The sequence below is a fragment of the Sus scrofa genome, chromosome 6 (genome assembly GCF_000003025.6).
Source record: "Sus scrofa isolate TJ Tabasco breed Duroc chromosome 6, Sscrofa11.1, whole genome shotgun sequence".
In the NCBI taxonomy this organism is placed as follows: domain Eukaryota; kingdom Metazoa; phylum Chordata; class Mammalia; order Artiodactyla; family Suidae; genus Sus; species Sus scrofa.
In genome coordinates this window covers 128,731,616-128,844,425 of record NC_010448.4, presented here as the reverse complement: position 1 = coordinate 128,844,425, position 112,810 = coordinate 128,731,616, and the positions used below count along the sequence as shown (strand labels likewise).

At 43.7% G+C, this 112,810-nt stretch overlaps 1 protein-coding gene across 7 annotated transcripts; it reads right to left on the bottom strand.

Moving 5' to 3' along the window:
• MCOLN2 (mucolipin 2) lies at positions 7,468 to 71,522 on the bottom strand. 7 transcript variants are annotated; one of them, XR_002345108.1, is made up of 15 exons: positions 67,840 to 71,517; positions 52,268 to 52,427; positions 43,934 to 44,107; positions 40,639 to 40,792; positions 33,337 to 33,421; positions 32,369 to 32,465; positions 31,898 to 31,997; positions 26,105 to 26,217; positions 24,548 to 24,697; positions 22,006 to 22,107; positions 21,777 to 21,899; positions 12,830 to 13,036; positions 11,683 to 11,866; positions 11,484 to 11,605; positions 7,468 to 8,809 (listed from the first exon to the last, which is right to left on the bottom strand). XR_002345108.1 is itself a non-coding variant. In XM_003127906.4 (14 exons), exons 1-14 carry the CDS (start codon positions 67,914 to 67,916, stop codon positions 8,773 to 8,775), a joined length of 1,701 nt encoding a protein of 566 aa, XP_003127954.1. In that variant the 5' UTR covers positions 67,917 to 71,513; the 3' UTR covers positions 7,468 to 8,772. The 7 variants fall into 7 exon arrangements, 4 of the variants coding, with proteins under 4 accessions (XP_003127954.1, XP_013844291.1, XP_020951999.1 ...); XR_002345109.1 differs by lacking the exon at positions 43,934 to 44,107 and having other exon boundaries at positions 67,840 to 71,522; XR_002345107.1 differs by having other exon boundaries at positions 11,484 to 11,866.

Here is a 112,810-nt window from a genome sequence, read left to right as displayed (position 1 = left end):
TGAAGCCAAGCCCTGCAACCTAATCTGTTCTCAGTTTTCTCTTTAATAAAATGGAAATCCTGATATGTAAGCAGTAAGTCCGTTGGGATGAGTAGCAATAACATGTATACAGGAGTTCCTATCGTGGCTCAGCAGAAATGAATCTGACTAGCATTCATGAGGACACAAGTTTGATCCCTGGCCTTGCTCAGTGGGTTAATGATCCAGTATTACCGTGAGCTCTGGTGTAGGTTGCAGATGCAGCTCAGATCCCTCGTTGCTGTGGCTGTGGCGTAGGCCAGCAGCTACAGCTCCAATTTGACCCCTAGCCTGGGAACGTCCTTTCTTTGTAGTAAATCTATCTGATTTTTCTTTTATGATTTATTTGCAGCTTTAAATTCAGGAAGCCCTTCTCTACTTCTTGGGTCAGATCAGTATTCATCTAGATTTCTCTAGTTCTTTTAACAGGCTTAATTTTTCACATTTAAATCTTTAATCCATTGGAATTTATTTGGCACATGGTTGCAAAGAATTATCTTTTTAAGAAATATTCCTGACGATGCTGGTGGATAAGACTAACTCATTCATCTTGTACCCATTTCTATCTCCACAACTTACCCTCTAAGCTGCCTGCTGTGAACACGAACAGCTATTCTTTGAAATGCCGCATGGGGAAGAAATACATATATATCTATCTATGGGTTTTTATTCCATGGAGTTTCTTCATTTTTAATGCAGAATAATAAATGTCAACACCTCTGTCTCAAATGTGGAAACTTGGACAGAATATTTTGCATAAGGGCTACAGGTTAGGTCCTCCCTAACCCCAGAGAAAAGTGGGAGAGAGGTCAGGTCCCATCATCACCCATTAGTCACAACTACACCTGCACCCAAATGTCCCTCATCTGTCTGTCATCTCTTCCCATGTTATCGTCTTTTTCCAGGTGGACTATGGAGGCATTTATGCAAAGGAGAGAAAAGTCTAATAGAAGTGCTTGTTGTGGCTCAGTGGTAACAAACCCGACTAGTGTCCAGGAAGATGCAGGTGGATCCCTGGCCTCGCTCAGTGGGTTAAGGATCTGGCATTGCTGTGAGCTCTGGTGTAGTTCACAGATGTGTCTTGGGTCTGGCATTGTTGTGGCTGTGATGTAGGCTGGCAGCTGCAGCTCCGATTGGACCCCTAGCCTGGGAACTTCCAAATGCTGCAAGTCTTGCCCTAAAAAAAAAAAAAAAAAAAAAAAGTCCAGTGGAAGAGTCATCCCTGATCCACCCATCCTTTCCTCAGTCCACTACTACAGTTCCTTAAATACTGTTCCAGGAGCTTGACTTCTCAAGAAAAAACATGGAGAGCGGTCTCCATGTGAGTGTGGCTGGAAACTCCAATGCATTTTCCCCAGAGATTAGGCTTGGGGTGGGTGGCCTCACCTCCAGGAACACTTGTGGACATGGTTGTTCACCCACCTAGTATCTTGCTATTCATCCAGCACCTCAAGGTTATGATTTGGCTCTCTGAGCATGCTGAAAGAGTGACTCTCTAGGGGCCTGAGCCAGGCTGCCCACTGTGCCCCTCAGGGTGGTCAGTCTGCAAGTCTTCCAGAGTTCTCTCTCACCACCCAGCCTAACTCCCCTGACCTCCTGCTGTAAGAGGTAAGGAAACCCCAACAGTGTTCCTGCCCCGAGACCTTCTCCTTGTTCCATGAATTAAGGAAAGGTTGAGTTTTCCATCTCTGGTCCTCACAAGCTGAGTTTGCTGGAGGAGGTAGACCTTGGAAGAAGGCATGACTGTCAGTGGCCTTGGCATAAACCACTGACCTTCTCTGTGGGGGTCTGGAAGGAAATAGTTCACCCAGGCATTTGTATACTCCCTGTTTAACTCATCTGTGACACAGAAGCCATGCCACCCTCTCTACCCTGGTCCCCCTTCCCAGTCTCAGGCTGTCTGGGCCCAGGAATATTCCTCCATCATGACTACGTTGAGCACAAACCTCTAAATCAAGGCAGTGGGGGGGAACACCATGCAGTCCCTCCTCAGAGCCCCTTAGGCAGTTCACTCCTGTTCCCTAAGTTCAGCCTCCCTGCGCACCCCACACATACAGCCCCAGCATCCAGGCAAACACCTCCCAGCACTTACCTGTGACACCTCCCTTTCCCAGGGGGCCACACTCCCTCTGACTTTTGTGATCCCACATCCAAGTCTTGAAGGTAGTCATGGGGAGGGGGGAAGGAATATGGAAACTTCAGAAAGTCTGTGCAACGTAACCTGAAGAGTATGGACACTGCTGACAGAGCTGTCAGATTGGCTCTGTGAGTGGTCACACACACAAGTCTTGCCACCTTTGCAGGCACAAACTGTGTCTGGCCAAGGTCAGTGTGTGTGTGTGTGTGTGTGTGTGTGTGTGTGTGTGTGTGTGTGTGTAGGGTAAGTGGGAAGGGATGAATGCAGAAACAAAGCCTTAGATAAGCTTCTTTTAAATATGTGGGAAGGAGAAATACCATGTGATTAGAAATGTGCATTCAACCTACTCATCCTAATTAATATACTTATCAATAATAGAAGTTATGAAAAGAGATCCTCCTTCTAAATGCATAGTCTAAAAGCACAAACTCCTGTGAAAATGACAGGATATTTAGCAGATAAATCTTTTAATAAAGAAAAAATATACATATGGATAGATAAAACATACATATGAGAGCTGGTATCATCCTTAGAGATCGTTTTTAGGCAAATTTCTCACTGTGGGTATTTGGGTTTTTTTGAGTTTAACTATGAGGTAATAGCATTAATTTTGGCGGGGGGGAACTGTAGTAGCTTTGTAACCGATTTCCCTGCTTATCTGAGACAGCACCCCAATCCATTTTTCACAGCCGTGTAGCTCCCAGATCTAAAGCCCTCCCTAGGTCTTTGTCACTTCTCCAGTCTTGTCTTCTCATTTTCTTCAACATGTGACCTACCTTCTGACCACCTCAAAACAGTTTCCCTGGGTTTTCTGGCTGGGTTCTCTCTCAGATGTCCAAGACTTTGCCACACAATTTCTTTTATCCAGAAAGCCCTCTATCCCCACCCCACACCATGGCCATCTGGTCAAATAACATGTATCTTTCAAGTCTCAGTTCTAGGATTGTCTATTTCTTAAGAGGTCTTCATTTACACTACAGGCAGGCTGGAGCCACTGCCATTCTGCTCTCATAGGGTACCACGCGTGACCTTGTGTCATCCTTGCTTTGCACATGTTTGTCTTTCCCACCAGACACCAAACTTCGCGAGGGCAGGAAACATGTCATTCACTCCTTGCATCCTTAGTACTTAGCACAGTGTTGGAAATCGACAAACATGTATTGAGGTAAAGTCTTTAATAGCATCACCATTTTCCATCTCTATACAAAATTTTCTAACGTTTCTCAAAATTAATGGTTCTTATCACTTCCATTCTTTGTCATCTAGGAAACATTCATGTGTCTTAGCTAAGTCTACCTTTCAAACCCCCAAGCTAGAGAAGATGAAATATTGATAGCAGCTCCCTGATTTTTTTCCCAAGGCAGCCAAGAGCTAAGACCCAACGCACTGTCCTGTTATCGCAGATAACGTATGCAGGATGACACAAATGCATGATGATCGGTCTGAAAGGCATTATAAATACTGTCTCCTTCTGTAGCCCCGATGTGGCAGGCTTGCAAGTGAGGACGTAAATTCATTTTGTCAACGCAAACATTTCTCTTGGGGGACATTGGCCCAACCTCAGGGAGAGAGTAATGACCACGGCCCACCGGCAGCGGGAGATGAGTAATTTACAGCGGCTAGGCAATTAGTATTGCTGGAAAAAAATTGCTTTCATTTAAAATTCTCTTTAAACCATATGCATCATGGCTCACGGGATAATTTATGTATCATTAGAAACTAAGGAACATATATCACACTAACAAATTGTCTTTCCCATCCGCCACAGCCAATAGCTCCCAGGGGTCTTTAAGAAGTCAGAGTTTTGCTGTCCTTGTTACATAAGGTAGTGTGGAAATATTCCTGTGTACACATTTATCTTCTCATTCACTCTCTGATTTCCTGGTAGAGACAGATGGCAAGAGAAACATCGGCCATCATTTTCACCCACTGGTTTGCAGGCATATTTGCTTGTAAATGAGCCCAGCATAGAACAGCCATGAGTTATATTGTTTTCCTCAACAACCTGAGTGTCTATATTGAGATGTGGTTCATCTTGAAGTCTTCCCATTGCTGCTATGTTATTTTCTCCAACAGGTAGCTTGTTAAACAATTCTATGTGTTGCCATTCAAACGTGGCTTGTTAAAAGCAAATGGCTATAAAGAGCTTGGAGAGATTGCTCAACTGTCCAGTGGGTGGAGCAGGTCCCAAAGGACTTTGCCCAGCAAGGTTGGAGGTCGTATGGCCGTTGGGCAAACATGATCAAGTTTAGAAGAACTACCCAAAGTTGATTCTCTGTCAGGGAAAATCATGGAGTGGAAAATTAGAAAATGGGGCTCTTCAATGCAGGTTCAATCCCTGGCCTTGCTTGGTGGATTAAGGATCCGGCATCAGGGCATAGGTTGCAGATGTGGCTTGGATCTGGCATTGCTGTGGCGTGGGCTGGCAGCTGCAGTTCCAATTCGACCCCTACCCCCAGAATTTCCATAGGCTGCAGATGCAGCCCTAAAAAAAAAAAAGACGAGGAAAATGAGTCTCTTCATTGATGAGGGGAAATTGTGAGCAGTGCAGCTCCAGCCTGCCAGTGTGACATAGAAATGACATTGGCCACTATCACCAAGCACAGTTTAATCTGTGAAAAAAACTGTGGGGTAGGAAGCAGCTCCACAGCCACTAATTTGCAAGGACAGAGACTGAGAAAGGTGGTGCATCAAAAAGTCTTTTAAAAAGCCATTCCCACTCCGCTTCACTCTTTCCCTTTGCTAAATTTCAATTTTTTTGAGAAAAAGTACAATGCTGGGATTGTACTTTTTTTTTTTTATTTTTGTAAAGGCCATGCTTTAATCATTGAGTTAATCACTGAGTTATATGGTCCAGTCATCCAAATTTGCTACATCCCTTGTGGGGCCCTTCTTTTAAAAAATATTGTGAATTGCGAGACTGTGAGGAAAGCGCAGTAAACCAAGAGTGTATTCAGATATCTGGAATTGAATAATCGCTAAGCATCACAGCTCTTTATACTGGCAGGAGCATTCTGTGTCCGAGACTATGTTCAGAAATCATATTTTTCCCAGTGACTCTAGGGCCCCTGAACATCAGTGATAGTGCTGGGCTAATTTTACCAGGAGGCCCTCCAGCACTACAGGGTGATGGGCTGTATATCAAAAGCCTGGGCCGCTCAGTTTTCCAGATCTGAAGGGAGGGCGGGAGGGTCAGGCATCTCCCCCCACATTGTTACGATAAGGACCCTCAGCTGGGGTTGGGGGCGGTGACTAGAATCTCTTGAAGACCTTTCCCTAAATTCCCTTTCTCACCTCTACATTTACCACCTCAGATCAGCAATACCTGGCCCATACTTCACACTTAGGGGACAAATTTGGTTAAGGCAGGGAGCTTCTAGCTGAGAATGGAGGGTCTCGCCCGGGTTCAAGGACTGTGGATTTAGGAGGCTTGTACACCTCGGGGACAGTTAACGTCCCATCAGGATTGACAGCCTTGTTCCCCGCCCCCCCCCAGGGCAGGGTGTTTAGACTATTCAGGTCCACGAGCTTCTCCACAACTGTGGGTGAGCATCAGACTTAATTGGTCATTGCCTCCACGACAGGCCTGGATGAGGGTGTCTCCTTGCTTAAAGGCCTAACAAAGTCCACCACAAGTGGGTGGTGAGCATGCTTCAAAGTAAAGATCTTCCTGGCTGGCTCAGGTGATAGATGTGTATCTTTGTAGCCTCTGCAAGAAAGTCTGCTTGAAGGTCTAGTACTCGTCAAACATTTACAAGCCATGGCCTGCTCTATTCAACTCATTTAATCCTTACAATTTCCCTTTACAGATGAGGAAACCAAGGTCACTTTACAGATGACCTTTCCAAGGAAACTCGGGTAGTAGGAGGACAGGCTCTGAGGCAGGCTAAATGTCTTAACATCTTCACTGCTCCATGACCCCATGGGACCCACTTAGGGACATGGCAGAAAATCAGAAGTAAAGAATGGCTCAAGTTTCAGTTCAATGCCAGGCTTTTCATGAGTTCTCCAATTTAAATGCCCATCCCACAGCTTGTTGATCTTTGTCATTATCACTGAGAAGCAGAAATTTACTTGCTCAGGACCCCCAAGGTACCAGGTAAGCTGGGATTTTAACTCTGTCTCCATGTCCCCCACCACCATGCTCTTTTCCACCTGGATCCCAAGTCATCCAGCCTCAGGATGTTACAACTAGCTTTGGGGTAGTCACTGCCAGCTGAGGTATGTTCTATAAGAATTGGGGATCCCCTCATGAAACCAGCAGGCAAAAGGAATAAGTCTCCTAACTTTCACAGTGAGCTCTCCAAGTGGAGGCCTAGGAGAGGAGAGAAAATGGTTTGTCCCAGAGGTGGCTATTAGCAGAGTTACGACAACAACATTGTTCACTAGAGGTCAAAGAGATAATACAGTTGGTAAAGTGACAATTGTTTACAATTATTAAAAAGAGAGAAAACAATGTTTCCACAGGTACAAGGTAACCTTGAAAAAGATTTTTCTTCCTGAAAGTGTTTTTGTCCAGCTGGAGGGAAAAGAAATCAAAGGGAACGTGAAAGCCAGTAAAAGGAAGACATGGGCATGTGGAAACCACCATTCATCTTTGACTCGAATGGTAGTCACAGCTGCAGATTATGTAAAAGGCATGGAGAGCAATTCTGTTCAGAGACAAACTATGTACTGGGGGCACACTCAGAGGTGAAGAAGGGATCTAACTACGTACTGATGCCAGAGTCATGGCAATGACCCTAGAATAACCACAGGTGAAATGGATCTTAATTTAAAAGTTGAATATAATTCTTGACATTTTTTGTCAGTCAAGAAATTTGTAACAAAAAAGAAAATTTTACCAAGGTATTTTTTGTATAGACATGAGTCACTTTTTCAGACTTTCATGGTATTAACTGGAAGATTTTCCTAGCATAGACCAGGGACGAGGCGGTAGGGGTAGGGACACCAGAAAGTCTCTGGTAGGGGATTTAGGGGGCAAAGGGGGCACAGGGAGCCCTGGGATGAAGGTCTTGCTCAATTCAAACCCTATTCTTCACAATACATTTAAGATAGTTGACTCCTAAGAAAGCTCACCTATGAAATAAATCATAGGTGAGCATGAAGTTATCTTAATCTCAAGTCATTATCATAAATAACTTACTGAATAACTTCTATATACTAGGCCCTATTTTCCCCTTTCACTGCTTTTAAGAAAGTGAGAAATCCCCTTTGGAGACCAGATAGTTGATAGAGATGTGATCTGAATTTTTTCACTAGGTAGATGTTAAGAGAGAGTACATTTAAAAAAACAGTAGTAGCTCCAGATGTTATGATAAAATACATTTGATTTATTTGGGAAAAAAATACCATCTTTCCTTGCTTGACAAGGGTAAATCCCCACCACAGAGGACTTAAATGTTAAAATGAATGACCACTACTGCAGTGTAACGTCCTCATGTCATGTGTGTACAGTCAACAATTAGCATAAGTGATAAGGTGTCCAAATGACTCTGTTTCCACTGACTTTGCCAACATGTTTTCATATCGTGAAGAAGAACACAGGAAAACAGGCCAAGAAATGTTCATTGGAAGAGGTCCTTTATTGATTTAAGTGTAATCTTTAAGTGGCTTAATAGTTCTTCAGCTTTGAGTATCTAAATTGGTATTGCAACCAATTTCATTTTTGTGTAGACCGTGAATCCACACATGCCTTTTAACCCAAGAATCACTTTTTTTTTTTTTTAAGAATCACTTTTAAGACAAACCCTTATTTGGTGATAAACCCACATCTTTTTTTTTTTTTTTTTTTTTTTTTTTTTTTTTTTTTTTTTTTAATGGCAGCACACTTGGCATGTGCAAGTTCTCAAGCCAGGGATTGAATTTGAGCTGCACCTGAAACTGGCACTACAGCTGCATCTTTAACCTATCATGCCAGGCTGGGGATTCCTCACCTCTGTAGTGACCTGAGCTGCTGCAGTTGGATTCTTAATTCACTGTGCCACAGTGGGAACTCCAAAACTCATGTCTTTATTTATTTTTTTTGTTTTTTTGTTTGTTTGATTTTGTCTTTTTAGGGCCACACCCTTGGCATATGGAAGTTCCCAGGCTAGTGGTTGAATTGGAGCTGCGGATGTTGGCCTACACCACAGCCAGAGCAACTCCAGATCTGAGCCGCATCTGCAACCTACACCACAGCTCATGGCAACACCAAATCCTTAACCCACCGAACAGGGCCAGGAATCAAACCCACATCCTCATGGACAGTAGTCGGGTTCATTACTGCTGAGCCAACATAGGGAACTCCTAAACTCACATTTTTAAATGCCGTTGTTTCGCACACTCTGAAATGTGATTTTTTTTTTCATCCCAATATTGTGATGTCATAAATTATAAGACTAGGACAAAATTTCATTGTCACTGCTCTATGAGTAGTTAAGTGTGGTCTATTCTTCATCATCCAAATTTATAAAAAGGAACTTTGGAACTTTAGGTCTATTCAGCCAGCTGACAGTCCTCTTTCCCACTCCACGATCAGTATTTTTGGAAGTGCTGGTCCACACAAATCGGGGTCCCTCTGCATTTTCAGTCAACGTGAGGAGACCTGAAGCTTGATTATCTTCAGCAGAAGAATTTTAGTTAACAAGTATCAAGTGGTCATCACTTCCATTCCTATAACAGAAAGGGGGAGAAAGAGGAGAAAAGAGAAGAATGACTTAAAAATCTTGGAGATGGACTAGGAATACATATACTCTACCATTTAGGCATACGTAGGCTATTGACATGCTGAGTGTAACATATAAGAGGAATAAAAACTTAAGAAGAATAATTGACATTAGTTCCCTTTTAACGAGATGCTTTCAAAATTTTGAGGAGCCATCTCTCCTCTGCCTGCCTTCGACAAAGCCTCAGTGGCTAGAAGAGCAGATTTTCCTCTTCTGCTCTGGTAGACAGGAGGGAGGTTAACCCTGCATCTGTTCCACCATGCACATCTTTTCAAAGAACCACATCACACTAGAACTAGAAGAGGCTGCAGAGGCCATCGGTTCCTCTCTGACGTCAGAGGAACCAAGAGGTGTAGGAAAGGTCATGGGACACATTTGATAACTTCAGGGTCCCAGTAAAAATCCAGGTGTTCCGACTGCCAGGCCAGAGGCTCTGCCAACTATTCGAGGGATAATCAATCTGTGGTGGTTGCTGGATGGCTTGGTTGAAAAAGAACAGCCCATCCACGCTCCATGGAGTGCAGAGCTGTGAGAGCTGAACATCACAGGCACTGGGGAAGGGCCCAGATGCTGATACCACGGATGTCCTTACTCCCCAGGTTCCCCCAGTGAGGTCTTTCTCTAATGCATACTCTCTGTTCATCACCTTTCTCAATTTTATTCTGTTCTTGGGGCTCTAGCTGTATCCAAGCTAGTACGTCCAAGCGTATTTAAGTTTTTGATGATTTCAAAGCCATCGCTTGTTCCAAGACCCCAGTACAAAGCGTTTCCTCCATCAGGGCCTAAAAGCCTCACTTACTCTCTGCAGGGTCCATTTAGAATCCCCCTCGGTTCCAGGCTTTGATTTGATTATTGGGCTAAAACTGATCTAGCTGGCTTCCCCATGACCATCTTGGGTAACAGACACTTCTGCTTTTCTTTTTGATATCCTCTCCCCCCAAAAAAATTTTTTCAACATCCTAGTTCCTCTTCACTTGATTTTCTCTGGTGGACTCTCCTGTTTCATTTAATTCTTTCATTTCTCACAATGGGACATCATCCTTTGCATCAGGCCTTTTCTCACCAGCCTTTAGCACGTCTTAGAAAAAATTGTCTGCTGATGTTGCTTTATTCTTCTCACCACTCAGACCCAATCTTATCAATTTGTCTTCCAGTCCACTCCTTAGAGCTTTCACTCCCTCCATATGGCTGCCCAAGAAAACATTTGACAGCCTCCTAGGGCTTTTTGTGGCACAAACTGAGGTCTAAAAATCAAACACCAAAAACCTATCAGTTACTTTTCAGAATTCACAACTATATTCTCGAATTTTATACATATATATATATATTTTTTTTTTCTTTACAGTTAACTACACCTTAGAGAAGCAACTTTGACTTTCCCTATATAAGGTGCCTCTTAGGAGACAGCTGCCTATTAAGAAAATTAATTTCCCTTTATCCTGGCTTCCATGGCAACAATTTAAGGCTCTGAGAGGATAAAATGTGATTTTAAAAACTTAACTCTTCTCAGAAGACCTCATTTCATATTTATCAAACATTCTTTGGAAATGCTCAGTCATACCAATTCAAATCCCAAGGTTTGGTATGAACTAATTAACAGAAAATACATCCTGTGATTTTAAGTAGCAATTACGTTCTCCATCTTCCTTTAGGATTATGGTTTAGAGAATTCTTCTCTTGCAGTTAACAACTCCCACCCCTGACTTCAGATGAAAACAGTTAAGAAAATGATCCTCATCTGACCCCCACTCCAGTCCCCAAGCTACCACGTGGAGGCTTTGCCACTGAGGTCCAGACCATTTCTTTATTTTTTTTTTTTTGGCATTTTTTTGGGCCGCTCCAGGGAACTCCAAATGAATTCTTTTTTTTTTTTTTGTCTTTTTGCTATTTCTTGGGCCGCTCCCGCGGCATATGGAGGTTCCCAGGCTAGGGGTCTAATCGGAGCTGTAGCCACCAGCCTACGCCAGAGCCACAGCAACGCAGGATCCGAGCCGCATCTGCGACCTACACCACAGCTCATGGCAACGCCGGATCATTAACCCACTGAGCAAGGGCAGGGATCGAACCCGCAACCTCATGGTTCCTAGTCGGATTCGTTAACCACTGCGCCACGACGGGAACTCCCAGACCATTTCTGTAGGTGCACTGATGAATGGCGAGCAAAGAGCAGTTGGTCAATGAGGACCTACGGACTTGTGCTTCTAGCCAAGGACACATAAAGCATCCTCTCAAAAAGGCTTCCTGCTCTGCTCAAGAAAGGTTATTTGTACCAGGACTGTGAAAAGGGGAAAACACCTTTGGTGTTCCCAGAGCTCCATTTCTGAACAGAAGGGCTTGGACTTCTTCCTTTGACCAACTCACCCTCTTGACTTCAGGGACATAGTTCATGCCTTCTCATAACAGACTTCTAACGGTCCCAAGAGATTTCAACCATGCCATGTAGCTTTCCACCTTATTTCATGAGAGACAATTGCAGTGGGAAGAAAGCAAGGAGGGCTTCATGATTTCTCACAGTCAGCTGGTTTCTGAGGGTAGCGTTCCACTCTTGGGAACACTCTTTGTTAAGGCAGCAGAGCCTCTCATTCTGGGAGCACAGAGACCTGACTAAACACAATACTGACCTCCTCAGACAGCAGATGCGGGGCAGGAATGCCGATGACTCTTGCTGACACTTCTCTTTGCTACTACACTCCTTCAGGAATTCCTGAAGATCCGTGGCAGGAAACCCATTCTTTTGGTATTTCTTGAAAAAGTACATGGTGTTGTTACCTTATGCATGCAGCTGAGAAATCGCTCCCTTTGTCAACAAACCAAACCCACCTCCGATAAAAGAAAATGCCCCCACGTAGCGAGCTCAGATCCAAGAACTGATATTAACAATGATCAATCAATTTGTCAGTCCCTTGAAGGTCAAGCCAGGGCCACCATGGAAACAGAGAGCCATCCAGAGGAAAACGCCAGAAAGCAAGCCATGGTGGGGTGGGGAGTGGGGGTGGGAGGGCGCCTGTTAATAAAAGGAGTAAAGGAAATAGTCAGAAGTCTATAGTGAGGTAGAAGACAGTAGGTTCCTCCAAGCAGACACAAAGACCCTGAGAGACCCCTCTCCTCTCGCTTTGTGAGGTTACCCACCAGGTCACCAAGGTTTGGCACACTCACAGGCACACTGCCACATCAAGGACAGGCACCTACGGTGAGGAGCCCTGCTCCTCCTCCCATGCCCAGCCCCGCTGCAGAGCCAATGGCACATTCCCATAGGAACTTGCATCTTCCCCCGAACAAAATGCCCAGGAGTATCGCCAGTGGACTGGCTGCTTCTGAGTTAGTCTGAGCAAGTTTCAAGAAGAGGACAACACCCCCTGGTTGCTCAGACACCTGCCCCCAAACAGGATTTTTCCAAGCCTGACCATCTGCTGTGAAAAGCTCTCCGGGGGGCAACAGAGCTTCCTTCAAGCTAGAGATCAGTTCATGGGATCCAGTCTGAAAGGACACAGGACCCCTAGGTGGCAGGAAGGGAGGAAGACAAACAGCCACAAAAGCTTTCGAAATTTAAAGGACGCCTGCACCACATGAGCGGCACCCAGTGTTTGAGGCGTGCCATTACCTGGGAACAGAATGATGGTGGTCACCTCTTATCACCGAAACTTATTACTCAGAGTCTAAGTTCCGGACAGGCAGGTCCCCTGTCAGTGCTGAAACCGACAGCCCAACTGCCTGATTTACCAACCTCAGCCAGTCCTTTCTCTTCCCCACCTCCAAACCAATCCACCTTGACCTGGATGCCAGGGACAATGTCCTAAATGCGTATTTAACATTAACCTCCAGCATCTCAAAAAGTTTCTTTTCTACACAACCTCAGAATAAGTAAAACCATAGTATTTTAAGTAAGCAACATTATAGTGTTTTCCTATGCTGATCCATACAGAATTTGCCATTATTTTTGAGGCAGGAAATAATGATAACTGCTTACCTTAATGGTGTCATAAGAGTCTGTAATAAGTGCAATGAAAAGACTGAGAATCATATATATAAAGAGGCTGATGAAGGAGTATAAATACAGGCGACTGAACAGCCACACCAAGAGGCTCTTCTGCTGGATGTGGGCAAAGGTTGCATACATGTCATCACCGTTGACCAGGGAGAACAGACACTCAGCAACTGTGTTCAGCTTTTCGAACTACAGGGGGTGGAATGGGGGAGAGACCAAAATTAGTTTTTGAGATCTATTAGCCAAAGAAGCAGGGACATATCTAGCTGGCTGGTTCTTTTGGCGACGTAGTCGCCATTGTCCTTATTACTGACATTCACAAAGGCCACTAGAATGTGGGCAAGTGTTATTCAAGTCTCCTCTGGTGCTTGGGTTGTGGGATGGAAATCCTGTGAAATTGGATTGTGATGATCATTATACAACTACAGATGTGATAAAAAATTAAAATATCAAATAAAAAAACCCCAAAAAACACAAAAGTCTCCTCCATACTCACAAAGATCATCTCTTGACACTTCCCTCAATTTTGTGATCATAAAATCTAACAATTTTGGATCCAGATTTTTCTTTCTATATCCTCTCATGTTATTCATACTTGGAGAGCACTTGTTACACAACAGTGTTAGATTTAACTCTTATCCCAATGATGTTTGCTCTTATAAAGGACAATGCCATGACCGTTTCTCGGCAGAGTGTGTTTTCCTGTTATTGGGTCTAAGTGATTAACTTTTTTTTTCCTTTGTTCTCTTAAGGCTGCATATAGAAGTTCCCAGGCTAGGGGTTGAATTGGAGCTACAGCTGCCAGCCTACCTCACAGCCACAGCAATGCCAGATCTGAGCCACGTCTGTGACCCACACCACAGCTCAGAGCAACGCCAGATCCCTCACCCACTGAGCGAAGCCAGGATCAAACCTGTGTCCTCATGGATACTGGTCAGGTTCGTAACTGCTGAGCCATGACAGAACTCCCTAAGTGATTAGCATTTTTAAGGCTACAGTTTGTCAAACTGCTTTCTAAGGAACTGCACCTTAGAAAGGTGGAAGAGTAAAGATACAGGCTCAAAAAAATTGTGTTAGATGAATGGTCTCCCAGTAGCCTTTCCAACTATGGGTCCGGCTGATTTTAGAGCCTTAAAAACTAAAGATTGCCAGATGTGGGAAAGTGCATTAAGATAAACAATCATGGCTTGTGCCTTCCGAGCCCTCCCCAGTGAACAGTGGACAGGCAATCACCAAGTGACAGAAAAAAGCCCTGTGGTAGAGCTGGGAGGGCTGCCTGTGAAAAATGGTCCTCAGAACTCAGGCCTAAAGGCTGAGGAGTTCACCCGTGAGAGGGTGAGAAGGGATTGGCTCAGTGACGATGGGGGAATCGGGGCTGAGCTGAGGAAGCTGCCAGAGAAGCAAACCTGTGCCATGCTTGTCTGGGCTTCTACACACTTCAAGCTAATCCAGGCCTTTGCTGGAAACTAATGAAAACTTCAGCCAGAGGAGGGACAGGATATGATCCATGTTTCTGAAGGTTGACTGTGGCATGCAAAGATCTCCTAGAATGGGAAAGGCCCAGGGGCTGAGATGCCAGCGAGCATGAACATATGAATGCAGGATCTCAAGGAATCCAGGGGACACAGGAGGAAGGAAGGAAGTCCGGGAAGGGATGAGGGTGAGGGGAGGGGCCTGGAAAGGACTTGGTTCTAGACAAGGCAAGTTTGAGAGGCTGGTGGACATGGGGACAGGAGACAATTAGCTCTGGGCTGACAGAACACCTGGACAGCGCTGGGGGGCGGGAGCTGAGCAGGGGCTGGCATGGAACACCCTGGGATCCTGCAGCGGCCACCCTGACTTCTGAGGTTGACAGCCACATCTACTACATGCAAACAGCAGGTGCTTAGTAAACAAATATTTCTAGGGCCAGAGGCTTAAACATTAGATGGATGTGAAAAGCTTCTATCTAAAGAATGATAATGACTTAATAGGCAAAAAGCAATATAGTTTTCAGAAATGCAGATGGAACGAGTTACTATAGCCTTTTGAACCAGTTCTGCCCTTATCGGTGGGGGCTTGTCTGACCACTAAGTCGGTGAGTGTGGCTTGGGGACAGCCAGGTCTCTGACAAATGTCTCTGGGACATCTCCATCTCTAGTTAGGAGTCATGCTACTAACTACATGCAACACAATCAATAAAACCTCCCACCATTGTAATCCAGAAAATGGGCTTTCCTTCCAAAGCTCCCTATTTCTATTAGTGATTCTGATCTCCTACTGTAGAAACTTTATTCCAAAACCATCAAGTGCCTAAAACTGTCTATTCAGTTGATGTATCTTCCTCGCTCTACAACCAGATATGGTCCATCTGTTACTGACCCCTCTTTCTAATCCACTCTGAACAGTCAACACACTTAACACCTTCAAGGAAGGTGTCTCCACTCCAACTTCTTCAGCCTCCAGTCCAAGCTGAAGCAAAATCTTTAAAATCTTGGATAAGAAAGTCCAAGCTGAAGCTTCAGAGAACAGAGCCTTCAGATCATTTCTCTAGCTTAACAATATACACAAGCTGGCTGCAAAGTAAAAATCCAAATCGAGAAGGTTGGAATAAGTTCCTCCTTCATGTGGCCTCATTCCATCCCTTCAACAGCAGGATTAGTATCCCATGCTTGCCACCTCTCACAACGCCCAGCCCACTCCTCCATCTTTACATCATGGGGTTTATTCTCCTCATCTGGTATGTTTGTCATCTTCTCTGTGTCTGATTAAGCCAACACCAAAGAGCTACTGCAAAGTCTACTTCTATTGCAAAGTCTGCTTCCAGACAGACTGCCCTGGTAGCTCTAGTTTGTTCTCTGTATCAGTAAGAACCACCGAGTAAATGACTGGTTAATCTTCTGATTGTTTTCTACACATTTCTTCATACCCTAGCCAACTAGCAAACACCAGGTCCTACCCTCCCTGCTCCATGCCTGTAACCGAGGGAGAATACAAAATGGTATCCCAAATAAGAAGCATGACTTTGGCTTTGCTGCATCAGCAATACTTCTGAAGAACTGGACTAAAGTCACTCTCCATGGAGCCCTGGAGGGAATATCCATTTGAACAAATCATTTAATAATATGCAGATTATTGAACAGTAAGACAGGCAGTTCCCAGAATAAATATTTTCCATCTCCACCACTAGCCTTAAGACAATGAAGTTCAAGCTGGTTTCTATGAATATCAATTACAACTCTGACAGAACAATTACTAATTCATATTTCTCAGTTTCTTTTAGAATTTGCCAATTTTTTTTCTCTAGTGTCAAGAGCCCTACCAGTCTGTGCTTCAGGTTCCAGAACTTCAAGCTGGTGGAAACACAGCAAATTCATCCCTTAGTTTCCTGTGCAGTTACTTTGAATCAGTATAGACACAATACCTGTCTCAACATTGTATTTCACCTCCCTCTTCTCTATGCACATGAGATTTATTTTGACCCACCAAAAAGTTAAAACAGTGCCCCAGTAAGGCAAGCGATTGGTACATCCTATCATTCTGCACCGCAAGAAATGGCTATCAATCAGTTTCGCCTCATTCCATCCCTTCAACAGCAGGATTAGTATCCCATGCTTGCCACCTCTCACAACGCCCAGCCCACTCCTCCATCTTTACATCATGGGGTTTATTCTCCTCATCTGGTATGTTTGTCATCTTCTCTGTGTCTGATTAAGCCAACACCAAAGAGCTACTGCAAAGTCTACTTCTATTGCAACGTCTACTTCCGACAGACTGCCCTGGTAGCTTCTAGCTATAGTAGAAGTGAACTTTAAAAATACCCAAGGTGGAGAACAGCATGGAGGTTCCTTAAGAAACTAAAAATAGACTACAGAATTACCATATGATCCAGCAATCTCACTCCTGGGCATATACCTGGAAAAGGCAAAAACTCTAACCCAAAAAGATACACGCACCTCAAAGTTCACAGCAATACTGTTTACAATAGCCAAGCCATGGAAGCAACAAAAGTGTCCATCAACAGATGAATGGATAAAGATATGGTATATACATATACAAAGGAATATATACACTACTCAGCCTTAAAAAAGGATGAAATTATGCCATATGTAGTAACATGGATAGACCTAAGTGATGTCAGCCAGATAAAGACAGGTATTATATGATTATCACTTATATGTGGAACTAAAAAAATGGTACAAATGAACTTATTTACAAAACAGAAATAGACTCACTGATGTAGAAAACAAACTTAGAGTTACCAAAGGGAATGAGGAACAAATTTGGAATTAACAGATACACACTAGTATATATAAATTAGATAAATAACAAGGACCTACTATATAGCACAGACAACTCTACTCAGTATATTGTAATAACCTATAATGGAAAATAAATCTGAAAAAGAATATATATGCATATATTTGTGTGTATATATATATACTGAATCCTTTTGCAACATACCTGAAACATTATAAATCAACTATACTTCAATTTTTAAAAAGTAGAGAGAAAAAAAGACCCAAGATAAGGGGAAATAAGATCCAAATGTGTTTCTAGTCTGGAAGGACTGCATTCATAGGAAATTGTTTTGGTCTTACAAGCTTGTAAGTCACTGGACAGAAGGTACAGCTGTCTCTTTGTTTCTCGTTCACTCAGCAAACTTGTTGAGTCCCTGCCATGCTCTATGCACCACACTGGGCATGATAAATGCAAAGAGAAATAATTCATGGTCCCTGCCTTCTGAACTCGAGCTAGAAGAATGGGACAGTGGTGCACAGTAGACATATGATAAATATTAAATGAATATCTCCAGGAGGAGACCCCATAGGTTCCAGGGACACAGTGAGAATGCAAGCATTTGTTCCACCAATGATAATTTTATGATTGAGCCAAAAAGAACTTTCATTTGAGTGAAAACAGAGCCTGCACTGGCTTATGTCAGAGAATGATGTAAGAATTTGCTTCAAGGGCTGGTGCTAAGACTGTCATGCAGCATTCAGGTAAGATGTTTTAGCCAGCCATTAGTTCTTCTGAACAAGAGAGGTGCTTGGCTAAAGCTTGAGGCCCCGAAAGCACAAAGATGTAACATGGATGCTGCTGAACTTGTACCTTTGGCATCAACAAAGTCCAATAGTTTTTCAGTGCTTTGTCTCCTTGTTTGCAAAATGGGGACAATGAATGCAAGACTATGGTTTATGCCTCGCAGTAAAAAGTCCTTAAGAAATGGCAAAGCCACGTTAGAGTAATGTTCTTCTAATCCTTACCTTGAATTATTAAACATCAACAGCGCCCAGCCTGCTGTGCCCAGACATTTTGAAAGAATATTTGTGCCAATGTCCATTAGTGCTGAAATCAAAGTTGACAGACCATTTCTTCAATTTTTCGTCTCTTTCAGTTGAACCATTGCAATCTGACTTCTAACAGGAAAACTAGAAGCTAAAATGTGGAATTCCTGCCATGCAAACAGCAGGGTGAAATTCTGGTTTTCCTGCTATCTCCTCTTTAGAATTTTTGTCTTTTTTTTAAAAGAGTTAGCTTCCACCCCCAAGGTTGCTATGATTCTAGAAATTCTAGAAAATGCTCACTATGGTGCCTAGTTTTTCAAGGCTCCAGGCAAAGAAGCCTAAAAGATCTTCTGATTCAATAGATACTGACTGGCAGAACCTGATAATTCTGACAGTTTGGATTCAGGTGCAGGGAGTAGTAAACCATTTCTAAGTGCAGATCCAAAGAAGAAGCAATGTGGAAAAGAAAAGTACAGAAGTTGAGAACCAGTCTGAAGGTTTTCTCCTCCAACTAACTAGTTTATTCATGGAATTAACTCAACTATACACTTCCCCCATATATCATCCTGACTACAGATGGGAGATAGATGCTATAAACAGACCTGAGATATAACTCTTATCTCTTCCCTCCTCCAGGGGAGAAGTAGAAGGCTGATGATAAGTTAGAGGCACAAGTCAAGAGATGAAACATCCAATATGGCAGCCACTAGCTATATGTGACTATTAAGGATAAGTAGCCAGTCCAAATTGAGAAGTTCTGTCAGGATAAAGTTCACAGCAAATCTCAAAGACTCAGTACCTAAGAAAAGGAATGTAAGCAGTATGGAGGTACCTCAGACAAATAAATATGGAACTACCATATGACCCAGCAATCCCACTTCTGGGCACATATCTGGACAAAACTTTCCTTGGAAAAGATACATGTACCCATATGTTCATTGCAGCACTATTCACAATAGTCAAGACATGGAAACAACCTAAATGTCCATTGACAGATGAATGGATTAAGAAGATGTGGTACATATACACAATGGAATACTACTCAGCCATTAAAAAAGCAAAATAATTTGCAGCAACATGGATGAAACTAGAAACTCTCATACTACGTGAAGTAAGCCAGAAAAAGAAAGACAAAGACCATATGATATCACCTATATTTGGAATCTAAATGAAACTTTCTACAGAAAAAAACAAACTCATGAACATGGAGTGCAGACTTGTGGTTGCCAAGAGGGAGTGGGATGGACTGGGAGTTTAGGGTTCATAGATGCAAACTATTGCATTTGGAGTAGATAAGCAATGAGATCCTTCTGTATAGCACAGAGAACTATATCCAACCACTTGTGATAGAATATGATGGAGGATAATGTGAGAAAAAGAATGTGTGTTTATATATGTATACATAACTAGGTCACTCTGCTGTACAGCAGAAATTGACAGAACAATGTAAATCAACTATAACAAATAAAAACCTAAAAAAAAAAAAGGAAAGGAATGTAAAATATCTCAATGTTTTCTATTGAATACAGGCTTAAGGAATATTTTAGATGCATTGGGTCCACTAAAACATATGATTTATATCAATTTCATCTGTTTCTTAAATTTTTTTTAATGAAGCTACTAGAAAATTTTAAAGTATACCCATGGCTCTAATTTGTAGCTCTGGTTAGATTTGTATTGGACAGTGCTGAGCCAGAATGTCCCCAGCTCACCCAGATTCTTTGAAAGGACACAAGCGATCATAGGAAACTGCAACCAGACTCACAAAGCAAATAACATCATTTTTCACAAGGTAACTTTGACACACATTGAAAGAAACAAGACTGATTACCTGCCCTTCTCTCATGGTTGATTTACCCTTGAATCAGACTAAATGCTCTTTCGCAGTAGTTTGTTTTAGATAATACAAAGAAAAGTCCTGGTCAAAGCGTGGGTATCGGGGTCAGGCAGACCTGAGTGTGCATCCTATCTCTGCCATTCACTAGCTGTACAACCTCAGGAAAATTATCTACATATTAAGATCCCTGTTTTCTGTCAGATGATAACAATATTTCCCCACAGAGCTCCTGGGAGGGTTAACAGTAGCAAAGGGAGTTAAAAAACACGGGCACCGTATCTATCCAGCACTTGAGAATGGTAGCTATTTTAGTCATATTCAAGCAACATTTTCCGAGCACCTTCCAGAATAATGATAGGGTAGGGAAGATGGAGGGCAAAGAAGATAAGGCCACTTGATCAGAGGCCTTGGAGTCAGTGAATTAAAGCTGAAATCCTTAGGCTCAGTATTTATTCCACATGGTGCAACACTGCCCTCCAGTGACAAAAATGTGGAGATGCACTCAGTGCATGAGGCAAGTGAGGGAGAAAAATGTAAATTTTCCCGGATACTAAAGACAGTAAGTTCTCCAGATTAGAAAGATCATATCAAAGAGCAATTTTTACTCATGAGTCACCTTTAAATCAGTGGAGTGGATTGGAAGAACAGTAAGATTATCAAGATTTACTATTAACTCAGAGATTGGCACTTTGTTGATTTTATAGTTTCTCAGATAGAAAAACGGTAATTCTCTTTGGATATATTAAATGTAACACATAAAGAGGAGGCAGCCTGGATATATGCCAAGTTACTAGGATTTATTTTAGTAGGACAGTACCGAAAGTTTGAGTTTTGTGCATTGCTCACTTTTTGTGAATAGTTTGTAAACCAGATTTGATAATGTTTTGTTGAATGCAACTATCGAGGTAAAAAATTAAGCCTGAGCTCTTATACCAGCATCAGTGCAATCCTTTACAGTTTTACTTTCTTTCTTGCAGAGCAGCTAAGCCAAGACAATAGTACCCTGGGCTGTTGAGGAGATTAAATGAGAGAGAAGACAGAAATGCTTGGCAGAACATCAAGTGTTAGCTGCTATTATTTTTATTTTCATTGTTTCCGTTGTTCCAACTGCCTGAGGCCCATGGAATGAAAACTATAAGATGCAGTCATTGCTTTTACTGGTTCTGGTTTGAAAACAAGGCCTACCTAATTTCATTTCCTGCAATATCTATAAAACAAATTTGTCATTTTAAAACAAGAACATCTGAACATAACTTTGATGTCCCTGAGATGCTGATACTGATTGAAGCCCAGTAATGGTTTAGAATTCAGATACTGATCTTTAATTAGGCTAAGATGACACTGTGATCAAAACCACATGCCAAGCCTAGATGTGTTATCATTTTAATCATAAACCAAATATGGTCATTCTGGGCAGTCTTTATCCTCCTCCATTCTCCTCAATTAATGTGGATGAAAACCCTAATACTTTATGATTTAGAAAGATTTTGTATACTTTTCCTCATTTAATTTCATCTTTATTGTAGTGATCTCATGTCCAAACACTTCTTATTTGATGACTGGCTGGGTTCATATGTGACCCCCTTTAGCCAGGCCCAGACAACGGTGAAATGTGCTCTCAAGTTTCTTGCAGTTATTGTTTCAATATCCTGAAGTCACTTCAATATCCGGAAAAGGGAAAGAGAAAGGAAACTGGTGCAAAGACACATGCTGACTGATGTCAAGGGTACTTGCTGGCGAAAAGTGGGATGAAGGGCACTGATGGAAACCCGCTTCTAAGGGTGTCAAGTGCCTTGTGTGGAGAAGGAAGAAGCAGGCTACCTACCTTGTTGTGATAGGGTCCTAAGACAATCCAGCCGCAGAAGGTGTAACCCAGATAGATCATCCCAGCACATGCGCAGAAGCGAAGAACTTTCGGCAGCGAGGCTTGCATGGTTAAAATCAGCACCTGAAAAAAAAAAATCAGCAGAATTGGAGCAATTAAAAGGTCGCTACTTAAACCCAAAGAAATGGACCTCAATCCCAGGGGTGCCACCCAGGAACCGCAGCCTTACGTTATATGCTTGGAAGTAACCCAAGTATCGGATGACGCCAACCCAGACAAGGAGCGTGGACGTTCCAAGCAAAATGCTGCACAGATCATAATTTGTGAGATTCTAGAGAATGAAAAAACAGACATATGGGTAAAATACTTTTCTCTCCTCAGCTTATGAACTTCACTTTAAACTGACTGGAGAAGAATGGGCTGACGGCCTCTCTACAGTGATTTTAAGAGTTCCTAAATTGAAAAAGGAAATAATAATACAATTCCAAATGTGTTTCTCATTTCCTTTTAGTATTTCAATTGGCTGAATGGAATTTTTGCATTTACCACTGACCTAGGCATTAAAGGACACACACGAAGGGGTTTGTTCAATATCAAACAATACCTCCCAGCTATCTTTTTTTTTATTTTTATTTTTTAAAGGGCCTGCACCTGCGGCATATGGAAGTTCCCAGGCTAGTGGTCGAATCAGAGCCACAGCTGCTGGTCTATACCACAGCCACAGCAATGTGGGATCCGAGCCACATCTGCGATCTATACAACGCTCAAGGCAACGCCAAATCCCCAACCCACTGAGTGAGGCCAGGGATCAAACCTGCAACCTCAAGGATACTAGTTGGATTATTTTCCACTGAGCCATGACGGAAACTCCCCTTTCAGCTACTTTTGAAAGAAAACTACCACATGATTTGCTAACAGTTCCTGCCCTCAAGGACTTTCCAGGTCCAACCAAGGAGACACACACACAAGTGCAATTCTCATTCAATATGCTGCGTGCTGTGAGAGACATGGCCCAGCTTGTCCCATAGGACTGTCCACGGCATGACCCCTGATTGGTGCTGGGCCCAGGGGACAGGCTGGGAGAGCACTACGAGGGAATGGACAGAGGCTGAACAAGAGGGCTCAGGGCCTGCAGGGAGGCCCGAGGGAGCAGCACTGATGGGTCAGGGAGCTCTAGGGAGGGACAGGGAGGCAAAGCTAGGTGACAAGGACCCTGGAGGCCATGCTGGAGAAAAGCCACTTCATCCCCAAGAGGGTGTCCCCTGAGACAGAAATGATCATCACAGTAGGGCAGATCCTTCTAGAATAATCATTCTGACAGCTGTGTGGATAGCTCTGAAGGGTGTAAGGCCAAAAGCAGGACAATCTATAAGAAGACTGCTATTGCGGTGCAGGCCAGACAAGGAAGATGGCCTGGGAGCCAGAGCAGTCAGAAGAGGGAGCAGGGAGGTCCGTTAATGGCCAGGAGGAAATGCTGGTTAGACTTGCTCACTGATGGCACAGCACGGAGGGGAGCAGTCAAGACTTAAAACTTAGGGTTACCAAAGGGGAAATGTTTCAGGGAGGGATAAATTTAGGGGGTGGGATTAACATATACCCACTACTATACATAAAATAGGTAAGTGACAAGGACCTACTCTATAGCATGGTGAAATCTACTCAATATTATGTAATCACCTACATGAGAAAAGAATCTGAAAAAGAATGGATATATGTATAAGCATAACTGATTCATTTGGCTGTACACCTGAAACTAACACAACATGGTAAGTCTACTTTACTCCAATGAAATAAAAAAAAAAAAAAAAAAAAGACTTAGTTGTGAGATTAAATCAGCTAAGTTACCCAAGGTGTCAGGCATCTAGCAGTCACTCAAATGTTCCTGCCCTCACTTCCACCCATCAAAGCCACCATCATCACGGATGGGGGGACCTGGCTCTGGACATGATTGGTTCATGAGTCAGCTGATGCTTTTGCAGCTTAAAAAAAATATATATATATATATATATATATATATATATATGAGTTCCCGCTGTGGTGCAGTGCATTAGGAATCTAACTGCAGCAGCTCAGGTCTCTGCAGAGGCACCAGTTTGATCCCTGGCCCAGTTGAGTGGGATAAAGAATCTGGCATTGCCACAGCTGTGGCACAGGTCACAGCTGTGGCTCGGATTCCATCCTTGTTCTGGCAACTTCCTTATGTCTTGAATGCAGCCATAAAATACATAAATGAATAAATAAAGCCCAAACAACCCATCCTCTCAAACTTTGGTTTCTATTCTGAAGATGTTGCCAAGTTTCCTGGAGTGTTTTCCTAGGAATATCATTTTCCATGAAACATCTGCTTCCTCATTTTCACTTCATGAGAAACCAAGTAAGAGGAGGCTTCAATTTTATGGGTGTGAGAAAAGAGGAAATGTGAGAATCACTGTATATCATCTGGTAGGTGAGGCCATCCAAAAAAGAGGGAGAACAAAAGATTTTTTTTTTTTTCCTGCTTTTTAGGGTCACTCCTGCGGCACACGTAAAATTCCAGGCTACGGGTTGAATCAGAGCTACCGCTGCTGGGCTGCACCACAGCCACAGCAGTGCCAATTTGCGGCCTGTCTGTGACCTACACCACAGCTGATGGCAAAGCCGGATCCTTAACCCACTGAGCGAGGCCAGGGATCGAACCCTCAACCTCATGGTTTCTAGTCGGATTCGTCAACCACTGAACCACGACGGGAACTCCTGGAAGAACAACAGATTTTCAATGGGCTGCCCCTCACCTTGACTTTAATTTCCATTTTTAATATGGATCCAACTATAGTCATCAGGTCGCTGATAATCACCAGGACGTACCATCCATTGACGAACTCCCACTGGTCAGTGTTACACACGTGTCGCTTGTACTTCTCCAGGAAGAAATTTAGGAATCTCTGTGGCAAATATTTTAAAAAGCATTTCTTAGAAAACACACTGCCCTCTGGAAGAAGAAAAGCTCAGACTAGTGCTCTCACAGGTGCAACGAGGTGGCACTGCCTTTTCCTCACTGGGAGGGAAGAGATTCTGTCCCCCGCTTTTCCCCACCATCGACACCAGCGGGGGGCGAGCATAGGCCCTAACTAAGCCCATGGGACGCTGCGTGCTGTGCGGACTCCTGCAGACTCCTGTTGAAACAGCTAACACGGAGCGTATTTCATACACTTTACATATTCTCAGCTCTTTCAACCAAACAGCCCTGTGAAGTACCACGGGCCCTACCTCCCAGGGGAGGCACCTGGGAGTTGGGGGGCAGGATGCAAGCTGGGGTTCCAGTCCAGGCAGCCCCATTCCAGAGTGTGGGCTTCCAAGGTCCCCGCCACCCCTGATGATGGCAGAAACCGGACTCTGGCCTTGGATTCAGAGTATCCACGGGTGTGGTGAATGGGTGCGGGTAAGGGAAGTGGACCATCAACAAAATAAACCAACAAAGGTCAAGGACTGGAAAAACATGATGTGGACTCTTCTCTTGCTCCCCAAACGGCACTTTCTACCCCGCTTCTCCACCCCCCCAATCCCAGTCAGTGTTTCCATGATGCCAGACACCAGAATAAGACTGTGGGGAGCTGGGGTGTGTATTCACAAGAGCCTTGAGGCTAAAAAAGGTAAAAAGAAACTTGGGTGAGACGTTTAAAACTAATTTAAATAATAGAAGAAAACGTTTTTTTCTTCTTCTTCTTTTTTTTTTTAATCTTTTTAGGCCTGCACCCACAGCACACCGAGCTAGGGGGTCACATCAGAGCAGCAGCTGCTGGCCTACACCACAGCTCACAGCAATGCTGGATCCTTAACCCACTCAGCAAGGCCAGGGATCGAACCCACCTCCTCATGGATACTACTCAGGTTCCTTACCACTGAGCCACGAGAGGAACTCCCTAGAAGAAAGTATTTTATGCTTCCTTATAACTCCATTCGCCTCCTTGTCAAAATGATCTCTGATTTGCAGACAAAAGGTGAAACCCACACAGGGTATTCCTCTGTTCTTAAGGTCACTCTTGAATGAAAAGGGTCTCGTTTATTGTAGAAACATTCAAAAGCTTGAGAGTTCACCGCTGTGTATCTGTGCTAACCAGCTCAATTTTAAGCGGGATAATTGTCCGGCTCCACCTGACGTGCCATGAGCTTTGACTCACTCTCTGCTCCTCGGGTTGATGAATGCCTTTTAGGGGGGCAGTCACTCAAGGGAATCTAATTTAGTCAGGGTCCCAGAAAGGGCAGGATGACCCAAAGTCAGGGCCCTACCGTTTAGACAAATGATAGGCAGAGGTTGGGAGGGGAGGGGGAAAATTCCAATACACACTTACCTTTCGTAACCTTAGAGCAAGAACAATGGATCTTGTGCACAGAATGAGCGATGCCAAGCAAATCACAATGACAAATGCATCAAACACCAGGACATACTGAATATTTCTCTGAACTAAGAAACAAAAGCAGAATTCAAATGTCAAACACGCCTTACTTGGGAATAATTTCCAGACAAGATGGCAGCTGGAAAATAAGTTCAAATAGTAAATGCTTTGACATCAGAAACAAACCACATTGCATTCATTCAAAAGTTCACAAACAAGGTAATCAAGCCCCGATGTTAAAGAGTTATACATTTAGAAACATACAAATTCTTAATGGGTGTGCTCTAAATGTTTACGATAGAATAGAATTCAATAGAAGGTGGACCCCTTGGGCTCCTTTCAAAAGAGGCAAAACGACTGATAAACTCTTGAGTTCTTTTGCATAAAACCACAAACAGCAAGTTAGCCATTAAGGAGGGAACAATCACTTTAAAATCCCACGACCCAGAATCTCGTTTTCACTGAACCTTGCTATGTCCTTTCCCAGCAAAGAGCTCCAATTCAACAAACTTTTTCTGCATGTGGGAAAAATCACCTCACAGAATGAAAGTCAGGACAGGAGTAATCAGATTTTTGTCTTGGAACACAGTAGCACAGGAAAGGTACTGGAGGAAGATGAAACTGTAATCTTATCTTCTCTCAGGCTTCAGGGTGTTGTCCCAACCGTGGCTCTCCCCCTGCCCAGCCCCCTGCCCACTCCCAAGGTCTTGTCACCTGCTACCTGCTGCTCTCTCCCCACCCCCACCTTCTCTACCGGAACAACTCTCTCTCTCTCTCCTCTCTCTCTCTCAGGGACTTTGCACTGTACATGCTGATCCCTCTGCCTGGAACAGCACCCCCCATCACATGTTTGTATTGTTCTTTTTCAGCCTTGGGTTTCAGATTGAGTATCTTTCTCCCCAGAACAGAATTGCCTACATTCCCATTTCTATTACCTGCACCCCCACCCCCCAAATACCCCATCGCAGGACTGCCTACAAGTATACACACCCATGGCTCCATTTTGCTTGCTGGTCACTGAACTTGCAGCTGCCTCTTCAAAGACAGCACAGCAAGGAGCACAGAGACAGTGTAAAATGGGAAAGGACATGGTCTCTGGCGCCTGAGACCTGGGTCTGAATCTTGGCTCTGCATTCAGAGGCTGTGGAGCCTTGGGGAGGTTGCCTCAGTTTCCTGATCCAAAATATGGGTAGAATAAGAGAAAAAATAAACCTACATCCTAGGGCCGTTGTGAGGATTAAAATAAGTTCATATACAAAAGTACTTGGAAGAGCCCCATGCAAATAATAACACCAAACACTAAGAGCAGTTATTATATCATTCAATGTCCACCTCCCCTGGTACATGATCGGCTCTGGGAGGCAGGGACCAGATGTGTTTTGTTCAACACTATGGTGCCCACGCTTAGCTTCAGGATGCTTACAGCTAAAGGCAGAGACCCCAGCAGAACATAAGAAGACCACTGAACAATCCAGGTTTGAGTGAGGTCAGAGAAGGCTCAGAAGGATAAGGCACGAAGTAGCGAGAGATGAAGAAGAGCGATTCAACCTGGCCATTAATGGGACCTAGGGAGTGAGGAAGGACAGACCCAGAATGACTCCTTTTCTGTCTTGGGTCAGCTGAGCTCAGCTGGGACATTCGTGACAATGGCAGAAGAAACCACAGGTGTGGACTGAGCCACTCAAGAAAGACAACAGGGAGAAATGCAGACAAGGAAGGATGGGGGCAGAGGGCAATGTTTGGGAACCAGGAGAAGAGATGCTCTCAGAAACCAGATGGAGGAAGGCCAGGGGAGAGAGAAGTGCAGCTGGGGACAGGCAAGCTTCAGGAGAGTCTGAGGTTGGGGTGCTCTACAGCGACACCTCTGCGGAGAAGGCATTTGAGAGAAGGGGGCGAGTGTGTCCACAGATTTAGAAACAACAACGGTGTGAGTGAGTCTGGACAAGAGGTTGAGGGCAGCTCATCCATGGGTTACAAGCATGGCCAGCTAGTAAATGTGATTCACCAAGCAAATTATTTATCCTTGCCATAACTTGACCAGAACCCAAGACTTTTTTTTTTGGGGGGGGGACCCATGGGATGAGGCAGAGGGAACAGGGGCTGTTCTTGGGAAGAGGTGAGGGATCCTTAAAAATGCAAGAATAACAACGAGTATCTTTCTATCTGACTTATTACTAGAACAAAATCTCTTAAAACTGCTTGAATTGAACCTTATTGACAGATGAGAAAACAGAGTTCCAGAACTAGAGACATAAACCATCCCTCCTGATAGTGAAACCAGTATTATATTCTGTTTTAATTTGATTTTTTGAGCAGAATAGCTTGACATGCTATAGAGTGTATTTTAGGAGCTCCTATTGTGGCTCAGTAGGTTAAGAACTTGACTAGTATCCATGAGGATGCCAGTTCAGTCCTTGGCCTCATTCAATGGGTTAAGGATCCGGTGTAGCTGCAAGCTGCAGCGCAGATGGCAGATCTAGCTTGGATCTGGTGTTGCCATGGCTGTGGAGTAGACCTGTAATTGCAGCTTCCGTTCCCAACTGGGGAACTTCCTGGGAAGTCCTGGGAACTTCCATATGCTTTAGGTACAGCCCTAAAAAGGGAAAAAAAAGTATTTATAGGGATTTCTCTTGTGGGGCAGTGGGTTAAGAATCTGGCTTTGTCGGCACAGCATCTTGGGTGCCTGCTATGGCGTGAATTCCATCCCTGCATCCCTGGCTCAGGAACTTTCACATGCTTCTGATGCAGCCAGGAAAAAAAGAAAAAAAAGATTATTTTATAAATGTCATCATTGCTTTCTTTCTTTCTTTCCTTTTTTCTTTTTTTGCTTTTTAGGGCTGCACCGGAAGTATCACAGCATATGGAGGTTCCCAGGCTATGGGTGGAATCAGAGATATAGCTACCGGCCTACACCACAGCTCACAGCAACGCTGGATCCTCGACCTACTGAGCGAGGCCGGGGATTGAACCCACATTCTCATGGATACTAGTCGGGTTCATTACCACTGAGCCACCGTGGGAACTCCCATCATTGCTTTTTTATTCTATTGAAACTATGTTATTCCTACAGAAACATTTCCCAACTGGGTTTGTAAAACTAGTCTAGAGAGGTGTCTCTGGTAACCTGGTCAGGGAGATCCTATGTGACCCAGTCCTTCCAGGGCCCCAAGGAGTCTCCCATACACCACCACTGCCAGCTGTGGGACCCTGACCAGGGCTTCCCACACTTATGAAACTCCCTTTCCCTGGGACCTCGGTTTATACCACCCGCCAGTTGGGGGTCCTGTCCATCAGTACCTACCTCCTCCAGCTTCTATGTCCACATGGCCACATTTATAAAGTCAAGTTAAAGTGAGGGTGAGTGGCACACTGGAGATGGGTATTAGAAGTCACAAAGTTGAAACTTGAAGTTTATATGTGAAAATGGACAGTCCCTCACATTTCATCTTGCGATAACATAGGCAATGACAAGAAGGAGAGAGACCCTCAAGGCAGGAGCATGGATGTGAATGAACCTCAGAACGCTTTGCAAATAACTCAAGGACCCACCAGATGTCACCCCTGACTTTGTCTCACTCCCCCAAAGCCAGGCCAATCAATCCACTGGACAGCTTCCTATGCAGAAGAAAAAAAAATTCTGTTTCCCAAGCTGGTTCCCAAACTTCAGCTTTTTAAGACTTGTCACGTCATTTTAAATTTGTGCTCTCCTAGTGATAGAATCTGGTTTCTTAGGGCACAGCTCCGGGAGAACCATGTATAAATGCGGGTGTTTCTAGCAGTGAGACTGTGTTTCTCCTCACTGGCCACAGGAGGGAGCGAGAGCTCCTCTCTTCTGAACACAGACCAGGAAAACTCCGCAGTGCTCCATCTAAGGTGGGGAGGAAGGAGATGGTGTTCTGGCGTTATGGCAATCCTGTTTTCCTGATTTTTTTTTTTTTTTTTTAACCTTAGGGCCACACCTGTGGCATATGGAGGTTCCCAGGCTAGGGGTTGAATTGGAGCTGCAATTACTGGCCAACAGCCACAGCAAGGCCAGATCTGAGCTGCATCTGTGACCTATACCACAGCTCACAGCAAAACGGGATCCTTAACTGACCAACTGAGCAAGGCCAGGGATCAAACCTGCATCCTCATGGATGCTAGTCAGATTCGTTTCCGCAAATGGGAACTCCTGGCACTCCTGTTTGACTGACTTATTTGGTCAAATGACTATTCCAAACCACATTTCATACACAACAAGTGTTAGCTCTGTTCACACAAAATAGCTGCAGCCTCTTCGTGGACTTGGAAAATATGCATCTGATTTGTGCGTTCCCATTGGGGAGAATGTGTCTGCTGAGGAAGAGTCACCACTTTTTAACAGAAACTAAACCTGTGTTTTGTTTTGTTTTGTTTTTTGTTTTTTGGTCTTTTTGTCTTTTTTTTTTTTTTTTTGTCTTTTCTAGGGCCGCACCAGTGGCATATGGAGGTTCCCAGGCTAGGGGTCTAATCGGAGCTGTAGCTACAGGCCAAAGCCACAGCCACAACAACTCGGGATCCGAGCCAAGTCTGTGACCTACACCACAGCTCACAGCAAGGCCAGATCCTTAACCCACTGAGGGAGGTCAGAGATCGAACCTGGAACCTCATGGTTCCTAGTCGGATTCGTTAACCACTGAGCCACAATGGGAACTCCTGTTTTTTGTTTTAATTTTATTGGAGAACAGATGACTTACCATGTTGTGTTAATTTCAGGTGAACAGCAGAGTGATTCAGTTACACATATACATATATATCCATCCCTTTTCAGATTCTTTTGCCATATTTAAACCTGTGTATTCTTTTTGTTTTGGCCGTTGCATGCAGAAGTTCCTGGGCCAGGGATCAAACCTGCACCACTGCTGTAACCAGAGCCACAGCAGTGACAATGCCAGATCCTCAACCCTCTGAGCCACCTGGGGATTCCCTAAACCTGTGCATTCTGACCACAGGTGAGTCAGCTAATGGAACTACAAAGCCAAAACTTCAAAATCATTAAGACATATTATACAACTGAAAAGCAATAGGTTTGCAAAGGCTGCTTTCTGGGCCCTGAAGGCCTTCATCCCTCTCCTCTATTGCAGGCTCAGATCAAGTCGTACCTCTTCCAAGAAGGGTCGCTAGAATATACATCTCACTCTGCCCGCATCAGGATGAATCTTTACTTCCTTGATCCTCATTCCTCCTGGACCTCCACCACTTACTCCCGTGCAGGACATGCTAGAGACTTTATAACCTTGTGAGTGCCCCTTACGAAGGCCTTTTCTTTCTTTTCCAGAGCACCTATAACTGCTGCACATCAACTCTTGTTCTTAGTGCTCTGCTTTACATATTAAACCCATTTACTGCTCAACATCCTCCTGGAAGGTAAGTGCTATAATTACCCTCCTTTGCAGAGAAAGACACTGAGACATAGAGAGGTTAAGTAATTTGTCCAAAATCACAAGCACAGGAAACAGACCCCCAAACCCAAACCTAGGCAGTCTGGCTCCAGAAACAGCTCCTAACCACCAGGCCACACCCACCTCTCCCAGGAGGTCTGTAATTAACATTTGCCCAACTGAACAAAAATGCAAAGCTTTGGGATACACCAGATAGAAGTGGAGCTCAAAATGTGGTTTTCTGGAGCTCTCCCTTCTTAGTATCATCCAGATAAACACCCTCCAATCCCAAAATATGGTATTAAAAACCATCCATAACCCACAATGGGCAAGCAAATAACATACTTACTAGATCCAGATATATTCAAGTCTTTACATTCTTCAATGTTAGCGTCACTGTTAAAATAGATTTTGATTTTGCCACTGTGAGCTTTGTTGTCAAAGGTAATCTGGAGACACAAACGTAGGAAGAGGTTATAGCCCAACAGAAAGTAGGACTTGCTAGATCAATTCTGCTTAAAATATTAATGGCATCCAAACAATGTGCTGATCCAAAAAGAATTCAGAAGAAAAGGTCCTCCTCACGTTCATCCTTCACAGCATCCTGTTGTTAATGAAAAAATATGGTCCAAAAGGTGAAGGTAAGACATTCTACTAACTCCACATTCGGAGTCAGAGAAATCCTAAAGCAGAACAGCCAACCACTGTTTGAAACACTTCTGTGTCACACACATCTGTAGGCTGATGTGCTTTCTACTCTGCACCTTCAGAAGAAGTCGAGAAAAATGATAAAAAGTGGCTTAGTAAAAGAGACACTTGCCATATTCTGAAAGACGTAGCAGTCTGGTAACTCCCGGGAATAAATTGTCTGTAGGTCGATGCCTTTGAGTTGAAAGGAGATTTCAATCTGTAAGAGCCTGATAAAAAATGTTACAAGGTATCCTCTGTCACCTTCTCCCTATCTTATTCTCCTTTCCCCACCCCTGACTCTTGGGAAATGACAATTAAAAACAAACTTCTCTTTTTTAGTTTGATTTTAAAAGGTATTTTTTAATATTCCTTTTCTAATATTTCACTGTTAATATACAGAAATGCAACTTATTTTTTTCTTTTCTTTTTAGGGCCATGCCTGTGGCATATGGAAGTTCCCAGGCTAAGGGTCAAATGGGAGCTGCAGCTGCCAGCCTATACCATAGCGACAGCAATGTAGAATCCAAGTCACATCTGCAACCTATACCACAGCTCATGGAAATGCCAGATTCTTAACCCTCCGAGCAAGGCCAAGGATCAAACCCACAGCTTCATGGATACTAGTTGGATTCGTAATCGGCTGAGCCATAATGGGAACACTGAAACTGGTTTCTGAATGTTAATCTTGTATCCTGCTACTTTGCTGAATTTGTTTATCAGATTGAATAGTTTTTGTGTGGAGTCCCTAAGGTTTTCTATACAGAAGTGTCATGTCATCTGCATATGGTGACAATTTTACCTCTTCCCTTGAAACACAGACACAGAGAACAGACTTGTGGTTGACAAGGGGAGGAGAAGGGAGTGGGATGATCTGGGGGTTAGGGGTTAGTAGATGCAAACTATTACATTTTAGAATGAATAAGCAATGAGGTCCTACTGCACAGCAGAGGGAGCTATATTGTCTCTTAGGATAGACCATGATAGAAAATAACATTAAAAAAGAATATGACTGAGTCACTTTGCTGTACAGCAGAAATTGGTGCAACATTGTAAATCAACTATACTTTAATTAAAAAAAATTAAAAAAAAAAGCCTTACCGATAAAATTCTAGTTTGAAGAATGATGAGTTTTTCCAGTCCTGAGGGTTGTTGGAGAGTGCCTGGAGGCCTAGGTGGATGCAATCTAGGGTCATGAAAGAACCACAGTGACTGCTGAGGCAAGAATCAGATGCTAAACCAGTGGGCTGAAGTGTGATGAGAAGCAGGGAACTCACCAAGCTCCAAAGAAACCCCCAAAGAATTGGTACTAATTACAACAGGAAGAGCAGTAACCTTACAGCAGGGAGCCTGGCAGATACCACCCCAGCCGAGTCATCAAAGTGAACACCACCAGGAATGAAATGCAGAGACATCACGTCCCATCCTGAGATAATGAACCATTTGTGCGGTATTCCTGCCCCAGCTGCAGAACTTCAGTCTAGTCCGAAGAAGCAGAAAAACCCACGTGAAGAGCATTCTATTCTTGAAAAATGTCAAGGTCTGGGAGTATCTACTGTGGCTCTGCAGAGACAAACACAACTAGTATCCGTGAGGATGTGGGTGCGATCCCTGGCCCCTCTCACTGGGTTGAGGATCCAGTGTTGCCGTGAGCTGTGGTGTAGGTCACAGACTCAGCTTGGATGTGGCTGTGGCTGGCATCTATAGCTCTGATTCTACCCCTAGCCTGGGAACTTCCATGTACCACAGGTGCAGCTCCTAAAAAAGCAAAAAAAAAAAAAAAAAAAAAAAAAGAAAGAAAAATGTCAAGGTCATTGAAAAAAAAAAAAAAAAAGCCAAGAACTACTTTGCTCCAGATTATAAGAGATTAATGATACATGACAACTAAATTTAACATGTGATCCTGGACCAGGAAGGGTGGGGCATGGCTTTGGCTGTGAAGAACTTTAGGGCAATTGATGAACTGAGGACAGGCCTGGTGGATTACAGCGCTGTATCCATGTTAACTCACGCTGTAGAGCACTGCACAGCGCTCTGAGGAGGTTGTTCTTGAGATGCACACTGGTGGATGTTCTCGAGATGCACATTTAGAGGTGGAGACCTTGTCTCAGCACCTTATTCTCATATATTGCAGGAGAAATTTTTATATAGAGGAAGAATGCTAAAGCAAATGTGGTAAAACGTTGGCACTTGGGAAAGTCAGATGGAGGAGATACAAGGACATCATTGTGTTGTTTGGTGACTTTTCCCTCTAGTCTTATATGTCTTCGAAATTAAAAAAATAATAAAGAGGAAGGAAAGGAACTTAGGTCATGTTCAAATAAAAACATATGAGCTGTAAACTAGAAAAGGAGGATTCCAAGAGCCTCACATAAAAATTACTCTCATTATTGTGTAGACTAACACCTTAGCAGGAAACGGATGAGGTCTGGCGAGAGTGAACACCTTTCGTGGTCATCACCTTTCAAGGTCACCCAGCGCTGACAGCAGAACTGGTGTGGACCAGCCAGGCTGACTCTCGCCTGGGCTGTGGCTGCCCCTCTAGGCTGCCTTGGAAATGGGGAGTCAGGGCTGCTGCAGTGCCCGACTTTCAGTGGGTACCTGAGAAGCTGAGTGGGGCCACCGCTGGGACTCTGAGAGTCCCCTCCCACAATATGACTCTCTGCTTATTCCCTCAGCTATATAAGGCCCTCAAGATCAAGGACACAGCTGTTGTGTGCTGTGAAACACATACTGCCTAGCATATGGGACACTCAAAATTTGGAGGACCCGCTTACGCTTTATGAAAACCAGGCATGTGGAGCCAAAAACAAGGACACGGAGCTGAATAGACACAGTTCAGCAGCCACAATATTTAAGAAAGGCAGGTATCAGAGGAGTACCTCCTGTGTTTGGCAAATGGACCACTGGTGTCAAGAAACAATTTGATGTTGCTTTCCCTGACTAGGTCTTGGTTCATACAGTGTGGGCAGTTAATCAAAAGAAACTTGTTTTTTGGAGTTCCTATTGTGGCGCAGCAGAAACGAATCCAACTAGTACCCATGAGGATGTGGGTTTGATCCCTTGCCTTGCTCAGTGGGTGGGGGATCTGGCATTGCTGCGAGCTGTAGTGTAGTCACAGACACGGTTCGGATTTGGCGTGGCTGTGGCTGTGGCCGGCAGCTGTGGCTCTGCTTCAACCCCTAGCCTGGGAACCATCTGCCACAGATGTGGCCCTAAAAAGAAAAAAAGAAAAAGAAAAGAAAGAAACTTGTTTTTTAGAGGAAAAGACTGAGGATGATAAAAATAGCAAAACATACAGGCACTGTGCCCAGGACATTATATATTCTCTCATTGAATGCATTATCCTGCTTAACACCCAAAGCAACCTTGGGAAACAGACCTTGCTGCCATTTTACAGATGGACACACCACAGCACAGAGAGGTCAAGAAGGTCGCACAGCTAGCTGGTGGCCAATCAGAATTCAAATCCACATGGGCTTAGTTCCAGAGCCTGAGGTCTTCGCCAGCACAGTCGGTGAGGCTGAGCCTCTGAGCACCTATTTCAGGAGCGCAAAAGACCCAGGTTCCCTACCTGACTCATTCATCTCTGATTCACTCTCTTACTCAATAAATCTATGCTGAAGGCTTTCAGGGGCCAGGCCCTGTACCAGGCACCGAAGGGAGAGCAGTGAACGAGACAGGCAAGGTCTGTATGGAGCTCATCACTGTAGTAGGGGAGATAAACCGAGTGAAAAATACACACAAGACGTTTTCACCGTGTGCACAGCGTTTCAGAGACAGAGTGAAGTGATGGGGCATGACTGAGTGGGAGTGGGCTGGCCCTACCTTTGGAGAACTGGTGGGGAGGGGCCCTGAGGTGCTGAGGATTTTTGAACTGACACCTGAGAGAGGAAAAAGACCTAGATGAGCAGAGATCTGGGGGCAGGTGTGTGTGGGGGTTATCCGGGCAGGGACAGAAGTGGACACTAAATCCCAGGCAAGGAAGAGCTTGACTTGTTTGACAAACAGCAAGGATTCAGGGACAGGGAAGTGGGGGTGGGTATGAGGGTCTTGGAGAGGCAGGTGGGTGACCAGTCCCCTATAGAGACTTGTGGGTTTTATTCTAAATCAAATGGGAAACCACTCATTGTTTTTCAGCCAGGAAGTGATAGGACCCAATTAACCCAATTTTAAAAAAATATCATTCTAGTTGCTGAGAGGCAGGGCAAGGGATGGAGACCAGTCTAGGCCAGGGTGGCAGCAGCTTGGACCACAGAGGTGACAATGGAAAGGAGGAAACCTATTTAGGTTTGGAGTTTGAGCAGTTGGGAATATTGTAGCATGATGTGAAAATATTGGTATCATTTTCTGAAACGGAAAAGAGTAAGAAAGAAACAGCTGGTGTGGGGGGAGGGGGAGGTTTGAGAAGTTGTGTTTTGCATACATCAGGTTTGAAAGCCCTGTTAGAGTCAGAGAGGGGTTGTCCAGTAGACAACTGAGTGGAGTGGGGAGGAACTGAGCTCAGCCATGGGAATCTGGGTGCAGAGAGAAGGGATGTGGCTTCTCAAACTAAAAGAGGTGAACCCCGGTGCTGCAGGAGGCCCTGACAGTGGCCACTCCAGCAAATGCAATAACAACCCTCAGAGACAAGGGAGGCTGGATTCAATATGTTCTTAAAGCAACAGGAAAAATGATGATACGGTTATAAGGATTCACACTAAGAACAGGTGGAAAGGAGAACATAAGAAATTCAAAATCTCTGTTACAGAAAATGAAACACTATATTAGAATGATATCTATCTAAATGTTGTAAAGATAATTTTTAATAGGATTTATAACAGCCCCCCTTCCACCCAGTGAAGCTGAATGCAAAACTGTTGTGGGTCTAGAGGCAGGGACAGAGGGAATGGCCATCATCCAAAAGTCTACAAACAATAAGCGCTGGAGAGGGTGTGGAGAAAAAGGAACCCCATTACACTGTTGGTGGGATTGTAAATTGGTGCAACCACCGTGGAAAGCAGTATGGAGATTCCTCAGAAAACTAAACATAGAACTACCATTGGATCCAGCAATCCCACTCCTGGGCATCTATCCAGAGAAAACCACGACTCGCAAAGACACATGTACTTCGATGTTCATTGCAGCACTCTTTTCAATAGCCAAGACATGAAAACAACCTAAATGTCCATCAACAGAGGAGTGGATCAAGAAGGTGTGGTACATATACACAATGGAATATTACTCAGCCATTAAAAAATGAAATACTGGCATTTTTAGCAACATGGATGGACCTAGAAACTATCATGCTAAGTGAAGTCAGCCATACAATGAGACACCAACATCAAATGCTTTCACTGACATGTGGAATCTGAAAAAAGGACAGACTGAACTTCTTTGCAGAATAGATGCTGACTCACAGACCTTGAAAAATTTATGGTCTCCTGAGGAGACTATTGGGGAGGGTGGGGGGATGTGCTTGGGCTGTGGGATAGAAATCCTGTGAAATCAGATTGTTATGATCATTATACAACTAGAGATGTGATAAATTTATTTGAGTAATAAAAAAAATGTCTACAAACAGTAAGTTCTAGAGAGGGTGTGGAGAAAAAGTAACTCTCTTACACTGTTGGTGGGAATGTAAATTGGTGCAACCGCTGTAGGAAACAGTATGGAGATTCCTCAGAAAACTAAAAATACAACTACCATTTCATCCAGCAATCCCACTCCTGGGCATCTATCCAGAGAAAACCATGACTCGAAAAGACACATGTAGGAGTATCCATCATGGCTCAGCGGTTAACGAATCTGACTAGGAACCATGAGATTGTGGGTTCAGTCCCTGGCCTTGCTCAGTGGGTTAAAGATCTGGCATTGCCATGAGCTGTGGCGTTGGTTGCAGATGCGGCTCAGATCCAGCATTGCTGTGGCCCTGGTGTAGGCCAGCGGCAACAGCTCCGATTCGACCCCTAGCCTGGGCACCTCCATATGCCGCAGAAGCAGCCTTAGGAATGGCAAAAGGACAAAAAAAAAAAAAAAAGACACATGTATTCCAATGTTCACTGCAGCACTATATGCAATAGCAAAGACATGGAAACAATCTAAATGTCCATTGACAGAGGAGTGGATCAAGAAGATGTGGTATGTATACACAATGGACTATTACTCAGACATTAAAAGGAAAGAAATAACAGAATTTGCAGCAACATGGATGGACCTAGAAATTATCATGCTAAGTGAAGTCAGTCAGACAATGAGACACCAACATCAAATGCTTTCACTTACACGTGGAATCTAAAAAAAGGACACAATGAACTTCTTTGCAGAACAGATACTGGCTACAGACTTTGAAAAACTTATGGTTTCCAAATGAGACAGGTTGGGGGGTGGGGGGATGCACTGAGGGTTTGGGATGGAAATGCTGCAAAATTTGGTTGTGATGATTGCTGTACACCTATAAATGTAATAAAATTCATTAGGTAATTTAAAAAATCTAATATCATGTATTTTAAGAATATTTGCTCCCTTAGAATAGATACACCAAAATTTTTCTTTGATGAGTTATATTTTAATCTAATAAGTAGTCTCCCTTAAAATAAAGCCAAATTAATAACCAACTTCTCTCCATTTGGTTAAAAATATCCCATATGATAGAAAGGAAGTGACTGAGGACACCACTGTCCAATCAATGGTTAGGGATCGACCTGCTTTCTGCACATCTATCCCATCAAGCTTTGGCCACATTTCTTTAATCGATTTTCCAAGAAAAATCAATTGAGGAAGACAACCTATGGATCACTGGAAAGCAGTCATATGATTCATCCAATGAAGTCTCTCTTTTTTTCTTGGCCCCAGCAGGAGGCAGCTTGGTGTAAGATCTCAGTTCCCAGACCAGTGATTGAATCCAGGGCTGAAATGGTGAAAGCGCTGAGTCCTAACCACCAGGGACCAGCCAAGTCTCACATTTTTAGGAGGACAAGTGACCAGAGGCTCACTTGAAGCAAAGGATCGCTGGACAAACTGTGAGTTCCATGTACCCAGCTCTCCCATCACAGTTACAGGAACTTCCCACAAAGGGGCGCAAGCAGACAGCTCAGGAGAAAGAGGGTGAAAACTGGAGCAGCCCCTGCAGACTGACTACCGAACAGATCTCAGGATAGAAAAGCCTTCAGGGCAAGACAAGGGACATTTCAAGACTGCTGGCCACAGAACCAAGCCACTGACACCTAGATTGGTATCTGGAAGCAACCTGGGAGCCCTGACAATACTTCTTTATGGGCTGTTTCCTTTACAGTCAAAAGGTTGGGACACATTTACTCATACACAGGGAGCCTGTGGAAACAGAATTAGAACCTTTGTTTTACTGGGAGATTCCTCTATTGTTTCACCAAGGCACCCTAAAATCGGGTTATAGGAAAAATGATCAGATGAACTCTGATGCTCTCTCTCTGATAAAACCACTCTAAATTTACTGTTATTAGGACACTTATTCCTGACCTGCTAGTTACTGGAGGACTGATTAATCTCTGCAACCCTAGTACATAAAACGGGGAGTGCCTTAGGCATGGTCATTGTACACCAGAGGGTTGCAGAATGGATGACAAAACCTCCAGAGCCTCAAGTCAAATACTTTGCATTTGTGAGCAGTATGCTTTTAAGTTCTTAACAGAATGTCACAAAACAATTCTACTTGATTAGATGTTAACTTTTTGTCGAAAAATCTCTAAGCAGAGAAGATTTACTAATCACAATTCACCTTTGAGGAGTATTAATGTATTTAACAAATGATAAAAGCAAGAATACCAAGCATTTTAACCTGCACGATTTCATTTTTTTCAAAAACCCTAATCGCCCCCTCGTGGAGGGCAAAACTTAACAGACAGGAAACACCTGTGTGTTTGTGTTTACCCCACAACCAACCTTCTTTTTTTCTTCTTCTTTTTTTTTTTTCTTTTGTCTTTTTAGGGCCGTATCCACGGCATAAGGAGGTTCCCGGTCTAGGGGTCAAATCGGGAGCTGTAGCCGCCTGCCTATGCCACAGCCACGCCAGCTCCTAGTTGTGCCTACACCACAGCTCACGGCAATGCCGGATCCTTAACCCAAGGATCGAGGTCAGGGATTGAACCCGCAACCCCATGGTTCCTAGTCGGATCTGTTTCTGCTGCGCCACCATGGGAACTCCACAACCAACCTTCTTGAGTTGCACCAAAGAGATCGGCAAATGCTCCTGGTCCTATCACAGCAGACCTGCAGTTTCCTGAGCCAAAGCCCTTTGCAGGCAAATGTAAAAGCCTCAGTCAACTGGGTTAGCTGTCACAAAAGCAAAGTTGTTCCAATGGGTTGCCAGTGCCCGAGGGCGTTTTTTTTCCTCTTACCACAGAAGATGGTGAAGTCATACAATGAATCAAATGGTCACTGCATTACCTATTTCAACGTCGCTGTCAATATTCAGTGTCTCATTAGAAGGAAACATGGTCCCTTTCTTGTAATGTTGCTTGCAGACTTTTAAGCCAATTCTGCTGTCTTCTTTTTCTCCATAACCAAGAGTCCCCAGAGATAAGTTCCCTAGACGATGATACTATGAAAAATAGTTAAAAACACTTATGAGCTTAAAGAGTTTCATCAGAAGTTACAGCATATGGAATATACTTTTAGCTGTTTTTTATTGTTTGTATCATACCCCTCGAGAGAACTCCCCACCATAAAATACCACAAGGTCATTTTCTCTGGTTGAGCAGAAACATCCTGACTCACAATTTACAAAGCTAAACATGCAGGCAGCAGCTCCCACCTACTCAGAGCCAAAGCCAAGGTCCCGCCTAACTCTGACCTCACAGCCCTCTGCTGTTCCTTGGCTCCCCCCACCCCCGCCCCCGTGCCCCACCGAGAGCCACACTGTCCTCCTGGCAGTTCCTGGAGCTCCTGGGCATTCTCCTGCCAGGGGCCCTTGCTGTTCTCCCTGCCTAGAAGCCCAGGTTGTCTATCTTCCAGGTTCACTCCTTCAGGCCTTGACTCAAATATGACCACTTCTGTGAGGCCTTTTCTTACCACTCAGTGAAAATGGCAAACATCCGCCTCCAGTGCACAGGCACCACCAGGCACTCCCAGTCTCCTCCCTTGCTTTATTCCAGTTATCATTTTCCAACATACCACTGAGGACCCAAGCCATCCACACCCACTGCTTACATACCTTGACTTTACCAGCAGCCTATCTGCACCACCAGGGCTCTGCAGGCCCCTATCTTCATTAATATGACTTTATTATTCCAGGAAACTTTTGCCCAGGAACATAAAAGTTACAAACAACTGTACTTGTATGTTTATTCCAGAAATATCCAAAAACTTCATTTACCCAGATGATCAGTTTGAAGATTCATTCTAATAACTCCCAAGACTCTTTGAACACCCCCCCCCCAATACTTACTTTGCTATGTCCACAAATCCTAAACTATTATGGGATGATCTTTACCCAATTCTTATCAAGCTCCCCCCACATTGAAAGACCTGCCTTGGAGTTTCCATCCTGGCTCAGTGGTAATGAATCCAAACAGTATCCATGAGAATGCAGGTTCGATCCCTGGCCTCACTCAGTGAGTTAAGGATCCAGTGTAGGTCACAGACACGGCTCGTATTCTGCATTGCTGTGGCTGTGGTGTAGGCCAGCAGCTATAGCTCTGATTCGACTCTGAGCCCGGGAACGTCCATATGCCTTGGGTGCAGCCCTAAAAACAACAACAACAAATTCAGAAAGACCTTCCTTAAACCAGACTTCAAAAATCTCAACCTGGACTTTGCGCTCTTCACCCTGCTGAATGGTAAGGGGAACATCTCCCCTACCACTGTTAGCAGTGAGCTCGGTTTTGCTTATCAACATGGTTTTTTTTTGTGGTGTTTCCAGAGTCAGCATTCAGTACTGCATATTTCACTTCTTTTCATTTGACTGGCTCTCCCCTCCAGAATTAAGTTCTATAAGGACAGAGGTTTTGTCTGTTTTATCCATACTACTTCCCTGATGTCTAGAACAGTACCTGATACATACTAGGTAGCCAAATGTTTATTGAAGGAATGAATGAATGAATGAATAAACAAGAATGAGTAAGAATTTCTTTCCCGGGAGTTCCCGTCGTGGCGCAGTGGTTAACGAATCCGACTAGGAACCATGAGGTTGCGGGTTCAGACCTTGGCCTTGCTCAGTGGGTTAACAATCCGGCATGGCTGTGAGCTGTGGTGTGGGTTGCAGACGCGGCTCGGATCCCGCGTTTCTGTGGCTCTGGCGTAGGCCGGTGGCTACAGCTCCGATTCAACCCCTAGCCTGGGAACCTCCATATGCCGTGGGAGCGGCCCCAAAGAAATAGCAAAAAGACAAAAAAAAAAAAAAAAAAAAAGAAAAGAAAAGAATTTCTTTCCCTTAAGTACGTTTCTTCAAGCCTACCAATCTAGTTTCTCTATACTGCTTAGATACAAATATATCATATCCTATTCCATATCCTTGAGATTCAGTCAGGGTTATTAAAGATAAGGTATTAAAATTGAGATCCTAGAATCTTAGATTTGGTTTCATTCATCAAAACTTCTGAGATTATAAGTCTATTTTTAGCTATTTGGCTCTTTGATCTGGGGTAATCTCCCAATAGTAGTTGGTGGGAATGGATAAATACAAATTTATTTATTTATTTATTTATTTATTTATTTATTACTTTTTAGGGCCGCACCCATGGCATATGGAGGTTCCCAGGCTAGGGGTCCAATCAGAGTTACAGCTGCCGGCCTACACCACAGCCACAGCAACGCAGGATCGGAGCCATGTCTGCAACCCACACCACAGCTCACAGCAACACTGGATCCTTAACCCAGTGAGTGAGGCCAGGGATCGACCCACAACCTCATGGTTCCTAGTCGGACTTGTCTCCACTTCGCCACGATGGGAACTCCGATAAATACAAATATAAATCTTAAAGAAGGCGTTCCTGTTGTGGCTCATTGGGTTAAGAACCTGACGTAGTGTCTGCGAGGACATGGGTTCGATCTTGATCTCAATCAGTGGGTTAAAGATCTGGCATTTCTATGAGCTGTGGTGTAGGTCACAGATGTGGCTCAGATCCAGTGTGGCTGTGGCTGTGGTGTAGGCCAGCAGCTGAAGCTCTGATTCCACCCCTAGCCTGGGAACTTCCATATGCCGCAGGTACAGCCAATAAAAGACAATATAAAATAAATAAATCTTAAAGAAAAACCTTAAATAGGCAAAATTTATTGTATGGAAATGTAGCTGTAGAAATAGCAATAAACATTTTTTGGCAGACTATGACAAATTTAAATCAGAATATGTTATATGAAGTTCCCGTCGTGGCGCAGTGGTTAACGAATCCGACTAGGAACCATGAGGTTGCGGGTTCGGTCCCTGCCCTTGCTCAGTGGGTTAACAATCCGGCGTTGCCATGAGCTGTGGTGTAGGTTGCAGACGCGGCTCGGATCCTGCGTTGCTGTGGCTCTGGCGTAGGCTGGTGGCTACAGCTCCGATTCAACCCCTAGCCTGGGAACCTCCATATGCCGCGGGAGCGGCCCAAGAAATAGCAACAACAACAACAACAAAAGACAAAAAGACAAAAGACAAAAGACAGAAAAAAAAAAAAAGAATATGTTATATGTATAATTTTTTTGCTAAGACGAGATGACATCAATATGTTCTTAAGGTATAGGAAATTCACAACAAAATACTTGCCTGATTAATAGCAAAAAAGATGCTCTCGTAGGTGTCCTCTTGAGTAAATACACTGCAACTATAGTCATCTTCATCTGTGCCGGAATAGCCTCTCAAAAACAAATGTTTAAAAGCAACAATGTTTTCTTCTTTGAAAGCAACCACCAGCTGGTTACTTAAACCAAAACGAACAAGCTAGGAAAGAAAATCATATTGAAGTATATGAATTTTACATTTATCAGGGGAGGGAACTGCCTTCTTACCAGCATCAACCCTCACCTAATAAACATCCGCAAGAAAAAAAAATCTCACTGCTTTTGTTTTTACTAATCACGTCAATGTCAAAATACATGAATTCGGAGTTCCTGTTGTGGCTCAGCAGTAATGAACCCGACTACTATCCACGAGGATGTGGGTTCGATCCCTGGCCTTGCTCAGTGGGTTAAGGATCTGGCGTTGCCGTGAGCTGTGGTGTAGGCCGTAGTTGCAGCTTGGAGCCCGAGTTGCTGTGGCTGTGGTGTAGGCTAGCAGCTACAACTCTGATTTGACACCCAGCCTGGGAACTTCCATATGCCATGGGTGTGGCCCTAAAAAGACCAAAAAAAACCCCCCACAAACAAACCAAAAAACAACAAAAAAAAACCCAAAACAAACAAAAAAACCCCCCAAAAATTCTTTCCCTCTAGAGTAGCCTCATCAAGCTACATCAGCAATTCAAAATAGCATAAAATTAGAAGAAATGACTACTCCCAATGACTAATAACCTCACTGTCCTTTAATCACAAAGAAGGAGAAGAGGAATCCAAATCAGCTAAGTCTGAATCTGTTTTCCTTATACATGGATTTCAAATTAATTGTTTTCAAAGTTGATGTACATTTGACCCTTGAATGATATGGGAGTTAATCCGAATATAATTTAATTTTTAAATTTTAATTTTATTTACTTTTTTGGCAGCCACAGCAGGCTAGGGGTAGAATCAGAGCTGCACCTACCAGCCTATGCCACAGCCACTGCAACACTGGATCTGAGCCACCTCTGCAAACTTTGCTACAGCTTACTGCCACACCAGATTCCTAACCTACTGAGTGAGGCCAGGGATGGAACCCACATCTTCACAGAGACTTTGGGTCCTTAACCTGCTGAGCCACAGTGGGAACTCCCTGAGTATAATTTATAGTCTGCCCTGCAAATTCAAGGATTTTACCAACCATAGATCATGTAGCACTGTGGTATTTACTACTGAAATATATCCATGTATAAGTAAACCTGCATAGTTCAATCCTGCTATGTTCAAGGGTCAACTGTACTTAGTAAACCACTAATTCATGTGCTTCACCCTTTGGCAGTTAAATCTAAATCATTTAACATTTAGAAATTATAGGTATTTTGGGGGGAGATCCTGTTGTGGCGCCTCGGAAACGAATCCAACTAGTAGCCATGGGATGTGGGTATGATCCCTGGCCTCACTCAGTGAGTTAAGGATTTGGCATTGCCATGAGCCATGGTGTAGGTCACAGAAACAGCTGGGATCCTGCATTGCTGTGGCTCTGGTGTAGGTCGGCTGCTATAGCTCTGATTCAACCCCTAGCCTTGGAACTTTCATGTGTCACGGGTGCAGCCCTAAAAAGAAGAAAAAAAAAAGGAATTATAAGTATTCTTAAAATCATAACTACATTTTTCCTGCGGCTTTTTAAGGATGTTTTTGAAAAGTGGCCTATGCAATACTTACTCCAGCGAAGAGGTAATCATCATCAAAAGAATTTAATTCCTATGGCTCTGCAAGAACTCATACAAGATCTACATGTAAGAGTTCCTGCCTTCAAGATCTACAGCATCAAAGCACCACAAAGAAAAAAAGGCTCGCTCTACATAGATGATGTCACACCCAATCATTGTCACCAAGCACCCACCTTCTCGTGAGAAAACTGCTACTTCTTCCCCCTTTTTACTGTGTCCTGGCATGAGATTAGGTGCAAGGGCTCTCATTACCAGGATTGAATGTATTCTTTCTGCCCTAGACTTTTCTTCTTGGAAGCCAATAAGTAGTGGAAATTAGCAGGCATTAAATGTTTACCCTCCAAATCCAGGAAATCACCTCCCCCCACAAACAGCCTCTCTGTTGCTCCACACACATTCAAATGCACACTCTCTCACACACACTCTTCACACTCATATCCACTGTCTCACACACTCTCTCTCACATGTACTCCCTCACATGTGCTCTGCTCTCTTTCACACACACACACACACTCACACACATATGCACATGCAGAGGCAGAAATCAAACCTTTATAAGCCCTATCCCCATCTGTCCACTGATTTTATCTTCTCATCTGCTTTATAAGACAATGAGGTTCCACAAAATGTGCCCCAAATCTTTACTCTGCCAAGTCACCAAAACAATTTGGGATTCTGCTGTCATGCATGAAATCAGCAAGTTCAATTAGATGATCTTGACATTTGTGTTATGTGCTATCACTCTATAGTTCAACTACTGGACCCTTCAGAGGAAACAAATATTAATTTGCATAAGTAAATGTACATACTTTTTAAAGAGTGATTTATATTTCTTAGCTTTTAAATTTTGTCTGAATTTTTAAAAAGGCTAAATAATAATAGTTACCATTTCTCAGCAATTGTCACACTCCAGGCACTGCACTAACTGCTTTACATGCATTGTTTCATTTACTGACATAACAACCCTACGAAAATGTTACTGCTGTTACCGCCACTTTACCTATTGGAAGCTGAGATTTAGCTTCATTACATGGCCCAAGTCACCAACTGGAATGAAAGCTACATCTAAGTCCAAAGTTATTTTTATTACACTACACAATTTCCATCTGCTGAAAAATGACTTTGGGACTCCTCTTAGAGAAAAGAATTTAGGTGCCAGCCTGTTTGAGAACGTACAAGGTGACACTCTTCAGCATATGAGCCTCACCAGGTTACATTCCTCAAATGCCAAGTCAAAGGATTGAGCAATTGCTAAACCCAGTTATTCTGAGGATAATATCAGATAAGACCCACAGCATCCAATCTGTGCTGAAAATCAAGCAACCCAAGGCTAAAGCTTCTTTCAAGCATGTGATGTGTATCAGTGATGCCTGTAGGAAGTGCAGAAAAGGGAAGGTCATGGTGCTTTTTGAAAGCAAAAAAAGTAAACCAGGGAACAAGTACAAATATGATTATTTGGGGGTTTTACTAAATATTGACACACAAATGAAAAAAGCTGCTACACAAACGAAGTCCTTCAGTAGAAGTTTGCTGCATGCTTATTCTGTGTCAAGTTGGGATACAACATGGGAAAGGTTGATACCACATGGTGCTGAATAACAGCTCTTATGTCCTGGGTGCCAGGCACTGTGCCTAAAATGTATAATTTCTATTTCTCACTTAATTCCCCAACACCCTATGAGAAGACATTACACTGGGCTCCAAGACAACAGGGATTTTTTTCCTTTTTTCCTCACTTCTGTATACTCAGAAACTGGAATAGTGACCGTCACAATATCAGAGTCAAGATCTGAGTCTTTCCATGAAGAAAATTCCATTTTATACACATGCAACACAAGTAAAGTACCTTAGCCAGGTTGGAACAGCTAGACAGCATGAGAGCAGGGATCCAAACCAGGTCTGTTTGACTCATCTGTTGGTTCTCTTGACCACTCGGCCACACTGCCTCTCAAAGTGAAATGCTGCCCACTAAACTCTATGAGTGGGGATATTAGACCCATTTTTATACTCAGAGTTAAACTAAAGAGACCCCCAAATTGAATGGTAAATGAATGACTTGACCAAGAATTTGACATTCGATTTAGATATTTTAAGCTACCACCTTATTTAAACTCAAAGCTCATCAAATAAGGAAGTTCCCATTGGGCTGCAGCAGTGACGGGCCCGATTAGTATACATGAGGAGGCAAGTTCCATCTCTGGCCTAGCTCAGTGGGTTAAGTATCCAGCATTGCCATGAGCTGCAGTGTAGTTTGCAAAAGTGGCTTAGATCCTGCGTTGCTGTGGCTGGCAGTTACAGCCCTGATTTGACCCCTAGCCCGATAACTTCCACATAGTGTGGGTGCAACCCTAAAAAGCAAAAAAACCACGAAAAAACAAAACAAAACAAAAAAAAAACAACAACAAAAAAAAAGGCTTTTCAAGTTAACTCTGGGAATGAGAGAACATGAAGGTATAATCCCTTTTTGGAGCCACCTTCATCTAGCATCAAGAACAAGAATTTTTAAAACAAACAAACAACAACAACAATTCCCCCCTCCAATGGAGTTCCTATTGTGGCTCAGTGGAAATAAATCTGACTAGCATCCATGAGAAGGGAGGTTTGATCCCTGGCCTTGCTCATTGGGTTAAGGATCTGGCATTGCCATGAGCTGTGGTGTAGGTCACATACATGGCTCAGATCTGGCATTTTTGTGGCTGTGGCTTAGCCTGGCAGCTGCAGCTCTGATTAGACCCCTAGCTGAGAACCTCCATATGCCGTGAACGAGGCCCTAAAAATACAAAAAACAACAATAACAAAAGAATTTTCCTCCATCCTATTTTTTTTTTTTTTTTGTCTTTTTGCCATTTCTTGGGCCGCTCCTGCGGCATATGGAGGTTCCCGGGCTAGAGGTCGAATCGGAGCTGTAGCCACCAGCCTACGCCAGAGCCACAGCAACGCAGGATCCGAGCCGCGTCTGTGACCTACACCACAGCTCACGGCAACGCCGGAACCTTGACCCACTGAGCAAGGGCAGGGATCGAACCCGCAACCTCATGGTTCCTAGTCGGATTCGTTAACCACTGCGCCACGACGGGAACTCCTCCATCCTATTTTTCATAGAACAATCTAAGAACAAGCTAAGAATCAGGTCAAGGGTAGGATTTCCCAAGAATCTCTCAGTAGAGGAGAGAAACCCTTGGGTGGCAATTGTGAGGTCCCTTCCTGTGATGGCAGTAAGGAGATGATGATGGGATTAGGTAAATGCTTTTATTTTTAAAAAGTAGCTGACAGAAAGATGCATCCTAGCCCCCAAAACTAGATCTTAAGATTTGCTGAGACTGTGCTATAAGACAGAAAAATAATTACACATTAAGGGCAGCCTGGCCAAGATTGTGAATTTAAGCCCTGAGTATGAAATCAATGGAGGAGAAAATAGTCTGTACCAGGTAAAAACAAGACACCATTCTAATCATACACAGAGAATATGGGAGGGAAAGAGCAGATCTAGCAAAAGAATGTAGACACCTCTCTCAAGATATAAATTACTGCACTTGAGGATGGAGTGCTAAAAGAAATGGAAAAAGGGGAGGAGGGCAAAGTGGGATTTGAAGATCTTTGAGAAAACTGCTCCAATTTGCTATCACCCAAGTAGTGAAATTTATTAGAATGACCCTACAGGCAAACCCATGTTTAATCTCCCCCCAGTTTTGTTAGAGGAGGAAGAGTACACCCACCCTAGAGGTAAATCATTAATTCCTCGAAATATTCTACTAAAAGTGACATTAGTGATGTAGCCAGCAAGGGGGACGAGTGAACCAAGACAAACACGCTGAAGGTCAGGCAAGGCTGGCGGGAAAGGTAGACTTTGGATAGCACCTGCAAGATGAGGGGGCAAAGGAATCCTTCTGGACTTGGAAGGATACACGGGGTGGGGACAAGAAGCATTGGGTGGGTCCATCTAGCTGGGATTTTCGAGGAAACTGGAGATGAAAACCCGTCAGAAAGGCAAATTAAAGAAGACTGGAAATCTGTGAATTCCAAGCCACAATATCAGAATTTTGTTCTGTAGGAAACAGGGTTCTATAGAAGTTTCCAAGCAGTAGAGAGACAATAAAGATATTCTAAGAAAAATTAATCTGGGAGTTTCCATCATGGTACAGCGGAAACAAATCCGACTAGGAACCATGAGGTTGTGGGTTCAATCCCTGGCCTCGCTCAGTGAATCAAGGATCCGGCATTGCCGTGAGCTGTGGTGTAGGTCGCAGAAGCAGCTTGGATCTGGCGTTGCTGTGACTGTGGTGTAGGCTGGTGGCTACAGCTCCGATTCAACCCCTAGCCTGGGAACCTCCATATACCAAAAGTGTGGCCCAAAAGAGAAAGAAAAGAAAAAGAAAAATGAATCTGAGTGAAACAGGGAATGGACTGGTACGGATAGAGATAAGAAAGGGAGATATAAGATGAGTTGCAGGGGCAACCTGATTAACGTATGTGTATTCCTAGAGTGCAAACTCTGAGATAGAAACACTTTGAGAATAAGAGTGCAGACTCCAGGGCTAGACAGACAGGGCTCAAGTCCTGGCTCTGCCACTTACAGATTGGCCATAAGCAAATTACTCAGCTCTCTTTATCCCAGTATCTTCATCCATCCAAAGGGGGTAAAAACTGAACTTACCTCACAGGTTCCAGTGAAGATGAAATAAGCTAACACAAATAAAACATTTATTGTGCCTGGCATATGGAGCCGCTTTGCTATGTGTGGGCTGTCAGCAGTGGTAACACCTTCATAGCTGTATTCCCAAGAGGACAGAGAGGACATGAGGTACTTTGGACATATTTTTAATTAACTAACAAAAATGCCGTGTAGCTTATATCAGTGCTATATATAAGACAGAGAGTATGACAAACCATAAGGAGATGCAGGGTTGTGTTTTGTATGGTTTGTTTTGTTTTTCCTTTTTGGGCTGCACCTGCGGCATATGGAACTTGGTGGAATAGGGGTTGAATCAGAGCTACAGCTTCAGGCTTACACCACAAGCCACGGCAACACTGGATCTCAGCCACATCTGCAAACTTGGCATAGCCTGAGGCAATGCTGGATCCTTTGACCCATTGAATGAGGCTAGGGAATCAAACCCACATCCTCAAGGACACTTTGTCAGGTTCTTAACCCACACTGAGCCACAATGGGAACTCCCAGGGAGACGTAGTTTTAAAGGAAGAATCTGTGGGATTTAGTAGCTATCGGGACAAATAAGGCAAATCAAAGAGGGAGATAAAGTTTTATGCTTAGACTAGTTAAAATTTTAGTGACATTAAGAAATCAAAAAGTTGAGGGAGTTCCCTTGCGGCTCAGTGGATTAAGGACCTAGCATTGTCACTGCTGTGGCTCTGCTTACAGCTGTGGTGCAGGTTCAATCCCCAGTCTGGCAACTTTTACCATGGGCACAGCCCCCCTCCCCCAAAAAAGATCAAAAAGTTGAAATGAAAATAGTTTTAGTAAGAGAAGTAATTGGGAAACAAAATTAACCAAATGGCAAAAGGGGACATTATTTCTCTTCTTTCCAAACAGTACTAACAATAAGCCTACATTATAGGTTGCCAAAATTAAAACTTCAAAACCAAGAATTAAAATGACAAAAATTTTAAAGGAAAAAGCTAAGTCTATATATTTAACAGTGGCCCTGCATCTCATCTTTGTTTCTTTGGAAGCAACTTGCTTATCCTGAAATGTGATGAGCTGGAACAGCATGTCACACAGTGACAAGACCTCTTTAAGAACACAGAATAAAGATGCAACTTCACGTACGGAAGGAGCCCCCTCCCTTCCCTCATTTCTTAGACTGTATGGAGGCATTTTTAGAAAGGTATTTATTTTTGTCTTCCAGAAATCATATCTTGATCAACATTTTTACTTTGGTGACAGATGATTATTTGCCCATAGTTTAATATCCCCAATCAGTACTGTTTTTAAACAGACATGTGTTTCAAATGTAGTTACCTACAGAGAAGTCTTCCTAAGACTGGCTCAGTACCAAAGCCCCCAAACCAGATGACAACTCCAGTGGCTGTTCTAATACTAATAATCAAGTGTTTAACAATATGAATTACAATACCCGGTCCCAACTGTAGCCTTTGAATACTCCTGATAGTGCCAGGTGGGAGGTAAGGGGAGTGTTTACTTAGTTACTCTGCTACTGATGAAAAGGAAACTTAGCATTCCAGAAATCCCAAATCAAAACTGTCCAAAATGCAGATTTCAAAAGGGTGTTTAAACAGGATGTATCTGAATAAAGAGGAGTGATTTCAAGAACATAGATCAGGTTGGACAGGGCGGCCTCACCAGCCAATGTGCCTCATTCAGATACAGAAAGCCCATCCCCCTTGCAGCTCCAGTGTTATCTCTATGTACAGAAGCTGTGAGAGACTTCAAAAATCCCCAACAAAAGCAAAGTCATCATCCAAACCGACCTTCGACCTACCATCCGCTCTCCAGAGTCAATATAATTTTACAGGTTTATGAATGTGAGTGTGGCCTTTTCAGAACACAAGTCAGGTGGCAGGGCCGGGGAAAACAGTTTCATTTTGGGAGAAGGAAAAAAGCAACAACAACAAAATGAACTGATAGTATCATTTACCTGTGAGGTGACCATGACTATCTTCAAAATCTGCAAACCCAGTTTCCACGGAATCTGTTGTCGGGCTCGGAATTTCTCACAAGGGTTCATGAAGTAAAACTTGAGGTCTTCCCGCAGACGCTCTTCCTTCACCTCTGAATCAAGATGAGCCATTGCATCTCTGCCACAGAAGATCGATTTTCACTTTTTAAATTTTTAATTTTTTTTGTTTTTTCTAGGGCTGCACCTGCGGGCATATGGAGGTTCCCAGGCTAGGGGGCCAATTGGAGCTGTAGCTGCTGGCCTACGCCAGTCGCAGCAATGTGGAATCTGAGCCTCATCTGCGACCTACACCACAGCTCACGCCAATGCTGGACGGATCCTTAATCCACTGAGTGAGGCCAGGGATCAAACCCGCAACGTCATGGATGCTAATCGGGTTCGTTAACCACTGTGCCACGACGGGAACTCCTCAATTTTTATTTATTTATATTTATTGTTTTATCTTTTGTCTGTTTATTTTTTTAGGGCCACATCTGTGGCATATGGAAGTTCCCAGGCTTAGGGCTGAATTGGACCTGCAGCTGCTGACCTATGCCACAGCCATAGTAATGCTGGATTGAGCAGCATCTTCGACCTATGCCACAGCTTTTGGCGACGCCAGATTCTTAACTCTCTGATCTAGGCCAGGGATCAAGCCTGCATCATCAGGTTTGTGAGTGATGAGCCACAATAGGAACTCCTGAACATCAATTTTAAAATACACAGGAGTTCCCGTCGTGGTTCAGTGGTTAACGAACCTGACTAGCACCCATGAGGACGAGGGTTTGATCCCTGGCCTTGCTCAGTGGGTCAAGGATCCAGCATTGCCATGAGCTGTGTAGGTCGCAGATGTGGCTTGGATCTGGCATTGCTGTGGCTGTGGTGGTGGTGTAGGCCGGCAGCCATAGCTCCAATTGGACCCCTAGCCTGGGAACCTCCATATGCTGCAGGTGAAGCCCTAAAAAAGATAAATAAATAAATAGATAAATAAATAAATAAATAAATAAAATAAAATACACAGAACAGCCTGTCCATCAGAAAGCATCTCAATAATACTTTCTGTTCACATGCCTTACCCATTCTTACAAGCAAAATTCTCTCCAACCAGTGGATTCCTTTTCACTTACAAATCTGAAAATTACTTGGAACCGTCTATTGCCTACCTTTACACATAGCTACCCATCTGATTCAAAATGGCCATTATCAAAATCAGAAAAATAGGATTTTATTTGCAAGACTTGTCAAATAAATATAGCATTCACCTGTCATTGGACTAGTAAAAAAAAATTAGATGGGATACGTTCATGATACTCTAGGTGTAGAATTGCAGAAATTTGGTATAGACTAATAGAATTAAATTGTTGTGGAAATGGAAGATCTCTTTTCTTATATATGAGTGATAATGGGTTTTTGGTTGTTTTCTTGTGACATCTCTGCCTCCCTTTGCTACCAGATGAATTCTGATTTCCTGGAGTAAGTTGGGAAGTGTTTCCTTCTCCTTTGTTTTCTAGAAGAGTTTTTGAAGGATTAGTGATATTTTTAAAATGCTTGCTGGAATTCCTTAGTGAAAGCATCTGAGCCCAGAATTTTCTTGTGGGGAGATTTTCAATAAAAATTACCTAGTATAGTTCTAAAAAATAAAAAAATAAATAAAGAATCCCTGTTCTATAACTCACACTAAAGAAGAATTATGTCTCCTTTTTTGGATGATTTATCAGTGATTATCTGATTCCAAAATATAAATACCTTAAAAAGGTTAAAATAGCACCTTTCTATGTCTATTCAGATATTTGTTCATTTTATATTAGTAAAATTTTGCTTTTACTATTTCAAGGGCTCCAGACTCAGGAATGGGCACATGATTCAAGTTAGGCCAATAAGAACAATGAGATGGGTTCACAGGACTCTAACTGTGACTGATGGAAGAGGTGTAGTCTTTCCAGCAAGTAGTCCCCAAAGTGGGGAGAGCAGAACAATCCATTGAGAGAAGAGAAAATATTAGCAGTTTTATTTCATTCTTCATCTTAAAACTGAAAAAAATTGAACTCTACTAATAATTAATATAACATGTAGAATAACAGTGTTATATGGTAGCATATAATATACAAATAAATACATACACATTGAGGATATGTGCTTAACTTTTAATGTTGAATGCATAATCAGTAAAGTTTGGGGATCACACACTTAAAAGCATAGCGCATGAATCTAGAGTTCCTAGAAGCCATCATAGGAGAGACTGCCAAAGAGTGGAGCCAACACAGAGGAACAGACAAGACTGCCTAATGACAATGGTTGAATTCCTGGATCCAGCTGTGCCTGAAGTCATCATTCTAAGACTTTCAATTTGAGCCAATAAACACCCTTTGGGGCTTAAGCCAGTTTACGTTAGATTTCTCTTTCTTAAAACAGGAAGCGTCTTAAAGTAGGCTGGGTTATTCAGAAGACTCCTGCTAGAAGGAAGGAAGGAAGGAGGGAGGGAAAGGGAAAGGAAAGGGGAACCATACTGATAAATGATGGCCACAACCCAGCCCTTTGAACTTTGTGCCTGGGTGAGCCAGGGCATATCAAAGGTGGGCTTGCTTGGTTTAAGAGACTCCAGCCTGGGATTGCCCTTCGTTTCCTGTAAACACATGCAGACCTCTCCAGATTTTCATGCTAGCCTATGAGAAAACCAAGGAACATGAAGCGACCAACCTAGAAATAGCAGAAACAGGGCAAAGTGTATCGGAACCAGGCCGAGATTAGAAAACAACCATGCTCACCACATTTAAAAACAAATATAGCTAAAAATATCTTTAAGAGAAAATTAGGAAAAACAAAAAACTTCGAGAAAGCAAAAATCAATGGCTAAAATGAGTCTCATTTCAAAAGAATAGGAAGACTTTTTAAAAGTTTTTCCCCTGCCTCTGCTAGAGTTACCGCTTGATTCAATCCAACCAATTCACTGAAAACTTAGTGTGCTGAGAGACTGCACTGGGTGCTCAGGACACAAAGCTGAATAGGTTCCCAGAACTTCAGATGCTGTGGACAGGGTGGGAGAGACAGACTTGTGTGTGCAAATTCACAAGTCATCAAATAGCTCAGTGGATCTAGAAACGCACATGCAGAAAGTGTGGAAGCAGAAGACACCTCTGGGGAGAGGGGTTCAGAGAGCCAGAGGGAGAATCATGTGACCCTTCTTAATACCCTGTGTGCTGAGGGCTGTGGGGCACTTGAGGAAAAGCACCGAGGGAGGCATTTCTAAGAAGGAGGTGGCTTCTTAACTGAGCCTGAGAACCACATCCTCCAACACAGGCTTTCAAACTCCGGAGAATGTGATGCTTGTTTGAGCAATACCAAATTCAGCGTTAACCACCAGCACTTTAGTGGATCCGTGTTGCTAATGTGTTCATCCTGATGATTCACGTCTCTTCATTTAGTAAAATGAAAACAGTCTCTGAAAAGCTGTGATAGAACCCTGAGAACTGAGAATAAGGCCATGGAAATTCCTCCCTGTACAAACTCCAGCCTCTAGCATGAGAAACACTGTACTGAAGAAAGAGGATGTTGTTTTCTCAAAAAGAGTGGTGTGAGACACAGCACAGCACGTCAAGTGCTCGGTGAACACCTGTCAGCTAAGCTCTGCCAGAGATAAGAGCTCAGAAAGATATGAAGAGATAAAGGTATAATAAAATGTGTTAAGTGCTCTAATTGAAGTATGTTCTGAACGCCCTGACAGAGAGAAGGGTACTGACATCGCCCAACTCTTCCAGAGGTTTTAAGCAACTCCTCTAGCTACTGGTTTCCTCAACTTGTATGACCACTAAGTTTTTTATTTTATTTTATTTTATTGCTTTTTAGGGCCACCCCCATGGCATATGGAGGTTCCCAGGCTAGGGGTCTAATTGGACCTGTAGTCATTGGCCTACGCCACAGCCACAGCAATGCCAAATCCGAGCCACATCTGTGACCTACACCACAGTTCATGGCAACGCTGGATCCTTAACCCACTGAGCGAGGCCAGGGATCAAACCTGCGTCCTCATGGATACTAGTCAGATTCGTTAACCACTGATCGATGATGGGAACCCTATGGCCACTAAATGTTTAAGAAATGATAACTGGAGTTCCCCAGTAGCTCAGTGGGTTAAGGGTCCCATGTTGTCACTGCTGTGGCTCTGGTTAGTGCTGCGGCTGTGGGTTCCATCACTGGCCCAGGAACTTGCACATGTCATGGGTGTGGCAAAAAAAAAAAAAAGAAAGAAAGAATAACCGATGTTAACATTACCCTATGAGATCTTATTAAGAAGATAAGTCTCTGACAAGGGAAAAAAAATGCAAAGTAGCAGATAATGATCTTGGGGATGACTGTTAAATGGTTTATACAGCTGTACCCTTCCCAAAGTTTTTCACTTAGGTATTCAGAAAACAGCTGTAGTACTCCTAGTACTGTGAAGAATAAAAAGAAAAATGAAAAAGCTAGCATGAAAAAATTTCCCCTGAAGCATACAGGAGCCAATAGTTGCAATATAGGATAGTACCAGCCAAATGTGAACACCTGATGATAGAATGATAGAAATACAGAAAAAATATTAACGATAGTTTGGTTCAAAGGTTCTGGCATCTCAAGGAAAATGCACATATGTAAGCTTTCTAAACTTTACTTTTCCTAAGGTTCCCTCTGGCCTTGCTCCTCTCAGTTTGTAGGTTTTCCCTAGTTCCCTGGTAGGTGAAAGGCATTAAACATGCACATACACATGCACACACACAACCTGACATCTTATTGCTATAACAAAAATATGACACTGCCAAAAAATAGTGCTAAGTGAAAAGAGGAAAAACTAAGAAACAAAAGAGAGCCAGGACAATATCCTAAGTCTAAAACATTCCCACATTTGACACACATTTATTTAACACCCTCCAGAGCTGAGCTCTGGGCTGAATGTTTGGTCCAGGAGGCTTGAATGCTGTGATTACAGTCTGGTCAGCAAGAATCGGATCATCAGGAGAAATACTTCAACTTCCATCACAAATGATGAAGAATCACCAACAGGTTTAGAAAAGGATAGAGAGCTGCTAACTGGTAGGAACACCATCAGGGGAAGTGAAAGTGACTACACAATAAAAAGAGTTTAGGAACAGAAATCAATGAAGGTCTAAATTTCACCGATTCATCAATTAACTATAGGGCAGTTGCACAACTGAAGCTGCAGGAAAGAAATAAGAGCAATCATGACTCTTAATGAATGATTTTTGTTCTTACTAAACTACAGGAAATATTTGGCCTAGACTTATAGAAGCTTAATAAATGTCACAAAGATCCAGATATCAAAGGAAAAAAACCCCCCATCATTTGTAAGAATAAATGTAAGACCTGGTACAGAATGGTGAGTCACCTATATGGTGGGCTAAGGAAAAGCTAGAGAAGCTGGAGGGGAAAAGTAAATAAGATTTAGGAAGGAAGCCTGACACTAATACTGTGGGGAGAAGTCAGGAAAGAAACTCATCAGAGATCATTTAAGGCTATATCATTTTAAGACCAAGAGCAATTCCAGCTTTATCATATCAATGACTAAAAGAGTCTTTAGTTTTGAAAAAAGCAAAACAGGACAAATTCCCAGTAATTCTTAACCTCATGAGGGTCATAAACCCCCATGGAACCTGTGTAGGCTTTGACCTTTGCCTCGGAAAAATGTACACAGCAGTTTCAGTGATGGTACCTTGTTCCTGTTATCACAAGCTGCGCAGCAAATAAGGAACCAGCTCAGACAGCTACTGCTTTTCAGCTTGTATGACCCTTATCCTCAAAAAGGGATGTGAAAGTTTGTTTTCTATTGCAGTGGCCTCCAAAGTGGGGTGTGTACATACAAGGTGGGTTTGCAGGACATCCATTGGATGTGAGAAGAAAGGGTTGGGACTTCTAATTGTATTAACTGAGCAAAGAGAATTTAAGATTTTTCAAGTTTCAATGTATGAATTATTACACAGCTAAGATACCCTCACGTAGTCCAAAGGCCAGATGCCTCTATTTCATTTTGGGTTCACAAGGTGATCTGGGGGAAGAGTGAAAGTTCCTAGAAGGTTCCTGGTGTTGAAGTGGTGCCGTCACTGGATTTCAACATATTCCCACCACTTAGGACCTATTTGGGCCCGTTTAAGAATATTTTAGAGTATATTACCCATTTTGGTTAATCCTCACAAAATGCCTAAGGAACATAAAGATTCTTGCAAAACACTGACTGCTTGTAAAATCAATATAAGCCTAAATTAACATCAAGAAAATGGGAGAGCTAACAGTCCCCTAATAAAATCTGTGTTGGCCATGTGTTAAAAGGAGATGAAAAGCAAATCTGATCTGAAAAAAAGGTGGGGAAAAAACCCAGATTTATCAAGAAAGTATTTAAAATGTTGACTAAATCTACTATTGTTAATGACGAACCTGGCCTATGTTGCACACCCAGTCACCTGGGGTGTCTCAAAAGTACTGATGCCCAGTTTCCCCCTCAGAGACTCTGGCTTGTATGATGTGGGTATAGTCTGGGCACCAGGGACTTTAAAAAGCTCCCCAAGTGGTTCTAATGTGCACCTGGTTTGAAAGCCTTACCTGAGAAATTTCCTTTGCTGTTCTCTTCATTTTACAAATGACATAACTACAGTGCCTTGATGTTGCAACTTGCCCAACTATAAGAATCCGATTTAGAGCAAGAACTGGATCCAAGGATCCAGTAAGAATCTTTGTCCATTGTCCCTTCTTGATGTCTGAATTAAGCTTTCTTAAAGAGCCAAGAAAGAGAAAAGTGTGATGTTCAAACAAACTAATGTTTCAAACATAACTTTTAAATTTAAAACAATGTGATGATTTGGCAGGCCACAGCATCCCAGTCCACAAATTCAGGAGACTTCCAAATGGTCATGTTATTGAAATGAGAAGGAAAAAAACAAATAAAGCCATGTGATGGAATGAACCCAACATTGACTTCCTCCTGGTATTTTTGTGCTTCAGATTCTTTAGAGCAAATACTGGATCTCCATTCTAAACCTGCTCAGAAGGAACTATCTCCTGTTGCAAATCCTAACAGCCACCTCTCAGGTCTTGGCTTGATGGCTGGGCAGCACTTGATCCAGCTGACTGCTATGTCCCTGGAACAAGCTCTTCTCTTCACTTCTAGGACATCCCATTTCCCCAGTTTTCTTCCTTCCTCATTGGGATTTTCTGAATCTCTTTCATTGGCTCCTCTTCCATCTGACTTCCAGATGCCAGAGTGCCTCAGGACACAGTCCAGGGCTTGTTTATCCTCTAAACTCCCTTCTGGAAGTGTTCATGGAGTCCTGTGGCTTTAAATACTATCCACATGATGTAGACTTTCACATTTGTATCTCCAGCAAATCTCTCTCTTGAACAGACTCCCTTATCCAACCTCTTCTTTGAAACTCCACCCACATGACTAATAGGTTTCTCATACTAATCCTCCACCCTCTTCACACAGCTGCTCAATGCCCTGATCACACACATTCATCCAGATGTTGCAGCTGCAACCCTTCATTCTGTCAATGCTCCTGAACACTGGATGCTACTGGCTGCCTAGTCATCACCTGGGAATTTTTCAGTGCCTGACTTCTAGCCCCTAGACATTCTGATTTAATTAATGATGCCCAGGTATAAGTTGGGCATTGAGGTTTTGATAAGCTTTACCAGGCAATTTGATGTGCAGCAGAGTACAGGAACTTTTGCTCCAGAGTCATGCCTTGATTTCTCCTTTTCTTCAACCTCCACACCCACTCAATCAAGCCTTCCTTCAGAACACTACATAGAGTGGTCCCCTTCTCTCAGTATCCACTGCAGTCTCCCTGGTCCAGGTATCATCACCTCTCACTGGACAACTATAACAGTTTCCCAATTCTCCACAGAGTAGCCAGAGGGGAAATTCTAAAAGTCTAAGACATATAACTCCCCTGCTGTGAAGTGGCTTCTTCCTGCTCTCAGACTGAAATCCAGTCCTCTAAGTCTCGTGTCTTCTCTTCCCCTTCCTTATCACTTGACACCTTCCAGCACCTCCTTCCTGGCCCTGGGCATGTGCACTTGCTGTTTCATCGACTCTACTTCTAGTCCCCCAATTCTCTGTATGTTCAGAACTTTCTCGCCTTCACTCTCACCTCTTTAGAGTAGGCTCCTTGGAGTCCCCACTGCGCTCAACGGGTTATGAACCCGACTAGTATCCATGAGGATGTGGGTTCGATATCTGGCCTCACTCCGTGGGTTAAGGATTTGGCATTGCCATGAACTGCGGTGTAGGTGGCAGACGTGCCTGGATCCCCAGTTGCTGTGCTGTGGTGTAGGCCAGCTGCTATAGTTTCCATTCGACTCCAAGCCTGGGAACTTCCATATGCTGCAGGCAGGCTTTAAAAAGAAAAAAAATAGAGGAGTCTCCTTGACAATTCTATTAAAAGAGGCCTCTCCCACTGCCTCTTTCATCGATTAATTCTTTTCATAATTGAGATTTTAATCTTTATTGGTCTTCCCTACAAGAGAATTTCATGAAGGCCCAGTCTTGTTTATCCCTACATCCCCCAGCATACAGCAGAGTACCTTGCATGTCATAGGTGTTCAGTATCTTGGAAAAAAGATATAAGTCAGCGAAGGAGATGATAACCCTAACTATATGAACTTTTCCTCTGCCAGTACCCGTTAGGATCAAATAATAATAAAACAATGAAAAATATAATAAAAACAATACACAACAATAGAAAATCTAAAATATTGATGTAAAAAATTGAATTAGAAATATACTGAAAAGGAGTTCCTGTCATGGCTCAGTGGTTAACGAATCCGACTAGAAATCATGAGGTTGTGGGTTTGATCCCTGGCCTTGCTCAGTGGGTTAGGGATCCGTGAGCTGTGGTGTAGGCTGTGGATGTAGCTCAGATCTGGCATTGCTGTGGCCCTGGCATAGGCCGGTGGCTACGGCTTGGATTCGACCCCCAGCCTGGGAACCTCCATATGCTGTGGGAGTGGCCCAAGAAAATGGCAAAAAGAAAAAAAAAGAAAAGAAAAGAAAAAAAGAAGTATACTGAAAAGTCTTGCCTAGCCAAGATACATTAGAAGGTTTTACGGAATTTTGTCCAAGTTTTTTGATAAAAAAAATCTTATTTTGTTTCAATTAATAGTTATTTTATTTTATTTTATTTTCCCACTGTACAGCAAGGGGATCAAGTTATCCTTACATGCATATATTACATTTACATTTTTTTAAAGTCTTTCCAAAGAACAAATTATTCAATGAATTGTTATCATAAAAACTTGCAATCCACTGGGGAAAGAGAAAGTCAGGGTCCTCCGTCAAACCAAATGCAAAAATTAAACTCAGACACATTAAAAAATAAAACTGATAGAAACATGAAATAGGATTATTTATTTATTTATTTATTTGGTCTTTTGTCTTTTTTTTTTTTTTTTTTAGGGCCGTACTCGTGGCAGATGGAGGTTCCCAGGCTAGGGATATAATAGGAGCTGTAGCTGCCAGCCTACGCCACAGCCATAGCAATGCCAGATCTGAGCTGAGGCTACAACCTACACCACAGCTCACGGTAATACCAGATCCTTAACCCATTGAGGCCAGGGATCGAACCTGCAACCTCATAGTTCCTAGTCAGACTTGTTTCTGATGCACCATGACAGGAACTCCCTAGGATTTTTAAAAATATAATTTAACTTGCCTTTCTACATGTGAGAAAATTCAGAAACCAACAAAAATGGCTGACGGATCTTAACGCAAAAATTTAAGACTTCAAAAAATTAAAAGACAAGACTGGGGAAAATGTCTACAATATATTTAAGCAGGCAAAAGTTGACTATCTATTAACTGAAGAGAGCTCCAAATTATTAATAAGAAAAGGTCAACTCAATATAATAACAGGCAAGGGTCTGAACAGGCCAATGAATATTTAATAACAAAAACAACAAAAATTTCCTAAGAGTCATATTGGTAAAAAATCTATCTTAAACTTTATTCATCCATAATGAAAAAAAAAACACACACCCTTCTATTGAAAGGAAATATAAAATTTTCAGGGCACTTGGACAGCATCTAGAAGAGTATCTGATGTAGGAGTAAAAGTTCCGTGGATTTACATGACCAGTGTTTAAATAACCAGTCAAAAAGATGGTTACAAAAATGTTCACTGCAAACCTATTTGTAACTTTGTATTGACTTAAAGATGTCTATGACATATTGTTAAATTTTTCAAAGTTATGAAATAAACATATTGAGGTCTCATTTTTCCAAAAAAGGTGTAGTGGACATTTATTTCTATACAGAGACATTTTAAGAGTCTAGAAGTGCATAAGCCAGAAAAAAAATAAAATGGGTAATCTCTTTGGAGTAGTATCATAGGTAATTTTCATTTGCTTTTTCAAGTTTTCCATATTTACTTTTTCTTTTTATTGGCCATGCCCATAGCATGTGGAAGTTCCCAGGCCTGGGATCAAACCTGAGCCACAGCAGTGACAACACGAGCTCCTTAACCTGCTGAGCAACCAGGGAACTCTGATATTTTCTTGGTTTTTGGTAATCAACATGTGAATTCTTGAGTTACCATTATGAGTTAAAACAAACTATTTCAGGAGTTCCTGTTGTGGTTCAGAGGGTTAAGAATCTGACTAGTATCCATGAGGATGTGGGTTCAATCCCTGGCCTCCCTCAGTGGGTTAAGGATCTGAATCTGGTATAGGTGTGGCTCAGCTCTGGTGTTGCTGTGGCTGTGGTATGGGCTGGGAGCTGCAGTTCTGATTTGACCCCTAGCCCGAGAACTTCCATATGCTGCAGATGTGGCCCCAAAAAGCAAAGCAAAAAAAAAAAAAAAAGCTATTTCTAAGAGCCTATAATACAAATCAGGTAATCAAATATTTCCCTGCCCTTAGTTTGTATGTGGTGGATGGGAGGGAAAGAGTAGGAGAAGTAAATACAGAGACTAAATAAAACTCAACATTTCTACAGCAATAATCATGTTGGCTCCAGGATGAATGGATCATGTTGGCTCCCAGGGCAATCTGGCAGGTGGAAGATTTTTACCCAATCCCAGCAATTTCCACATGGGGTTTTTTTGTTTGTTTGTTTGTTTTCTTTCACTCCAACCCCTACATGAACCGATTTTCTCATGATTTGCTAATCTCAAAAGAGAAAGCAAGAATTGTCCATATAGCTCAAGTTCTGAGGTAGTTCGGCTCCAGTTAAAGGAAGTTAAAGGGGAAAAAAAAAAAAGTCAAAGAAAGAAACCTTAGTTACCACCTTAGTTACCTTTCTGGCACAGCTTTCAGAACATAAGTGACATGGTCATTCAATTCTGAGAAGTACCCAGAAAAAAGACCGCAGGGCCTTTTCCTTTTCCTCTAGAGCCTCCCATAAAAGATGACAACTTTCAGGAATTTCCCTAAAGACAACTGTGCCACCAAGTTCCTATAAAATCATCTCCCATCACCACTTTGCTGCCTCAGGGCCAGCAGGAAAGCAGAACTAGAGGTTGGTTTCTTTTTTCGGTGTCTTTAGGGCCGCACTAGCCCCATATGGAAGTTCCCAGGCTATGACTGGAATCGGAGTTAGAGGATCTGAGCTTCTCTGCAACCTATACCACACTTCACAGCGATGCTGGATCCTTAACCCACTGAGCGAGGCCAGGGATTGAACCCATGTCCTCATGGATATTATTTGGGTTTGTTACTGCTGAGCCACAACAGGAACTCCTTAAAGTGCTTGTTCTGAACAAGCCATACCCCCTATCCTTCATATTAAAGAATCAGCTCCCAGGGTCAGAGAAAAAGTAAAGCAAAACTCCATTTCTCAGCAATACAGCATTCCAAATGACCAGTCAAAACTGGAAAAGATGACTGGTATTATGGCATCCGATACATTTTGCTTTCTTTAACATTTTCAATAAGTTATAAAGTTGTAACTAAACTAAAGTTACCATTTTTTCCTCAAACCACTGGATGAGTTTCCCTTATTGCCAGACAAGCCCACCTCAGTGCCAGTCAGGGAACCCCTAGATTCACACTATCTCTAGCAGTTCCCTCTAGTTCCTACAGGTGCTTGGATTTTCTTAAAGCCCACCCTTTAAATTGTGGGCCTCCTGGAATTACACCAAGGACAATTTTCCAGAATCACTAGCCTCACTAGGGACCAATTATTGTCTAACAGATAGTTTAGACTGAAAACATTAAATGTCTTCAAGGGAAGATAGCAAAAACACAAACTTTCAAAGGAAAAGAAAGGAAGCAGTCCCCCCCCCCCCCCAAAAAAAAGGAAGAAATATCTATTGGCAACATACCCGAAAGCTCTCTTGTCACACCAGGGAAGACGAGGTGGGACCCAAGCTCAAAACAGAGTAGAACTCTCAGCTATAGGCAGGCTGAGGAATGTGGGAAGGAAAAACCCTAGGTAATTGCCAAAGTAAACAAATATGTAAACACACCAAATCATTGCTTTACCCATCTGACACCGAAGAGAATACTTTGGTTTGATAAAGAAAATGAACTCTGAAAACAAAATTACTTTTCTTCATGTGGCCCAGAACATATGATGTAAGAGCTCACTGAAGGGTGACCTCATTCTTGGGAAATGACACTTGGAGACCAGGCCTTGGCTAAAGACAACAGCCAAGCTTCAGAGAAGATTCCACTTTTAGTTTTCATAGTCAAAGTATTTTCTCTAGCTACTATTTTGGCCACTTTGAAGATTGTAGCCACAAGAAGCCACCTGTTTGTCCACTGTTTTATAAATTATCTTATTCTGGGTTTCACTTCACTGATGGAGGCCAAGCCAAAGGGGTTGGCTGTCGCGTACGATCACCCTGAATTTCAGTTCTGTATTTTCTGCCACTCTGTACAGAATGTGTCTCCCTACTCTTCCTACGTGCTTACTTAACATATTTTAGGTGTATTTATCATTACAAACAATGCTTTCGATATACTCCTTCTTAGGAGAAATGAACATGGCCTCCTCAAACACTTCATCAGTTTGTATGTGCAGGAGATTAAATGAAATTGGCATTATTATAATGGCTTCTTCATGGAAATGGTCAGGAGAAGTGTGTAAATGTGATTGTTTGTTTGTTTGTTTTTCTAAAGTGGCCTTGCCTGTGGCATATGGCAGGCTAGATAGGGGTCACATCAGAGCTGCAGCTGCTGACCTTCACCACAGCTACAACCACACCAGATCTGAGCTGCATCTGCAACCTACGCTGCAGCTGGTGGATAAACCGGATCCTTAACCCTCTGAGCGAGGCCAAGGATCAAACCCGTATCCTCACAGAGACAACATCGGGTCCTTAACCTTCTGAGCCACAACGGGAACTCCAAAATGTGCTTGTCTTTAAAGAGTCCAAGACACAGATCCTGTTTTCTGGAAGTTTTGCTAAAGGAAAAGGGAGAGTTCACAGTAATAGAAATTTGCCTTAAAGTATGAAGAGGAAGATCAGCTAAAATCTTGGAATAGCATCTTCCTATTGAAGATAGGAATGCTATTCCAAATTCCCCCAAACTTGTGCTGTGTGGTTCATGTATCACAGAGGCGGTGATCAGGTCCTAAAGTATGAAGTATACCTCCTACCTCTGGGAGAACCATGCAGTTAATTCCCTTCATATAACATCTCATAATTTGTATCCTGACATCATGGAGAGCTTCTCCTACCTCTTTCTTTGGTGGGGAGGGCCCTTACCTGCGGCATATGGAAGTTACCAGGCAAGGGGTCGAATCGGAGCTTCAGCTGCTGGTTTATACCACAGCCACAGCAGATCTGAACCGTGTCTGTGACCTACACTGCAGCTCAAGGCAACGCTGGATCCTTAACCCACTGAGCAAGGCCAGGGATTAAAACCTAGTCCTCATGAATACTAGTTGGGTTCATTACCACAGAGCCATGATGGGAACTCCTTCTCCTACCTCTTTCTTACTGACTCCTTCTTCCATTCTCAGTTTGTGATGAAACACAGTCCTGTTTCCCACTGGTACTGTACAACCAGGCATATGCATAACTTAAAACTGAATCCCCTGAAAACTTATTTACATGTACGCCCAAGTGCCTGCTCTGTACTCTAAGAATGGGAGCTTCTGAAGACACTCACTGGACAGGATAAAACCATTTAAGTCCTGAAGAAAATGTGCTAAGAAAAATATGAAAGTCAAGACTGAAAAAAAAAAAAAAAAAAAAGATGATACACCATACCCACCATAAGTGCAAGGCTGTTTTTCAGTCCAAGTAGAATACAGCAAATGAACCCACAATCAATTTCCCCCCTACCTTTTAGGACTGTGATTTTAGGGCTATGGTTGCACCAAAGTTTCATCTTCTAATTCAAAATTTGTCTTTCAAAAGTCTAAAAAATACATGCCACAGTGGCTTGGAATTAGTTAAATACTTAACTGGACAGCGACCAGAATTCTGGTTTTCCTCATGGCATTAAGTTCATTTATAATATTGAGAGGCCATGAAGGAAAGGCAGGAAAGTCTCCGTACAATTTTTAAAAAGTTTAACGGCCCACCACTGTATTTGTTTTGTAAGCAGAAAACGGGGAGCCAAGGCCTGTTTGTACTCACTATGCCAGCTCAGCTGCAAGGCTGGATGGTTGGAGTTTGACCACGAAGGTGGGGCTGCTTGGCAGCGCCATGGGGCTGAACTGTATGTCTTTTCATAAAAGCAGGGGAATCGGGGTTAACCACACTATAACCCTCCCACCTGAGGAAAAGGCCTGTTTGTTCCGGAAGGCAAAGCCCAGCCTGATTTAACTAACTGCAATCAAGGCAGCAAGAAAGCTCTAGTTTGGAACAGGAAAGCCATCCACTTGAGGATTTTGCCAGAGTCCAACATGCAGAAAGACGCAGCTCAGGTGCCTCACCTGACGGTTAACCTAGAAACACCTGATCCTTTCTCTGGCTCTCCAGCATGGGAAAAAGGATCGGGCTGCGGGGCCATGCCTGTGCCTTCAAAACTGTCCAAGGATCTCGGAGCTCTGAGGAATCCGACCAGGAGGAACCTTTCCATGCACGTATTTTGGCCTTGAGGGGAAAGCCTCCGCTTTAGTTGGATCCCTTCTGGGCAGGCCTCCTGCCTCTTAGTCCTTCTCTCTTACCTTTCCAACCAGCCTCTTGGTGCGAGCAGACCGAGGCCCGAGAGCAGGGGCGGGGTGGCGGGTGTGGCAGGTACTGCTCCAGCGGCCTCCGTGACGGGGCTGCCAGGCTGGTAGGTGCGCGCCGTGGAAGAAGGGGCGCATGGCCAGGCGCTCCCGCCCGGGCTCGAGTCCCCACCTCTGCCCGGTAGCCTCCTGCCCCGACTGGGCGAGCGGGGGAGCCGGCGGAGAGTGTCTCAACTTGGTGCCCTGAGGCATTTTTCCACGCGTCAGCGAGCCGGGCTCTCGGAGTCCCGGGCGGCGGGCGGTGAGAGTTGGGAGACAGAGCGGAGGTGCGAGCTCCGGGAGACCCAAGGAGTAAAGCAGCCCAGAGAGGGGACGGCGGTGGGGCCCCCGAGAAGCGACTGTGGATGGAGGAGTGCCTCACGGCGATCGCCCCCGGGGTACTGACCTGCAGTGGGGACCGTGGGACGGACCTGAGGTTCTGCTCCACACTGGTAGGTCCAGCACCTCCCTGCCGCGAGTCATGGTGCTGCCCAGAGCGGCGGGGTTAAGTTTGCTGGGTGACGGCGGGGCGGTAGTGCTCGGGAGAAGCGCCTTCTAAAGGCGCCCGCGTGGAGGAACGCTGGGCTGCTGGCGCGCCCTCCGCACCGCCCCCGGGCGGCGGGGCCAGGCACTCCCTGCCCTCTGGGGCTCCGGACTTGTTTCATTCCTTCCTTAATTTCTGCATTCTTTTCTGCTTTTCTACATTCATCCCTTTGACCATTTAAAAAGTTATTTGTATTTGATAAATGTAAAGCCCAGGGCTGAGTACTGTACACGCGGGGTTAAGAAAGACACGGTCCTTTCCCTCCAGGACTTCACATTAAATTAACAAGTTCATTGGGGCAAGTTCATTCCTTTTGATGTGTATTTATTCTGAAGTGCAGGACAACAAAGCTAGGTGACACGGGTCAGGTTTTGGAGATGTTAAAAGTGCTACAGGCACGCAAGGGGAAGCAAATGGAATAATCGCCTTTCTCTGGAAATGTCCACGTGGCCCGCGCGGGCACAGAGGAGTGGCGCAAATCTGCAGGACCCGAGCCGAGCAGGGAGACTCTGTAAGCCACAGCTGCTCTTCCTTCCGGAGAGCGAAAGGAAGAAGCCTGTGGGAAACCGGACATGAATCTTAGAGGTGAGGGTCGCAGTCACACCCAAATGCCAAGTCCAGCTGAAGCTGATGTTGATTTGTCAGCTCACAGCGGCCAATAGTCTCTTTTCCAGGGAGCCCTCTTTCTACTGGCTGCAGGAGTTTCAGGTTGTCTGAATAGGCAAGTGTCTAAGAGTTCTCTGAGTTTAACTAGGGCAAAGATATTCTCCCAGGTAATTATTTGAATATGCATTGCCAGGTAGAAGCAGTTGGACAGCGTGTAACAGTACATTACATAGATAAAATCGTGCACAACTGACCCCTGTCCGGTGAAAAAAACATGATTTTAAAGTTGCAAGTTAAGTTTTATTTGAGGAACTTACTGAAGACTATACTCTGTTAGATAGCTCTGAGGAACTGATGCAGAGGTAATTCATACATTCATATATGAATTTTTGGTTGAGAAAGAAAACATGTGCTGGAACATCCAAAAATTACTACTAATGGCAAAGAACAGGCATCTCAAGTTAATGATTTTAGTGTTTTTCTATGAATGGGAAGAATCTGGGGTCAATGAAAATTTTTCCTTAGATGTGTATCTGAACTGTGTGTGTGCCTTCATGCAGATATATGCCTTCCTGAAGATGGTTCAGAATGCCTTCTGTTTTTCTCCATCCTGAATTCCCCAAGGAGTGAACCATCCATGGGCAATTGCAGTGGCTAATAGCTTGATCCTTGTAGAACTGAAATGACAGGCAACACTTTTTTATTTTACACTCCGTAAAGTCATTTCCAGTAGGCTATTATGCAAAAATGCCTTATTTTAGAGGCAGTTTCGTCAGATGTGCCCACTGGGTACATTCAGGCTTGGGAGATCAGGTTTGTGTAGTCACCATCCTTGCAGGTAGGTGCAACAGCAGTGTAGTTGCTTTTTAGAAGAAATGGGGAGGAAATGTTACAGCACTGTTCTTGGGGGGAAGGATGTGGACTTTAATGAAAGCGGTAACTGTGGCTTGATTGGAGAGTGTTGGAAGAAGTATAAGAAATATTATATTTATAAATATGATGAATACATACATATAGATACTAGTTATACATATAGTATGTGTAAATATAATTTTTATGCTAAAGAATTGTAAGCCTTTTCATTCAAAGAAAAGGCACCATGAAGAGATAACCTTTAACTTCAAAATGCTAGGACTCCACTAGGGACCACAGTCCCTTTAGAAGGGGATAGTAAACTGGTATATATTTTTTTGGTATCAGCAGACTTCTCATTATAAGTATTTTCTTAAGCCAGGGCAATTCTATTATAACTTACCAGTGGGTAGTTAAAAGGAAAATCCATTATTAACTTTGCATTTATTAAGAGCATCTTCAAGTACAATGGCCCTGTGCTTCAAAGGGGCCAGAAGTAATCCTGAGCCCTACTAGGTGCCAAAGTTGATTTACATGTTATCTTACCAAATGCTCTGCACTCTGTGTACCATCATCTCCCTAATTGAAATGATTTCATAGAGGTTTAAGTTACTTCTCTGAGGTCACGCACGGAAATATGTAGTAGGTCCAAGATTTCTACTTAGTCCTAAACCTTTATTCTCCCCACACTGCTACACCACTAAGACATGACCAACTTGGAGAAGTTTCTGTTAACAGTTTCACTTCAGTAACAATCTATAAACAGTTTCACAAGGTGGAAGAGATATGTAAATAGCTGTCGCTGGTGATGTGTGCATAATTGAAAGGCATAAAATTATTTTAAAAAGTTAACAGTGATTAAGTTCTTAGAAAACACTGCAGAGGGAGAAATAGTTGCAAATGGCAGCTCCAAGTATCTCAAATTTTAACATGCAAATAGAACTCCAGGGGATCTTATGGAAGTAGACTCTGATTTAGTAGATTTGGAATAGGACCTGAATAATTGCGTTTTTTTTTTTTTTTGGTCTTTTTAGGGCCGCACATTCGGCATATGGACATTCCCAGGCTAGGGGTCGAATCGGAGCTGCAGCTGCCGGCCTACACCACAGCAATGCAGGATCTGAGCCGCATCTGTGACCTATACCACAGCTCATGGCAGCACCAGATCCTTAACCCACCGAGCAAGGCCAGGGATCAAACCCTCATCCTCATGGACGCTAATCAGGTTCGTAACCGCTGAGCCATGAAGCAAACTCCAGAGGGTTTGAATTTTTAACTAGAAGGTGTTGCTAATACTGTTGGTCCATTCGCCACTCTTTAAGTGGCAAGGTTCTGGGAAATATTTAACCCAAGTGTTTGAGGGAACTGGGGAGGTGGAAAAGGGGAGGAGTATGAGAATGGAGGGTAGTTGGGATCAGACAGTTGGCAGTTGTGCATATCACACACACTAAAATATGAATTATAGTTTCTAGGCACTAAATATAACCATTCTAAATTAGTAAATTAATTCATAATAGGCATTAGGTTTTTCGCTTTCAAAAAGTCATTTGTTTATGGTAAAGATCCTAGTTCACTTCTCACCGGGTGGTAACATTCATTGTTTTGTGCTATGCTTTGTTTTTTTTTTTTTTAAATGTCTATGTTCTGTTCTGCATATGATAGCACAAAAGTTTTGTACCCCGATTCAAATTTGTGATGACCATTAACCAAATAGAAGAATATTTCCTTACTAATGTACTAAGATATGGAAGTTTAAATTTACAAGCCTTTTTCTTGAATTTCTCTAGCAGGTTGCCTTCATTTAAAAGTTTCACTGACTTTGAGTTCCCTTGTGGCACAAGAGGTTAAGGATCTGGCATTGTCACTGCAGCAGCAGAGGTTGCTGCTGTGGCACAGGTTCGATCTCTGGCCCAGGAAATTCTACATGCCGCCGGCATGGCCAAATAAAAAAAATGTTCACTGATTTACCATGTTAAAGGGAATTTATTTTATGAAAATAAAAGACAAGCTAATAGTAAAAATGCAACAATTTCCTGGGATAAGCAGACAAGAACAATACTAACAGTGAAGTTTATGTGGAAAAAAAAATAGGGGAAAATTGGTATCTTTTATTTACTTATTGTTGACATCCTTTCCAATTTTTGTTGGTGTGCAATTAGTTTGTGTACATTCTAGACATTTCCTTGCCAGTTTTGGACATTATAATATTTTCTTCTAGTCTTCACTACCTCTTAACTTTGTCCATGGTATTCTTCCTCAGATGGAATTTCTTGATTTAGATCTTATGAAACTAAATTGAAGAATACTAATCCTTATATCTTGTGCTTTTCCAACCATTAAGTCTTTTTCTACCCCTAGATCACAAATATTCTGCATTTCTATAATATTTTAGTTTTATCCTTCATATCTAAGTCCATTTTATTTCAGATTGGCTTATGGTAGGAGAGAAGAAGGCAGCTTGATTTTTCTACACAACTAAGTCAGTTTTTAGCAAGTTATCTTATGAATCAGGGGTTGGTGAGCCTTTTCTATAAGGGGTCAGACAGTAAATATTTGAGGCTTTGTGGGCTTTGTAGCAACTACTCAACTTTGCCCTTGTAACATGAAGGCAGTCAGAGACAACATGTAAACAAAAGAGTAATTGTGTTCTACGTATCATGAAACATTATTATTTTAACTTTTAAAAAGTGGACTTTATGCAGTTTTAGGTTCATAGCAAAATGGAAGAGAAAGTATCAAGATTTCCTATATACTCCTTGCCTCATACATGCACAGCCTTCCCAACCATAAACATTCCAGAGCAGAGTAGAACATTTGTTCCAACAGATGAACCTTCACTGATACACTTTCACCCAAAGCCCATGCTTTACATTTGGGGTCACACTTTTTTTGGGGCAGTCTCTGGGTTTTGACAAATGTATAATTACATGTACCTATCATTACAGATTCATACAGAATAGTTTCTCTACCTGCTCTGAACTGAATGGTTGTGTCCCTCCAAATGTCACATGTTAAAGCCTAATGCCCAATGCAATGGTATTTGGAGGTGAAGCCTTTGGGAGGTGATTAGGTCATAATGGTTGAACTCTCATCAATGGGATTGGTGTCCTTATAAAAGTGAAGCCCCAGAGAGATCCTTGGCTTCCTCTGCCATGTGAGGACCCAGCAAAAAGACAGCTGTCTTTGAACCTGAAAGTAGGCTCTTACCAGAAAGTAGATCTGTCAGCCCCTTGGTCCTGAACTTCCCAGCCTCTAGAATTGTGAGAATCAGTCTCTGTCAGATATAAACCACCCCAGTTAATGGTATTCTGTTATAGCAGACCCCAATATTAAGACACTGCCCTAACAATCCTCTGTGTTCTGCCTATTTATTCTTCTCTTTCCGCCAACTTCTGGCAGCCACTAATATTTTTACCATCTTCATAGTTTTGCCATTTCCAGAATGTCGTATATTTGGACTCACAAAGACTCACACAGGTTGGCTTCTTTCACTTAGTAATATGCATTTAAGATTCCTCCATGTCTTTTCATGACTTGTTAGTTCATTTCTCTTCAGCACTGAATAATATTTTATTATCTGAATGTATCTGTTTATCCATTGACCTACTGAAGGACACTTAGTTGCTTCTAAGTTTTGGCAGTTATGAATAAAGCTGCTGTACACATCTATGTGCAGGTTTTTGGCATACATAGTTTTCAACACCTTTTGATAAACTAAGGAGCACAATTGCTGGGTTTTATAGTAAGAGCATAGTTTTATAAGAAAATGTCAAACTTTTCTTCAAAGTGGCTGTGTTATTTTGCATTCCCACCGGAATCAAATGAGAGTTCATATTGCTACACAACTCATCAGCATTTGGTGTTGTCAGTATTTTAGATTTTGGCCATTCTACTGGTATCTCATTGCTGTTTTAACTTGCAATTCCCAAATGACACATAATGTTGAACAACTTTTCATGTGCTTATTTGCCATCTGCATATCTTTGTTTTTTCTTTTTATGGCTGCACCTACAGCATATGGAAGTTCCTCAGCTAGGGGTCAAATTGGAGCTGCAGCTGCCTGCCTATACCACAGCCACAGCAACATCAGATCTGAGCTGCATGTGCGACCTATGCCACAGCTTGTGGCCACACCAGATTCTTAAACCACTGATTGAGGTCAGGGATCAAACCTGAATCCTCACGGACACTATGTCAGCTTCTTAACCCACTGAGCCACAACAGGAACTACTGCCACCTGTATATCTTATTTAGTGAGATGTCTACTAAGGTTTTGGGCCCATTTTTTGGCCAGGTTGTTTGTCATATTGTTGACTTTGAAGACTTTTAAAAAATATTTTGTATAATGTTCCTTTTCATATGTCTTTTGCAAATATCTTCTCCTGGTTTCTGTGGCTTGTCTTCCCATTCTTTTGATGGTGTCTTTTGCAGAGCACACATTCTTATTTTAATTAACTCTAACTTATCAATATTTTCTTTCATAGACTGTGCCCTTCATCTTGAGTCTAGAAAGTTATTGCCAAACCTAAGGTCATCTAGAATTTCTTCTATGTCATCTTCTAGGAGTCTTATAATTTTGCATTTCTCATATACATCTACAATCCATTATGAATTAATTTTTGTAACTTCTATAAGGTCTATGCCTGGATTCATTTGTTTTGTATGTATATATCTAGTTGTCCCAGCACTATTTGTAGAAAACACTGTCTTTGCTCCCTTATATGCCTTTGCTCCATTTATCAAAGATCAGTTAACTATATTTATGCATGTCTACTTTTGGGCACACAAGAAGAACAATCCAAAAGGCCTATACCTATTAAGGAAAATTAATCAATAATTAATAATCTTTCAAAAGAGAAAGCACCAGACCCATATGAATTCAGTGGTCACTTCTACCAAACAAATAAGGAAGAAATTATACCAATTCTCTATGATCTCTTCCAGAAGACAGAAGCAGAGGTCATACTTTCTAACTCATTTTTTTTTTGTCTTTTTTTTTTTTTTTTTTTTTTGTCTTTTTTTTTTTGCCTTTTCTAGGGCCGCTCCTGTGGCATATGGAGGTTCCCAGGCTAGGGATCGAATCGGAGCTGTAGCCACCGGTCTACACCAGAGCCACAGCAACACGGAATCCAATCCGCGTCTGCAACCTACACCACAGCTCACGGCAATGCCGGATCCTTAACCCACTGAGCAAGGCCAGGGACCGAACCTTCAACCTCATCATTCCTAGTCGGATTCGTTAACCACTGAGCCACGATGGGAACTCCTCTAACTCATTTATGAGGCCAGAATTATCCTAATATCAAAAACAGATAAAGATATTACAAGAAAGCTGCAAACCTATATCTCTCATGAAAATAGAGGCAAAATCCTCAACAAAAATATTAGCAAAATGAATGCAACAATGTATAAAAATAATCATATGGTAATCACATATGCTCAAGGTAATCACAACCAAATGGGATTTTTTTTTTCCTTTTGTCTTTTTAGGGCCACACCTGTGGCCTATGGAGGTTCCAGGCTAGAGGTCTAACTGGAGCTGGAGCTGTTGGTCTGCACCACAGCCACAGCAACATGGGATCGGAGCCACGTTTGTGACCTACACCACAGCTCATGGCAACGCCGGATCCTTAACCCACTGAGCAAGGCCAGAGATGAAGCCGAAACCTCATGGTTCCTAGTCAGATTCGTTAACCACTGCACCACGATGGGAACTCCCAAATGGGATTTATTCCAGGTACACAATGCTAGTTCAACATTTGAAACGCAACTAATGTAACCCATCATATAAATGAGCTCAAGAAAAAAGCATGGTTAGATCAATAGATGCAGATAATGCCTTTGACAAAATCAATACCCACTTGTGATAAAAACTATCAACAAACTAGGAACATCCTCGACTTGATAAAGAACATCTATGAAAAACCTGCAACAAAGATCCTACTTAATGGTGAGAAACTAGAAGCTTTCCAGCTAGAATCATAGGCATCATTACTAAAAATCAGGCTTTGGAACTTACCAGGGATGCCTGCACAGTAAGAAAGCTTAGAGAATTAAGAGAGAGATGTTGAAGGTGCCAAGTCATTGGCTGTAGCTCTGCAGCAGGGACACAAGGACTTCAGAGTAAAGCAAAACCCAGACCCAACACTGGGTCGGGGTCTCATGGTTCCACTGAAGTATTATTACTAATCCCAAAATCTCAGGAGCAAAGACAAGTATTTATCATTTAATAAACACAATTTCAAAATTCACAATACATTCCAGCAAATTCTAAATGATTGTGATGCCAATATTAGGACTAAGCCAAATGAAAAAAACCCAGAGATTTAGGTTTTTTCATTTTTTAAAAGCCACAGGTGCTATAAAAATATCTTATATTCACTGCAAAACTTCACATTTCAACACCTAGAGTCATCATTATAAACGTTAAGTAGTAAGATTTTAGGGTCTCAAGGTAATCTTAATTTAGCTCTTAAAATAAAATAAAAAATTAATAAATCAGATTTCTTTAAAGAAAGGGTTTTCTTTGAGAAAACTTTCATTGCACATTGTTGACTTAATTGCTATCTGAATAAACAGCATACAAAACAAGCTTCATGTTGCGTAAATCCCCAAAGCTTCTAATTAGTGGTTTGCAAGGAGTGGAAACTTTGATGTTGTGTCTTTTTAAGGCATACGTTTCCCCCTTATCTTTAAAATTTGAGCATAGCCATATTCCAAAATATGTTTAATGTGAGTTACAGAACATGTCCCCATGAAATCACAGTTCCTGACCCTAAAGCGCTACTCTTTTCTGCGAGACTGAATGTGCCAAGGAGCATACAGCACACCATGCAGTTTTCGTAAGACTGTGGAAGCAATGATAAAACCATCCTTGAGAGATCCAATCTGCACTTGGTGGGCACTTCAATTTTCATAGATGTTTAGAATACTCTTTCAGCTTTGTCCTTTAACCCTAAAGGAAAAGAGAAAACTTAGGCATGAGTACGAAAAAACCTGATGTTCTCTAGAACTAAAAGCAATATCAAATAACAATGGTCCTTCGGAACCAAATATGGGTCTATTAGCAGGTGATGGTTGTTTCTTTCTTATTCTTCCCTTTAAGAGATTTTAAAATGTGATGATTACTGCATATATTGCAATCATCCTCTCTCTCCTGGACTGCCCCCTGAGAAGGTTCAGGCCAGGGTTAGTGAGTTGTCTGAGGTCAGGCCAGGCATCATTTTCCACTGATGATACTGTCAGGACAATCAGAATAACTGGAAGCAAACTATAAATGTAATAAAATTCATTGAGCAATAAAAAGAAAGAGTAACTGGAAGCAAGAGTAAAGAGGGACATGGAAAACACACTCTAAACCTATGGCCAAAAAAAAAAACAGGACAAGACTCCAATAGTTTCCCTCATCAAAGTTACTTTTTTTAAAAAAATAAACTCATCATAAAGCTGCAAAGACATTAAATATTCTTTTAAAAATATAAGCACAGAATTATAGGCATTAATTTGCTCAAAATCTTTAATCATACTTCAGACACATTACATTTGATCTTAGAGTATCTTGAAACATCCCAATTCAGTTGCATACTATAGTTTCCACCAAGACAGATTAGCCTGAGAACTACTTGTTACTTTTTCCCATGCTTGTCTTGGGCAACCACAAGAGACATAGTTTCCCTGCCAGCATTTAAAAATGACAAATGGTCTCCATAGTGCCATGCACAGGATCCTGCCACCTATGTTGCCCAAAGGTGTGGACAATACCTGGTTACCCCAAAAGCTGTACCCTTGATCAATATATCTCCCTGAGATGACACTCCAAATGCTGTGGAGAGGTCTAGGTGTCTTCCATGGCCTGTATCCATCTCCCCAGTCAATCCAGGTCGTGGTTCCCCTAGGGAATTTCAAGGACACATGCCTACCGGCTTAGGAAAATGCATCCCAGGTCAAAACCATGCATTCTCAAAAAAATCTGCCCCTGGAGTTCCTGTCGTGGCTCAGTGGTTAAAAAATCTGACTAGGAACCATGAGGTTGTGGGTTTGACCCCTGGCCTTGCTCAGTGGGTTAAGGATCCAGCGTTGCCGTGAGCTGTGGTGTAGGTCACAGATGTGGCTTGGATCCTGCATTGCTGGGTCTCTAGTGCAGGCCCGCCGCTAAAGCTCCGATTAGACTCCTAGCCTGGGAACCTCCATATGCTGTGGGTGTGGCCCCAGAAAAGACAAAAAGAAAACAAACAAACAAACAAACAAACCCTGCCTCCAAGAAAACCTCCCGAAAGGAATGTGGACATTATGCTTTAATATTTGAAAGACAGATCTGGAGACTACCCTTAGCGGGTTCCTCCTCACTCCTCTGAACTTTTCGATGTTGCTTTTTGCCATGGCAACAGTAGACTTTTGCCTTTTCCAATGGAAAAAGCTAGAAGCAGTCCAAATAAACAAATACCAGCACCACAAGGAAACAAACCACACCAACCCCAAATCTCACACTTAATCACTCAGAAAATATCCTTCATTAAGTTGACAATGTTCATGGAGCATGGAAGTCGCACCCACAGTCTTCTTGCCTTGGTTTGGCTGTCGGACACTATGAGCGTGGCTTGTTCCTTCTCCTTTTTGTCACCCATGGCTTTGTATCCCAGGGTAGAAGGTCAGAAAGAGGCTCAAGGGAAGGTTCTCCTTTGTCCTTCTGAGCCTGAGGGCCCGGTGAGCTTTTTAGAGTGGCGAGAAGGGCCTGGAAGACTACCTCACTGAGGGATGTTTCCATGCCTCCCACAAGTTCCTCTTCCTGTGAGTCCATTTTCAGGAAAGGGCCTGCACAGAATGTCTGTGTCTGAAGAGAGTTTGTCTAGGAGTCTTGATGAGGCTTGGAGGGCTGATGCTGGTGCTGCAGGTCCAGGAGAGGGCATGTCTCTTAATTTGCATGTGCAGGCTGCAGAATCACCCCTTGCCTGGGCTGTCCCCTGGCAAGGACAGCTTGGGCCCCTGGCCCCACCACTGTGGGGCCTGGGAGGTGCATGGCTGAGCCAGATGCTGCAGAGAGTTGTCAAGGCCAGGCTGAAGGGCATCCTGGAGACTATGTGCTGCCATGGTAGTGTGCAGGTTGTTCTGGCATGCTCCTCCCTGTGATGGGGGCCAGAGAGCTGTGTGAATAGGGTAGAGACCACCTCTGGGAATGGGTCCCATGGAAGAGTGACTCAGGACAGTTCCCAGAGGTAGGGTTTTCTCTTCCCTGCAGAGCCAGCCTGGGCTGGACCAGCATAAACATCAATGGCTGGCCCCACAGCCCCCAGAGGGAACCCAGGCACAAAGAAGGCAAGGGATAAAGGAGGAGCACCTTTGGCAAAGAATGCATGCCCTCAGGTGGATCCGAGGGAGGAAAAGGATGAGAGCCTTGTGGGGAGTGGAAGGAGGCTTTGGTTCAAGGGAGCCGTCAGGGCTGGTCTGGTATCAGGGTCTCCTGTCAGGACATCCACAAGCCTACCTGTGCTCTGCTCTGGGTGCCAAGCTCTTTGGTTCTGAAACCATATATAGGAGGAGTTCTTATTGTGGTGCAGTGGGAATGAATCTGACTAGCATCCATGAGGACACAGGTTAGATCCCTGGCCTTACTCAGTGGGTCGGGGATCCAGCATTGCCGTGAGCTGTGGGGTAGGTCACAGACACAGCTTGGCTCCCTGATTGCTCTGGCTGTGGTGTAGGCCGGCAGCTGCAGCTCCGATTCATCCCCAAGCCTGGGAACTTACATATGGTGTAGGTGTGGCCCTAAAAAAAAAACAAAAAAAAAAACAAATAAGAACCCATATCTAGGGAAGAAAAAGTGAGGAAGTGCCACAATCCAGATGCATTTGCCAGCACCCCTCCACTTGCCCTCCAGATCTGTCAGGCAGATCTCAGGGGAATTTTATTGAGATATGGAGCCTTGGCCCTTGAAGATGAGGGGCAAAGTCAGGACAACACTGGACTCCTGGCTTTGAGGGGACCCCTCATTCCCTCATTGATTTGACCTGGCTACAAGGTCAGGCACCTCACAGGCTGTCCAGCCCCTCCTTTGCCCTCTCCTCTTCTGGAAATGGATACCTTCAGATCATCCATCTCAGCCAACTCCTATGGCCAATAGAAATCCCCCCTCCCCAAAGCCTAGCTCTCTCCAGCCCCCTCCTTTCACAGCCCAGCACCTTTTCCTGGAGGGTAAGTCATGTTCCACTCAACTGAAAACTTACCCGGATTTGGGATTCTGGAATAACTGTCTAAAGAGCCAGCTGTTCCCTGGCAGCAATGCCTGAATATCGATCCCTCTCAAAGGCTTGCACAGGATGCTTGCTTGACAAGGAGAGATGAATGTTCACTTTTGCCTGGCATCTCTCAGGAAGCTTTCTAAAGGAAAACACACAAAGAAGGTCAAGAATTGTGACCAATTGCACACTCAGTGCTGTCAGCCATCTTATTCTTCCCCAGGCCAGGATGTTATGAGAGCACCCAAGAGGAAGACTTGTTACCTAATCCAGTGGGGTCTTGGGCTTGGTCATGGACCTATCTTAAAAGGCATGTTTTGAGATCTGTCTTCTTTGGAGGGTCTGTATTTCCATGGTCCGACATTGGGAATTTTGGGGAAAGCTGTAGCAGAGAGAATTCCGAGAGGCTGGCCTGGGGTCTCTGCCCCTCCCTTCCGCTCCCCTCCACTTGTGAGTGGGAGGAGTCCTGCCCAGGTGGGCTGAGGCAACACGTGACTCCCCAGGTGGGTGTGGCGAGGACCTGGGAGCCCTACATAAGGGGGCTGGACCCTTCCTGGAGGCCCAGGGATCCAGCCTCTGAGGGGACTGCAGCAGAGGGAGCTTCTCTCTGGCTGACTCTTGACTCTGAAGAAGAGAGGACCCAATACTAGAGATTTCTGACCTCCAACTCTAAAGCAGTGAGTTGGCTGGGTTTGTTCAAGGTGCAGAGTTTGTGCCAATGGGTCATCCACTGATAGGAAAGAAATCTCTGGGGGCCACTTTCTTTCCACTGAGGGAGCTGTGGGGGAATGGAGAGTGGGTATGTGGTGCGTATATGGACGTGCGAATGTGTGTGCGTGGGTTTGTGTGTAGAATTTGAACAGCTAGACGGACCCTCCCTCTTCTGAACTTTGTCATTGCAGGTCACTGATCAGACAAGCCCAGGCAGAGCCCCACGTCTGGTCGCAGCATCTCAGGGATGGACAAGGTCAGCAGCATGTAGACCCAGGACCAAGGTCACAACCCAGGCGTGTCAGCTGAGGCACCAGTGGTGGCCTTGAGCCCTGGAACCAGTGGCGACGATGACACAGACAGACTCCTGGTGGACTGATTGGAGGAGCTGATGGGAACCTCTGACCCAGGAGGCCTTGCTCAAAGTGCATGTGAAGAGGCAGAATCCTCCTCATGTCTTCCTGCAGCCAAAAGGCGGAAAAGGGACACCAAGGGCAAGAGACCGAGGAAACCCTGAGTGGACAAAGAGGAAGTTTGGAAAATGTGAACCCTCATGGCTTTCACAAGCCAGGAGCTGCTGGACTGTTATGAAGTGTATCACCAGCCAGCCTTCCCCAGGGCAAACCAAAGACATCTGATCCAGAGTATGGCCGGCTCACTGATAGCCCAGAACATAGTCATTGCCATGTCCTGTGTGGCCAAGATCTTCATCGGGGAGGTAGTCGCAGAGACCCTGGATATGTGTCAGAAGCGGGGGGAAATGCCCTCACTCCAACCCAAGCACCCAAGGGAGGCTGTCCAGAGGTTATGCTCCAAGGGGAGAATGCCCAGCACCATGCACAAGATGATCGTGTTCTTCTAGGCCAAGGCCAGGAAGGGCTTGTCCCCTAGGAAACCATCCCACTGCCAGAGTCCACCACCTAACTTTCTGACTTACTCTCAAGGTACAGTTATACAGGCCATGAGTTATTTTCCAAGGGAGAGACAGGTAAGTCCATGGAACAGAGTCATGTGCCTGGAAATAAACCAGCAACGGGAGAGTCCCTGTGTCACTGACACAAACGCCAAATCAACACGATGCAGCAAATGAACATCCTTTTCACCACTGGTGGTGAAACAACAGGCGATTCACATGCGGAAAGACAGAGAGAAAGGAAGAAAGGAAGCAAAGATGGGCAGCGAGCATGAATCAGGAGCAGGTGCTGTACCAGAAGACATGGGGAAAGGTCCTCAGAAGACAAAGGGGTGGTAGGTTTTGCCACCAAATGAACAGTGGAACTAGGACATGATTAAGCCATCCTGTGGAGCCCAGGGTATGGGGTGCAGCAGCCATGAGGGAGAGCAGCAGGGAGGCGTGTCCCCAGGGGGGAGTATCTCAAGGGGGTCAAAGGCAGTAAGGGGGGGGGCACTAGAGCGCATCCTGGAGTCACGCTAGAGAAGTGGGGCTGCAGGACGTGCAGCCCTGAGGTCTGTGAACAGAGGGCTTTCCTATGTGGGATGAGCCCGTGCAGGCAGACCTCTGGGATGGATGGAGAGGACTCCCCAAGGGCTGGGACTAAGCCCAGGAACGATCCTGGGGAAGAGATAGGGGGTGAGGTCTGCCAAGGGGGAGTTGTTCCCTGGAATCGGGCACTGGGCCATGCCACCGCTGGGGTCTCTGCCTGGGAGGGGTGACCACGGGAGAGAAGCCACCAGGTGCCACGGGAACCTGCGGGGATGGGGCGACAAGAGGAGAGACTCTGAGGAGGACACAGGGGAGGTCTGCAAGGGAGGAGGGGGCCTCCTGGGGGCCGGGCTCTCTGCCTGCAAGGGTTTGGGAAGAGAAGCCGGGTGCCACTGGGGAGTCCCTGAGGGCCAAGAGGCAGCAAGCACATGGGAGACCCTACAGAAGAAACAGGGGAGGCAGCTGGGCGGGCAGACATTTGGAGGGCTATGGCCTGAGTCCTGTGGAATCCTGGGGATTGTGGGAGAGTCGCTGCATTGTGGAGATGTTGCTGCATCCGTTTTGTCAGAAACAGGCACACAGTTGTAGAGCTGCACACAGCTTTCTTACTATCAGTACAAGAATCCCACTCAGAGTTTCCTTGCTTAGTTTGAGGGCAAGCAGGGACTCTACACATGTACAGGACCCATTTCCCATCCACAAGCCACGTGTTACTCAAGGCTACAATCTTGAGTAACATGTTCTGTTATTTCTCTCTAAGAGAGCTTTGCTTGTGCCACTCTTACCTTTCCACACTTGCAACATTGAGCATTTCATGCTGCCACCTCAAGGGAGAATTCATCTTGGGGTGAAGGCATCATCTGTGCACTTAGGAATCTTTTTTTTTTTTTGTCTTTTGTTCTTTTAGGGCCACACCTGCGGCATATGGAGGTTCCAAGGAGAGGGGTCTAATCAGAGCTGTTGCTGCCAGCCTACGCCACAGTCACAGCAATGCCAGATCCGAGCTGCATCTGCAATCTACACCACAGCTCATGGCAGCACAGGATCCTTAACCCACTGATTGAGGCCAGGGATCGAACCCACAACCTCATGGTTCCTAGTTGGGTCCATTTCCACTGCGCCACAACGGGAACTCCCCGCGCTTAGGAATTTTGAAGGCCCAGTGGACATTTGAAGATACCACCAAGCTCATACCCCATGAATGCTCACAGCCCAGGGTATACTTGACTGTCAAGTGATGCACGGAGTGGTGAGGAACCCAGGATAACCAGTGCGTTTGAAGTGTCATTGATCAATGTGTCCTGTGACTCAGAGTAATGCTCCTAGCTAGCTGCATCCTTCACTGACATGAGCACACCGATCCATCACTGAGTCCTAAGAGGATATTTGGTTTGGGCAGAGTTCACTATGGAGGAGGAAGCTCTACCCCAGCACTGCACATACCCAGGAGGAGGTGCATCTGGTCATCCAGGTCAGAACCAGAGCAGAACCCATATTTCATGGCAGGGTATCCAGCATCCACTCATAAGATTGTTTTCACACATCCCACAATCCTCCCAGCATTCCCACTTCCACAGAGACAGCATGCATGAACACATCATGTCCCACAGCTGCACTGTAAACCCCCTCCCAATAGCCACGGTGTGGATTATGCACAGTGTAATGCCCCAGGCTAGGGGCCTGAAATTTGTGGGAAAAAGAAAAAGCTTCCCCATTCCCCTCAGGCCAGATCACCCTGACCCTAAAGCAGGAGGGAAACTCTCCAGGGCATTTAAACCTCCAACCCAGGAAACTTTAGGTACCTGGGATGAGGGAGACAGACAAGGTGCCTGTGAGGCACCCCATGGCCTCCACCTCGTCACTGACCACCACGCTCCTCCATCCACTACCACCCATGGGAAGTAGGTTTCAGTGCTGCAGGCATGTGAGAGTGGCGCAGAGGCACTGGCCAACCACCCGCAAGGCCTGCTGCTGTCTGAAGACACCCCAACCCCCAGCCCTCCCTATACCTCCCCCACCCAAGTCTTGCTACAGAGAACGGGGCTACAGTGGAAAGCAGGCACAAGCACACAGGGAAACAGAGCCAGATAGGACTGGACCCAGGCTTGGAGGATGAGGAGAAATTCAGGATTGGAGGTGATGACCCAGGAACTGGTACAGGATGGGCAGAGGCAGTCAGGGGTGGCCCCATGAGAGTCAAGGCCCTGGGGGACCACAACCACACAGTTTGAGAAGTGCTGAAGTTCCAGAGGGGTGCCTGGGCCAAAGATAAAGGCACAGGTGGATACGTGCCCCAAACCTTCAACCTACCTCCCAGGAATTGGCCTGGTGATCTGGCAGGAGCAACATGTTGAAGGCAAAGTCTACATGGTCACCTCAGATGCTTAAGAAGGGGGGTCAGGGAAAAAGATGGAGACTGTTGGGGGAAGATCCCTGGCCTGTCCCTTCATGACACCCCATCTCTTCCTCCCCTCTTGAAGACCACCTCACAGATGTGCAAGGACACTCCCCTCACCTCTAGATGTTTACCTTCCTCCTCTTTCCAAAACACACTGGCGAGGCTCCCAGGTGGCCTGGTCCATCACCAATGTTGACGTGCTCTTGTTTATGATCTGCTAGTTCACCTAGGGACACCTTGTTAAAACTTTAACTTCCTCTTGATAGTCAACTTCAACTATCTTCTTAGAGCTCTGCCAGGTCCCTGTGCCAAACCCAGCATGACCAACCCAAGGGCCTCACTAAACCTTCCAATCAGTAATTGCAGTGGGTGATATGTACAAGTGACAGGCACATAACACTAGCTTATGACTCACACTTACTGGGAATTCCTCCTTCATGGGGAATAACTGCAATCCCTGATCCTCATCACAAGTAGAATTCAATATGTTACCCATGCCTGCTGGCATAGGGTAGGCACACGCTGAGCCAGTCAGTGTAGCATGAGTGCAGCCTCAGATATGTAAGGGCATCACAGACCTGTTATTGCTCAATCTCGGGTGGCTGAATGGCACTTGTCCCTCCAAGAAGTTGGGGGGATGCCCACCGCTCAGGGGTCACATAACTAGTTAGCATGCCAGAATCTTGTTCATTATCAGAATTAACCTAATCACTACAACTAAGTACGGCCATGTACCACCACCCACAGAATTGAGAAAGAGCTATTAATCTGTCAATACTGTCCATGTCTGGGCTGGGTGAGATTTCCTGTGCTGAGTCAAATTAAGCCAAAGGCTCAACTCCTGGTGGTGCCCTCCCATCAATTCCTTTAAGCTCCAGCTTTGCAATCATACTCCCCCTGGAACCCAAAGACTTGGGTTTACCAGAATTTACCAGTAGGTCTTGGGAATAATGCTGCTGCACCGCCAGTTGTCATCATTTATGGTCAGAACTACAATGACATACGACCATCTTCGAAACTTTGATTTTCATTCTTGATTAATGAAAACATTCTCGGCAAATGCTTTCACTCTGGTCCACCTTGCACCAGTCTAAAAATTTCACCTCTAGTAACACAATACAAATGACCCTGGCCATCCCTCGTAATCATGGCCTCAGTTCAAAACAAAACAACAAAAAGAACCATGGTCCTATTATGTTATTCCTAGCTGCAGTATCCAGGTGGCTTGAGCCTGTTTTGAACGTAATTTTTTTTGTCAAAATAAATGCTTCAGTTCCCATAGGACACTCAGCTAAAAGCATCAAGGGGGTACCAAGAGGCAAGGGGCAGGGATAGGCAGTGGCTCACCTCATGGCAGAGCACCCACCCACTCCCAACATCCAACTTCACCTTTTTAACTGCAGCAACTTTAATATACACTATTGAAGCTGGAATAACCACAGCTGCTGACATCAGACTTGCCTTCCAATGGATCCTTGCTGAAGGATTTAAGGTGGATTCATTTCAATTGCAGGGCTTCAAAAGAGTCCTATATATATATATAAAATGTTTTTTTCCATTATAGCTGGTTTGCAGTGTTCTGTCAATTTTCCACTTACACATACTTTTTTCTCACATATATGCTTTTTTCTCACATTATAATGCTCCTTCATAAGTGACCAGACATAGTTCCCAGTGCTACACAGCAGGATCTCATTGCTAATCCATTCCAAAGGCAATAGTCTGCATCTATTAGCCCCAATTTCCCTATCTATTCCACTCCCTCCTTATCCCCCTCCCCCTTGGCAATCACAAGTCTATTCTCCAAGCCCATGATTTTCTTTTCTGTGGAAAGGCTCATTTGTGCCATATATTAGATTCCAGATATAAGTGATATCATACGGTATTTGTCTTTCTCTTTCAGACTTACTTCACTCAGTATGAGAGTCTCTGGTTCCGTCCATGTTGCTACAAATGGCATTATTTCATTCTTTTTTATGGCTGAGTAGTATTCCATTGTGTATATATACCACATCTTCCTAATCCAATCATCTGTCAATGGACATTTGGGTTGTTGCCATGTCTAGTCAGTGAATAGTGTTGCACTGAACAAATGAGTGCATGTATATTTTTCATGGAAAGTTTTATCCGGATATATACCCAAGAGTGGGGTTGCTGGGTCATACAGTTGTTCTATATTTAGTTTTCTGAGGTACCTCCACACTGTTCTTATAGTGGTTGTACCAGATTACAATACCCACCAACAGTGCAGGAGGGTTTCCTTTTCTCCACACCCTCTTCAGCATTTGTTATTTGTGGACTTATTAATCATGGCCATTCTGACTGGTGTGAAGTGGTATCTCATGGTAGTTTTGATTTGCATTTCTCTTATAATCAGCGATGTTGAGCATTTTTTTCATGTGCTTGTTGCATCTGTATATCTTCCTTGGAGAAATGTATTCAGGTCTTTTGCCTATTTTTCCATTGGGTTGTTGGCTTTTTTGCTGTTGAGCTGCATAGGTTGTTTGTATATTTTAGAGGTTAAGCTGTTGTCAGTTGCATCATTTGAAACTATTTTCTCCCATTCCATTGTTTTTTTTCTTTTTGGTTTCCTTTGCTGTGCAAAATCTTGTCAGTTTGATTAGTTCCCATTGGTTTATTTTTTCTTTTATATCCATTGCTTTGGGAGTCATAAGGTTGATGTCAGAGAATGTTTTGCCTATGTTCTCTTCTAGGAGTTTGATGGTGTCTTGTCTTATATTTAAGTCTCAGCCATTTTGAGTTTATTTTGGTGCATGGTGTGAGGGCGTGTTACAGTTTCACTGATTTGCATGCAGCTGTCCAGGTTTCCCAGCAAGACTTGCTGAAAAGACTATCTTTTTCCAATTATATGCTCTTGCCTCCTTTGTCAAAGGTTAATTGACCATAGGTGTCAGGGTTTATTTCTGGGTTCCCTATTCTGTTCCATTGGTCTGTCTATCTGTTTTGGTACCAGTACCACACTGTCTTGATGAGTGTGGGTTTGTAATGTTGCATGAAGTCTGGAGAGTGATGCCTCCTGCTCGGTTTTTGTCCTTCAGAATTGCTTTGGCAATTCTGGGTCTTTTGTTGTTCCATATAAATTCTTGGATTGTTTGTTCTAGTTCTGTGAAAAATGTCATGGGTAATTTGATAGGGATTGCATTGAATCTGTAGATTGCTTTGGATAGTATGGCCATTTTTATAATATTAAGAGTCCTGTATTCTTATATTTTGTCACTGCCTCCCTCAGTCAGTAGTGGTTAATTTGTTCCCCTGCTGCCTTCTTTGGAAGTGGTAGCCATTTCTCATGTTCCTTCTCTGGAATCAAACTATGATCCTGCATCTTTTGTGGTCACCATGTGAGGCACAGTAACTGCATTCAAAAGTTGATAGGGCAGGAGTTCCCGTCGTGGCTCAGTGGTTAACGAATCTGACTAGGAACCATGAGATTGAGGGTTCGATTCCCGGCCTTGCACAGTGGGTTAAGGATCCAGCATTGCCGTGAGCTGTGGTGTAGGTCACAGACATGGCTTGGATCTGGCGTTGCTGTGGCTCTGGCGAAGGCCGGCAGCTACAGCTCTGATTAGACCCCTAGCCTGGGAACCTCCATATGCTGTGAGTGCAGCCCTAAAAAATACAAAAACACACAAAAAAATTGATAAGGCAGACTTTGAATGGGTCACTGATACCGCAGGGGTGTGTGTGATCAGCCCAAGGTGGTCCTGAGTCACCAAAGCCACTGCTGCCCACATACCTGACATGGCCAGGGGGAGGTTGACAGCGTTGGTTTTGATCTGATAAATGCATGCATCCCAAGGGGATTCAGAATCCACCAGCATGTATTAGCTCTAGAATTACAAGTTATCATCCAAATAGGACAGGAATGGGTGACCAAAGGGATTAACCAATTTACTGAGCCATTTGCAGTTTCACTGTCTCAGCCATGCATACTTGTTAGACATACATGCTTTAATCTTTGAGACAAGCAAATGCTACTGGTAGCATCCACCAGGCAGATGATCATGTTACAAGGAGCCAGACCATGAGAGAGTGCTCAGAGCCATGCCAGGCATGTGGAACAAAGGGCATTGGAAACACAGCAGTGGGGGGAGGGCCAAGGTGGGAAAGGGGGGAGGCAAACACCAGGACCTGGCCATCCTCCCCGCCCAGGGCAAGAATGACTGACCATCCACAAGCAAACAAGGGTGGTGTGCCTAGGTGGCATCCCCAGGCACAGCCCCTTGGTAGCATGGGAGTAGGGCTGGGGCAATGGGAACTTACGTCAAGGCTAGCCAACACATGCTAGCATTTGTGTGGGCAGTGGTTGATATAGCCAAGTTGTCTGGTCACAAAGTCTTGTGAGAGCTCACCAGAGTGGAGTAAGGCAGGAGAGGGCAGATCCTTGTCCACATGCAATGTTGCCAGAGCTAGGGGTCACTGTGGATGCAGAGGAGAGGCCCAAGCATGCCCATGAGGAAAGCTACACCAGGGCACAGCACTGGGGTTGACAGGTAGTGTGGATAGATAGAGGAGGGAGGTAATGAGGCAGGGCGGGCACCAAAGGTTGGCACTGAAAAGCATTGAAGGAAGGGGGTCTCCATGTAGCTGCAATGGGCATAGGGCTGACCAAACAACCTGGGCAGGAGTCAGCTGCCAGGGCATGGCACTGTGTCTCACTTCTGGAGAGCATATTGGAAGTCCTATTGCCTTCTTGGTCCCCAGGGTACTCTCACAGGGCTTGCAACCCCCACCTCCAACAGCACAGATCCACAGCCAGTCCATGAGAACTCTCTCCCACACACCAGTGATTCTTGGCCTCACATACACCTCCTGTTGCTGAGTCCCCCAGTGGGCCCAAGAACACTTCATCTGGGGACACTTCCAGCTATGGCAGCCAGGGATGAGGCAGACAGTGCAAGGCCATTTCAGTCCCAGTTGCTGGTGGTGCTAACAATCATCTGCTTGGGCCAGAGAGGACCAGTGATAATGGAGAAGGGCAGCAGCAGGCAGGGGCAGGGCCAGTAATTAGAAAAAGAAAGGCTCAGATGTGATTGGGCCGCCAGGAAAATGAGCGTGTCAGCTCACCACTAAAGGCACAAGATTGGTCCCACAACACTTGGGATGTCAGCCGGTCTTGACCACTTTTAAGTCTCCTTTGACCCAGGTACACCACCAGGCCCATGTGTATAAGTCCTTCCATGGAGGAACCACCCACCTGGTCACCCATCCATGCAGATCTCTCCATCTTCATCTGCTCTGCCCCAGGCTCATAGCCGGAGGAAATATTCCTGAGCAAGGCAGCCCAACCCATGACTGCATGTCATTACAGGCTGTGACCAGGATGGGAGTTGCTCACAGCGGGGGACAGAGGAGTCAGGACAGAGCACCCCCCTTGGCACTTGACTGAGGAACCACAGATGCATGCACACACACAGCCCTGTGCTGGACACTGGCCTGACAGGACCCTCCCCCCGACGTGGAGAGATGAGGCATGGTCCACCGTACACAAAGCTCTGTGCTTGGCTCCACTGTGTGATCAGCAATCCTTCACAGGAAGGTGAGGGACTCTGCTCACAGGCTGGTGCACAGGGTAGCAAGCTGGGTGGTGCAGTGCCCCAAATGCTCCCCCTCAGATCACTGGAGAGGGCATTCTCACTGAGGATACATCATGGTTCCCACACCCATTGTCACCTCCCTGTCAGGCCCACAGAGGCACTTCAAGAGATGCCAGGGCTGGGCTAGGCATGGGGTATTCGTGACACGAGTAAGCAAAGGGCCAACCTGAGCATTTAGAGTGAGGGCTGGGGAAACCTTCTCTGTTTCAAGTGCTCTGTTTGCCACATGGAGGGGCTTGCCTGAAGTCAGACTGAGCTCCCTCTTGGCATTGCCTGGCCTACCACTATTGTGCGCATGCCTGTGTGCAGTCCTGGCAAAGAGGGAGCTCATGGCATGTGGCTGGCCAAGTTTGTTCCTCTGGCACAGTGAGGACAAACAGAATAAGGTTCTTGCTACACAAGTGGGACAAGGTGTGCCTCCCTTACTATCCCAACCCTGAAGAAAGCTGCTCAAAGTAATGGGAGACCCAAGGGGCTTGCTGGGAATAGGAAAAACACTTTGCTTGGCCTCAGGCACCTGAGGGTCAACCTGGATCACTCCAGGAGCACCACAGAGGAGCAGGTGAGTCCTACTCACACATCAAGGGGAGCATAAAGCACAGTGGTGGGGTGACCCTACCCATGGCAGGGAGGGCCACTCACAAGATATGAGCCAGGGAGGTGAGACGTATGTTCCCTGCATCAGATGACACTGGCCCACCTATACTCTGAAGAGGAGGGTAAGAGACAGATCAGGCCAGATTCCACACCCCTGCCTCCCACACACATCAACAGATGGGGAGGAGAAGCAAGGGGCACAGAGACAGGACAAGAGCAGCCCCATTTGCCACGAATGCCTGTCTTTCATTAGGCGTGGCTTAGGCCTGGCCCTGGAGAGCATGACAGCACCACATCTGTCTCTGTCAGTCCAGTTGCTTGGAATCTCCATGTGAGAAGCCAGCGAGGACAACTGCCAGATGTGGCTGCCGTAGCCTCACCATCCACCTTCTCTCCAGTGAGAGGGCATAATAGTTCTGGGAGGATTGTAGCTGAATCTTGAACTGGCATGGACCTTACATGATGCAGTTGTCACATCTACTGCCATGGGCCTGTGGGGAGCACACGGGGTGGGGGACTCACACCGCACACGGGGTGGGGGACACGGGGTGGGGGACTCATACCTCATGGTCCCCCTGCCCTTGGGCTGCCAGAGACCAGAGACTGCACCGCAGGTCAGGTCAGCTGGACACTCACTTGAGAGCTGGTGCAAAGGCCCAGGCAGGCAGCTTAAGAAGGAAGGGCAGAAATGGGTGTAAGGTTGCAGTCAAGCCTGGGGCCCTGTGCACATCCAGACATCCGATGTCCTTTGCTACAGGCAACAAGACCATGTCAATACCTACCTGGTGGTTAAAAAAAAAAAAAAAAAAAAAAAAAAAAAGCCAATTTGGGTAAAAATTTACTGTACCTGGCAAGGGAGACTTTCCACTAATTGCATGGGGGTCCCTGGGACCTCAGTCCAGCCACTGGTCCCCAGCAATTCCCCATCACTGCCATCCCTGGAGCTCTCAGGGCCATCTAGTGAACCTAAGCAGTGTTGTGGCAAAGGAACAGGTACTTAGGGCGTGTGGGAGAGAGGGAACTGATTTGATATACCCTCCCTGTGGGCAGGTACCAGTCCATCCAAGTCTCCAGATTGGGACTTGGGGAAATTCTGCTGATGACCAGGGCCCACAGAGGGCAGTGCCCAGGGCTGTGACACCCTATCCAGGTGATCTCCCACGGTCCAAGGGAGTCCTCAACTCCGGAGTTTGACTTGGAAAATGGGACTCAAGCATGCCTGCCACCAAGCCTGTCACACCCTCCACAGGCCTTACTACAAGCCAGCCCTCACCTCTGGAGCAGAACATGGAAAGGGAGCAAAGGACACTCTCCCTTTCCATGTGGCAACCCCACCCTTGTCAGGTCCATCCCTGGGGCCAGAGGGGCACTGGATGCTAGTTGCTTCATAGACATGCACACCCCGTCTCTGGCGAGAGCAGGATGCTTCTATGCCTGGGCACAATCTGGACGGTCACAGCTAGTGTAGTGGGCGTTCTGGCACTCTGCCTCAGGCGGGGGGCGGAGCAGCTGAGTCACCTCCCTCACGAAGGTCACCAAAGCTCTAAAGGGACAGGAGGATCTAAAAGATGCAGCTAGGAGTTCCCTTTGTGGCGCAGTGGTTAACAAATCCATCAAGGAAACATGAGGTTGCGGATTTGATCCCTGGCCTCGCTCAGTGGGTTAAGGATCCTGCGTTGCCCTGAGCTGTGGTGTAGGTCACAGACACGGCTCGGATCCCGCGTTGCTGTGGCTCCTGCGTGTAGGCTGGCGGCTACAGCTCCGATTTAACCCCTCACCTGGGAATCTCCATGTGCCCTGGGCGTGGCCCTAAAAAGACAAAAAAAAAAAAAAAAAAAAAAAAAAAAAGATGCCGCTAGATGGCGCCCGACAACCGCTGCGAACATCACCGGGAGGGACGCTGATCGCTGGTCTTCTGGCAGGGATGCATGACTGACCCAGCACAATCACAGGGAAAGAATATGTGGGGGATAGTGGATAGCGGTCCACTAAGCAAACCGAGTTCCAATACATCTTTACCATGCAACCCTATTAATGTGTGTCGTGTGTGGTTGTGATATGTTTAATGATGATAAACTGTACTCCAGTAAAAACAAACAAAAAACACAAAACAAAACAAAACAAAACAAAAAGCCAAAAACCAAAACTCAAGTTGTAGAACTTCTGCCTACTGTTTAAGATATAAACAAAAATGGAAAAAACATAGATGTTGTTGGTCAAGAGTTCATATTAGAAAGAGATCAAAAAAATTACACAGCTCAATCCCCAAAAAACAAGCTACCTGTTGAGAAAAATGAGCTGGAGGTCTCAATAGACCTACAATTTGCAGCTCAGACAAAAAGGAACTCAGAAAGATCACATACTTTTGGTCCTGATTCATCACAGCATCTCCAAAAATAAACTCATCAGGCATCAAAGACTTCAGCCTGATACCTGAAACCTTAAAATTCCTAGAAGAAAACACAGGTATGCTTGCTTTTTGACATCAGTCTTAGTAAGATTTCTTTAGATCTCTCTCCTCAGGCAAGGGAAAAAAGTAAAAAATTAACTCATGAGACTCCATCTGACAAGCTGTGGCACAGTGAAGAAAACCATCCACCAAATGAAAAGGCAGCCTATTAAATCGGAGAAGAGATTTGCAAAAGACACATATATATCTAGATATACACAGAGGTATATTTTCTGTTACAAAGATAGGGTTACTTATTCACATTATTCTTATATATAAACATACACACATGTATACATATGTGCATACATATATACATACAATATGTATCAATACATATCCCTGATATATTTATATCTGATATGTAAATATTGTATATCTATCTCCAATATTCCTATCCAGGACAGATCAAGAACTCACGACTCAAACACTGAACCTCTAAAAAAGTGAATAATCTATTGGAAAAATATAGGCAGGAGGCTGGAACAGATATTCTTTTTTTTTTTTTTCCAAAAAAGACCTATGGATGGCAAACAGGCACTGTTTTCAACATCACTTATCATTGGGAAAATGCACATCAAAACCACAGTGATATATCACCTCACATGTGCAGAATGGCTATTCTACAAAAGACAACAGATAAGGAGTTAGTGAGCAAGGATGTGCAGCAAAGAAAATCCTTGCGCACTGCTGATGGGAATAGTCATTGGCACAACCACTATGGAAAACAGTGCAGCAGTTCCTCAAAACTCTAAAAAGAAAACTGCTGTATGATCCAACATTTCCATTTCTGGATATATTTTGAAAATATACTCTAATAGTTTTCCAAACATTCAACAGTCCGAACAGAAAAAAGATTTGAAAATTATGAGGTAATTATGCACCAACTTTTTAAATTGACACAATTACATGCAGTCCTCACTTTGCAGGGTAGTTCAGGATCATAAAATGACCATGAAAGCTGAAACTGAAAAAAGCAATCTTTTTAATCAATGTGAAAGATATAATTGTTTAACAGCATTCAAAAATTTTCTCTAAATATTAAAACCTCACTTACTCACAATTAAAACTGCATAAAACATAAAAATACCAAAACATTTATTTACTATACCGTAATTGAAGACATTGAAATTAAATCATTTTATTATTATTTTTTAAAATCATGGTAAAGTAGTTTGAACAGATCTGTATTCTTTGCATAGCATATTTGCTATGTCTTGATAAACTCATATTCCCTTCTAAGTTAAGATCAGCTTCTAACATGTTACCCTTTATGCTTTCAATGTCCTAAGGAATCTGTCTTGGGGTTCCTTGAATGGGAAGGCATTCGCCAATATCACTTCATATTGTTGAGCTCTCTTGCACTCAGTTCCTCTGCTGGCATATCCTCAGTCTCACACATGGTGTCGTGTGACATATGCATGCATAGCTGTCTCCTAAACACACCCAGTGTCATCACTTTTTGTTTTTTTGCTACACTTTTTCATCTTACTTGGGCAATTCTTTTTAGTTTCCTTTTATGGGAAAAAGGTAGCAACACAACTACACCTGGAAAACAGGCCCACACCTAGCAATCACCAATAGGCTCTGAAAAGGATTTGTTACTAATCATGACACATATTTGTTATCTGTGGTGTGACTGCAGACTAAACAGCCAGCAACAAACTTTATACTTCATACAGTCACAGTTTATAATTTGTGGAAACTGAGATTTGAACCGCATTGTTAGGGTATTGGTGTCCTAAGCCACAATCATTGAAATTTATACATACTGGAATCATGCAAAGTGAGAATTCTCTCTCTTCCTCTCCTCTTTTTATCTCTCTATATTTATACTAAAACATCTGGAGGAATATATATTTTTTGCTACCTGTATTTGAGCACACTTTCATTTGTGTCTACCAAGAAATTTGTCTATCAAGGTGTAGATATAAATTTATTTAAAATATTTCATTAGTGTCCTTTGAAGATCTGTAATATCTATACTTATAAAACCTCTATTATTCCTGATATTCATAATTTTTCTGTTTTCTATTTTATTGATTTCCAGTTGAATAATTTTTCTATTTTATTCTCTTTTTAATCTTTACTAGTACTTATTATCTCCTCTGTTTTCTTTGAGTTTAATTTTATTTTTAAATTTTATTTTATTTTTATTAGAGAATTGTTGATTTACAGTGTTGTGTCAATTTCTGCTGTATAGCATAGTGACTCATTCATACATATATGTATTCATTCTCTTTCTCATACTATCTTCCATCATGTTCTATCCCAAGAGAATGTATATAGTTCCCTATGCTGCACAGTAGGACCTCATTTCATATCCATTCTAATTGTAATAGTTTGCATCTACCAACCCCAAACTTCCCATCCATCCCATTTCTTCCCCTCTCCCCCTTGGCAACCACAAGTGTGTTCTCAATGTCCCTGAGTCTCTTTCCATTTTGTAGAGAGGTTCATTTGTTCAATATTTAATGTTACACACGTAAGTTATATCATATGTTATTTGTCTTCTCTTTCTGACTTCATTTATTATGAGAATCTCTAGTATCTGTGTTGCTGCAAATGGCATTATTTCTTTTTTATGGCTAAGTAGTATTCCATTGTATATGTGTACCACATCTTTTTTCTTTTTAAAATTTTTTTTATTAAAGTGTAGTTGATTTATAGCATTGTGTCAATTTCTGCTATATAGCATAGTGACCCAGTCATTTATATATATATATATATATATATATCTATATCTATATATCTATATATGTATATATGTGTGTATATTCTTTGCTCAAACTGTCTTCCATCATGTTCTATCCCAAGAGATTTTATATAGTTCTCTGTGCTGTACAGTAGGACATCATTGTGTATTCATCTACCAACCCTAGACTCCTCATCCATCCCACTCATCCATCCCACTCCCTTCCCCCTCCCCCTTGGCAACCACAAGTCTATTGCTGTTTTGTTGATGGGTTTATTTGTACCATATTTTATATTCCACATATAAGTGATATCATATGTAATTTATCTTTGCTTTCTGATTTACTTCACTTAGTATGAGAATCCCCAATTGCATTCATTTTGCTGCAAATGGCAGTATTTTCTTTTTTTATGGCTCAGTAGTATTGCATTATGTATATATACCACATCTTCTTAACCCATTCATCTGTCAATGGACATTTAGGTTGTTCCCATGTCTTGGCTATTGTGAATAGTGCTGCTATGAACATATGGGTGCACATAACTTTTCGAATTGTAGATTTTTTGAGACGTATGCCCTGGAGTGGGATTGCTGGATCATATGATAGTTCTGTATTTATTTTTCCGAGAAACCACAAAATTGTTTTCCTTAGTGGTTGTACCAATTTACATTTCCACCACAGTGCAGGAGGGTTCCCTTTTCTCCACACCCTCTCCAGCATTTGGTATTTGTAGACTTGTTAATGATGGCCATTCTGACCTGTGTGAGGTGGTACCTCATTGCAGTTTTGGTTTGCATTTCTCTAATAATAAGTGATGTTGAGCATTTTTTCATGTGCATGGGCATCAGTATATGCTCTTTGGAGAAATGTTTATTTAGGTCTTATGCCCATTTTTCAATTGGGTTATTTGTTGTTGTTGTTGAGTTGTACATGTTTGTGTAATTTGGAGATTAGGCCTTTGTTGGTTGCATTGTTTGCAAAGATTTTCTTCCATTCTATGGATTGTCTTTTTATTTTTTATTTTAATTTAATTTAATTTTGTCAGAGGAATATTTCATTAAAATCTGTCATTTTATTTTTTAATGATTTCTTTTTTTCAGAGCTACAACTGCTGGCCTATGCCACAGTCACAGCAATGCAGCATATCTGTGACCTACACTGCAGCTCATGTAAATGCTGGATCCTTAACCCATTGAGTGAGGCCAGGAATGGAACCTGCATTGTCATAGATATTAGTTGGGTTTGCTACCACTGAGCCAAAATGGGATAGTGGGAAAAGAAACAAGGAGAGTCTAAGAGACCTCTGGGACAACATTAAACGTATCAAGATTTGAATCATAGGAGTTCCAGAAGGAAAAGAGAGAGAGAAAGGGCCAGAAAAAATATCTGAAGTGATTATAGCCCAAAACTTCCCTAATATGGGAAAGGAAACTCTCAATCAAGTTGAGGAAGCACAGAGCATCCCATACAGGAAAATCTCAAGGAGAAACACAGCAAGACACATACTAATCAAACTGATAACAATAAATATAAAGAAAAAGCTTTAAAAGCCACAAGGGAACAGCAACAAACAATATGCAAGGGAACCCCCATAAAGACAATAGCTGATTTTTCAGCAGAAACACTACAAGCCAGAAAGGAGTGGCAAGATATATTTGAGGTGATGAAGAGGAGGAACCTAGAAGCAAGAATACTCTGCCCAGCAAGGCTCTCATTTAGATTTGAGGGAGAGTTCAAAAGCTGCACAGACAAGCAAAAGTTAAGAGAATTCAGCACCTCCAAACAAGCTCTCCAACAACTATTTCTTTAAGGAACTTCTCTAAGCAGAAAAGGAAAAGCTGCAATTAGAAATAATATTATGAATGAAAAAGCTCACTGGCAAAAATAATATACAAGTACAAAATCACCCATTGACAAATATGATATCAAAACTAGTAAGCATAAGAGGAGAGAACAAATGCAGAACATTGAAAATGCATTTGGAATTAAGAGACCAGCAGCCAAAAACAATTCTCTACACATAATAGATGTTTATATAAAAAATATGGTGGGAACCAGAAACAACAAAACTTTAATGGACACACACATAAAAAAGAAAAGGCAATCCAAACACAACACTAAATATAGTTAAAAAATCATAAAAGAGGACGAAAAGGAAATAGACCAAAAACAACCAGCTAAAACAATTAAGAAAATGCAATAAGTACATAATTATCCATAATTACATTGACTGTAAATGGGTTAACTGGTCCAACCAAAAGACACATACTGGCTGAATGGATACAAAAGAAGACTCACATATATACTGCTTACAAAAGACCCACTTTAGACCTAAGGATACATACAGACTGAAAGTGAGGGGGTAGAAGAAGGTATTACATGCAAATGGAAACCAAAGAAATCTGGAGTAGCAATCAATATTCATATCATACAGAACAGACTTAAAAAAAAGGTCACAAGAGACAAAGAGGGACATTACACAATGACCAAAGGATCAATCCAAGAAGTAGATATAGTAATTGTATATATACATGTAATGTTTATGGATATTCAGACAGTGAAAAATATCCAAGAAACACTTGGAAAAGAATAAAGTAGTACGACTTTATGTAGGTTACCAAGTCTCATGATAAAACTACAATAATCAAAATATTATTGTCTTTAAGCAACAATGAACCAATACACCCATGGAACAAAATATAGTATGTAAATACAAGAATACTTTCTCTGTGAAGATGGTATTGCACAGACATGGAGGAATGGTGGTCTTTAATAAATAGTATTGGGACATCTGGGTTTGCACAAAGGAAAAAAAATGGAGCTAATTCCCATCTCATACTATTGTCAAGAACTGAATTCCAATTGTATTTTGAAACTGTATTTGTATTCTGGAAAACAAATCAAAAATTTTTCTTAGGAGGTAATGTTTCCCCATCTGAGCTCATTGACACCTTCCACATTTACTTCTCTATTTCCCTCACCACCACCCCAAGCTTCTCTCTCCCATGCATTGACCAACGGCTTAACTGCCAAATCAAAGATTCATTTCAGTCCTTTCCCTACTTAATCTCTCCCCTTCACTATTTTTTGAGCTCCTTGGGGACAGAAACTGTGTCTTCATCATAGTCATGTTTTTCCTCTCTAGCAGAGAGCAGGCAAATAACAAGGTCTCAGTTCTGTCTTTTTACGAAGCTGGTCTGAAGCATTCAGCTTTCCATGATAGCATCCACTCTCCGCCTCAATCTTAGCGCCTTATGATTTTCTTCATTACTTTACAATAATATCTCCCCCCCCCCTTAAAAGTCGGCATCTTTACATGACCTTTGCTTCAGATTCTTATTCTCCACTCACTGTCGATTATTTCAATTGAAGCCATAGATCTATATCACTACCTATACTGTTTATAATGCCACAAATTCTTTTCTCTTTTAAAGACATGCATGGATTTCTAATCATTTCTGAACTTGATCTATATATACAGGTACCATGACACCTAAAATTCACCGTATTTAAAAAAATACTAAACGTATCCATAAGCACACCACTCCTAAAACTTCTTCTATTTGCAGTGTTCAGATGCAATGCTATCACTTGGTTACTCTACTTGGTTACTCAAGCCAGAACCATGGGACATATGTTTTCAATAGGTCTCTTGATTTCATATACATCATTTCCTTCTTGGAATATTGCAGCTGGTTTCCCTGTTTCTGGTCATGCTCTGTTCTTACCCATTGCCCTCACCCCTTCTAGGGTGCTCATTTCTCAGTGCGCGCTTAATTGGTTCAGTACCCTCTGTCAGTTTCTCCCCATTGCTTATAGAATCAGTTGTGAGCTTTTCGGCAAGGCATACCTGATCTTCCTTATGATCTCAACCTGCTTGGTCCTCTAGCATAATTCCTTGTCTGTTCTACAAATTCACACTGTGAAACAGCCTCACTAAACTATATACACTTCTCTCTTGCAATGTTACTTTATTTTGCCTTTTCTCTTGACCCATACGCCTCCTCACTTCAACTCTTCCTCCAACCCACGATGACTATCATCACGTCCTCCATGAATGGATCCCATAAGGCTGCACATTGTGTTACATATATCCCTGCATCATAGCAATTACTGCATTGATTTATAACTATTTATCTATCAACATCAGTGTTATGGCCTGTGGTCTCTCAAGGAAATTATGTTTACATTCTACGTGTGTATGAGAATTAGTATGATGTAGTTTGAGCATCTTTTGAGGGAAACAGATGATAATTTAGTTACTTGTTCTGTAAGCAGAGATAAACACTTGTATCAGATATTTAATTTATCTAATTCTTCTGTAAAGTTTTAAGTAAAAATGGGATAAAGCAAGATGGAAAATATTTATGCAGTGTCTGGCACAGATAAGGCTTTCAATAAGTGATAGCTGTACCATTACTGGTATCATTACTATTGTTATTGTTTAATTCCCCAGCCAATCTCAATATTGTCTGGTTCCTATTAGATATTAAGTGTGTTTGATTTTATATATATATATATATATATATATATATATAAATCTATCTATCTATCTAGAGACTGGTTTGTTGATATTGGTTCTACCTAATAAATATTGGACTCCAAATAACTTTATTTACTTATTTATTTTTTTGGTCTTCTGTCTTTTTAGGGCTGCACCTGCAGCATCTGGAGGTTCCCAGGCTAGAGGTCCAATCAGAGCTGGACTTACACCACAGCCACAGCAAGGTGGGATCCAAGCCACATCTGTGACCTACACCACAGCTCAGGGCAACACCGGATCCTTAACTCACTGAGCGAGGCTGGGGATCAAACCTGCAACTTCATGGTTACTAGTCGGGTTCATTAACCACTGAGTCACGATGGGAACTCCCCAAATAACTTTTAAAATAAGTCTTTTCAAATGGTAGGCATTTACTAAATCTTGGGTTTTTCTGTGATCTTTTGCTTCTTTGGAAAAGATGCAAATTTGATTTCCTCACTTATTTCCATTCACACTTTTATAGACAGTAATAAATGTATAGAGTCTATATTTGGATTAGATTAAAGATTTTATTTAACAGATTTTCAAGGAGCTAAAGGTGAAAATAAGCTCAGTATGATATACTCAATTCTTCTGAGCAGAAATAACGTTAAAATATTATGTACTGTGCAAAAACTAAGATTACAGCTCTCCTGTTTAATATTTGATTGTGTCTGATTATAAAACATTCAGGATCTATTAATAAAATATGTGATATATTTGTAGATTTAGTTTTTTAATTATTTAATAGGAACTCTGGTGTGGCAGCACCGTTATGTAAATATAATAAAGTAACTATAATGATGCCTGAGCTACTGAAGATAAAGACTTAGCATTATCTTTTTGGTATTTATGGCGTTTAACATTAAGCTTGGTGGCCAATATGACAGTGGCCATACTTACTATGGCTGCTTTGGGTTCTAATGATGACCTCACTACGAATGTCAGTGAATGCATAGTCCAAATTATTAGATATTCTATAAAATGCACTTTCCTAAGCACATTAGAAATATCTTACTTCTACACCATGAAGTTTCCAAGTAAAACCAGCAAAACAATGCCAAAAGACCTTTGTTTACTAAAAAATGAAACAGAATTTCAAATTAATCAATAAATGACACCAAGTGTTTCAACCTCCACAATTTAAAAAATTGATATACTCTGGTTTTAGATAAGTTTTAAGTTTACAGTTTTAAGTTTAAATTGAGCAGATTGTTCAGAGAATTCCCATATACCTCCTTCCTCCCATGCTCAGTTTCTGCTGTTACTAATATCTTGCATTACCGTGTGGCAATTGTCTCCATAGATGAACCAATATTAATCCATTGCCACTAACTAAACTGCATACTTTACATTAGGATTCATGCTGCAGAAAATCCTACAGTTTTGACAGACATATAATGGTACACATCTACCATCACATCATCACTAGCATCACACCAACATTCACTTGCCCTGAGGATGGGCTGTCCCTGGTTGAATCGTTAGGCTGGTATTTCCCTGTTTGGGATGTTTCATTTTCAGCCCATCTCCATATTTCTACTACGGAATCATGAACACATGGAAAGGCAGGGCAAACTCTGTTATTTCTGAGATTGCATTCAGGCTTAGGTCAGTTGTATTTTTGGAGGCATCTCCACTGATCTAAGGTGATTTGTAGGATTTCTCTTTCCAACGGCTGTTCCTCCTAACCAGGGATTCTGAGACTGGAGCCTCTCCCTTTTGGCTGCCACAATTCCTGTATAGTCAGCCCTTGGGGATTTTGGTTTCCACTTTTTGGCATTCTTCCAGGGTCTCATTCTGAGTAATTATTGCGGATATAAAAAAGGACATAGGAACATTATCTCTGGGCAGAAGAAAAGTCACAGGTGGTTACCTTAGCATTGTCCATATATCGCTGGCCATTTCCAGGTTTAAAGAAAAAGAAGTAACATCCTCTGTGCCTACTCCACTCTGCCTGCACCACTAAGGCATAAAGCACATAAACAAGCAGTTTCACCCTCTGCTCAAGATGTATGTTACCAAGCAAGGAAATCAGGACATCACCCTTTCTTAGTCTTTTTATCCCTGTGAAATCTGAGCAATTTTGCATTTCAAGGAGGATAAGGGGTTTGTAGGCTATGTGCAAAGCCAACTTCTTGGGACAAACACTTGTTATCATGCAGCTCTTCAGGCTTCACCAAATATCTAAAAACTTGGTTCACCCTCTGAGCTGTCTTGACATCCAGGATGAAGCCCAGATAATGGTCAAAAATGTCTGAAACACCAAGGCAGTGGAGACCAGATTTGAGATCTCCCGGACAACTCCAAATATTTGAGTGGTGTTCTCTGAGTAATGATCTAACAGCTAGTACCCTCCCAAACACACTTACTGCAAGGCATCCACAGTGATCATCAGAAACTCATGGGCAGGTTCTTCTCGTGTTCGTGGAATCCAGTAACCATTGTTTTGGGGTCTGAATAATGCTCCAACATAAAGGCGTGCCTGGGTAATGTAAGCTTGTATAGCACACAGCATGCATAATGTCTGATTCTGACAGTTTGTCCAGTGCTGCCGGGACAGCATAGAACTGGCCAGTAGTGGGGTGTGTGAAGGACTCTGTAGCACTGCATTCACATAGCAGTATTTCTCCATGATCTGAAGTCAGCCCTTGCCACATGAACTCTATTCCAAATCAGAAGTTTCATTGTGAAAAAACCTACTGAAACAGGAGCCAAATAGCATGCAGGCTGACATTGTCTGTAATGTTGGTGATAGTTTCTCATGTAGAAGGGGGTCCCCAATGGACAACAGTACTATCTGCTTTTGACCAAGAAGATTTGTGGTTTACAACACTGCACTGTATACCATATACAAACTTACCACGAGGAACCTAGATATCCTCTGTTACCTTAGAACTGACCCACATGATCCACTGCACCCTTTACACCTGATATCCCTGCCAGTATTCACAACTTAACTCCATTCTCTGTAAGTTTGTAATTATTTATGTGACCTTAAATATGTTTATTATTTTTTTGTTGGTTTGTTTTTTATATTCCACATATGTTTGAAGTCGCACATTATCTGTCTTCTCCATTTGATCATATAATTTCCATTGTTGGAGAAAATGGCAAGATTTTATCTTTGATTGCCTGAATTGTAGTCCATTGGATAAATACAAGTTTGTCTTTATCTACCTTCATTAAGGAGCATTCTGCTTTTTTTTCTTCTGGGAGTTTTACACTACACTATCAGAAGACTTCAAATACCTCAAAGGATAAGAAATATCTCCATGTAACCAGGTAGGATGGTAGGAAAAAAGAGAAAGAGCCCAGCGATGAGCACAGCCCACGCCCCTAAAATACCACTGCAGTAACACACTGCATTCACGACCAAAAGCTCCAGAAGCCAAACTCCCCACCACGCTGATTCTAGAAAATGGCACCTCCAAGATTCAAGCTAAGTGTCTGGGTCCAGAGTTTATATCCAAACAAGCAAAGGGCGCTCTAACTCCAGATGGACTGTCAAACTCTAATCACTGGGCAATCAGACAGGAATTTTGTGATGGCAGAACTAATGTCTCCTCTATGGTTGAGGCAAATAGTGCCAGAGTTGGAGACACCACATACCTATATGCACATGTCTTGGAACTTCCTTGGGCTTCCACCAATCTATCTCCAACTATGTATCTGAGGCTGGAGATGTGGCCAGGGAGCTACAGAGTGGATCTGCTGGTGATCTGGCGCCATCTGGTGGACATATGCTCTAACAGTCATTCTCAGCCTGGCCTCTGCCTTTCACAGCAGAACCCTGGTCTGACCAGGACTGGGACAATTGCTAGCGCGATTTCTTCTCTCTTTCTCAGCACACGGAAACACATGTCAGGTGGGGATATGACTATCTCAAAGTTATCCAGGGCTCTCGCCGCACCTGAAAGCATTATACTCCCTGAAATCAGAGACCCCACTTGTTAAGTCCATTGAGTCAGGTTTTAATCAATCAGCACCCTTCAGCCCTGGCCTCAAGTCAAGGACCTCCCAGGCGTTACTCACTTTACCTTGATTTAGGTGGGTTCCTTGACACAGGGGTCCTGCAGGGGAGGAAGAGGCTCAGGTGGAGAGAAGGAAGGAGGTTGTGTAGCTCTCTGGAGAGAAAGAGCCCAGGGATGAACACAACCAGCCCCCTAAAATACCAATACATGTCCACACTGCATTCATGACCAGAGGCCCAGCTTTCCAGGCACCAAACTCCCCACCAGGCTGATTCTAGAAAATTGCACTTCCAAGATTCGAGCCAGGTGTTTTTGGGTCCAGAGTTCTGCCTCCAAACAAGCAAAGGACACTGAGACCTAAGACAGCCTTTCAGGAGTTCCCATTATGGCTCAGTGGTTAACAAACCCAACTAGTATCCATGAGGACACAGGTTCAATCCCTGGCCTCGCTCAGTGGGTTAAGGATCTGGCGTTGCCATGAGCTGTGGTGTAAATCAAAGACGTGGCTCAGATCCTGCATTGCAGTGGCTGTGGTGTAGGCCGGTGGCTACAGCTCCGATTCGACCCCTAGCCTAGGAACCTCCATATGGCAGGGGTGTGGCCCTAAAAAATAAAAAAATAAGAAAATTAAAAAAAAGACAGTCTGTCAAACTCTCCAATCATTGGAAGACCTGGCCAGCCGGAAGTGAATTTTGCATGTGATATCCCCTCTCCAAGTTGAGGCAAAATTAGGCCAAATGGTCAGAGGCACCATGGACCCCAACACAAGGCTCTGGGCACCTCTTTGTGGTTCCTCCATCTCATCTCCAACCACTTCTCCGAGCCTGGAGATACGGCCAGGAGCAGCAGAGTGGATCTGCTGGTTCTCTGGTGCCATCTAGCAACCATCTGTGCTAACAACTTTCAGACTCCCCAGCTGTTCTAGGGTCTGCACTGACCTGGAGCACTTCCCAGCATCATCTATTTCCTCCTCTCACTCTCAGTGCACTGAAATGCCCTACAGTCAGGGTATAACTTTCTCAAAGTCAGCCAGGGCACTTACCTGCCCTATACCACCCCACTCCCTGAAATCACTCAGTCACCCCACTTTTTAAGTCATATGAGCAGGCTAAATTTCAACCAGCATCCTTTAGCCCTGTGACCCAGCTTTAAATTAATAACCCCCTAACTTTATGCATGTGACCATGTTTTAGTAGGTTTCCCCCAAAAGGAGGTGGAGGAGAGGTGGAAGAGGCTTGATTTAAAGGGATGGAGGAAATTGCCAAGAACTCTCAGGAGAAAAGGAACAGGGATGTGCACAGGGACGCTCGACCTGGCTGGAAGTCCCATCAGACGCTAAAAGCAGAAATATGTCCCTACTGTGAGGTGAGGTGACTTGGGCCAGAGAGTCAGAAGTATTTTGCAAATAACCTCAACACTCTGGGCACCTCCTGGGGGTTCCATCAACCCATCTCCAACTGCTTGGCTGAGCCTGGAGGTGTGGCCAGGGAGCTGCAGAGTGGCTCTGCTGGTGCTCTGGCTCCATCTGGTGGCCGTATGCTCTAACAGCAACTCCCGTTTCCCTCCGCAGTCCCTGGGGCTGCACTGGCCTTGGGCACCTTGCCAGCACCTCCTCTCTTTTTAACCTATATGAAATAAACTACAGGTGGGGGTATGATTTTTCTCAAAGTCGGCCAGGGCATTCACCCTACCCAACACCACCCCAAGCCCTGAAATGAGTCAGCCAACCCATTTTTTAAGTCACGTGAGCAGGCTTAAACTCAATCAGCACCCTTCAGCCCTAGGACCCAGCTTTAAGTCAACAAACCCACAAAACTTTATATATGTTACTGGGTTTTAAGTAAGTACCAAACGACAGGGGTCTGATAGAGGAGGAAGAGGCTCACATGGCAAGAGAAGCAGGAATTTGGGAAGAACTCCTGAGAAAAAAGGCACAAGGATGAGCAAAGCCTGCCCACTAAAATGCCACCACTTTTACAGTATTATGACCACAAGTCCAGCTTTCCAACTGCCAAACCCCACACAAACCTGATTCTTGAAAACTGCAGGCCAAGATTCAACCAGGTATTTCTGGGTCCAGAGTTCGACTCCTGGAGAATCAAGAAACAGACCCCAGACAGCCTGTCAAACTCTCTGACTACTGGGCCTCCTGACCAGGCTCAAAGTGACACACAGTTGCGAAGACAGAGCTATATACCCTCTGTGAGGTGAGGCCGTTTATGTCAGAGGCGGCCAGTAATTAACCCCTGCTCTCTGGGCATGACCTTGGGGTTCTGCTTACCGCGTCACGAACGGGCATCTCAGAGCCTGGAGGTGTGGCCAAGAAGCAGCATGTGGGCTCTGCTGGTGCTCTGGCGCCCTCTAGTGGCCGTCCCCTCTAACAACTCAGAGCCCTTCCTTTTGCCTCACTGCCCCAAACCAGGGTCTGCACTGGCCTGGAGCATTTGGCAACTTGATTTCCTTCCTCCTCTCTGAGTGAGAACAATCAGGTGCCCTACAGGGGGTGGGTGATATTTCTCTGAGTCTCCCCTGGGCACTCAGACCTCCCTATCCAACAATACTAATTTTATTTTTTTAATTTTTACTTTTTAAAAAATTTTCCTTTGGGGAAAGCCAGCAATACTAATTTTAATCAATAATCCGAACCATCTTTTAGTCACCTGTCTTTAAATAAATCACACACACCCCTTAATTCTCGCCACCTGGTTTTAGGTCAGCTTCTTCCCTCAGGGTCAATGCCAGGAGCAAGAGGCTCAGATAGAAAACAAAGAAGAAACCTTGGAAAGGATTCCTGATAGTTCAGAGAGATGGGAACAGCCTGCCCACCAAAGTACCAGAGCAATTATACAATGCTCCCCACCAGCGGCCCAGCTTTCCAGATGCCAAATCCCAGGCAAGGCTGATTCTACAAAACTGCCAGTTCAAGATTCAAGGCAGGTATTTCTGGGTCCAGGGTCCTCACTCTAGAGAATCAAAGAGCAACCAGGTCCCAGAAAAAAAAAAAAAAATTGAAACTCTCTGGACACTGGGCTACCCACAAAGGCTGGATGGGCTCCCATCAGATGCTTAGGACAGAACTATGTCCCCTTTGTGAGGTGAGGCAATTTTTACAGGGTCGGGGCACCCTGTAATCAACCCCAACTCTCTGAGCACCTTCTTGGGGTTCCACCACCCCATCTTCAACCCCATCCCTGAGCCTGGAGGCGCAGCCAGGGAGCTGCAGAGGCTCTGCTGTGCTCTGGCGCCATCTTGTGGCCATTTGCTCTAACACCAACTCTCAGCCCTTCCTCTGCCTCCCACTGCAGAACCCAGGACTGCCCTGGTCTGGGGCACGTGCCAGCCCTCCTCTCCCTCTCAGTGCATTGAAATGCCCTACAGGCAGCTGTATGACTTTCTCAAATTCTGTCAGAACACTCACCCCACCCTACATTACCCCACACTCTGAAACCTGTCAACCAAACTGCTTTTAAGTCATGTGAGCAGGCTTAAAATCAATCAGCACCCTTCATCCCTATTATCCAGCTTTAAATAAGTAATACCCCAAACTTGATCCACATTACAGGATTTTAGGTAAATTCCCCCAAGTAGGGCTCGGGGGGAGGAGGAAGAAGCTCAGATGGAAAGGGAAGGGGGGGGCGTTTGGGAGAGATCTTGAGAGAAAGGGCGCGGGGATGAGCATAGCCCCCCCTCCAAACACCAAGTCCTTAGCTAGACTTCAGCTGCCCCCTAAATAAGGCCCTGGGCTGTCCCTGCCAGCTTGACGTCGCTCCTCCTCTCTTTCTAACCTATATGAAATAAACTACAGGTGGGGGTATGATTTTTCTCAAAGTCGGCCAGGGCATTCATCCCATCCTACACCCACCCTCAAGCCCTGAACTGAGTCAGCCAACCCACTTTTAAGTCACGTGAGCAGGCTTAAACTCAATCAGCACCCTTCAGCCCTAGGACCCAGCTTTAAATCAACAAACCCACAAAACTATATACACGTTACTGGGTTTTAAGTAAGTTCCAAACGACAGGGGTCAGATAGAGGAGGAAGAGGCTCACAAGGCAAGAGAAGCAGGAATTTGGGAAGAACTCCTGAGAAAAAGGGCACAGGGATGAGCAAAGCCCACCCACCAGAATGCCACCACTTGCCTCTAAACTGAAGGCCTGCATATCCTTAGCTAGACTTAACTTTCCCCTAAATAAGGCCCTGGGCTGTCCCTAACTAAGGGCCTGAGATGTCCCTAACTAGACTTAAGTTGTCCCTAACGAAGGCCCTACACTCTCCCTAACTGAGGCCATGAGCTGTGCCTAACTAGACCTATGCTATCCCTATTTAAGGGCCTGCTCTGTTCCTAACTATGGCCCCGATCTCTCTCTGAGACCTTACACTGTTCCTAACTAGACTTAAATACAATAGGACTGAGGTCCTACAAGAAGAGACCAGGACACAGGCACAGGGGAGACCACATGAAGACATGGCTGCATGCCAAGGAGAGAAGCCTCAGTCTGCAGACACCTTGAAGGCCGATAGCATCCAGGACTAGGAGACAGATCTGTTGTTCCAGTGCCTGGTCTGCGGTGCTTGTTGTGGCAACACTGAGCAGACTCAGACACAGGGTAAATCAGGTCTCAGACTGGACAGGGCCCACGTGCCATTCCCCTGTAGGTGAGTTACAGGAGCCTCAGGAGCTGAGGAGGGGGCCCCCCCGAGGAGAGCACAAGAGAGAAGAGGTCAGGCACTAATGCACTCATGTTACACGGGCCTGATCCACATGCGCACGGGATGCTTTTGTCCTGTATGTGCACCCATGTCAGTCTGCACTGCGCATCTTTGGCTTTACCACCTCCTCTGAGAACATTAGCTTAACCTGCTGTGGGACACCTCCTAGGGACTTGCAGAACCAGAAAGGATTCCAGAGCTCCTGCCCATGTGTAGTCACATTGCACAGGACCCAGACACTGTGCGCTAGCATCCTGGCGACCCTGCTGCAGCAGAGCCGCACAGCTCCCACCACAACCCAGAGATCCCTTTACCTGCTCAGGGCTGCCCTGCACCTCCCAGCCTTCCTATCCCCTGCAGCTGGGGCACAGCGTCTCCTGTTACCAAGGGGAAGAGGCGGAGGTGGTGAGGGCCTTGGCCAGCCTGTGTCCTGGGACACGGGGCATGGTGCCCATGTGGTCACCCCACCCCCTGCTGGTTGGAGTCCTCCACCTGGAAACAGAGAGAAGAAACAAGGTAGACAGGGCCTGGGCCCTGGTACCCATCTCCTTGGGACCCTCCCATGAAGGGGACAGAGATATCTTGAACTTCAGCCCACTGTTGGTGGCAGTGGGGGGGGGGCGGCACTGACAAACCTTTGCCCTAAAAGTCAATTACTTTATAAAACCCTCCCATCTGTAACAGAAAGGAAGGCTTAATTTCATCACACTTTACCCAAACCACAGCCTGTGCTGAGACCACCACTCACGTAATGGTGCTTCAGGGCAGCCTCTTTAAAAGGTTCCTGGAGGGAGTTCCCATGCTGGCTCAGTGGCTTATAACCTGACCATGGTGTCTGTGAGGATGCAGGTTCTATCCCTGGCCTTGCTCGGTGGGTTAAGGATCCAGCCTTGCTGCAAGCATCGGTGTGAGTCACAGATACAGCTTGATCCCAGCATTGCTGAGGCTGTGGCATGGGCTGACAGCTAGAGATCTGATGTGACCCCTAGCCTGGGAACCTCCACAAGCCTCGGGTGTGGCCGTAAAAAAAAAAAAAAAAAAAAAAAAAAAAGATTCCTGGAGTTCAGCTCCCTAAGCTCTGTCTTCCGCTTAAAGGAAAAGTTTCCTTTGCAAACCTGCTCTATTTCCTTGACCACCAAGCTTCACACTCTCCCAGACTCTTCTCCTTCAGAGCTTCCTATTCTAGTCTCCCCGAGCCTAAAGTGATAGTGCTGTCATCACCTGCCAGAAAGTGGTTCCTCTAAGCCTGTAGTTATTGGATGTCTGATGCTATTGCTAATGAACTCCCAGAGGAGCCAGCTTTGTAAGGTACCACTTCCAGATTTGGCACTAGGTCCCTCTCCATGGACAGGGTGGAGTGGTTGTTTTCATAGCCCGTGGTGGAAGAACTCACCCTCTGATGAAGTCAGCCCTTGCGCCTTTCCAGGTGCTTCGAGGGTCCTCATTCTGCCCAGAACTGCCAGTCACATGGCTGCTGTCTGTGCCACTCTCTCTGGGACATTGGTCATCTCCTCAAGTGAGGGTGTGCAGACTGTGCCTCTAATAACAGAAGTGCTAGAAGTGATGTCTTTATAAAGACGTGGGGTTTGTGATGGCAGGGTTCCTTCTACTTTTTATTTGTATTTTATGTACTTATTATTTATTTGTTTATTTTTATTTTTATCATGTGTATATTTATTTATTTTTTTAGTGCCACACTCATGGAGGGTCGATTTGGAGCTGTAGCTGCCGGCCTACGCCACAGCCATAGCAACAACAGATCCGAGCCACATCTGCGACCTTCACCACAGCTCACTGCAACGCTGGATCCTTAACCCACTGAGCGAGGCCAGGGATTGAACCTGCGTCCTCATGGATGCTAATCAGATTCCTTTCCGCTGAGCCACGAGGGGAACGCCATCCTTTTACTTTTTAAAATCTTTTCTTAAATGCATACTTGTGTTGGGTTAACAATGTTTGAATATTTAGGTTTATTTTGTTGTTAGCTATCTGTGGCTTATCTCTTCTGATGTAAGCTTTTGCTAGGAGAAATATTTCTTGTTACTCTTATTAACAGCATTTCTTCTATTAATTAATAGATTAGTCCAGTATTAAATTATTGTTTGACCTGTTACTGTTGGTACTAAGATGAACTTGAATGCTTTTTTAATTGGTGGCTACTTTTAGCCAGTTTGGTATATGCTTATTCTCCAGAGAAGGTTGTATCCTGTATCTAAAAAGCTTTAGCGTTTTAGAATAACACTTAAAATTACATCAAAACTTATGCTTTTCAAGTCTATTTATCTATTTATTTATTTATTTTATAATTTTTTTAGGGCCACACATATGGCAAATGGAAGTTCCCAGGGTAGGAGTCAGTCAAATCAGAGCTGCAGCTGCTGGCCAATGCCACAGCCACAGCAACGCTGGATCTAAGCTGTGTCTGCGAACTTTGCCGAAGCTTGTAGCAACACCGGATTCTTAACCCACTGAGTGGGGTCAGGGATCAAACCCACATCCTTGTGGATACTATATTGGGTTCTTAACCCTCTGAGCTACAATGAGAATTCCTTTAAGTCATATTTAATGTTGAACCAAAACTCTTTTCTGGACAACCATCAGTCACCAGGCTTATTAGACTTGTCACCTCATAAATCTTCTCACTATCTTGCCATTTAAATGAGTTTGTTCTTATAAACTGTTCCAAAGTAGCTCATCTGGTTTCAGGGACTTTAACTCACATTCTCTTTGTTAAAGTTTTCTAGTTATATCATCATGCAAAAGATAAAAGGGATAAGTTTTTGGTAATTTCAGTGCTTCTTTCATGGTGCTTTATAGCACCAGATTTAAATTTCTATCTTCTATACAGTAGACATTGAATGAAAGTTTGATTTAATTTACCTACAATAGTTGAATTTGGCGAGAAGTTATGCTAGTTTAATTGAATATATTCATGCAGTACGAACTCTCCTGAGTGTAAGTTAGGTGCTTTTCTTTAAGCTACTTTTTTTTTTTTTTTTTTTTTTTTTTTGCTTTTTATGGCCTCACCCATGCCAAATGGAGGTTCCCAAGCTAGGGGTCCAATCAGAGCCACAGCTGCCAGCCTATGCCACAGCAACACAGGGTTCGAGCCTCATCTGTGACTTACACCACAGCTCGCGGCAATGCTGGATCCTTAACCCACTGAGCGAGGCCAGGGATCGAACCTCATGGTTCCTAGTCAGATTCATTTCCACTGAGCCACAATGGGAACTCCTTTAAGCTTCATTTTGATTCATCCAAGTACATTTTGCAATATTGTCACCTCGTTACAATTTATCCCCCTCCCTCTTTTTTCTTTTTCTTTTTAGGGCTGCACCTGCAACATGTGGAAGTTTCCAGGCTGGGGTCCAATTGGAGCTGCAGCTACTCGCCTACGCCACAGCCACATTGACACAAGATCTGAGCCTCATCTGCAACCTATGTTGCAGTTTGCATCAACGCCGGATCCTTAATGCCCTGAGAAAGGCCAGAATTGAACCTGAGTCATCATGGATACTAGTCAGGTTCTTAACCCACTGAGCCACAACGGGAACTCCTTATCTCCCCTTTTATGTTTGGTATTTGTTAATAGGTTATGAAAAGTTATCAGTATTTGAGGAGGGTGGTGGGCAGTGCGTCTGCTTCATGGCCTGATTCAACTAAGCACTCCATTTTTAATTTGCTACTAAATCCCCCTTCAGTTTTTTATTTCATAAGAATATTTGTATAAATTATTTTTCAAGATAGAAAATGTACCTCATTTATTCCCACCCATAGGTAAGACACTGATCCAACGTTTTTATGTCTGATAATTATGCTCACTGTTGTTCTTTACCAGGGTTTCCTGAGGGTTTCGCATATACGGCTGGTGAGGTTTATCCAAGTGTACTAACTATAGAACAGCCTCCTCTAGAAGGGTATGAAACACCACCAAATTCTTTGATTTTTTAGGCAGATGCTAGTAATATTCTGGTGAATAACTTTATCGTTATGTTTATTTGAATTTAGGACTACACATAGTGGGACATC

Bases quoted from the DNA above. Each gene is read 5' to 3' on its own strand.
- MCOLN2 (XM_003127906.4), bottom strand. From the start codon at position 67,916: ATGACTCGCGGCAGGGAGGTGCTGGACCTACCAGTGTGGAGCAGAACC. The intron at 52,428-67,839 runs GTCAGTACCCCG...CTTCTGTGGCAG, and splicing joins TCCCACGGTCCCCACTGCAG to AGATGCAATGGCTCATCTTG. The intron at 8,810-11,483 runs GTCAGTATTGTG...TTTCTGTTATAG, and splicing joins CGCATCTGCTGTCTGAGGAG to GAATGGAAGTGATGACCACT.